The sequence below is a fragment of the Culex pipiens genome, chromosome 3 (assembly GCF_016801865.2).
Source record: "Culex pipiens pallens isolate TS chromosome 3, TS_CPP_V2, whole genome shotgun sequence".
Taxonomy (NCBI): domain Eukaryota; kingdom Metazoa; phylum Arthropoda; class Insecta; order Diptera; family Culicidae; genus Culex; species Culex pipiens.
Window position 1 is genome coordinate 7,649,981 of NC_068939.1, and position 126,221 is coordinate 7,776,201.

The following is a 126,221-nucleotide window of genomic DNA, read 5'->3' on the forward strand; positions in this document are numbered from 1 at the left end:
TTCAGTGAAATTCAAGTTGCAGGAGATGCGTTGGAACATCCTCTACCAACTGGTGCTAATATCTCGTTTTTGCCAAAAGTGGATATTAGCCGTTTTTTGAATGGTGGGCAGATTTGACGTATTGATCACAGGGTAAATAAGATCTATTTCTTTTTTCAAAAATATTTTATTTAATTATTTTTTAAATCAAAATTACAACTCCAATACTTCTAACTTACGTGAAATTGTCCGAGGATTCCGAATATGACAAAATTGAGACCAAAAAGTGCCGCTATGGAGGCCTACAGGGCAAAAACTAACGTTGTAAAATGTTTGTTCTAGAAAAATCGTAAAACTATGAGAAAAACTGCGATTGGCCAAAAAGTTAATACCGTAGGCTTATAGTCCATGAAATTCCCTAACTTTTGACCTATAGGAGTATAGGTGTTGGAGGCTGTTGCAAAAAGATATTAAGGTTTTAAAAAATCTATTTTTGACAGTAATTTGCAAAAGCTATGAGAAAAAGTCAAACCAATCCTGGATGTCTATAGCACATTTTGAAGGGCTTCAAAAGACCTTTCGAATGCATCTAAGAGAGTTGGAATTGATGAAGTTTTACGGAAATGCGAGCAATTTTAAGATTTTTCATGTGTTTTGGACCTCAAACTTCAATGCCCGTTTTACCCCACTTCCCTTTGTCGTAGAGGGCTCATATTTGGCATAAGTTCATCTCATATATAGACAAACAAACCCTGAAAGTTTCATCCAAATCGGAGCACCTCGATACGACCTCTAGAACAAACCGAGCAGAATCTACAAATACTGCCTCTTAATAGTTTTGAGTTTTTGCTTTCTATAAAATATGGGCAATTCTTGAAATAACATTTAGCAAGGATATTTAACTTAAAATAAATTGAAATTTAACAGGCAAATTATAGTTCATATGCTAAGGACATTAGTGACCAACAAGCATGAATTTATTCTACACAAAATCAATTATGAAACACTTTAATTAACTATTTCAAACTTAACCCCTTCTTCACCAGTCCTAAATTCGCCCGATAGAGTTTTATCCACGCATTTCATAACCCATTACCCCATACCAAAGTAGCAAAACAGAGCATCCACAATTCAATGGAAGTCGTATTTAGGCTGCGCCGCCTCGCCGTTTTGCATCATAATTATAGGCATGGCATATCGGGCCCAATCGCGTCGCCGTCGATTCCATCATAGTCGGGAAGTGTGAGAAGGAAATTGAGGGCTTGTTGGAGGTTTGTTTTTTTTGCTGCCGAATTACATATCGTTTATTCGAATACTTCTTTTTTTGTGTGTGAGTGTTTTTTTTCTTCTGTTTAAGTGAGTTTTTGTGTGTTTAGCATGTGTATAGAAACAGTTTTATAATATTTCTTCTTCCTTTTTTTCTTCTCTTGCTTAGCTTATAATTATTGATATAATAAGTGTTTTTTTTTCTTCTCTTTGTTGATATATTTCAATAGATATTATATTTGAGTTTTGTATACATAAAAATAGTTGTATAAAAATAACTAGGAAGATGTGTATGTCTTTATGCCAATAATGGACAGCTAGTGAAAGATTTTGATTTCTGGTTATTCAATCTTCACCGTAATCAGTTGCTTAAGCCTATCATCTACAGTTCTGCATTTCACTACTACAACACTCTACCGCTACTTGGTAACAAGCACACTGATCCATTAAAGACAACGTTTGCCTCTTGATGCTGTCCAACAGTTGTTTGTGTGTTAATTTTTGTAAGTCAGAGTTAAACTTTGATATTTTGATACAGACTTTCAGACCAAGCTCCGACTGATGTTTTGTGCTTCTTGAAAAATAGACAGTCATTTCCAGAATTTTAATTGACAGAGCAATATCTTTATTCTTGCTGCCCTTGCTAATATAGATTTAGGTCATTTGAAACTCTTTTTCTCGTTTATATGCTTAATTTAATTGATTAAATACATGAACTTTTTTGTTAGTACACCTTTTTCTGTATAACTTTTAATCTGTGACACAATTGTTTAAGTTTTCCCTGCCTCTCCATTCTAGTTACTTTCTCCTCTTGCGAAGATAACATCAGCATCCTTCTTCCCCATCGCGTATTGTTCTTGTTTTGTTCCCTTTAGAATCTCAAGTGACCACTGCTGTTTGGACATCGTGTTTTTTTAAATTCCACTTAAAGCTTTTGTGAGTGTTTTTTCTTCTTCTCTCTCTCTCTCTCTTTCTAATGGCCATTTGTGCTACTGTACACATAAAGCTGCTTTTTTTACCAAAAGATTGGCATAACGATTTCTGAGTGAATTTGCTAATGCAGCAACGATAAGACCGGCTAGTTTTGCGTTTAGAATTGATAGAGTCGTTGCCGAAATTTAGTATCGCAAGCAGGCAAATCTACTACAGGAGGTGTTACACTGTATGAAACTTTGTTTGAAGACTAGACCACGCAAGTTTCGTGCATGTTGAATGTTGTATGTTATAAACAGGACTGTCTGAAAAAATAAATGTTTCACTTTTTTAAAAAAATCCTAATTTTTTAATCAGCTTTTAATCACATAATACGATTTTGGAATATTTTCTGCAGTTCATTAATTTTTAAATAAATATTTTCTGTGGCTTCAAAATGCTAAATTTTGGGTCAGAGTTTATGAGTGACATAACTTTTAACCAAACTTTGATTTTTTTAGGAAGTGATGTGAAGTTTTAGAAGGAACAGGAATATATAGTAGATAAACCTAAATATTTTAAATGTCAAAATTTGCAAACTTACAAAGTTTTTTTCAAAATTTTGAAAATTGAGCTCAAGCTAAAAAAAAACTTTTTTAAATTTAAAAGTCTATCAATAATTTTTGATTTCTATTCAATTTTGTTTATGGACATTTGTTGAGCCGACCTCTGGTTTTCTAATCGTAACCAATTTAGCTCATTTATATATGGAACGATGATATCTAGGAAACTGTTGATCCGATTTTAATGCCAGAAAATAGATTCTATTATAAAATCCAATGCCTTCTAATTCGAATCTTTTTATTTTTTTAGACATTTTTTTTAAATCCGGTTTCAAAATGGGGTTTTAAACAATATGGTTTAGAAATTGGAATATAATGTACACAAAATACAAATAAATAAAAGCTTTTTTTTGTTTCACAACAATTTTGTAGAAAACACTAAATCGACCAAGAATTCTTTAACGGGGGCTACTCAAATTCTATTTTTGAATTTAGAATCTTAAATTTATGTCATTTCTAACCCTAAGTATGATTGCAAATCTAGCGAAACAATATAAATGGCACAAAAACAAAGTGTAGTGTAATGGTTTAGCCCATTTAAATTGTACTGCTTGAAATCGTCAAAAATGACCAATAACATCGAGCAACATTGTCTAAATAAATTTAAACAATATCAAACTTTTTACACTTTTAGTAAATTAACAGAATATTTTGTAAGGTTGGCAAATTTTGGAATAAGAAGACATCATCTCCGTTGCGTGCACCTTTAACGCGAGTAAAATTTTGATTTCGATTTTTTCCTCCACTTCCTCGGTGAAAAAATAAAACATTTAATCTCACAAATTTTCAATTGTTAAAATATCACAAAATACACAAAAAAATTATTTGCGGTTTTATTGTAGAACTTCTAACTTTTGGTGTCTTCTGAAAAATTGACAGTATGATGATTTTGATAAAATAGGTACACGGTAACAATTTTTTTGCTAATTTTTAATCAACACTTTAATAACTACATTTGCCACGACCCGTCTGTTTTAATTATTGAATTTTTTGTTATGTTTTAGGGGACAAAATACGCTACTCAAGGGTTTCCAACAAGGCCTCATACTGGCAAGTAATTAAAAATTGCATGGATTTTAAGCTAGTAATTCGGTAATTAATTTATTACTAAGCAATTAATGGTAATTAGAGTAATTTCAAGTAATTAATTGGTAATTTAAGTAATTTTTGAGTAATAAAGTAACTCAATATTTAAAAAAAAATGTTTAACGGGACTTTTTAATTTTTATTCATAATTTATTATAACAGTATTTGTTTAGTTTCAAATAAGAGTGTCACACAAAGATAACAAAAAAACTGGCTCTCTATGTAGAGGGTCTTATGCACAAATGTTCTCTCCTCCGCATATTTGGGTTACACGGTAATTTTATGAAATCGTATATCCGTGATAATCGTGCTTCATATAAACACAATAAACTTATATCAAATAATTCAAAAATTTAATTTATTTTTGTCATGTTGTTTCATGGTGCTGATTACCAACAAAAAGCCATGATATATATTTATACCCAGAGAAAAATATTTTGTGAATCCAAATCTATTCATTTTTATTAAAGAAAATAAAAATATGGAAAATTTTGCACTAGAATTGATTTATTTTTAATACATAAATTTTTATCATAATCTACAGAAGTTTTTATCATAATCTACAGAAGTCTGGACAGTCGGAAAATGTTCAATTCCTTGCATTAAAAAAATATGAAGGAACTTTAACCCTTCATTTTTGTATAGCTTTCTATTTTTGACTTTGTTGATCAGACTGCTGATAGAAGTGATAAATTTATTTTTTTGGAAAAAAACAAGTTGAAACAATTTTCAATGTGTAAATATTCTGGCATTTCATTAAAAATTGTACTTGAAATTCACACTATTCAGTTTGGTACAAAATAAAATAAAAAGCATTCATGTTTCAAACCGAATGTGTAATAAGAGTAATTTGAGTAATTTATTGGAAGACTGGCAAGTGATTAGTGGTTCTGGAAAACCTTGACGCTACTTTTGAACCTTAGAGAAGTATGGATAAAAATTGTGCCACCGAGCTATGAAATTAAAAAAAATATTTTTGGACAAAATATAAATTTCGGTCAAAATTTTTGTTTGGCTCGTTTAGCAATTAGTGGTTCAATTTTCAATTTTAAAATTTCAAACATTTGTGAAGTTTTATGATTTTTTCGAAAAAAATATTCTAGATATTTTAAATATGAGCCTCACATTTTGAAAAGGCCAAATTTTTAATATTACGCCCTTTTGATATGTAAGTTTCGATTAAAAAAGATTCCAAATGTTTTGTTCGAAAATATCATAAAACTCCACAAATGTTTCAATATTTAATTTTACATTAAAAACAAGAGTTGACATTTTTTTACAAAAATGTCTATTTTTTCCAAAAAACTTATACAAAGAAAAAAAAATGATGGTAATTTTCCTCAGGAAATGGTGACAGAGTTTGTGGCAAAAAAATAATTAATTTTACCCCAGAAAATGATGAATTTTCATCAGTTTTTGATGTATATTCATCAGGTTCACATTTTTACACATTGTTTTATATTACTCAAAAACAGAGATAATATTCAACCTACAAAATTTTCAACATTCCAAAACTCACCTTTTTTCTGAGTATATGTCCGTACTTCTCTGTGGCTCAAAAGTTGGGATATCATAAAAAAAAATCTGAAATTAAAACATATGGATTCTGAGAAATTGATGTTTTGATACCCACAACTTTGCCGAAGACACCAAATCGATAAGAAAATTCCTTCAAAAGTTACAGATTTTCAAAATCATATCGAGACTTGTATGGATGAACCAATGGCACAAAATAGCTTTTTTGCATATAGGGAAGGCTTCCACAAAGTTTCAGCCAAATGAAAAAATACAAAAATAAATTGTCGAAATCGGCTGATTTTGTAGTGAATTGCTCACACTTTACGTATGTTTTTTTTTTCAAGCGATTCTTAAGCAAATCAAAATTTCTATCAAAGTCAACTCAGTTTACGGTACCAAAAAAATCTTTAAAAATTAACATTTCTAGATTTTTTGGCGATTCTGTCAAAATTCGGACATTTTACCGATTTTTCAACTTGAGTGACCATCTAGTTTTTAAATTGCTTCACTGGAAAAAAATATGAACAACAAGCTGCTCAATTGTCAACTGAGTTTTTTTTTCTGTTTTAAAAACAAAGCATAATGCAGTGTAATACCTCCTTAAAACAACATCGAAAACATCCACTACTAGTAGTAGGCCGATTAAGGTTAAGTTTCGTCGCGTCGCGTCTTTGTCGCCTACTGCTGTCTGCATATTTTTTTCTGTTTCCCCTTTTTGATATATGGGTTCATTGTCTCCAGTCTTACATAATACGTAATTTAAATATATTTATATGCGCAATTATTTATCGCCATTTGCTTTTCTTTAGAATCAACAGTGCTATCAATAGGATATATATTCTTTTATAATAGCCAACTTATGTATAACGTTTGGCAAACATTTCCAGCTGCACTTATAATACTTATTGTTATTATTAGCTACTCATCACACGCAACTGAAAGAGCACATAACTATTAGAGAAAACAGTTAAAAGCGTTTGAGTTGTCATTAACTTGCAATATTAATCGGTGGGAAGCGTTTCTTCCATTAATACGTATGCGATTTCTCGGGAGCAGTGCCTAATCTAAGCTAGTTTGGTGAGCGAATATGCCGATCTCGAAGGGAACAGGGATTGTTGTTTAGCTGTTTTCGATCCAAAAAAAGACTCTCAAGTGAAACTTGCCAAACAACCCTCCCCGCCCTCGATCCCTTGAGGGCATCGAGCGACACACATGGCCACGCACTCGAAAGTGGCTCCGAGCGGGGTTTTTTTTTTCAATCGGGCATCATCGAAGAAAGGTGAATGTCAAGGGAACACAAACATATGTATAAGACGCGGCGCGGTTCGGTCCGGGTCCTATCAACAACACTCAACAAACGGCAACGGCAACAGCAACAACAACTTTAGCAACACACACCAAAAAGGCCACCGCCGTCAGCAACAGGTTTTGTTTCGTTTCAGGGAACTTGGCGGGGGTGGGAGGAGAGGGGTTGTCCACCGGTTCGGAACCGAAGAGGACAAATAAGAGTGTGTGTTTGCGTACACGCCAGGTTCAGTCTGAGGGGTCAAGTTTGGCACAGGTCTTTTCTGCATGTTTTGAGCACGTTTAACCCCGAGCAAAGTGATGTTGGGATAGTAGGAACACGGCTTGTTAATTGAACATAAACATGTTTTGTTCGTTTTAAATTGATATAACTTTGCATGATAAAGAATTTGATCATTGTTCGGAGATAAAATTTACCTCGATCAATTAATTCGGACTGTTTAAAAAATTAACAAACCGTGTTAGAACTGACTAATTAGATTTCACCCGGGGCTTCTTTGCAAATTTTACGACTAGGAAGGGTAATATAATTTGTGGGCCTTTCGTTTTTTACTTAGAAGTGTGGTTGATGCGAATAAATCTCATCTCTTTTTTTTCTGTTTTTGCGCTAAAACCCCTGCACGTTAAACGTTTTCTACTCGATTTACGACTCGTACTTACGTTCGCGCGCTTCTTCGCCGCCGCCGTCGTCGTCTCGTGTGGCGATGATATTAGGTTATGTAGGTTTACGACTTTTTCCCACTACCCCACCCCACGTGTGTGAGCTTTTTTTTTGAGACAGTGGTTTGATTTGGAGTGAATCTAACTAGGTTTACACGTTCACTAAAAACGCTCTTCTTCCCCTTAATGTGGTTTATACCTGTTTGATTTGGCAATATTTTTTCTTACTTTTGAAAAGTCTCAACTCTTAGCGCGTTTTTCATGATATGGCAAAGTTCGGAAGAGTGAATTCGGAATTTCTTTGGGAGCATAAATTCGATTTACAGCACGTGCAGGTTTTCACAGCTCTTCGACTTGGTGATGTCGGTGAGGCAGATCTTGTGCAGGATCTCTTTGGCGATGTGCAGCGACATCTGGGTGCGCGAGTTGCGCAGGTTGGTGGCGCTGGCGCGCTTCTCGCGCTGCTCCTTGAGGCGGATCTGAGAGGGGGTGAAATTGGATAAGAATTTGTTCGAATATTTTTTGAATTGTTAATTATGATAATCTCTTTAAAAAGATGATACACGAGGGAAAAAAACAAATCCAATCGTATCTTTTGCGTCAGAGTTCAGGATGGTGGAAATTTGTTATTTTGAAAGAAAAATGTCAAACAAAATAAAATAAAAAATACACTTTTAATCAAGTTTGCAATTAAAAATGTTTTTTAAAATGAAAAACACAATGCAAATATAATTTGTACCAGCCTAATATTTGAATTTTATTAAAAGTGTCATCAAATAAGCCATCACATTTTTAACTCTCAAAAATTCGGAAACTATTGGTCCGAATTTTAATGTTAGAAAATGAAACTATTCTGAAATTTTCAGTTTATAATATTTTTATTTATCATTTAAAAAACAAGAGTATTCTTTATGACAAAACATTTGTTTTCAACATATTAGGCTTAGTTCAAAATTTCAAAATATTTTTAAGAGCAGAAAATTTCACAGATTGAACAATTTCACCTGAAATGCCTGTAACTGGGCAAAGATTGCAAATATGATTTTGTATTTTATTATGATGTTTAAAACTTGAGATAAAATTTGTTTCAGCCTAATGCTTAATTCAATAAAAAAAAAATAAAAAACTTATTTAAAGAAATTCAACCCTTTGCGTAAAAAAAACGGTAATCGTTCATTGTTTTTTCCGTGTATCATTTTTTCTGAAAAGTCCTTATCAAAACCTACAACTTTGCCGAAGAAACCAAATCAAAATCAGATTCTTTTGAAGGAATTTAAAAAAAAAATGTGTTTTCAGCAAAGTTGTAGGTACTGATTAGGACAATCAAAAAAAATGGTACACGACACATGTATTTTGACGTATTTTTTAAACTTTTCCACAAAAATCACTTTTTGAAAATTCATATTTTTTATTTGTTTCTTTAGCCATTGAGAAAATTGGGCAAAATTTTTGCAACCAAGTTACGATTTGCTGAAAAAAAATGTTACCCGCATTATTTTTTAACTACAGTTTTAAATGCTAAATCGAATTTGCAATTGAAAGGAATTTAGCAGATATTTTTTATAAAATGTCCCATTTCCGAGATATAACCACTTAAAGATTGATTTCAATCAGAAATTTGCAATATTTTTTTTTTTAAAAACAGTGTCTTCGAGTGACAACTTCTAAAAATATTTTTTTTTCAAAAATTGCATAAAATTTCCTAAAATTTTATCTCAGAAATATTGGATATTGGACATCTAGTTGCTGAGATAAAGGGAAATAAAAAACAAGCAGAAAAAAATAAATTTGTGAAACTAATTTTCTAAGACTAATATCTCAGCAAGTAATGTACGTACAAATTGTCAATGATGAATTTTGGAATCAAGACTTACATTTTATTAGGGCCATATATTCAATGTTATTAAATATTCAATTGAGTTAAATTAATTTAATTTAAATTAAATTAGTGCCAGGATCAGAATAATCAGGAAAAAAATGAAATTCGTTGTAAAATTTCTGTTTCTTGGGATTTTTAGAACCTCGAAAAATTGGAGCAACGTTTTAAAGTTTAAGGTATTTTTTTAAATGTTCAATATTTTGAAATAAAAAAATGGCTTTGAAGAAAATGTTTTTATGCAAAACAAATTTTTGAAAAGCTGAGAACTTCATACAAATTATTTTTGACTTTGTTGACCTTGACTGCTGGATACTGAGATACAGCCTCTTCAAGCTAAAATATTGTTCAAAGTCTGTTTTTCTCTGTGCCATAGAAAACCTTCATTTATAAACTATCGGTTCGATTTTCAAAATATCAAAAAGAAAATTAAGTGATTTTTTTTTCAATAAAATAATTTCTAAATTTTTATCTAAGACTAATAACTCTCATTAACTTAAAGAGAAACTTTTTGAATGAGCTAAAATAACTAATTTTGTCGTTTTAAAATGTTGGGTATCTGGTTTATGTTTCAAAATTCTATTTTTTTAAAGAGCAGACAAATTTACAAAGGTTTCATATTGAGCATTGTAAATCGAACGAATAGTTTGCGCGATATTGCGAATTAAAGATTGAAGGCAATAAGTTGACTTTGAAAAAAAGGCATTTTTCACAAAATTCAACAACCAGCAGTCCGATCGGATGAAGTCAAAATATGATAGTTGTATGTTATTTTTTCAGCCTTTCAAACAAATTTTTGCGGGGTGGTTTCACTTCATGTAATATTTAAATTGGAAAAAATGAAATATTTATCGAAAATCACCTTTTAATGCCTATAACTGGGAAAGGTGCAATTTTGAAATTGCAAATTCGAAGGATTATCCGAAGGTTTGTATGGGACTTCGGATAATCGAATCACGAACAATTTTTTTTCTTCTTTTTTTTCTTTTTCTTGTTTTTAACATTAAGTTAGAGTTCTGCGACCCCATTTTAGTGAAATGTTAACAGTTGATTGCCTATTAAATAATAAAAAGCATTTTTTTAATACTATGTCATCGCCATATTAGCCGCCATCTTGAATTGAAAATTTCTAAATCACTTTAGCGTAGTTTCGGGGTCATACTTAAGTTTGACAAACGAAAATTAGACAACGAAAAAAAATTGAAACCAACTAGCCCCCACCTAGTTTTTTTAAAGGTTTTATGGGAGCATCTTAATTGCTTAATACTTTTATTTGGGCATTCACCGCAACCAATAAGCGAGAGCTAATTAATAGGTTCTAACAAGGTTTTATGCCTTGGACATAAAACCTGGTTAAAATGAAAGCCAACTGGCTTTCAATAAGGTTTTATGAAAGTTTTAATAATGGCTTGAAAACCAGATGCCATGCCCAACGGTTTTATCGCATGCTTCTTTAAAACCAAGGGTATTGTAATTTTAGTGCCATAAGGCATGCAGAAAGCTCACTTAAAACCATAAGCTCCTAAAAGAGCATTTAACGCAGCCAAATAGAAATGCTTAGTTATGGTGCTAAACGCGTGGTTTGATTGAATATGATTAACCGCCATCTTGGCAGAAAACAATGAAGAAGAGCATAAATTTGATTAAAATCCGATGAAAACACACAATTATGATACATTTCTGACATCGTTAGCATAGCCATAGCAGTTCAAAAATAATTTAAACATTTTTTTTTGCGAAAAAAATGTCATTAAAAACTGTGATTGCAGGAGAATTTTTTTTGGTAAAGCGAGTTAACTTTTTTTGGCTCTATCTCCCCGATCGATAAAGATAAAATTTCAACCATAGCTGAATTTTAGCCACCAATTGCGAGAAATAAGCTTTGAAATTATTTTAATAACCTCCAAAATCTATCATATCATAATCGCAATTTTTTACAACCATCTCCATAATTTCATTTGGCAAGACGAAGACTTATTTTTTGTCATAAGACGCATGGAGACGTATGAAATGTCATTTTATCCTAACTCCTAACAAGGTTTTAATAAAGATTTTATAAAGGTTTAAGGAGGTTGTTAGGATTCAGCTGTAAAGCCTTGAGCTCCTATGTGGGTTTTATAAATAGGCCGTAACAGCTTTTATTTAGGTCCCTTTGGGTTTTAAGCGGGGTTTATCGAGGTCCTGGTGAGTATGCTACGACTATGAGGTTTCAATGTTGGTTTTGGCTGATAGGTTTTATAGCGGTTGTGACAGCTTTGATAAAGCCTAAAATGTTACTTAAGATAATCGAGTCTGGACTGTAAATCAGATTTAAAAAAAATGTTTGACAAAGATTTAGAAGCCCAAAATCATTTTTTTTAAATTCTGTCTCCGGTACATGATTTTGACCCAATCCTATATTTAGCACAAAAAATGCATTTTCAAGTTTCTTAAAATTAATACAAAAAAATACGTAGTTTTAAATTTCAACTTTGAGTGATAAATTGCTGTCAATAGATTTCGATAAAATTTATGAAATCTCGATGGATGATGGCGGACTTAGGTAAATAATATTTTAAAGTTAGCTTAAAAATTTATTTAAGTGATAAATATTTTAATAATAAGAAATCTAATGATCAACCTCAATATTTTCCAACACTGGAGAAACCCGTCCTGCGCAGTTTCCAAGTTAAACGCTTTCGACCTGCTCAATGGTCACGTTTATTGGAAAATTGCTACTTTTTCGACCACATTGGAGCACCCAAACTGATTATCTCCTCCCCGCATGCATGTACGTACACGTACATTTCACAGCAAGATAATAAAAGTAGAGCAATTGCTCCGGCTTTACTCCGTCCGTACGTCCGTCCAGGCAGCAGTTCAACATTTGCGCATATCTAAGTCAATCTGCATTTGCAGCAGCAGCACCTCACCTGTTTCAGCACACCCACGAGTAGTTCGTCCACGTTGTGCTGGATTCCGCTGGACGTTTCGATGAATTTCGCCTCCCGCGAGGTGGCTAACTGTTTCCCCTCTGCGCAATTGACACATTAACGGGACGGGAAGAAGAAGAAGACGTAAAACATAGCCGTCACAAATCTTGAATCTTGGCTTAGCTTAAGCTTGTACAACAGACTACTTAAGTATGCGCGATCAGTGGTACAACAACATTATACATTTCGGACAGACTCTACTTACCCGAGGTGCTGATTGCCCGGGACCGGGCCAGGTCGGACTTGTTGGCCGCGATGATGACCGCCTTCTCCTTGGTGTAGTTCTCCGACCACAGATAGTTGAGGATCTCCTCGGTGACGCGGAACGTGTTGCGATCCACGATCGAGTAGACGACCACGCAGCAATGAGGTTCATATGTTGATAACGAGTTCTCCACCTGGTCAAAGAGGGAAATATATATATTTATGTTGTATGTTGGTTGGTAGTGAATAGTAGAGTTGCCATGGCCGGATTAGGAGCCGGATTTTGAGTTTCCTCCACGGAGGCGACCAAGACGGTCAAACTGGCTTATCTTACGCCGTTAGAAAGGGAATTTAGGATATTCAGCGTGGAGTAGTACTGAGCGGAGGATTGTTTGTAACGGTTGGCCTAGTTTGGGGTGAGCTGAATACTTGGAATGATTTGTTGAAACAGTTTTACAAGTTAGAAAGTTGTTATTTGATTACGGATTTTAGTTGAATGAATCAATCAATAAACAAGACACTTCATTAAATTGCGAATACCTGTTGTTATTTCGAGGTCGTCGTGCTATCTTGTCGCACCCGCCATTTTGACGTTCCGAGAAAAACGCGTTTTAATGTTTGACTTTGAATAAACAAAAACGAGAGCACGCAATGTAAACAACAACAAACACGTTTTGTTTGGCTGACCATTCTGTGCATTGTCCCGAAGTTTGGTTGAAGTTAGTTGCTGGAGTCCCGAGTTATAATTAACGTCATGATTCGAAATCCGGAAACTTAGTAGCATATCATTTTTGTTATAGCTGGCAAAAAATCATGTAATAAGTTGGAAATGTAAAAATTTCATAAGGATTTAGTATAAACAGTCAGTTTCAAGAAAATGCATGCAAAATATGTCTTTTCTAACAATTTTTCATCAGAATTTTAAAATTAAAATGACTTGTTGTGCTTCGAATTCCGGACACTGATAAAAGCTGATTCGAAATCCGGACACTTTTGCTTCGAATTTCGGACACTCGATTTTACTTATAAATCACACAAATTTGAACTGAAATGTTAGTGATTGGCACTCTTTAGGTCTCAAATAAGCTGTTAACATCAAAACAATCAATAGTTTATATAAAAATTTGCTAGAATTTAAGAGCGAGTTTTTCACCAATGTGTAACAGGTCGTATCGAAACCATAAATTTCTGCTTTGCCTTCCTACGCCGAACGCCTATGAAATATTTCAAATGAAATGTTTCGCATTTTTGGTAAAATTATATTTTTATTGTATGTAATTGTTTTGGCATTAACTACAGCGTTCAAACAAACTTTAAATGAAAGTTGATGTTAGAATTTATCAAATAACACAGTTTTGAAATTCATAATGCGAACTTATATCCAAATAATTGATAAAACAAGATGAAGTGTCCGGGTTTCGAAGCGTCCGGAAATTCTAATCATGACGTTACGTGCGTCAAACGCATCCTGACCTAAAATTCTTTTGGCCTTTTGTCGCACCTACATAAATTTTCAGAGAGTGACAAGATAGCACGACAAGATTGAAACTACTTTTATATTAAAAGTGACAAAAAAATTTCGGAGCTTTTTTGGTTTTCATTGAATATCTTAGGATTGAAATCGAATGTTGGGGATCTGTGAAGGTCAAAAGATGCGGCATTGTAAGATGCACAATATGGCGTTCTTAACTCAATTTGGCCCAAAATGCACGTACGACAAGTTAGCACGACGGCGACGATTTATAAAAATACCACCTAACTTAAGTAGAATTCAAAGTTTGAAGATTTTTTCCTCAAAAATAACTTTTGGCAAATGTAGGAAGCAACTATAATACATAGTTTTTCAACATTTTATAAGAGCTAACTTTTATAAAATGCTTACCTGTAACCTCTCTAAACCCTGAACCTTCTGCTTGAGAGATGGAATCCGCAACTAATAAGACACGGATCCGTTTTTTATTTCTTCTGAAAATCTTTTGTAACAGGGACATAATGATATTTTTGTATTAGAAGTGTTGGGACACAATGCATTTTGTCAATTGTTTATATAAACATTTAATTCATTAAAAATATGCTAAGTTTTATCAAAATTATGCTTTGGAAACCGTAAATATTTTTTTGCAAGCAATATGATCAATTGAAACTATAATATGATTCATTCGATATGTCAGAGCAACTGTTATCGACTGTAACTAGAATTTAAATATTTTTAATTTTATTTTGATATTTGGGTAATTCTCTACCAACTCACACGAAATCGATTTGCGTGAAACTTTGTCCTTAGGGGTAACTTTTGTCCCTGATCACGAATCCGAGGTTCGTTTTTTGATATCTCGTGGTGGAGGGGCGGTACGACCCCTTTCATTTATGTAAAATTGGACGCCCGAGTGGATGGCGTACTCGAAATTTCGGAAAGCGTATTTTTTATGGAAAAAAAAGCACTAAAAAGTTTTAAAAACTCTGCCATTTTCCGTTACTCGACTGTTACAATTTTTGGAACATGTCATTTGAAGGGAAATTAAGTGTTCTTTAAGAATCTACATTAACCCAGAAGGGCCATTTTTTCATTTAGAACAATTTTTTTTCATTTCAAAATTTCGTATTTTTTCTAATTTTGCAGGGTTATTTTTTAGAGTGTAACAATGGTCTGCAGAGTTGTAGAGGAGACAATTACAAAAAAAATGATATATTAAAAAATAGATGGAGTCGTACCGCCTAGGGCGTCCAATTTTCCCGGGAAACGGGTTTTTTTTTGAATCCAGGGAATTCCCGGGATTCCGGAAAATTTTCAAACAATCATTAAATTTATGTTTTTAATATATTTGTTATATTCTTAAAGCTAAAAATCATAGAATTAACTGAATAATATTAATTGGTGATAGTCTACATTTCAATCTAAGCAAGGACGACAGTTTTAAATAAGCTTAAAAAATATTAAAAATGGTTTTTTTTTTGTAGATTGTTGTACTTAGGACAATTACAATTTGTTATCCTTCTTCTTTTGTAAGTTACTGCTTTCCGCAAATTGATCGACGCCACCGACATCATCAGCACAGCCGACAACAGTTATCCACACTGCGAACAAAGCTAAACTTCGTTTACCTCGCCGCGATTAAAGCAAGTAGCTCGATTAATGCTAAACAAAACCTCAGTACCTCATGTGTGAGCCATGGGGGACTTTTCGATTACAATAAAATCAGAACGTTTTGGACAGTCAAACCTAACGCTTTGGCGTAATTTATTTAGAGAAAACCACCCCTTCAATCATGGAAGTTCCATAACTTATATATTCTTTTATATGACATGACTAGAACAGCTACAAAAAAAATATTTAAAAATGTAAAAAACTAGAAGTGAAAACAAATAAAATAATAACTGTCAATTTAAAATTTTAAATAATTTTTGATTTTCATGTTTTATACAAAACATATTTTAAAAATAATCTATAAATTACTATTGCCAATTGGGAAAGTCCAGACAACAGTCTCTATAGGTACAGGAGATTTTAGAGCAATAAATTTGGAAAATCAGTGAACTAATTGTATTGTTCTTTTCCTGTTTTAACCGAAGTCATTGAAGTCATAATGCATAAAAAATGTCTTAAATAGCCGTCTTAATTCGTTACATTTGCCCTGATTTGCCTCAAATTCCAGTGTTTGATGAAAAATAATTTAATGACATTTTTCAAATTTAAAATAATAATATTCGTAAATAAAATAAATAAAATATGTACCCAGTCTTAACAAATATAACAAATCAAATAGAAATTATTTAAAACACAAAGCATTTGCGAGTCTGTAACATAAAATGTTAACCATTTTCCCTAATAAGCCAAACTAATGTTGATATCAAGAGTTTTTTAAAGGTGCCTTTAACAACAAAATTTGAATTTTTGCTAGTAGGGTGTTTTTAAAACCGCCTTGAGTCAGAGATATTCAAAAGTACGCAAAATGCAAAAAAATGTTTATAGGACCTTGAAATCGAAACTTCAGATATATGCCAAATACAAATTTTAATGCTTAACAATTCTTATGGAAACGGAATCGACGTAACACCTTATAATGTGGCCCTCTTAAACCTTGCGGTTTCGTCAACGGATCCACAGGCGTGTATCGTTCTTTTTGCGACAAGACTCCGCCTCCCGGGTCTCCTAAGTGTGAAGGTATGGGCACGGGGAGAGGGCACCGAATACCTATATTTACACTTAGAATTTTTAGAATTCTTATAGATTACTAAAAATTCAACTTGTCATCTATTTGCACAACAGAATTTGAGTTTGAGGCCAAAATTTGACTTTTTTTTTTAAATTTCTGGAAATCCCGGGACAAATTATAGAAAATCCCGGGATTCGGGAACTCCCAGTTTTGGAAAAATCCCGGGAATTTTGTCCCGGGATTTCCCGGGATGGACGCACTAGTACCGCCCCTCCGTAACGAGATATCAAAAAATGGACCTCGGTTTCGTGATCAGGGACAAAAGTTATCTCTACTAAAGGTCCGGATTTCGAATCATGACGTTATAACCCGGTTGGACACAAATCAGAAACCAACTTAATCATAAAAGCCACGATGATGTTGTATCAGTTTTTGTGGTTAACCACAATCCCACCGAATCAACCACAAAAATTAGTATTTTAATTACCACTTCCACTGCACAACCACACACAGAACGACTCACCTGTCGATCAATACACCTACCGGGATAAAATCACTCAACATCACCTCCCTGTAATTGAAGGCATTCTGACAACCCACCCACCAAGCCCACCACACGTGCCTCCGAAACGTGTCGTCGTAGTGCCATCTAATCTGCGACGAAGAGCTCAATTTTCCAATTAACACAGCTCAAGCCAATACGTTGACTGTGTGTGTGTGCGTGCGTGGGTGTCGGTGGTGTGAACAACAACACATGCCAATCCAAGTGTGACAGATAGTTTGTGTGTGCGCAAATAATAACTCGATACCCGATAAGGCACACACACAAACACACACACTCACACATGCATGTGGGCCGGAATGTTTGAGCACGTAAAAGCCACAATACCACGGTTAAGTGTGTCAGCTCAAACCACCCCCCAACAACCCCTTTTTCTCCCTCCCCCAGAAAAGCGAATGCCAATGCAGATTTGCCTCGCTTTTCCCAGAAAATCTGCCGCAGCCAAAGCGGAAAAGCCTACGCCAGCAAAGGCAAACAGTTTTGGAATTCGTATGTCGGACGAGATCAACCGTCAAGTGGTGTAATTTTGAAAAACTTGCTTCTTTAAAAATTTTGCTGATATAAATTTGAAGCAGAGTACTAAAACTAATAAAAATGTGTATTTTTTTTGCCTTCCTCACCTCACTGAGGAAAGGCTATAAAATTTGATCTCCTAGACTCAGCTTTATGTATTAAATTCAGAGCAAATGTCTGTGTGTGTGGTGGGATGTATGTATGTATGTATGTATGATCGCCATACCCGCAGGCAACTTGGTCCTGGAATACATGTGAGCGCTAGGTGAACAATTCGATCATCTTTTACTCCGTAATCTGTACACCCACGTGCATAAGTTTTTTTGCACGAATTTTAGTGCTACAAATACCGGCGCATATATCAAAATGGTTTCCCTCTTCCCTCCCCAAGAGCCAGAAATTTGTAGCGGGTGTAGGGACACTTTGCATAGACGCCCTTGCTCCCGTCACGTCACTGAGGGTATGGAGCGACGAGAAATTAATAAGCATGCCCCCTCAGTCGAACCTTCATTAGAGAAGCAGGCAATCCACAACTCACAGCGAGCGACCAAGGGAACACCCTACCGCGTATATAATATGGTTGGCGTAGTTGTCTTCAGTGAAATGTATGAATGTTAGAGTGGATGTAAGGGTTATTTGAAATTTAAAAATGGAAAGCTCTCACCAAAAACACGATTTCTTCTAAAACGGCTCAATCCTAATCGTCTCATTATGTTCCACTCGAATCTTCATTTTTCTTGAATTCTTGTTTTGAATCTGTTTGATCAGCAGTACTCCAGGCAGCGGACATGGTATCCCACGATATACGGCAAGCGTCACATGAATCTGAAGTGGCCAGACGATGAACATCACCCAAACCTACTTCAGTCATTCTTGATTGACGCTGTTGTCGGCAAGGCCATCCAAAACACCCTCAACGCCGTCCTGGATCTTATGTGGCAGGAACTGGAACTGGACACACAGGAACTCTTCGTTAAAGGTCACTTTTCGAATGTTGTTCCTGCTTTTTTTGCTTCTCGAAAATAACTTCCGACGCACTTTCACCAGTTCCGCTGTTAGTGTTTGGCACCCGAAATAGTAACAAAGTCTTCTTATTTTAACTAATTTCGCACATTTTAAAGAAAATTTCAAAGATAAACGGGAGGTCAAAGATGACAGCAAACAAAAAACGCGTCCGACCACAGGCACAGTTTGCTTCGATCTCCCAGCAAATGTCTGTGTGTGTGGTGGGATGCTGATAAAAAAAAAATGCACTGGATTATCTCGGCACTGACTGAACCGATTTTGACCGTCTTGGGGTCCCATAAGTCGCTATTAAAAATGACAAAGTTAAGTTAAGTACTTCAAAAGTTATGCTGAAAAAACGATTTTAACAAAAATCTGGAAGATTGTAAAAAGGGTAGTTTTTGTAAGAAATCCGGTCATGTTATAAATTTTTTGAAAGGTATTTAAAAGACGATTCTAACGCGTACAAAACATTGAAGATCTGACAACCCTATCTGATGGTATGAATAATGAGTTAAATTGATAGAACTTTGAAAGGTCCATCTTTTTGTATCTATTTTCGATAGCATTTTCCTATAAATGTGAGGAAGGCACCAACCACATAAGGGTGGATTAAGTAACGTTTTTTTTAGTTAAAGCCATTTATTTTATGTATGCTCTTTTCGAATAATTAGATTTGTTCTCGCTATAATACTTAAATTTCACGTCAAACTTGCCCAATGTTCCACCCTTTTCCGGTGAGAGTAAGCTGCTGCTCGGCAATAGCCCGCAAAGATCTGTGACGGGCGCACATGCCACCACGCCACGCGTCCACGAGAGGCCACACAAAAGCATCAACCCAACGCTCGTCGATATCAATATATGCGTACAAAGCGCCACCCCCTCCCCCCTTTCTTTTTTTGGGGAAAAATCTGAGGTGGCAGAGGGTGAATTGAAAAAAAGGTGCTTTCGAAAGCATTTCGCCGCGCCAAAGCGAATTGAACGTAATTGGAAATGTAAATAAACAAAATCGAATTCCGAAACTTGGTGAGCTTTGCGGTTTTCTTTTGGAGCTCGGGCCCGGGTAAAGAATCTGCCAGTTTTGAAAGCTTCGGGATGCTGTTTTGTGTGAGCTTCATTTCGATGGGTGGTTATCTGATTCCGCAGGATTTTGGTTGTCGGGTTGTTGCGGGGAAGGTGGATTACATGGCATGCGGTTTTTTTTGTTGTTGTCGAGAATGAGGTAATCAATTGGGTTAAATGTTGCATGGTCAAAAAAGGAACGTATTAAGTTTGAAAGAAGAAGTGGATTTTTTTTCCATATTTAGATGATAAATTTAACTCTACAATTTGTCTTTTAGAAATGGTAGGAAATAAAAGCTGTACTTCACTTTTTGAAAAGAATATTTATGTGAATTTTCTCATTCTTTGTTCTTTTAAAAGAGCAGTTCTTGAAAATATTAGCAACAACAGAAGTATTTCCTCGAGTTTTATGGTGAAGCAGTTGATCATTATCGAGGAAAATTGATCATCACTGTAAAATATTCTGTACCAAAACGAATCAGCATGTGCCGGCTGTTGAATTATTCAAGCCACTGAAAGAATTTTAAATCAAAAATCAAAATCAAATTATTCGCTCTACAGCATTGCCTTGGCATTCTCGATTGTGAGATTCCTACTCGAAACTAGGAGTCCGAAGGCTTGATTGTTGTGGTAATTGCAAACCTCTTTTTACACCTATGCTTCCATCTACCCCGGGATTCGAACGTTTGGATTGTTAGTCCAAGTGCCTGTCTTGGTTAAAAAATTTGAAAAAAAATTTTTTCGAAAGGATCGGAAAATTTCACGAATGTTTCATATTTAACATTGAAAATAGGACCATTGGTTGCTGAGATATCGACATTAGAAAATGGTGGGTTGTTTGGGTGAGACATAGAAAACATAAATTTTCCTGTTTTTATACCTTTGCACGGCAATATCTCAGCAACTAAGGGTCGTATCAACAAATTTCAAAAATGCAAAATATAGAAAATTTTCTCAGCTTTTCAAAAATATTTTTTCAAAGGTGGGCAAACATGTGCGCTAATTAAAAAAAATGAAAAACTTCGACTATTTTCAAAACAGTTACCTAAAAATTGATTTAACTTGAAAACGGTGCACTTTTTGAAAATTTCAATAAAGTACTTTTTGATTGCAAATTTGACTTTACATCGAAAAATGAAGTTGAAAAATTTTTGCGACCAATTTTACGATTTTTTGAAAAAAATCAGTATTGATTAAAAAATTGATAACTCGCTCAAAGATTTTTTGCACAGCCTGGAAATTTCTGAAAAGTTGGCATTTGATGTCAAAAAATAAAAAAAAATAAAAATAGCATTTTTTGTAAATCAAGTTTTAGTGACAAAAAGTTAAATAAAAAATCACCAAACTTATTTTTACCGTGTATCATTTTTTTTCAGCGTAGACCATAAAAAATCACCTCAAAATTAATTTAACTTGAAAACGGGGCACTTAGAGCGTCCAATTTCCTGGGGATACAAAAATCCCGGGAATTTCCGGGAAATTTTAAATTTAACGAAGTTTATTCTGATCCTGTTTCTGATTGATATTTTGCAACAGAATTGTATAGAACAGCAACATCAATGGTCAAAATGAGTCTGAGGATCATTCAATAGCTTGACTGCTTGTAGAAATATCATGCAACTTTGAGAAAATATATAGATTTTCTAATTTTTTATGCTGTCTCTCAAATTGTAGCAAATCAAAAAAAAAAAAATATTTTTAGTATTTTTTGTTGAGCAGCATTTTTTTATTCAATGTGTTTGGACAGTGAAAATCTATGCTCCACAACAATAAAATTGTTTTTAAATTTGCCTCAGTGACCATAAAGTTGAAAGTGAAAAAATCATGCAAAAATATTGTTTTCCATGACAAATAACTTATTCCAGAACAAGTATTTTCAACTTGTGAATAAATAGATTATCATTGAATTTGCCTTTAAAATGTAATTTCTAGCGCTATTCAACTTGAAACACTATTTCTTGAAATCACAATTCAAAGTTTCAAATATTTGGAACATGTTCTTAAAATATGGTTGCATTCTTTGGGTAAATTTCATATGATACGAAGTTGTTTTTAATCATTTTTCATGGTTTCAAATATGGTTTAATTTAAGTTATATGGTTATATGGCCAAATTAATTAATTATATAAAAATAATTTTCATAGTGTAAACGTGGTTGAAATTAAACGATATTTTATTTATATTTAACCCTCTAATGCCCTTGGTAGCTCACGTGCTTTATAAATTTAGTAAAAACAAACAGTAATTTCTCGAATACTTTTAAACAAATTCTTATCGAACAACTCTTTTTGAATAATTTAATTATATCAATTCAATTTTCAACCAATAAACAAAAATGTCAAACAAATCTCAATTTTAATACTGGCCGGAAGAGGTGAATATATATGAATGATATAACAAAAAAGTCGTTAAAATAGGTTGTCGAAAATAAAATAGTTTATATTCAATCCATAATAGTGTAATATTTGTTACGCAACATATAAGCAAACAATATTCATAAAAAATGAATAAATAAATATTATCTGAATCAAGCCTTGACATATAATTTACAGAAAAGCTAATAAGTTCATTATGAATATGAGTTAGCTCATTAATAAAGATAAATAATAATAATAATATGAATATGAAGGTTGAAATGAATTAAATTCTCTCATAATTATATTTTGTATAATTTCCAAACATTGATGCCAAAAAGGTAGTAAATGTATACTTTCGCTTGTATTTCGGGTATTCCCGGGAAATTTACAAATTTCCCGGGAAACGGGAAATATTTTTTTCAAGGAAATTACCTGGGCAGCTTCAACAATATTCTTTAGGGATATTGAATTCATTTATTAATTTTAGTACATTAGGCCGTTGCGAATATTTTTCAAAGTTTATGTCGCCCCCTTCTAAATCGGTTCAAAAAATCAGGGGGCAGAAAAAAAAAGTTTTCATAAAACTTCAGAATTTTAACGGAATTGTGAGTTCAAATAGCTTGTTAATAAACATTTTTAACATGTTCAAGAATGTTTAAACATATTTTCATTTTTTGTAATACAGTCGACTCTCTGGCTGTCGATCTTCTCGATATCAATAATTCTCCATCTATCGATTAATTCTTCAGTCCCTTCAATCTCCACCACCATCCACATTAACGACCCCCGGGTCTTTTGTGGTCTCTATTGCAAGTTTCTGCTCGAACCTAGGAGTCCGAAGGCTTGAATGGGGAGGGCACCCAAACCTCTTTTACTCCAAGGAACCTTCCACCCCAGTGTTTGAACTGACGACCTTTGGATTGCGAGTCCAACCGCCGCCAGCGATTCCACCGGAGTAGGCTTGGTTTGGTGTGTTGTTTGTACTTATGGCATGGAGACGACTCCTACACCTGGAATGACTTAACGGCCTAACAACCAAGGCCGGGACCGACATTTTACTTCCTCATCCGATGGAAGGTTGGAGCAGATGGGAATCGAACCCAGAATCATCCGCTTACAAAGCGGACAGCGTAACCATTCGGCCACGCACTGCCACACTCCCTTCAATCTGCATACTTCAATTATCTGCATTCCTCGATATTTTCCCTTGCTTGAAGGATCTCTTCCTCGACGGTCCCTTGGATTCTGTTTGCTTTAAAAATCTCTTCCGGTTGTCAATAATTTTACTTTCTCATGGCTTGCATAGACATTTTTCTTGGTGAAACGAAGCTTTGAAGGGTGTTTGACATCAGTTTGTTTTTGTTTGATGGACATTGCCATGATTCTCTCCCATAGCTGGGTATCAAGAAAAAAATATTTTCAATCGAGTCTTCATTTTGCATCGTTCTGTAAACTGATGATTCTCTTCCTCGACGGTAACTTGGATATTGACAACCAGAGAGTCGACTGTATTCAGTTGAAAATCACAGCAAAAAAAAAAATTCGCCAAAAAAAAAATCTTCAATGCTCAGATAAACCATTCGACCCTGTTTAATAGTATTTTATTCAACGAGGTTCACCGAGTTGGATAAATACGAAGAGTGCTGAAAAAATCAAGTTTTCCAACGAGTTCCATACTACATTTTTTGCAATTCCAAAAAACACACACTGAGTGAAATTTTTATGTCAAATTTTCATGTATTTTGTCAATAAATCGTTTAAATCAAAAAAATGTTGAAAAGTGTTACTTTTCGAAACAAGTGCTGAAAAGTTCAACTTTTCAGCACCCATTTGAGTGCTGAAAAGCAGAACTTGTCAGCATTTATTTTGAAAAGTGTTGCTATTCGATTCTGTTATTTTTGGTACAGAAAAGTAGGCTATTTCGTCGTTCAAGAATGACAGGAAAAGTAAGTAGTTTCACGACGGAATTGCAAAAATGATTTTTTTTAGATCAAAGAGCACGTGTTCCCCTCGATTTGAGCCTGGCAGTCTTTTTAGTAATTTTTTGTTGGTTAGTGTTATCAATGCTCCAAAGATGGTCAAATATACACCAAAACTGCAAACAAAATAAAAAAATGGAAAACACCGTAAAAATGGTAATATTACATCCGGGAGTGGTGATAGATTTTACATTTCAACCAACCAAATTTTTAACCCTCCAAAAGTTTATATTTTGGTTTAGTGTGTAGCACTTTTTATTTTAAATGCTATAGAATTAAAATATCAAGAGATAGAAATTTGGTGTCTCCTGCAATACTGCCAAAGAAAGTTTTTATTTACTTTTACTTGTATCTACATAATCAAAAAACGTATCATTTTATACCGATCTAAACTCCTCATTATTGAAAATCCGTAACGAAATCTTCATCCATAAGAAAGAATGGGAAGTTAGCCGATTGTTTTTTGCATCAGCAGCTAAAACTAACCATTATTTAAGATAAATACGATGGGCCGTTCTCTACCACAGAGGGGGAAAACTCGATTTTGACAAATGTGGCTAATAGCCTATTTTCAATGATCAGCAGTTAAGTGCCTTTGATACCAAAGCTCAACAATGCTTCCTCGAAGCAAAAATATAAAATAAGATTGTTAGGTTTGATTGCATTTTTCAGGAGATTACTCAAATTAGATTATTGAGCTACTGATGTGCAAATGTACCAAGCTGTTTGCCAAATGTAATGACTGATTGCCGTTCTCGGGAGTTAATATTCCCAATTTGTGCCGGCAACAGCAAATAGCAGCAACATTAGTGAAGTGAACCATCACTCAAGTTGCCAAACCATCCAAACATTATTAACTCCCCCGGGCCTCGGTCTACAAACACCACAACCCGGCCCGTCAAATCTGCGTAACGCATAAACGCAATGTGGCGGATATTTCCCCGCCCGACGAATGTACTCAATCAATACTCACACTCATCTCGACGTTCGGGTGATCGATGAATATCATCTCGGACTCTTCGCCATCCAGCAGGACGCTAACGGTCTTTTCGCCAAACTCGTCGTCTTCTCCACCATCCACCCATCAGTGTGTGTGAGAGTTGCAAATTGGAGAGCAGACACGCAAAAAAAGAGAGAGAAGAAAAGAAAGAAGAGTTGTTTGCTTTATCACTTATCACACTGTTTTCTACTCTTTTCTTATTTGTGGCTTGTTTGCTGAAATGTTTGCTTTTGGCGCGACCCATTTTTCACTCTCTCTCTCTGGTCAATTCACAACGGACTAATTAATTTACTCTAAAATCGACCAATCTCACGTTATCGTGAGTGTGTACCAGCGGCGGATCGATTCCATATCGAAGTAATTTGTTTGCTCTTACCAAGACTGGCGTCGTATGTGTGCATGTACTCGGACGTCATGAACTGCGACACGAGCGCCGTTTTTCCGACGCCGGAATCGCCCAGCATCACCACGCGGTACCTGTGGAAAGGGGACAAAAAGAAAGATGAAAAAGAAGCAGGTTAACGAGCAAAGGATAAGGATGCGGATAAACAGAGAGCGAAAGGTTTCTCGAGGACGATGACGACGACGACGGTGGAGCTTGGATTGCATCGAAGATGCTTGCTGTTGGAGTTGGTACGCAATCGAGAGATGAAAAGAGCTCAACTTTCTTCTTGCCTCTTGTTGGGAAAAGTACTTGAAGGAAAACTATTCAAGAACAGTTGATATTTACTGTTTTGCATTTCAACAAGCAAAGGAATTCACAATGCTGTGTCGGAAATGAAAAAAGCAGATCATATTTTTTATTTAATCTATTGAAAATGTATAACGAAAGTAATATAATCTTAACCCGCCCAATTTTTTTAAATTTTTTAAATTTTTCTCGTGTTCTGGAGTTTTGAGCAAATCTTTTTCTGCGAAAAACTTTTTTCTCTTGTTTTATGTTTTTCTTGTTTCTTTTTTAGTACTTTAATTTGCATTCATCTTGTTTAGTTTATGTTTGTTTCTGATAATATTCCCAAAAGATAGCCTCGGTTTAGCACCGCATATGGGGGATGCAAAACCGAGGCGTACATAACAGAAGCACAGTCTATAATTCTATGAAAAATCATCCGAACTTGATATAAGCTATCAATTATTACTATTATTACATTTCCACAATTATTCGTATTTTTTACATACATTTTGGAAGTAAAATTATTTTAAATACTTAGAATTTTCAAAGAAGTACGATTTTCGAAATAATACTCATTATTAAATTTTTTACAATATGGGTATGAAATGATTGGGATATTTTCATACATTTCGAAAATAATAATACAATTTTTTGAAAATACTTTGAAAATTTCACAAAACTACTTATTTTCGAAATAGTACTCAAATTTTTAGTATTTTATCATAGGGGTATCAAATTGTCGGGATTTTTCATACATTTTTTTGGGGGTGAGATTGGGTCATACAAAAAATGCAAAAAATTGTATGACCCAATCCCACCCCCCAGTCCCAATGTCACCCCTTCTCAAAATTTTCAGTTTTTCAGTTTTTTTACAAATGATCTGAAATCTAATTTAGATTAGATGAGATTGGGTCATACAAAAAATGCAAAAAATTGTATGACCCAATCCCACCCCCCAGTCCCAATGTCACCCCTTCTCAAAATTTTCAGTTTTTCAGTTTTTTTACAAATGATCTGAAATCTAATTTAGATTAGATCTGATTAGAATATGAGTCAAATGTTCCGAAATGAACTATTTCATTAATAAAAAAAATAACACAAACTTTTTAAAATACCTAAAAAATCATTAAACTACTTATTTTCAGAAAAAAATCTTAAAATTACACCAATTTACAATATGGGTATCAAATGATCGGGATTTTCCATACATTCCATTCACAACACCATTTTTTGCAAATATTGATTTTTTAACAAAGCTTGGTATTTTCGAGAAAATTTCAGTTCAACACTGAATTAAAAAAAATCCAAAGTACGTAGTTTTGTAAAAAAAATGAGTATTTTCATAAATTTGTATTACCACTTTTGAAATATACAAAAAAATCCCGATCATTTGACACCCACATTGTAAAAAAACTGAAATTTCAAGTATTTTTTCGAAAATACGTGGTTTTACGAAAAAAAATTGTGGCTTCAAAAATTTGTTCAATAATTAAAAAAATGTTTGAAAAATCCGGATCATTGATATCCAGTACTTTGTTTTGTAAATTTTTTTAGTATTTTCAAATATTTGTGTGATAACTTTCGAAATGTATGATAAAATCCCAATCAATACATTGCAAAAAAACTGAAATTTTGAGTACTTTTCCGAAAATACGAAGTTTTCTGATATGTTGGCAAGCCTTCAAAAATTTTGTTTATTTTTTTCGAAATGTATGAAAATATCTCGACCATTTGATACCCATATTGCAAAAACAATTATTTTGACTATTTTTTGAGAAACATTGCCTTTTCAAAACATTGGAATAATACTTCCTTTGTGAAAATTTTCATGTAATTATAACTGCAATGGATAACTATAACATATATTTTTTCCAAACTTCAGGATGATTTTCATAGAATTATAGGCAATGTCTCCCATGGAGCCAAAATCCCATAAGCTCTGTGCTTCAAATAAGCGCTGGGCCGTGCTTAAACGAGGCAGCTGTACGAATCAAAACCGGGGCAGTGCAATTACCAAGGCGTGCACAACCGGGGCAAGACTGTAGGACCTTTAAAAAACTCTAGAAATTTCAGATAAAATGTGAATAATTTTGATATAACTTATGTTAAAAGGTTTATAAATTTAGCTAACTAAATAGAAACATTTAACTGAAAACTAACATTTGAACACTTCATATCTGATCTTAAAAAGAAAATAATATGACTATCAAAGTCAACCCGGAATTCAGAAATTTGATAAATTTAATGGAAATTTTCAAAAAATCTGGCTAATTCCATCTATTTTAAAATATTTCTGCAAATATCGAGGATTACTGTGCATATTCAACCTTTCAACCTCTTTTGCTCACGTTATATGCTCTTAATCGTTGTAATAAATTGCTTAACCGCCTTGAAGTACTAGAAAATTGATCTGATAAAAAAAACATGCGACGTTCTCTAAGCCTTATAAATAGTGGTGGAAAAATGGTTCAGCATCTATTAGCAGAAATTTTCTTAAAATGAATCAGTCAGCAGTATTAGTTTGCGCGTTGGCAGTTTTGCTGGCTCTTTTCAGTGCCGCTTTTGGACTGGTTGGTAAAACTTCGGATTATGAGACTGCAATAAATTTCATTTATTTTTGAATTTCAGGACCCCTGTGAGAGCACACAAAGGTAGTCAAACGCAACGAAAATTTTCAGTTTACTGATTGTTTAAGTATATAAATTTGTTTCGTTTTCAGTCGCAATTATGTGGAAAGGAAAGGCTAGCAATATGTTACGAATATTTTATTCCGTTTAAACCGATGCAAATATTTTTTAAGTTCTTGTCCCAAGACTCTCCGCAAATAAATGAAAAAAATAAATAAATAAATAAAATATGTTAAAATACAAGCCATGATTTCAACATTTCGTTGAAATTAGTATTGGACAATTCTTGGAAATTGGAATCGGAAAAATACATAAAAATTTGTTGACTTCAGTTCTTTAATAATTAATTAAATTTGCAATTGAAAAGTATTTCACAGATTTCTTGATAAAGTGCACCGTTAACGAGATATACTATAAAATCACTTAAGGGTGCACAACAACTCAGAAAGTTGTTGCCTTCTTGTTCCAAAATTGTCAAACTTATGAAGCCAATCCTGCAACATTCTGATTGTAAAAATAGTCAAACTTTGTTGGAAACATTTTTGTAGACTGTATTTTGAGGAATGAACAAAAAAAAAACAAAAAATAAAAATGCATATTCAGCAATCCCTCACGAAAACAGCATGATTCAAAAAAAAGTTCTCCGATCGGGCTAAAAAATTTCTGGAGGTTCTTTGGCTGATATAATTAGACTCGTATTTATTTTTGTTTGGCAGTTCACGGCGTGTTTTCTAGAACAACCTTATCAGGAAAAAATAGTCATCGCCACTTCCAAATGTGTCTTATAGGACATTTTCTCAGCTTTCCAATGCTTCTAAAAGCGAAATGTTTCATCGGGAAATTTCTGAGATATCTCTATTTTAAGTTTTTTGGTTTTAAATTCCTTTATTATTTATTGGAAACTTCATACTAACAGCCCAGAAAACTTATCAAATGATGTGTTTCATGAGTCATTTACTCATCAAAATGTTTGCACATTTTGATGAGTAAGACAAGAAACAACTTTGTAGAAGGTTGCAAACCGCTAAACATTTTGAAAATTATGTTTTGTCTATGTTTTTGAGTATATGCGATTTATTCAGAAATTGAAATCATAAAACAGTGTAAAAATGAATTTTTTACAAGAACTATTTGATAATTACATATTTTTTGTGTACAAATATCACGTGTCTACTCTGATTAAGCTTGTTCAACCGAAACTTTGGCAGGTTTGTGATTGTTAATGGTATTATTGAATTTTAATGAATAAATTTGATATTTTCTTAAGCAAACATTAACCAGGAACATAAATACAAATATGATTTGAAATCGAAAATGTACTACATATTACTGTAGCAAGCTTCAAAAGTCATATTTCATGAGTATAAAATAAAGATAAAATGTTATAAAATGTTTTCTGTAGAAAATGCACTTAAAAGTAGCAATAAAACTCGAGTCTTCCAATTCAGAATTCTGAAAACACCATCACAAACATTTATTTTTGTTTGAACAAAAATTAAATAGTATTTTAACAAAAACAATCTAACAGAAACTTTCTTTCCAAACTATTTGAACAAAAATCAATACATATATATTTTTTTAAATGAGATTGAAGATGAGAGTCTTATAAACTTCTAAAATATTGCTAATTCCTTGATCATTTATTACAAAAAAAAACTGAAACAATCATTTCATACTAATGAAAAGTATTTCTACTAAAGCTAGCACCAGTAATTTGCAGTATAATTTCGAGTATAAAACATGTTTTGTATCCATGCAACTAGTTAGTGTTTGATTAAGGAAATATGATATTTATTCATAAAAATCTTGTAATACCCTCTTAATTTCAAACCTGTAGAAATTTCGGTTGTATCAGCTTATTCCAAGCTGAATCAGAGCAGACCGATGTTATTTGTACACAATAATTATGTAATAATCTATTTGGTCTTGTAAAAATAATATTTCAAAACGGTTTTATTATTTTATTATTTTATTATTTGAGTAAATCCTACATATTCAAAAATTCGGTTAAAATTTAATTTTCAAAATGTTTAGCGGTTTGCAACCTTCTACAAAGTTGTTTCTTGTCTTATTTTGCACATTTTGGTCAGTAAAATACACATGAAACACATCATTTGACAAGTTTCCTGGATTGTTATTTTAAAGTTTCCAATAAATGATCATGGATTTTAAAAGAAAAAACTTAAAATAGAGATATCTCAGAAATTTCCCGATGAAACATTTCGCTCTTAGAAGCATTGGAAAGCTGAGAAAATTTCCTATAAGACACTTATGAAAGTAGTGATGACTATTTTTTCTCCTTAAGGTTGCCCAGAAAACACGCCGTGCAGTTATGATGACCTAAACCGTGTTAGGGTGGTACGAAAAATTGCATTTTTTGTCGATTTTTGCAAAAATCACTTTTTTCAAAAAATCATAACTCCGCACCTGTTCAACCGATGTTAACTTTTTTGAGCGCAAATGAAAGGGTATTACATAGGCTTTCAAGGGAAAATTGTTTAAAGTTTTAAATATCTAGCCTTACAAATGAAAATGTCAAATGAAAACCTCAAAATTTAATGCTCTTTTGAAGGTATCGGGACCAAAGAGCCTATGTCTGAAAGTATTTTTATCAGATTCCTCGGTATATATTATAAATAATACATCAAAAAATGGTAAAGATATGTTTTCAATATTCTGAGATAAGATTTTTTGAAAATAAAAATTGGGTTTTTTGGGGCCCAAAAAAATGAGGTTTTTTCACTAAAACTGCGATTACTTAAAAATTTCAGCGTTGACCAATATATGTAAGGGTCCCAAAATTTTCGTAATTGGAATACGCAAATTTTGGTACTCAAACATGTATGGGTCGTCGCTGAAATTTTTTATTTTTTTTTCGTCATTTTCCCGTTTTTTTGCGTGGCGCGTGGCGCGTCGAAAACCCCAATTTTCTTTTTCGAAAAATCGCATCTCGAAATGTTGTGAACATAACTTCGCCATTTTTTGTTATTTTATGTAAAATTTTCTGAGGAATCTGATAATAATATTACCAGACATAGGCTCTTTGGTCCCGAGACCTTCAAATGAGAATTTCAAGTTTTTATTTGATCTTTTCTATTGTATATTGTATCTATTGTAAGGCTAGATATTTGAAAAATGCGGTTTTTGCAAAAATCGACGAAAATGACAATTTTTTGGATCACCCTAACACGGTGTATGTCACTCTAATGGCCAACCAAAAAGGTACGGGTCTAATTATTTCGGCCAAGGATCCCCCTGAAAAATGTTGAGCCCGACCGGAGAACTTTTTTTTGAATCATGCTGTTTTCGTGAAGAATTGCCGTATAAATGTAGGAATTATGCTGTTGAAAATTGTTTAAAGTGAAAAATGTGTTTAGAAAATCTACTCGATTTCTAGAGTTTTTTTTATTAGGTCCTATAAACATATGAAAGACAATAGTTTATTGATCCATTGAAAAAAAAACTCTGGATTCGATCCCTTTATTTGTAAAATTTTAAAATTATTTTGCATGCTTCGACAATGTGATGTCCAATTGTTTTTTGTTATGAATAATTTAAATTTAATTATATTTAAATAATTCAGGGCAGGAAAAAAACAATTTCATAGTGGATACTTGTTTCGGTGAAGTACCAGGCAACTCCACCGCCAGATCAATCCCCTTCAAAAAAGCAAACCTCATCCCCACACTTCAAACCGAGATTCCTCCCGTTTGAAGTGGTTTCGCATGTTTCAAAAAGGAGCTGCTGCTGCTTGGCTGGGCTGAGTAGTATCGGCTTACCTGGTCGGGATGGGTTCGCTGTCTTCCTCCTCCCCCCCAACCGGCGAGGACGGGAGTGAGTCCACCGTGGCGTATCCTCCCCCGCAGCAGGATCCGTCGAAGGGGGAACGTTCGCTGGCGCTGGAATTTGAAAAGAGAACAAACAAAAAAAAAGAGCGTAAAAAGTTGAGGTATTTACATTGAATCATCATCAGTGCCAAACCAGCCAACGCGGCGTGGCATTTTTCGAAAAAAGGGGTGAAATTGAAGCAGCATCTCACTTGCCAGGGGAAGCATCATAATTGAAACAGTTGCGAACGTTGAAGTTGAAAAGGTTAATCAAATAAATGAGCTGCCAAGTGGTGGTGCTCATTCGACTGATGCCTGATGATAATTATTAGGGGGTCCAAATTTCCCGGGTTTTGAATTTCCCGGGAAACGGGAAAAATATTTTAAGAATCCCGGGAATTCCCGGGATCCCGGGAATTTTTTGAAACAGTCATAAAACTCTATTTTCATTATATTTGTTATGTTTTTCAAACTTAAAATCATGGAGTTAGCTCAATCATATTAATTGGTGCTAATTAGGGTTAGTGAATTTTCACGATTTCGCGGACAGCGTGAAATTGTGAAATTTCTCATTTTCCGCGGAATACTATGAAATTCAAGGAGTTTTTGAATCAATGCATAAAAATAACAAACTTCAAAAAATATGTAATCCACAAAGTTTAAAATGTAAATTTAATTAGTATTCAATTGAAAAAAGTGATATAAACTTTTTGAACTCTTCAGTTGAATACTAAAATTAGAAGGGAAGCATTTAAAATAGATTTTTAACAACATTTATAAGAAATGAATGCTCTGAATAAATAATTGAAGTAAAAAAGAAAAAGTTCAGCATCGGAAAGTAAGTTTGCAGGGATTTAGGCGAATGAAAATTTTATTTTAAGCTTTTTTGTTCTTTAAAATTGTAAACAACCCAATACTTCAAATGTTTAGTGAAAAAAGAAGTGCATTCAAGTGAAAACAAATGCATTTTCCTGAATTTATAATCACTTTAAGCACGATTTGGAATTTCCATATATAGTTGAAATCTCAGATTTTTTGAAAACTAATAATATCGTCTTCAGGGGTGAGGATGGGTCTGGGGGTTGAAATACGACAAGTGCTGGATAAAACAAGTTTTACAACAAGTTGCTTATAACATTTTTTGCAATCCCGAATAAACGCCTTTTGAATAATTTTTTTTAAATAAATTAACCGTTAAAATAAAAAAAAAATGTAATTTTTACTTATTATTACTAGTGCGTAGAAATATCAATCTTTTAAAATCATATAAAATTAAATAGGAAATATTAAAAACACTAGGCATTTTGCAGATCGGTAAAGTAAAATTTTAACAGTTTTCTCTAATGAACCAAATTAATGCTGATCTATGCCGAATAAAAATAATAATGTTTGAAAATTTTCCACATCAAATCTGAATTTCCAGAAATTTGTTTTTTTTTTTGAAATTTTTAATTTCGGGAATTCCCGGGACAAATTATAGAAAATCCCGGGATTCGGGAATTCCCGGTTTTGTAAAAATCCCGGGAATTTTGTCCCGGGATTTCCCGGGATGGACGCACTAATAATTATGATGCCTGTACTCATTCAGCATTTTCACCGCGAGTGATGATGATGTTCCTTTTTCCAAGAAATTTAATTAATTATGTAATAATCTGTCTTTGGTGAGTTCGCAAGGGGGAGGCGTTTTGAGTTATGGCTGATCGCATCGTTTGACGCTCTCAGGCATTATCAGGCTTGAATTTAGGGGAAAAGTTGTGATTTCCGGTGGGAAATGGATGGAATTGTGTGAAAATGTTGTGGTTAAAATGGTACAAACGAATATTGATGTATCCGAAGCATAATAAATTACTGTCGATGTTATTCTGGAAATATACAGGTATTATATTTCATTTTGTATTTATTTTTTGTAAAGCTTTATTTCGAATTCAATTTTTAATTAACATAGCAATGGCACGTGAATAGGCTCATTTTCATTTCGTGTACCGTCATCAGGGGTGAGTTTGGGTCATACAAATTTCTGCATTTCTGTATGACCTAATCTCATCCCTCAGACCCAATGTTACCCCTGATGACGGTAATAAATATTTCCAGAACTCGTTAAACCCGTTTTTATAAATACACTTTTCATCAAGGTTTAAGGGATTACAAACATGTAGAAAATCACAAAATTTTATATTACAGGATTTTTGATAAATCCACTCAAAAGATGTTTATTAATCACTCCTGAAAGTTTCATGAAGATATTTTATGATTAAACTGAGTAAGAGACGATTTAAGTGAAAAAAAATTGCCATGCACAAGGCGGGCTGTCAAACTTTGTTGGCGTTTTTCTCTAAACCCCGAGTTGATTTATGGGTGCCACGATATCTCGAGATGGGATGGACCAAATTGGCTGAAATTTGAGGTGAAGACTCTCAAGATGTATCCCGTGTGCATGACGAAGCCCTATTTTTGAAATTAGCTTTTTAAAAAAATACAAAAATCAAAAACTAACGGTTTTTTATATGAAAAACACAAAAATATTTTTATTTTTTTTCTGACTTTCTATTTATTATCCAACTCCTCTTCTAGACCGTAGTTTAATAAAATGCATAGGTATTTTTTAAGACTTAAATTTTACTTTTTTTTTTAATTCGTTTATCAATATGTCACATTCGATCGGGTCCTAAAATTAAGCTTAAATTGACAATATTATTGTTCACAACGAAAAAGATTTTTTTCTGTGAAAAATGAACCTTTGTGCGACCACAAATGATTTGAAAGGGATTTTAATTAAATTATCAAGAACTAACTCCGCGACCTTCTTGACAGAAAGCATCCTACTTGACAGCTTGTTCCAAGGGGAGCATAGTTGATCTAATCTACACAGAAAAAAATCAATTCCCGTAATCGTGAATTAGGTTCACGAATGTGAGATCCACGAAGGAATTTATTCATGAGTATGGTGCATTTGCACCATAAACGTGAATATATTCCTTCGTGGTTCTCATAATCGTGAACTGACTTCACGGTTTCGAGAATTGTTTTTTTTTCTGTGTAGCAAAACAATGTTATTTTAAACAAAAAGTCTGTCCTGCTCGTTTCTAACGTAAACATCAACCTACGTGAGCAGGATAGACTCTTTAATTACACATCAACATTGGTCCATTTACATTGTATTGCATGATATGTTGTTGTAAATTTATTTTAAAAACTTTACTTGATCCACCTTTAGGCGGTTGGTGCCTTCCTCGCATATTTTTATCAAAATATCTGAGATTCGGCCTCAAAAAAAGTTTATTATAAACATTAAAGTACTTATAACTTTTGATCCGGCCTAAAAAAGTGTATAAATAACACTTAAGTGCTCATAACTTTTGATGGGTTGGTCAGATCTTCAATCTTTTGAACCCGTTGGAATGATCTTTTAAATATCTTTCTAAAAATGTATAGCATGGTGGGTTTTCTTACAAAAACCACCCTTTTTACAATCTTCGACAGATTAGCGATTTTACGTTTTTTTAGCATAATTTTTGAAGTAAATAATAAATTCACAATTTCGTAATTCTTATAGCCTGGTAGAATTCAGGAGTACTACAAATAGTTTATTTTGATGTTGTTAGATATTATAACAATGGATTTATCTGGAAATTTCCTCAATCATTAAATACTGACATTGCAAAGACATAAAATCTTTTGAAACATACATAGTTTGAAAAACTGTATGAGACATTTGAATTAACTTGAGACTTGTGAAAATGTTGAGTAGGGGAAGGTGGGGCAAGACGACCATATGGGGCAAGAGGAACAATCGCTCGTACGGCCGTAATTTTTACAATTTTGATTATTTCCAGTATGAGGAATTGTTGCTAGCAATGCAATTAGCTGATTCTACTACCACATAACCGCCAAAACGACGTAAATTCCACGGGGCATAAGATTTAATAAAGTTTTTTTCAAAACCTTTTCTTATAATATTTGGAAAGTACAAAATAAAGCTTAGGGTTCGTTTTAAGGCTCATTTTATCAAAATGCTATTTTTCCTAGATCAGTAGTGTCCCTACCAATGACTTGCACCTATTACAAAGTATGATTTAAGTTTTGGTTATTTTTGCTGAGAGCTTATAAAAAAATCTTGTTCAGGTGGGGCAAGTGTACCATATGGATTTTAAGTATAGAAAAAAATACGAATTGCTGCAACAACATGTTTTATTGGGAAATAAATACATGAAAGTACTTAAAAACTGATAAACAATTGTTAAAAAAAATTGTCCAGACAAAATATAGTGATATTATGAAAATTTACTATTTTTCATCTACGTTATATTTTTTTCGTAAAAGCGATGAAATTTTTAGTAAAATATTATTATTTAATCTTAAAAATGCAAGAAACCTTTCAAATATAATCTAATCTGATGTATCTAAGTGATAACAGTTCATTTGTTAGCAAATTAACATGTTTTTTCATGCATTGTTCCTCTTGCCCCAACGGGTTGTTCGTCTTGCCCCACTAGTTGAGTAGAACGTACTGAAAATCAAAAATTTTAAAATCAATTTTTTACATTTAAAAACAGGATTTTTTCAAAACTTGTTCTAACAAAGTTTTAGTCAAGACCTAGAATAAGATGATTATAATAAAATCCGACAGATTTTTTAACTTTTTAATGGGTTTTAACGAGCATTTCCTTAGCTTGTTACACTTGCCCCACTAAAATTAGCTTGATTTGTTACCAAAAAAGACTTGTTAATTTTTTCGAGAAAACTTATTTCTATGAAGTTTTTTAAAGCATTTTCACTGTCGATGTCTTTCATAAGTTCCTGATCCTTTAATACCCATTCAGTCCATACTCGATTGTCCGAAGGCCTTGGCCAAATTTCACTTCGGATAATCGAATCACAAAAATAATTTTTTCGTTGCCTTATTTTTTTTGTTATTTGCAATATGGATATCAAGCGAAGCTAAGTTTTGTATGCATTTACACTTCATTAGGGGCTTTTTAAAAAAAAAAAACTAAAATTTTCTCAAAATGCCGCATTTTATAAAAAAAATCAAATTTGCATGATTTGCCACATGCGTAAAAGAGGTTTTGGGTGACTCACCACACATAACCTTCGGACGCTTAGAAATGAGCAGAAACTTGCAACAGAGCCTACAAAATACCCGTGGGTCGTTATACATATGTTATACATTTTCACATTATTAGACTTTTTCACTCAATTTTTTACAAAATATCGTAGCATATTTTGATAATTTGCGTATTTTTGAATAATACGGTTTTTTAAGGAAATTTAATTTTTTTTCAAAAAAAAAAATTAATAAAGTAAAATTGCATACAATATTTTACTTCGTTGATATAGTAAATAATAAAAAAAATGAGTTCGTTCGAAAAAATATGGTATTTTGTGATCAATTTTTAATATTTATACTTTGAACCCTACTACACCTTTACAAAATATATTCTTAGTAAAAACAGTAAAAATTTGAAAGGATTCTTATTTCGTTTGTGTACTTTGTATACTCTTGGTGAAACCAATTTAAGGTGGGTTGATTTTGTTTTTTTAATGAAAGTAACTTAAAATGCCATGTTTGAATTTGTTTTTAATGTTTTGAAATTTGTTGTCTAATAAATACTCACCGACTAGCCGTGGAATTGACGCTGGTATTACTCTTCGACCGTCGCGATATAATCGAATCGCCACAGTTGACCACGGTTCCCTTGCTGATCGAAAAGTGCCTCAGCCGGTACAGGTCGTCACTCTGGCGCGGGTTGTACGGCCGCTCCGGCAACGAGCACACACGGGGCCTCGCGTGATCCGGAACTGTATTATTTTTTGGGGGAGGAACGATGATTAATTTTCTTTAAGCTAGATGAACGCGCAATCTAATTCTCACTTGGCAGCTCGAGGAAATTTGACGTCCTCCGTTGGCGTCCCCGGGCCGACGACTGGAACGCAAGCGGACCGACGTCCTCGTTCGAGAACACGGACGTGTTGGAGGCACCACTCTTGACCGAGTCACGTGACCCCTTCCGGCTGGCCAGCAGTGCCAGGCCCTTGTGGCTGCTTCGTCGGCGTCCCTTCCGTGCGCCGGAACCGGGGCCGACTCCACTGCCACCGCCTCCGGACATTTCGGCCGTGGTCTGGGTCAGGTCACTGGTCGATTTGTGATAGTGCAGTGACACCACGCTGTCCGAGCAGGTGCGGTCCAACGTCGAATGGGAATTGCGGAGGACCTGTGATTTCGGGAAGTGATTGTCAATAACACGTGCTCAAGAGTGTGTAAGAGAGGCTTTGCATGTACCGTAAACCAGATCAACTTTTGAAATGTTTTAATGAAATGAAAATAATAACAAATATGCAACAATTGTTACAAAATTCTAAAAATATTTCACAAAAAAATATGTTTTCTAATGACACATACAAAATAACTCCACTCCACGGTACCAATCTCCGGTAGTTGTAAATCAATCACCTCCCCCACCCCAGAACCAACTCACCTGGTAGCCCGGATTGGACGTGATGTTGATCTCGCTGTTGAGCTGGCGGCGCGAGTGCCGCGGTGAACGACCCCCCACCACCGGTGACTTTGCCCTTGAACTGTGCGGCACGGGTGCCGTGGTCGTGGTGGCCGTCCCGGTGCCGGTGACCGAGGTGGACACTGTGACCGCCCCCGGCGAACTACAGCTGGCCGCCCCACCGGAACCGTCCAGGAATAATGGTTCACTGGGAAGAGGAAAAGTAGGCAAATATTTGAGCAGACATCAAAAAAACCGGAGGACGGATGAAGGGGCGGATCTTACTTTTCAAGAGAATTTTCCGGCGTTTTGCTGGGATAAATGCGTTTCTTTTTGCGATCGATGTCGTGATTGTCGAGGGATATACTGTTGGAAAAGTCCTCCTTGGACACGGTTGGGTAACAGTACTCGAAGCGTTTTCCTGGTGAAATCAAATTAGACATAATTAAAATACCACCAGTTTGGATGACATTCGGTCGAAACGTATATTTCGAACAAACTTTTTGAAAACTAAAATCTAGAAAGAGTTGATTATTAGTTTCGATACTTTTTACTTGAAAATTAGTTTCCTTTCGATGTGTTTTTTTTTCGTTATTTCTTCTCAATAAAGTAAAAAATAACAATTTGACCCAAATGTTTTCAAAAAGCACTTAACCGTAACCACTTACGGAAAACAAAGCGATTTTAGAATATTTATCAACGATTTGCCATTTTAATTTTTGTTAAAACTTGCTTAAGGGTTTACATACAAGTAAATCGGCAAAAAAGTTAGAGGTTGGTTTGAGCACACACTTAAACTTTTTTTAAATCTGTTTTCAGGGCATTAAAATATACGTTTCCATTTATTAACAAAACAAATTTGAACTTTTGGTTGTATCATTGACGAGACATAGGTAATTGATGTTAACAGTTTCGAAAAACGGGTGGTGCCACGGTATCTCAACACTGCTTTGACCTGATTGGCTCAAAATGTTGGTGAAGACTCGTCAAGATGGTTTCGTGTGCATGACTCCTTCCTTCAACTATACCCCACCTGTTCCCTATTTCGAAGGTTATTTTGTAACTTTTTTTCTTCAATAGATTTACTCGATTCTTTAAGCACCCGCAAACTCTGTTCCCAACTTTGAATTAAACGGTTGTTGAAAGGTAGTCCACATCTCAGCTTAGGATAGTAACTTCACACAAGTGATGTTTAAGAACGAAATAAATGAAATGAATTAGAAATGTTTGAGCATCAATCGTCCCTTATTCAGTTCAATCATGAAATATTTTCATAAAAAAATTCAGGCGTGATTGAAAATCATCTTTTAAGTGGATTTAATAAGTTTTCTGAGTTATTAAATTTCTTGATTTTCTAAATCTGTAAAGTGATTTGGAAATTTGAAATCCTAGATGGCGACCAAAACGGTGGTGATGAAATATTGAGAAAATGTGTTTGATAATAAAACGGCAAATCAACCACTCAAATTTAACTAAAATGGTTACAGAAGTCGAATTTATGTCAAAAGTGAGAAAATGAAAACAAAAGAAAAAATACATTTAGGTGATTCTCCGCCGACTGACATAACAGTTGCCCCAACACGGACGACGAAACAAAGAGAAACGCAAAAAGTAACATTTTCAAAACTTGTTTTGTTAGAATCGCGATAACTCGTAACGTTTATAAGCAATCCCCTTATGTTTATATATCAACATTTTTGTACGCTCTAAAAGATATCCCTGCAAAATTAGAAAAAATATGAAATTTTAAAATGAAAATTTTTGTTGCAAATGAAAAAATTACCCTTCTGGGTCAATAAAGATTCGAAAAGTACATTAAATTTCCCATAAAATGACATGTTCCAAAAATTGTTACAGTCATGTAACGGCGTCTAATTTTACACAAAAGTCCCTTTGACACCAAATTTCCATCTCATCGCTCCAAATTATTGAAAAACATCTCTTTTTTCGCATGCTCAAAAATGGAAGGGGTCATACCACCTCTCCCTCACGAGATATCATAAAAACGGACCTCGGATTCGTGATCAGAGACAAAAGTTACCCCTAAGGACAAAGTATCACGCATATCGAAAAAGGGTCCGGGCAACTGTTCCCTATTTCGTGTGAGTTGGTAGAGAATTACCCATTTGTCAAATCAAATAATCGAGTCTGGCCTTTATGATGAGAAACAGGTTTTAATAAAACCTTTATTTTGAATCTTTTTAATCCATTTTTATTAATAGAACGATGTTACACTGGAAAAATACGCCGCCAACATTACAGATAGAAAGAAAACTTTCAAAAATATTGTTTTTAATGAAATTTTACTTCTGAGCAGTTCTCTACGGAATCGGTCTTTTTTCTTTAATTTTAATTTTTGTATTTTTTAATCTGGCTGAAACTTTTTTGGTGCCTTCGGTATGCCCAAAGAAGCCATTTTGCATCATTAGTTTGTCCATATAATTTTCCATACAAATTTGGCAGCTGTCCATACAAAAATGATATGTGAAAATTCAAAAATCTTTATCTTTTGAAGGATTTTTTTGATCGAGTTGGTGTCTTCGACAAAGTTGTAGGTATGGATATGGACTACACTGAAAAAAAATGCTACACGGTAAAAAAAAATTGGTGATTTTTTATTTAACTTTTTTTCACTAAAACTTGATTTGCAAAAAAACACTATTTTTAATTTTTTTTTATTTTTTGATATGTTTTAGAGGACATAAAATGCCAACTTTTCAGAAATTTCCAGAATGGGCAAAAAATCTTTGACCGAGTTATGATTTTTTGAATCAATACTGATTTTTTCAAAAAATCGAAATATCGGTCGCAAAAATTTTTCAACTTCATTTTTCGATGTAAAATCGAATTTGCAATCAAAAAGTACTTTAGTGAATTTTTGATAAAGTGCACCGTTTTCAAGTTATAGCCATTTTTAGGTAACTTTTTTGAAAATAGTCGCAGTTTTTCATTTTTTATAATTAGTGCCCATGTTTGCCCACCCTTGAAAAAAATATTTTTGAAAAGCTGAGAAAATTCTCTATATTTTGCTTTATTGAACTTTGTTGATGCGACCCACAGTTGCTGAGATATTGCTATGCAAAGGCTAAACAACAGGAAAATTGATGTTTTCTAAGTCTCACCCAAACAACCCAACATTTTCTAATGTCGATATCTCAGCAACTATAGGTCCGCTTTACAATGTTAAAACATGAAACATTCGTGAAATTTTCGGATCTTTTCGAAAAAAATATTTTCAAAAATTTAAAATCAAGACTAACATTTCAAATGGGCGTAATATTGAATGTAAATTGTTTTGCGAAAAATCGCTGCGGAGAACGGAATCATTGTCATTTTTACCTAATTTAGGTACAATTCAACTGATTTTGAGTAACTGATCTCGAAGCTGACCTTTAAAAAAATATAAGACAATCAAAACCATCAGCAGGGGTGATATTGAGCCATTCAATTTTACTAAAATTTCATCCCCAGACCTAGTTTCATTGTCTGCTGTCGGTAAGATTTTTTAACATGTTTCGATTATGCTAGGGTTTTTCAAGAAATCGGATAATCGAGCACCAACTGTATTTTAAAATAACGCAATTACTCCAACAATCTCAAACGTTCAACTCACGTTCAAACCGCGGACTAATCGCCCCGTACTCGTACTGCACCCCGCCGTCACCGTCACCCTCTCCCGTCGTCCCGGATGCCCCGGTGCAGGACGACCCGGTCGCCCCTCCCGTCGGCGTGGTCACCGAGGTCGTCGTGTGGGACGACGCCGACGAGGACTGCTTCCGGCGGCTGATGAACTGGTGGCTGAACTCGAACACATCGTTGTCGTCCTCGGTGGTCTTGATGATTTTCGGACTGGCCGGCAGCGACGTCCGGCTGGGCCACGAGTCGGCGTGGGTCTTTTTGAGGTCCTTGCGCGAGCGCGTTCCCCGGGAGTCCTCCATGGTGTGGCTTGGTTTAGGTCGGTGATTGGATTTTGGTTGGGTTGAGATTTTCAAACTTTTACTTGGCTTTTACATGATTTTTGGCACGTGATTGATGGGAGTCTGAAAAGAAAGTAGAAAAAAAATTTGCTCTTAGAATTTGTCTTCAAAAGAGATTCACAAAGAGGAGCCATGCATTTGAGCATCAGGTTGCTCATTAAAATCGACGCCAGGCTGCATTATAAAATAATGAACTTCCCTCCTTTTGACGGATTAGTAAATCAATTTACCGCAACCTAAAAATATCGCCCCTTCGGGAGGGAGAGTAACGACTTTCGGGATGACGATAACGACCACGGCCAAGTTTACACTTTTGTCAACAAACGAGAAATTGATAAAACCCTAATCCTGACCCAGACTCCTGTTCGACAGGACCTTCTCCGATTTTCTCTTGTAAATTTGATGTAAAACGAAGACACCGCCACGCTGTAAATTTAATACCAAGCGACATTAATTTTAATTAAATTCTAATTAATGCCAATTTTGCGCGTTCCATATTTCCATCCTTCGAAGCTCGTCCTCGTCAGAAGAAGATGAAAATTGGTCAGAATTCTCGAACGACGCCAAGATGTCAAGGAGGAATAGTAAAAGTCAGCCACGGCACGGAGGGAAAAACTCGGCACAGAGAGAGAGAGAGAGAGTGCGAGAAAGCGAGCCCTGTTAATTATGCAAAGTGAACACTGAAAGGAAATCAGGTCCACAAGTGGGAAATTTGTTTTACTCTTGAAGCTTTTGAGCGCGGTCCACCCCCGCAGGGAAACGGTGAGGTTTTTGCCACTCGGATTGTGTCACCAGCCACCGCGGTCGGTCGGTGACGCTGTGCGGATAGAAAAGTGGTTCTCTGGGAGGGCGAAAGGTTGGTTAAAGATTGATATTCCGGCTGGTAAGACACACACGTTGCAATAATTTGTCTATAATTCTATACTTTTCTAACTCGACACTTTTTCCAATAATGGTTTTGAAACTGTTGCTAAATCCATAATTTACAAAATTGTCCGTCCCGGTTTTTTTATTTCTATAATTATAAGTTTAAATTCAGCGTATCGTTTTTTATCATGAAATTTTTTTTATAAATTTGTTTGAAAAGAATCTTTGTTAACTAAATCTCGTTGTGGACTTGTCTAAATTCAAGTTAAAAACATGCAGGGTTGCCTGATAAATCCATATTAATTTGGCAGCTGTCCATACAACATGATCTGAGAAGATTCGAAAATCTGTATCTTTAGAAGGATTGGTTTTATTGATTTGGTGTCTTTGGCTAAGATGTAGGGGAGAGTGGGGAGACTTGATCCCCTTTTTTTGTATCGCACATAACTCTATCAATTTCTCACAAAACTATGATCTTTTTGCATGAATTGAAAGCTTAAACATTAAACTATGTTTGGCTGATAAGGGTATTTCATCAGATAAACTCTTCGAATAATGCCAAGCTTTTTAAAAAAATATTTTAAACCGGCATTTTCTAAATGTTGGGGGTAATTTGATCCCCCTTTCAACATTTTGAAGAAATCTTAAGCAAAATGTTTTTTATTCATCCAAACTTTTAATTTTCTATAAGATACAGCAATTTCACATTAAACCTGTACGTTTGTGTTCAAAATATAACAAGTTTAGCATATAAAATATTTAAAAACTTAAAATTTTCTTTTTTAGACCAAAATTAAGCATGTTTACAAAAGCTGGTAGTTTTTGTTTACAAAACTTTTGAAAAATGGTTCAAACTGCAGTTAGTTATGTACAACTATACTAAAGGAAACTATGTACGAAAACCCAGCCAAATTTTTTAATCTTGGGGCTGAATTCCAGTGACTGTAAAAATGCAGGGATCAAGTCTCCCTTAACGCACTTTTTTAAACAATTGATTGTAAAAATAGTTTGACGATAAATTTAACGTCAAATGCGTAAGGGTTTTGGAGTTGATATGTTTATCAAACAATTCATGCATAAAAAATATTTTTTTGAATAATTTTTGAGTGTTTTCTATACTTATCAAAACAAAGAAAAAAGATCTCTTGGAAGTTTTTTGTAGCACTTCTTAGAAAAATGTGTGTAACTCAATCCAAACATTTTTTAATTTTTTTCTTTGTTTTCTACAATGAGTTTTAGTCAATTTCGCACAACTTTCTAGAACAAAGCTAATTGTTTTACCCACATGCTGACGAGATACAGGCTTGGGATCAAGTCTCCCCGGGGATCAAGTCTCCCCACTCTCCCCTACGTATAGATAAGGACAACACTGAAAAAAATCATTCACGGATTTTTTGTGATTTTTATTTTCACTTTTTGTTACTAAAATTTGATTTGCAAAAAAAAAAACTTTTTTTATGGGACATCACACGGAGAAAAAAGAGTTCCCAAAATCGTGAACAAGCGTTCATGAAAATGAGAACCTCGAACAAAGTGTTCAAATTTCATGGTACGTTTTTCAAAATCGTACCATGGGATTTGAACACTTTGTTCGAGGTTCTCATTTTCATGAACGCTTGTTCACGATTTTGGGAACTCTTTTTTCTCCGTGCATATGCCAACTTTTCAGAAATTTGCAGAATTTTCAAATAACCTTTGACCTTTGAATTTTTGAATCAATACTGATTTTTTAAAACAAATCGAAATGTTGGTCGCACATTTTTTTTTATTTCATTTGTCGATGTAAAATCGAATTTTAAGTCAAAAAGTACTTTAAAAAAGAAATGATAAAGTGCACCGTTTCCCATTTTTTGGTTAGTTTTTGAAAAAAGTTGCAGTTATTTTTTTTTAATTAGTGCACATGTTTGTCTACCTTTGAAAAAATATTTTTGAAAAGCTGAGAAAATTCTCTATATTTTGATTTTTGAACTTTGTTGATACGACCATTAGTTGCTGAGATATTGTCATGCATCGATTACAAAACAGGAAAATTGATGTTTTTTCATGTCTCAACTAATGGTCCGATTTTCAATGTTAAAATGTGAAACATTCGTGAAATTTTCCAATTTTTTTCAAAAACTACATTTTAATGTTTTTTTTTAAATCCAGACTAACATTTCAAATGGGCGTAATATTGACTGTTTGGCCCTTCAGAAATGTTAGTCTTGATTAAAAAAAAACGTTTTCGAAAAGATCACACAATTTTACGAAAATAGAAAATTTGCTCAGCTTTTCGAAAATATTGTTTTCAGGAGTGGGCAAACATAGGCACTGAATTTAAAACTATTTTCAAAAAAGTTACCTGAAACTGGCTATAACTTGAAAACGGTGCACTTAATCATTTTTTAAAAGTACTTTTTGATTGAAAAGGCGATTTTTCATCGAAAAACGAAGTTGAAAAAATTGTGCGACCATTACTTCGCTTTTTTGTAAAAATCAGTAATTGAATGTTTTGAGTTTTCTCAAATGACCGATTCTTCTGCTCCCAAATCCCAAGTTTTTTTCAGCGTTTTAGCTGTAGTGGCAAACTAAAAGAAGAAACCCCCCAATGTTATTACATATTTGGAAAGATAATTGATTTTCCTACAAATAAATATCATGCAGAATGAATCTGTGCTTCCCCTGAAATAAAAATGTAGCGTGACGGGACAACATCGTAAAACTGGACTTTTAAAAGGCACACTTCAAAAATCGCTACAGTTTTGCCAGTTTGATTTAAAAAAAAACTTTTGCTCTTCTACACATTATCATAAATTAAAAAACGTTACTTAATCCACCTTTAGGTGGTTGGTGCCTTCCTCAGTTTTTACAACCTTTCGGACCTTTGTTAAAATCGTTTTGACAAAGAACTTTGTCCTAAGGTTTCTATACGTGGTGTCAATCCAAAATTTTCGCGAAGCGAAAACGTTACGTGACGAATTCCCCTCTCGGCAAATTTCCCCTCTTTTTGGTGCACGCTTGTTGGATGAACGAACGTTTCCCAATCAGTCAATCGAGAGACGTGAGATTGATGTATCTAAAATCTCCCTCACTCCACCTCATAATTTTCGGATCGTCGACGAGCCAACAAAACTCGGCTCGGTTGGTCCCGAAAATTCATTCTATTGCTGGACGTCGACGAGGACACATCAGAAGCAGATGGCCTGGTGGCCCAGTAGCAGACTGCCTGGAGGTCCGGGAGCAGATGGCTTGGAGGCCAGGACCAGCTAAGACATGCCAGTCGCGGGAGTCGATCATTGGAACTGGCCACCACCTGGAGTGGCCGGAGGCCCCGCGGATGTTCCGATGGGGGGACATTTGCCGGACCGTAAGAGTTGGGGCAATATGGGTATCAAACTTTAGGGATTTTGATACTGGATATGAAATTTGACATTTCGGCAGTAGTGGCCACAATCCGGAGTGGCCGGAGGCCCCACGGATGTTCCGATGGGGGGACATTTGCCAATCCGTAAGAGTTTTGGGAATATGGGTATCAAACTTTATGGTTTTTGATACCGGACATGAAATTTAACATTTCGGCAGTAGTGGCCACAATCCGGAGTGGCCGGAGGCCCCACGGATGTTCCGATGGGGGGACATTTGCTGGACCGTAAGAGTTGGGGCAATATGGGTATCAAACTTTATGGTATTTGATACTGAACATGAAATTTGACATTTCGGCAGTAGCGGTCACAATCCAGAGTGACCGGAGGCCCCGCGGATGTTCCGATGGGGGGACATTTGCTGGACCGTAAGAGTTGGGGCAATATGGGTATCAAACTTTATGGTTTTTGATACTGGACATGAAATTTGACATTTCGGCAGTAGTGGCCACAATCCGGAGTGGCCGGAGGCCCCGCGGATGTTCCGATGGGGGGACATTTGCTGGACCGTAAGAGTTGGGGCAATATGGGTATCAAACTTTATGATTTTTGATACTGGACATGAAATTTGACATTTCGGCAGTAGTGGCCACAATCCGGAGTGGCCGGAGGCCCCGCGGATGTTCCGATGGGGGGACATTTGCTGGACCGTAAGAGTTGGGGCAATATGGGTATCAAACTTTATGATTTTTGATACTGGACATAAAAAGTAACATTTGGCCATTATCTGAAATTAAGCAGTTAAAATATATTGCTTATTAGGCAGGAAGTAATAAATAGACTACTGCGATGCACATTTTTTTGTGCCACTGTGAAAATCTGTTTCTGGAAATTTAGAATAACTATCTTGTAATCATTAAGAGCCCTGTAAAGGGTAATTTTTAATGTCTGCTGTTCAAATTTCCTTTACTGCCGCCGATTGCTTGCAACGGCCTTGTAAAAACATTCCCGCATCTTGGTAACTTTCGAGTGGTGAAGAAAAGTAAATTGATTTCACTTCGATTTCTATTTCAGCTCCACTTGCAATTTCCGTCCCCTAAGTTCGATAGGACGGTTATTATAAGAGGGGAATTTGGACCGGACATTCTAATCGAAAATTTCAACAATCATCTTGCAAAGTTCTTTGTCATACTGGTCATGTGTAACATAACCACCTGCACCTTTTTTAGCATAACTTTTGAAGTACTTAACTGAACTTCAATATGTTCAATAGCGGCTTATGGGACCCCAAGACGGATCGAATGAGACCAAAACAGACAAAATTGGTTGAGCCAGTGCCGAGATAATCCAGTGCAATTTTTTTTGATCAACGTCCCACCACACACACATACATTTGCTCAAAATTTGAGTTGATATGTATACGTGAAGGTGGGTCCAGGAATTCATATTAAGAATTTCATTTTTCGAGTGATTTTATAGCCTTTCCTCAGTGAGGTGAGGATGGCAAAACTCCCAGCTGGTTCTCTTAGCCCTTAATGTAAGAGCAGCTATGATTTTCAAATGCAAATTTGTGCAAATATTTGGTGTGCAGTTATTATTTGCAAGGGTGTTCTCCAAAGTTTGCAATACTTGTGATAAGGGTAATTCTCCGCCAACTCACACAGCAGTTGCCCCGACCCCTCTTTGATTTGCGTGAAACTTTGTCCTAAGGGGTAACTTTTGTCCCTGATCACGAATCCGAATGAAAAATACGTTTTTTCGGAATTCTGAGTACGCCATCAAATCGGGCGTCTAATTTTACATAAGAGTCCCTTTGACACCAAATTTCTATCTCATCACCGTTTCAGGCTGCAAATTATTGAAAAACACCTCTTTTTTCGCATGTTCAAAAATGGAAGGGGTCGTACCGCCCCTCCGTCACGAGATATCAAAAAACAGACCTCGGATTCGTGATCAGGGACAAAAGTTACCCCTTAGAACAAAGTTTCACGTAAATCGAAGAGGGGTCGGGGCAACTTTTCCCGATTTCGTGTGAGTTGGTAGAGAAATATATATTTGATCTCGCAGTGTGTATACCAGTTCTGGAAATGTGTAATGCTTTTTCTCTGTGCAAATAAGCGTGCAACTTTGCAGAATCCACCTTTTCTTCCGGCACGGTAATTTTTAATCGTTTTTATCGTCTCTTTTTCTATCCCTTTCGTATCTGTCAAAATAATTCGAAACCACAACAAAAACAATCCGATTTTCAAGCCAACCGGTGTTCAAAGGTAATTTAAGTTTTATTATTGATTTTAAGTTTTCATTGAATTATTCACTAGCAGTTTCTCAACAAGAATTTATAACTGCTAACGAGCCGACCGATTGACGACGATGAACACCACGACGGAACGCTGGTTCAGGCAACCAACTGGACCGAACACCAGGTCCATCCACTACATAACCACCACGACTAGCCAACAACTCTTCAAATGTTGGCCCGGAATCGAGAATCTTCTAACTGTAGAGTGAGTAGAAGTGACATTTATTTCGATTTATTTTTCTTGATTAGCACCGAAACAAAATATTCCAGACCCGATTGCCTGCTATTCCGGAGATTTTCTCGGTTCGAAACGCTTAATAGGGTTGTCAGATCTTCAATCCTTTGGATTCGTTGGAAAAGGCTATTGATTACGCATCCGCGTAATGGGCACTTAACCCACCGGAGGTCACGTACGTGTACTTTGTACACAGTTTGTAAGAAAGGCGAAAACACGCGACTTCCTGAAGGTTAATCCGGCCTCTAAAATGTGTACGAATGACACTTAAGTGCTCATAACTTTTGATAGGGTTATCAGATCTTCAATCTTTTGGGCTTGTTGGAAAGGTCTTTTGATTACCTATCCAAGGATGGGTTGCATGATAGGTCCGGACAACTTTTTCATCAAAATATTTGTGATCCGGCCTCTGAAATGTGTACGAATAACACTTAAGTGCTCATAACTTTTGATAGGGCTATCAGATCTTCAATGTTTTGGGCTCATTAGAAAGGTCTTTTGATTACCTATCCAATGATGGGTCGCATGATAGATCCGGATTATTTTTTATCAAAATATTTGAGATCCGGCCTCTGAAATGTGTACAAATGACACTTAAGTGTTCATAACTTTTGATAGGGCTATCAGATCTTCAATGTTTTGGGCTCATTAGAAAGGTCTTTTAAATACCTTTCTAAAAATGTATGATCAGACGGGTTTTCTTACAAAAACCACCCTTTTTACAATCTTTCAAACTTTATCCAGAATCGTTTTTTTATCATAACTTTTGAAGTACTTTACTTAACGTTATGATATTAACTAGGGTCTTATGGGACCCCAAGACGAATCGAATGAGACCAAAACGGTCCAAATCGGTTCAGCCAGTCCGGAGATAATCGAGTGCACATTTTTCGGTGCACGGACTCACATCCAGACACACGCACAGACATTTGTTCAGAATTTGATTCTGAGTCGATAGGTATACATGAAGGTGGGTCTACAAGGTCGAATTAAGAAGTTCATTTTTCGAGTGATTTTATAGCCTTTCCTCAGTAAGGTGAGGAAGGCAAAAACGAATCTTTTGCTCCTTGAACTGAACGAATTGGTTGAAATTTGAGTTTTTGCCAGCCATTTCTTTTCGTGACGGGACAACGAAAGGAGCAGATTTATGAAAAAACTCCTCACCCATTTAATGGCTTGCAGACCATATTTGGTCAATTTTTTTGGCTTTTGGGTTAAGAAAACGCATTTAAATATAAGCACATTGCAATTATTGAATCATAATAAAAATTAAATTTTTCATATTAAAAATCACATTGAAAATTGAAAAATGTTACATTTTGGTGTAGCTTCGCTAAGAATCGGTCAAATTAAGATGCAAAGCAGATACCGTAAAACGGGGAGACTTTGATAGCCGAGGTGATTTTGATAGGTTTGATAGGTTTCCGCAAACATTTAATGAAGATTACAAAATAAATATGTACGGAATGTTATGGAATCATACTGACCCTGGTCAAAATACATTAAGAAGAACTTATCATAAAATTTTTAAAAGTTTAAAAAGTTACACAACTATAATTAGGAAAATGTTGATGAATAGCATTATTTTAATCTTCCCAAAGTGACATGAATTTCTTAATGAACATGATTTTGAATCGGAAAACGGAAAGCATATTCGGATTCTTTGGACAAATAAGTTTGTTAATAATAGATGTTATGTGTTTTGACAAATTATTCAAAAAAAAACAGTTTTTTTAGACAAAATCCAGATTTCCAGCGATGCAGGAGAAACAAAAAATTCTTAAGGTGATTTATGCAAAATTTACAAAACATTCCGGAAAATACTTTCAAAAGCACACGATTGAGTTTTAGGAGAATAAACTTCCAACAACTTTTTTAAATGAAAAAAGGAACTTTTTTTGAGTTTTGAATTATTTAAATTTAAATTTTGAGTAGGCCATCAAATTGGGCGTCTAATTTTACACAAAAGTCCCTTAGACTTCTAATTTGTATCTCCTTTCGGTTTCAAGCTACAAATAAATGTAAACGTGTCTTGATAGATATCGATATGATAGATATAGATGGTACCGCCCCTCTGTCACGAGATATCGAAAAATGGATCTCGGATCTGCCATCAGGGACCAATCATACCCCTTAGAGCAAAGTTTCACGGAATTCGAGGCGGTTAAATACTCACATGTTATTTTTTTATTTTTTTTAGTGTGCTTTTTCATTTTTATATTTTATTTAACCTAGTCAAAATGTATAATGCTTCAAACTTTTAATTTGAAATCATTAAAATGAGAAAACCATTTCCCAGAGATTTACTTAACCAGAAGGCTGCGAAAACCCTAGTCGTGAACACCGTCCATCATTCAGAACCAGCCGACCATCCGTACACTGCTGCCTGGTTGGCAAAACTCTCTGATCTTCCGCCGGCGGTGGAATATAAAATGAGGGTGGAACAATCAGCGCTGCGTTTGCGATTGGGACGACCCCGGGGGATGGCCTTGCGAATGGCTTTGATTTGATAAAAGGAAGATTATTGGAGCAAATATTTGAGCTTGAACCCCGGGCGCGGAAAACCGTGAATTATGGCGATTGTTCTTCGTTTAAACATTGATGGGTATTTTTAGAAATATAAGTTGTATTGTTTGTCTTTAATTTGCTTGAAATAACTTTAATGTGATCTTCAAATTCCTGGAAGAAGGAAGCAATAGGCTAGTATATTTATTTTTATTTTAAATTAATTCAAGTTCTGTCACTATAAAAACTTCCAGCTATTCTCAAAGTTCAACTGTTGACAATAATTAGGAGCAAAGCAAACAGAGCCCAAACTTTTCAAATTACTTTCTCACCATAGAAAAGTCCCAGCCCGATGTTTGCGGCAACGTTTTCGCCGAAGGACGCGACATCCGGTTCAACAGCAACAGAACTGAACTTGAACTTTAACCGAAAACAAAATGATTCGCCTCCCCTGCAAACCACCTGTTGGACCGGCCAGGCCTGAACGTCCGATTTCTGGAAAAGCAAACAAATCTCCGGCGGATTTGCCACCACGATGACTTTGGACTTTTCGTGTGAACACACCCCAGAGGACATCAAAACAGTTTGCCGGAAATTGGATGGAACGATCGAAGTTTGTGATAAAACTTTTTTATGACGGCAATAATGTTGTGATAATTTCTGGCAAACGCAATAAAATTTTTATTTTGACCTTTTAACATTTTTTTTTTAGTTTAGTGTGCATATTTGGTGCAAAAGTAATCAAAGATTTATTCCCATTTTTTTTTGTTTGAGGTCAGCCTGACCAGAGCCCGGTGATTATACTTATCACGGCTCATTTTCTAACTAAACTGGCAGAAAATGGGAAAACAATGTCCGTCCCGAGGGGAGGAAACGTGTCATTCCGCCCCCCTCAACCCAGATGGATTTCCACTTCCACCTGGCTTAACGAACACAATTAATTATCCCACGGCTGAGCTGCTGCTGTTGCTGCTGAGCTGATTCTGATGTAAATGTGTGTGAGTGTGTAAAATGACATGCACAAGTACAACCACACCTCGTTCTTTTCCCGCCCAGTTGTTGGGCTGCAGGATGTTTTTGTGCCGTTTTGCCTCGGATTGGTGAGGAACTAGTTTTTTTTTTCTACCCTTCCTAGTCCTTCCGGTCAGTGGATTCAGGATCCAATTACAACCCAGTGCCGCCAAGGTAATTGATTGTCGGTTTGAGCTGGCAAGACAAGCTTCAAGTGCTGCAGAGGCTTATGGCACGTTGGAGTAAGGTGCGATAACACGGAGAAAAAAGAGTTCCCAAAATCGTGAACAAGCGTTCATGAAAATGGGAACCACGAACAAAGTGTTCAAATTTCATGGTACGTTTTTCAAAATCGTACCATGGGATTTGAACACTTTGTTCGAAGTTCCCATTTTCATGAACACTTGTTCACGATTTTGGGAACTCTTTTTTCTCCGTGAAGGGTGGTGCAAAAAATCATTTCAAGTTAGATTTTGATACGTTTTTTTTTTAAATTAATATAAACTATAGGGAAACTTGAAAGTTATCGAAAATTATTCTGATCCTGGTTCTGATTATTATTTTGCAACAAAATTGTTCAACCTAGCAACTTAAATGATCAAAATTAGTATGGGGGTCAATTGATACCTTAACCGCTTGAAAAAAAAACGTTACTTAATCCACCGTAGGGTGGTTGATGCCTTCTTCACAATAACATAGTTTTGTCTTTGGTAATATAAAAATGGCTTTGATCGAAATATCTGTGATCCGATCCCCGGAAAGTGTATAAATAACACTGTGCTCATAACCTTTGATAGGGTTGTTTATGTTGTGGGCTCGTTGGAAAGGACTTTTTTCTAAAAATGTATAACATGACTTTATTGCAAATACCACCCTCTTTACGATCTTCCGAACTTTCCTCAAAGTGTTTTTTTTTTCACTTTACTAAACTTCTTCATTTTCAATAGGGACTTAGGGAAGGATCGAATTAGACCAAAACGATTAAAATCGGTTCAGCCAGTGCTGACATAATTGAGTCAGAATGTTTCAGTGCACACATCCACACCCAAACACACACACAGGCGTTTGTTCAGTTGTTGATTCTGAGTCGATATGTATACGTGAAGATGTGTCTAGGAACTCGTATTAAGAAGTTTATGTTTTGAGTGATTTTATGACTGGTTTTCAATTCGTTCAAAACATAAAAAAATCATTAGAGCAACTCTCTACGAAATTGGCCGATTTTGATCATTTTTATATTTTGTATTTTTTTATTTGGCTCAAACTTTGTGGGGGCCTTCCCTATGACCAAATAAGCTATTTTGTGTCAATGGTTCACCTATACAAGTCTCCATACAATTTTGACTGCTGTCCATACAAAAATGGTACGTAAATATTCAAACAGCTGTAACTTTTGAATGATTTTTCTGACCAATTTGGTGTCTTTGGCAAAGTTGTAGATATTGTTGACGACTTTTGAAAAAAAATAGGTACACGGAAAAAATAAATCCCAAAATGCGTATTTTTTTTATTTTTGAGATTTTTTGATATGTTTTAACCCGTTGTTTAAACCCGCAACTTGTAAGCCATAGAGAAACATGGTCAAAAAATCTGCCGCCGAGTTATGAATTTTTGAAAAAATAGTGATTTTTGGAAAAAGAGCAGTTCTCTAGGATATCGGTCATTCGATTTTTTTTGTATTTTTTAATCCGACTGAAACTTTTTTGGTGCCTTCGGTATGCCCAAAGAAGCCATTTTGCATCATTAGTTTGTCCATATAATTTTCCATACAAATTTGGCAGCTGTCCATACAAAAATGATATGTGAAAATTCGAAAATCTGTATCTTTTGAAGAATTTTTTTGATCGATTTGGTGTCTTCGGCAAAGTTGTAGGTATGGATACGGACTACACTGGAAAAAAGTTATACACGGTAAAAAAAAATTTGTGATTTTTTTATTTAAATTTTTATCACTAAAACTTGATTTGCAAAAAAACACTATTTTTTTTATTTTTTTTTTATATGTTTTAGAGGACATAAAATGCCAACTTTTCAGAAATTTCCAGGGTGTGTAAAAAATCATTGACCGAGTTATGAATTTTTTAATCAATAAAGATTTTTTCAAAAAATCAAAATACTGGTCGCACAAATTTTTCAACTTCATTTTTCGATGTAAAATCAAATTTGCAATCAAAAAGTAGTTAAGTGAAATTTTGATAAAGTGCACCGTTTTCCATTTTTAAGTGACTTTTTTGAAAATAGTCGCAGTTTTTCATTTTTTTAAATTAGTGCACATGTTTGCCCACTTTTGAAAAAATATTTTTGAAAGGCTGAGAAAATTCTCTATATTTTGCATTTTTGAACATTGTTGATACGACCTTTAGTTGCTGAGATATTGACGTGCAAAGGTTTGAAAACAGGAAAATTGATGTTTTCTAAGTCTCACCCAAACAACCCACCATTTTCTAATGTCGATATCTCAGCAACTGATGGTCCGATTTTCAATGTTAAAATATGAAACATTTGTGAAATTTTCCGATCTTTTCGAAAACATAATTTTCAAAATTTTCAAATCAAGACTAACATTTCAAAAGGGCCAAACATTCAATATTACGTCCTTTTAAAAAGTTAGTCTGAATTTGAAAATTTTGAAAATAATGTTTTCGAAAAGATCGGAAAATTTCACAAATGTTTCATACATTAACATTGAAAATCGGACCATTACTTGCTGAGATATCGACATTTAAAAATGGTGGGCTGTTTGGGTGAGACTTAGAAAACATCAATTTTCCTGTTTTTAAACCTTTGCATTGCAATATCACAGCAACTAAAGGTCGTATCAACAAAGTCCGAAAAAGCAAAATGTAGAGAATTTTCTCAGCTTTTCAAAAATATTTTTTCCAAAAGTGTGCAAACATGAGCACTAATTAAAAAAAAAATGAAAAACTGCGACTATTTTCAAAAAAGTCACCTAAATATGGATTTAATTTGAAAACGGTGCACTTTATCAAAATTTGACTAAAGTACTTTTTGATTGCAAATTTGATTTTACATCGAAAAATGAAGTTGAAAAATTTTTGCGACCAATATTTAGATTTTTCGAAAAAATCAGTATTGATTAAAAATTTCATAACTCGGTCAATGATTTTTTGCACATCCTGGAAATTTCTGAAAAGTTGGCATTTTATGTCCTCTAAAACATATCAAAAAATAAAAAAAATTAAAAATAGTGTTTTTTTTGCAAATCAAATTTTAGTGATAAAAAGTTAAATAAAAAAATCACCAAATTTTTTTTACCGTGTATCATTTTTTTCCAGTGTAGTCCGTATCCATACCTACAACTTTGCCGAAGACACCAAATCGATCAAAAAATTCCTTCAAAAGATACAGATTTTTGAATTTTCATACATCATTTTTGTATGGACAGCTGCGAAATTTGTATGGAAAATTAAATGGACAAACTAATGATGCAAAATGGCTTCTTTGGGCATACCGAAGGCACCAAAAAAGTTTCAGTCGGATTAAAAAATACAAAAATTAAAATTGAAGAAAAAAGACCGATTTCGTAGAGAATTCGAAAATCGAAATTACATGCAAAAACTTATTTGACGTAAATTTTCAATGTAAAATTGAATTTGCAATTGAAAAGTACTTTACAGATTTTTCGATAAATGGCTCTGTTTTCAAAAAATAGCCACCGAAAGTTGGATTTTACTGAAATATTTGCAGTTTGTCGATTTTTAAAAATAGTGACAATGAGTCCATGTCTAAAACTTTTTTTTTTGAAAAGTTCAGAAAATTTGCTATAAATTGTCCAAGAAACAATAAAGATTGGACCTCTGGTTGCTGAGCTACAGTCGGATTAAGAAAAAGAAACACAAAAATAGAAGTTTTCTTAGTCAAAACAACCCTCCTTTTTCTAATGTCGATATCTCAGCAACTAATGGTCGAATTTTCAATGTTAAAACATGTAACATTCGTGAAATTTTCCGATCTTTAAATTTTTTTAAACATGGCTAACATTTTAAAAGGGCCAAACTTTAAATTTTACGCCAATTTAAAATGCTAGTCTTGATTTAATTTTTTGCAAAGTTTTTTTTTAAAGATCAGAAAATTTCACGAATGTTTTATGTTTTAAAATAGTTAATCGGACCATTAGCTGCTTTTTTTCTTTATTAAAAAATGTGTAGAGCACTTTTCGATTGAAAATTAATTTTTACATTAAAAAATTACGTCAAATTAGTTTTTGCAAGTAATTTTGATTTATTCCAAAAATCACTATTTTTTTCAAAAATTCATAGCTTTGCGGCAGATTTTTTAACCATGTTTCTCTATAGCTCAAAATTGCGGGTTTTTGTTCCCTAAAACATATCATAAAATCTCGAAAATCTAAAAAAATACGTATTTTAGGAAATTGTGTTTTTGTGAAAAAAAAGTTGATTAAAAATTCTGCAATTTTTTTTTCCATGTACCTATTTTTTTTCTCAATAGTCCTCAACAATACCTACAACTTTATGGTGTCTTCAGCAAAGTTGTAGGTGATCAGAAAAATCACTCAAAAGTTATAGTTGTTTGAATATTCACGTACCATTTTTCTATGGACAGCATTATATCAAGACTTGTATGGGTGAACCAATGAAACAAAATAGCTTATTTGGTCATAGGGAAGGTCCCCACAAAGTTTGAGCATATAAAAAAATAAAAAATCAAAAATAGTTTTTTTTTGCAATTCAAGTTTTAGTGACAAATAGTTTAATAAAAAAAATCACCAAATTTTTTTTACCTTGTATCATTTTTTTCAGTGTAGTCCTTATTACAACTTTACTGAAGACACCAAATCGATAAAAAAATCCTTTAAAAGATACAGATTTTTGAATTTTCACATACATTTTTGTATGGACAGCTGCCAAATTTGTATGGAAAATTATATGAACGAACTAATGAAAAAATGCAAAATGGCTTCTTTGGGCATACCGAAGGCACCAACAAAGTTTCAGCTGGATTTAAAAATACAAAAAAAATCGAATGACCGAAATCTCAGAGAATTGCTCATAAGTATTGAATTTACCAAAAAAATTACCCTTTCACAAATTTCCCGGGAAACGGGAAATATTTTTTTCCGGGAAATCTTGGATAGCCTCAAGGAGGTTCAGGATTATTCGAATTTTTTATGAAATCAAAATCGAGAAAATGACGTTTGTATATAGCGCATTCTGCCATAAAATGGCATTATAGTAAGACGAATGGTTACTTAATTTGAAGTTTTATTTTTATATACTGCATAAATGTCTTCGATGATTATAACATGAATGCATAAAATATCGAAAATGTATTTTTTAAGGATATAGTATTTGGTTGAAAGACGTGTGGCAAGCAAGAGATTGACTTTAAAGCATTGACTGAAGATACTTTAAAATTCCTCACTTTCCGAAATTGAACCGTCTACCGTCAAATCCCTTTCACTCCAATTTCAAATCGTTCTTCCACAAGTCAATTAAACCCCTCAGATTTCAAAAAAGCCAACCCGTTGAAAGGTAGACCCTTTTTCCGGTCCTCCTTTTTCACCATGTACCACAAATTATGCCAGACCCGACTTGGTCGTGCTCCGTTGGGTAGCTTTTCCCCCAAGCCTTGGGCTAATTATTTTCGGCGCCTTCCGTGTTTTCCGGCCTTCCCTCCCCCGAAGCCATTTGGCTGGAAAATTCTAAACAAATTCAAACCTCCTACCTCAACAATGGCACACGTCAGTCAGAAGAGCGCGGATTTGTGGAACCAAAATCCCAACTCAAAAAGTGGTCGACCTTTCATTCCGATTGGAATGGAAGGAAAGCAGGATTCTGCTTGTAAAAATAACCCATGGCAATTTTGATAATCCTCGTAATGCCTCTCATCGCAATAAATGTTAAATCTGGGCGTCTGATTTTCGGTGCTTTTAGCTTTGTGATTTTTTCAGATGTTTTCCTAGAGCTCGTTGAACTTTTCTTTCAGGGAAATTGGTCAGGTATTCATGTTTTTCAACATTGACCATTTTTATTTAACGATTAATTAATTTGGTTTAATTTCCGGCTGTGGATAATTAGTTTTATTTCCAAAAAAATAAAGCAAAAAGCACCCACTTCTTTTAGGAGAATCACTCCCAACTTTCCCCCGAAAGCAGCAAAACATTTCGGAGATGAAAAGCCGCAGCCTCCAGCAGCAGCAGCAGCATCGACGTCATCACCATGGCCACCAGCCAGTCAGCAGTGATGGTGGTGGCACGGAACATTTATCTCTCGGCCAGCTTTTTATTGTCTTGTTCTGGCCAAAAGGTCGTGTCCTCTGCTCTCAGAAGTCGTTGCGATCTTCATTACGGCGAGGGCTTTAGTCCGGCGGCGTGATTTGATTGATAACGTTATCTTTTATTTTCCCCAGGTCACTTTTCATCATCATCATCTCGCAGCTGGTTGACGCGTGGTGGATTTTCCCCGGTGTTCTAATTTTGATTTTCCGGCATCGGAAGCTGGGCCACACAAAAAAGAGGAACCTTCCTTTTTGGGCCCTGGTTTGACACGTTGGATGGATTTACAATTTATTGACAGCACGTTTTTTGGTGGGCCGAGGGATTTATTGGGGGAAAATTTTGGCGGGATTGGGGGAGCACAAGCGGAGGAGGGAGTAATATAATACATTTTTGTTGGAGGGGGGGATGTCCCAGGGAATGAGGAGGACCTTGAAATGGATACAATCCACCGTAGCCACAACAGCAACGTGACGTGAAGCTGGGCTTTTCTATTCAGAGAATATTAAATTTCCATTGAAAGTGAGGTAATCGATGGGAAAAGGCAATGAAACCGTGATTGAAATATTTTCATAAGAAATTCTATTGCCAGATCGTGTTGCAGAATTATATTCAGGGATAGCATTGTATCGAGTAGTGTTATGCATAAAAATACTTGAGGATTTGTGAATCCAATGATCAATTTTGTCAAATTTTGGATCGCTGGTGTTTTTTAATCCTTACAAATATTGCAGTTATAAATATTTTCCAAAATTTATTTAGTTTTTTTTTCTAAAATCGCTTGACTTTAAGTTTAAAAAAAATATATTTTGTTTGACGAAATGCAGAAAAGTAATAGCAGGGTGACATTGGGTCTGGGGTGGAATTGTGTCATACAAAATTCTACAAACCTGTATTACCCAACTTCTCCCCCCAGACTCAATATCAACCCTGCTGACGGTAATATTAATTTTATTCAAAATAGTTATGTTCTTGTTTGCAAATCAACATTTCTATTTCTTTTTTTTATTTGGACAAATCTTTATCTATTAGGTCAAAACTAAATTCAGCATGATTGGTTTCTTTTCCACGCAAGTATCCATACAATTTTGCCTGTATCTCGAGAAACACTTTTCTGATCCGGTTTGGTGTCTTCGGCAGAATTGGAGATGTGATTTGTGATGAAAAGAAAATGTGATTTGGAAAATATCACAAACATGAATGATTTTATTTTTCGAATTAATTCAAAAACAATGAGAAAAACTAAGCTTCTAATTTCAAGCTAAACTTAAAAACAAAAAAAAACAAAAAAATTCACAAAATGCTTTATATAGTTATACAGTTATTTCAGTTATGGCACAACCGTAAATGAATTCATTTAAATTTTATTTTTTCTAATGTGTTGTCTTTTTCCAAACTGTGGTGCCAACATTGAACAAGTCAAAAGTGCTTTAGGCCGTTGCTAATATTCTTTAAGTTTATGTCCCACGACTCTGACCAAAGAAATAAAAAAAGAATAAAAATTTAATTGACGAGCTATGGTTTTATCATTTTAATGAAAAAAGTGTTTAAAAATGCATTATACACCTGTCCAGTTGTTTTGCCATCATTAGTTTTCAAAATATCCAAATTTAACGAAATTTTTATTTTTTGGGAAAAATAAAATTTTTGCCGTGCTGTACATTGGAATTTCATAAAAAATCAAAACATCTTTAAACAACCCCAAAAATGCTAAATGTTAGTATGAATGCAGAAAAATACATTTTAAATTGTTTTTAGTTGATTAGTCTTAATTTTTAATGAAAATTTTGTATTTTTTGGATTTTTGGCCCCTTATTTTTCAGACCAATTTTGAAGAGGGGGGGGGGGGACATAAACTTTTAAAAATATTTGCAACGGCCTTATTTGAATAAAAATACAAAAAATAACTCTTTACTTCAAAAAAGATAACCAACCGCCGACTGAAAAACCTCTAATTAAGAATTTAATAAATTAATTGTCGGTATGTTTAATTAAATCAATTAATCAAGTCATTGAAAGAAAATTTCAGTTTGCAGCCTATTTTCACCCTGATTTTGTAGAAAATTGATAAGGGGGGAAAAGAAATTCTTGAAGCGTTAAATAAAATTTGGAATGGCCCAAATAAATGTCCTCAGAATTTTTTTAGTCTTTCCGTCAAACAAATTCCGTCAATAAAAAAACGAAAATGAACCCCTCCCCTCCCATTTTGGTAAAGCACAACTAAAGCATTGCATTTACTTGTTTTAAAAATGAGATCAAAATTTATAAATCATGAAGTAGGATTTCGAGCTAGAAGTGAGAACTTTTCTACCTAAACTCAAAAGAAGAAAAAACTCTAAGCGGAAAAAACTTATTTTTAAGAATTCTTGAAAAATGTTTGGTAAAATTAGATTCATTCATACACAGAAAAAAAAAATCATGGTAATATTACATCTGGGAAGGGGTACTTCTTTTACGTCAGAAAAAAGATGTAATTTTACCTCTGATAATGTGTAATTTTACCTCTGAAAATGTGAAATTTTACCTCTTTTCTGGTGTAATGTCACTTTTTCAGTCTAAATCAGTGTTTCTCAACCTTTATCGATCCATTCCCCTCTTGACTAAATTTAAGAACTTCATTCCCGCCCTTTAATATTCAACTTTTTTTATATCATTGCACAAATGTCATAATTTTGGCATTAATGTTTGCAGAAAGATTTATTTGTTTCACGAGATAACATTTTTTCTCCACTCGCAACAATTTAAAAATTTAAGCATTTGGCATACGATTTTGCCTTCCTCACTGAGGTAAGGCTATAATCCTGCTTTAAAAATGAACTTCGTATAAAAACGTCGTAGACCCACCTTCATGTATACATATCGACTCAGAATCGAAAACTGAACAAATGTCTGTGTGTATGTGTGTGTGTATGTGTGTGTGTATGTGTGTGTGTATGTATGTATGTGACCAACAAACTAGCTCATGTTTCTCGGCACTGGCTGAACCGATTTGACCCAAACTTGTTGCATTCGACTTGGTTTAGGGTCCCATAGATCGAGTTTTATACAGATTGAAGTTTCGATAAGTAGTTCAAAAGTTATGTATAAAAATGTGTTTTCACATATATTTGGATCTCACTTAACTGTATGTAAACAATGTCCGGGTCCATCATCCGACCCATCGTTGGTTAGGTTATCAAAAGACCTTTCCAACGAGTCCAAAACATTGAAGATCTGGCAACCCTGTCTCGAGATATGGCCACTTAAGTAATATTGATATACTTTTTTGAAGCCGGATCTCACTTAAATGTATGTAAACTATGTCCGGGGCCATCATCCGACCCATCGTTGGTTAGGTTATCAAAAGACCTTTCCAACGAGTTCTGTCTCGAGATATGGCCTCTTAAGTGATATTGATGTACTTTTTGGAAGCCGGATCTCACTTAAATGTATGTAAACTATGTCCGGATCCACCATCCGACCTATTGTTGATTAGGTTATCAAAAGACCTTTCCAACGAGTCCAAAACATTGAAGATCTGGCAGACCTGTCTCGAGATATGGCCACTTAAGTGATATCGATGTACTTTTTGGAAGCCGGATCTAAAAAATAGATGAAACTTGTGTAGGTACAGTAGGGTGCCCAGAAAAAATGACCCCCCGCTCCACAAGCGGAAAACGGTTTTTTGGGTTATATAAAGCATCTGTGTAAATTTTGAGCGAAATTGGACGAGATTAACCCATTGATACCCGAGCCTAAAGTTGGTGAAAAAAATGTTTTTCATGCAAAAATGACTTTTTTGAATCGCTAATAACTTTTCAGGATCGAGTTTTACAGCTTTGTTATGTTCTACAAAGTTGTAGAGCATTAAATTTTCAATAAGAATCTCACTTTTGGGAATATTTGGATGGAAGTAGCGCACCGTGCAGACCAAACCGTAAGAAACTTGGGTTTTCCATACATTTTTTCGATTTTTCCCATACAAACTTTACCTCCGAGTATCAATGGGTAAATGATGACCGATTTCGTTCATATTTGGCCCAGAGTCCTAAAATAGGCCAAGGAACAATATTCAGCTTGTGGAGCGAGGTTTTGGGCACCCTAACGTACAGCCATTGTTGGGAGGAAGGCTCCAACCACATAGGTGGATTAAGTTAGTTTTTCATTAACATTTTTAATGGAATGCAAAACCTCACGAAAGATATTTATGTAGCAAACGTAAACTCTTGATGTTTTATTTTTTATCAATCATAAAAAGTAATCTTGACTAATTTTTTTTAAGGAAAAAAGAAAAAAAAAGTAAATCTTTCCCTGTTCCTGAGGGGAACACCCGTGAAGAGTATCGGGGCCGACATTTACAAAGCGGATTCAGTGACAGTTTATTAATCAACTTAATGTTAACATGTTAAGGTTAATGTTAACATTCCATAGGTTGTCTTCCTAAGGTGTCTTGATAAGGTCCAATTTGTGACGATACTCTACCTTCCCTTTACTAAGCAATCGAATCCAGAAGGGAAAAGATTACCAGTTGTTTTGGGCCGAGCCGGGATTTGAACCCCGATCTACCGCTTACGAGGCGGAAGCGTTACCGCTGGGCTACGTGGAAAAAGAGGTGGGTAATTCTCCGCCAACTCACACAGCAGTTGCCCCGACCCCTCTTCGATTTGCGTGAAACTTTGTCCTAAGGGGTAACTTTTGTCCCTGATCACGAATCCGAGGTCCGTTTTTTTATATCTCGTGACGGAGGGGCGGTACGACCCCTTCCATTTTTGAACATGCGAAAAAAGAGGTGTTTTTCAATAATTTGCAGCCTTAAACGGTGATGAGATAGAAATTTGGTGTCAAAGGGACTTTTATGTAAAATTAGACGCCCGATTTGATGGCGTACTCAGAATTCCGAAAAAACGTATTTTTCATCGAAAAAAACACTAAAAAAGTTTTGAAAATTCTCCCATTTTCCGTTACTCGACTGTAAAAAATTTTGGAACATGTCATTTTATGGGAAATTTAATGTTCTTTTCGAATCTACATTGTCCCAGAAGGGTCATTTTTTCATTTAGAACAAAATTTTTCATTTTAAAATTTCGTGTTTTTTCTAACTTTGCAGGGTTATTTTTTAGAGTGTAACAATGTTCTACAAAGTTGTAGAGCAGACAATTATAAAAATGTTGATATATAGACATAAGGGGTTTGCTTATAAACATCACAAGTTATCGCGATTTTACGAAAAAAAGTTTTGAAAAAGTTGGTCGTCATCGATCATGGCCGTTCATGGTCACCCGCGACAGACACGGACGACGAAACAAAGAGAAACGCAAAAAGTAACTTTTTCAAAACTTTTTTTCGTAAAATCGCGATAACTTGTGATGTTTATAAGCAAACCCCTTATGTCTATATATCAAAATTTTTGTAATTGTCTGCTCTACAACTTTGTAGAACATTGTTACACTCTAAAAAATAACCCTGCAAAGTTAGAAAAAACACGAAATTTTAAAATGAAAAATTTTGTTCTAAATGAAAAAATGACCCTTCTGGGACAATGTAGATTCGAAAAGTACATTAAATTTCCCATAAAATGACATGTTCCAAAATTTTTTACAGTCGAGTAACGGAAAATGGGAGAATTTTTAAAACTTTTTTAGTGTTTTTTTCGATGAAAAATACGTTTTTTCGGAATTCTGAGTACGCCATCAAATCGGGCGTCTAATTTTACATAAAAGTCCCTTTGACACCAAATTTCTATCTCATCACCGTTTCAGGCTGCAAATTATTGAAAAACACCTCATTTTTCGCATGTTCAAAAATGGAAGGGGTCGTACCGCCCCTCCGTCACGAGATATCAAAAAACGGACCTCGGATTCGTGATCAGGGACAAAAGTTACCCCTTAGGACAAAGTTTCACGCAAATCGAAGAGGGGTCGGGGCAACTTTTCCCGATTTCGTGTGAGTTGGTAGAGAATTACCCAGGTAGCAAAAAACTTTTACAAAAAATATTATTTGAAAATCGATAATATATTAAAGTAATAGAACTTTGCTCAAAATGTTGCAAAAACTCCCGGAAATGAATGTATATAATATTCTGACTAAATTCGAATTAACGCAAAACCTCTCCCTGAATTTAGTTTGCATAAAATTACTTAAAACACACAAAAAATATTATTGCTTTAATTTTTAAAAACTGCTTCATTTTAAAAGAATATGAAAACTAGCTTGAATTTAATTAAAATAAAATTAAAAATTAATATTTACAACTTATTTTTGAAAACTACATCAAAATATTGAACTTCAGTTTAAGTTTCAAATAATGTGAAAATTCACAGAAATTGATTGCGGAAACCCATTATTAAAAAACTGCTCATGCTTAAAAGAATGTAAAAACTAAGAAAATAAAACTTGCTGGCTGGTGTAAGAATAAAAGAATCAAAGAAATTAACATAACTGTATACAAATAAATTGTGAGCTATAAATATTCAAATAAAAGTACTGATAAAGTTTTTTTTATAAAACGCAATGATTTTTATTGCATCGTCATTCCTCCCCAAGAATGGCCGAATTCTCCCCCAGGGAATTCCTCACCGGTTGAGAAAAACTGGTCTAAATGGAGGTAAAATTACATCATAAAAGAGGTCATATTCAATCTTCCAAAACTAGAGGTTTTCGATATGTTCAGCGAATCAAATTTTATGACTTTTATATATGGAATAGATGAAAGTCGTCACCTTAACAGCAGTTATGTATTTAAAACATTATGAGAAAATCATTCTCAGTCTAAGTTAAAGTACACAGCATAAAAATGAGTAATATTAAAGTAATATTTCAACTGGAAATGGTGACAGATATTGAGACACTTTGATACTTTGATTTTACATCAGAATCTGGTGAAATTTTCATCAGTTTCTGTTGAATTTCACAATTTTACACATTATATTGTTAAATTGCTCAAAACACAGGTACAGTCATCCCACATATTCGGAACACCCACAAATTCGGAATGCAAAAGGCAACTTTTCTGTCTTTTTAGGACCTTTATTTGGACATTCTCTTGCTATTTAACTAGTAAAAGTAGTACTCTTTAAACAAAAACCTGCATTTCAAGACTATTTTCCATGATTTGTTGAACATCGGCCGATCTGTAAAGTGTTCCGAATATGAGGGATGACTGTACTATTCAACCAACCAAATCTTCAACATGCCAAAATTCACCTGTCCTTTGACATTTTATCGATTTAAAAAAAACCCCTAGTCGAACTTTTTCGAAAAAAAAGATTGGATTCATGCCTGAAAAATTTCGGAATTTTTGTAGAAAAGTTTTCGTTTCCCAGGTATAGGGAGCGGCCGTGGCTGACTGGTTACGGTGTTCGCTTTGTAAGCGAATGGTTCTGAGTTCGATGCCCATCTGCTCCCAACGAGAAAGTTAAGAACACATAAATTTGAAATGATGAATATGAACGAAAAATCAAAGTCGCTCGAGGCGGGGTTCGATCCCCCGTCCTTTGGATTGGTAAGCAAAAATGCTAACCACTAGGCCATGACGACTTGGTGAGCGTGGACTGGAATTAGGAATACTGTTACAGAGAGCGAGTTGTGGCGCTATAACCACGGCAAATAGAGTCCAGGGCATTCGTGGAAATACAATGTCCCATCCCAGAGGGTCCCGGAGTACCAAAACCTTCTTAGCATGGTGCTCCCAACGAATACAACCAAATCTCGGAGCGTATGGTGGTGTGTCCCCACGCTTCTTCCTCCCCTGTCGATTCAGAATTGTGTTGTTGTTCGAACACTCAGTGCTCAAACTCAACCCAATTACGAATCATCTCTGCGATACGGCTTTACGCAGTAGGCCTGGCCGCTTTAACGCTTGTGATGTTTCAATGCATTCCGATGCAATGGCGCACTACAAATGTTAATAAATGACAAGAAGAGTGCTAGGCGTCATCTAACCTAAGGCACTCTCCAGGATCCCTTCGAAAGATTGGCTGCGCTAGGGTCTGATTAGATTAGATTAGATTAGAAAAGTTTTCGTTTCCCAGGAGCTTTGGAAATCCGGGAAATTGATCCCTATATTTTAAAGGTGTTGTCAGTTGCTGTCAAAATTTACAGTTTCGTCATTTCTATTTTTAGTTGTACTTTGATTAAGGCATCATTTTTCCATGTTATTATGATGAGAAATTTTAAGTATAGTTGTGATCAGTATTCAATTTATTAAATTATCACTAAAAATTGGTAATGGCCTCTCAAATATCAAGAACACAGCTGAACCCAACATCCATAACCGTTGACCTTGACCAAAAACTAATCTAACTTTCTGCGTAGACACGTCGTCCGAAATCACACCTCCCAGTTCACCCCACGAACACAGCAAAATCGCTTCACCGAGCAAAAACCTGCCAAATCCTTTAATTTCCTCCAGGCCATTTTGTTGATTTAAATATATGTGCGTGACGACGACCCCCGAAAATCTCCGAAATCCCCAAAATCCACCACCGCGCCAGAAGGCATCACAAACAGCAACGTCCCCTTAAGCCTTCATTCAACTATCAGATCACGATTGCGTGCGTGCGTGCGTGCGTGCAAACCACATGTGTCACATACTCCTCACCTGTTTCTGGATGTTGCTTGCTCGGTGACAAAGTCGACTGCCACTGTCTCTGTCTGGTCCGGGAAAGTTTGTGTCGCTGGCCCCTGGGGAGGACCAAAGACGTGGAAGTGGCGAGGTGTTTAATCTCCTTTTCGGATTCTATCAATTTTTATCTGGGGATTTTCTTTTCATGACGAAAATGCGATAGCCCTTGCTCCTCCTCTCGAACTCCTCAGCGGTTCTTCACGGGCTGATTCCGATTTTTTTTGTTAGGGTGATTCCAGGGAAAATTGCAAAGCTTGCAAAGAGTTGTTAAAAATACAATCAACTCAACTTGGGCAAAGACATTTTCTAACTGTTAAAAATTCAAAAATGTTTATTTTGCAAAATGGCATGGAAAGCTGCCCTCCACCAGCTGGAACCACCAAAACAAGGACTTCAACGAGGCGGTTAGAAACCGAGAGAGGTCGTCGTGATTTCACAAAGAACATCATGTTTTCTTTATGTGAGTGTGCATGGCAGAACCGTTTTCGTTAACGTTCGACGTCTTCCGTCAGTGCTTCGTATGCTCGTAGCCGGGATTTGTGCTATTGTTCACTATTCACTCACTTTCAGGGTAAGTCTACCTATGTGTGTTTGTTCGTTTGTGTGCTAGCCTGTTGCCGTTGGCTTTGATTTTCCGTATCCTTTGACAACACAACAAAAGTCTCCCCTCCCACCCCAATTTTCCCTCCATTCCCTGGTTTTCATAAAAAAAAACTCCCCCACGCAATGGAGCTTGGCTCGCACAGGTAATCTAATTGTCGACCAAAAAAAGGTGAACGATGAAAAAGCAAACGAGGAAAAGTTGGGAAAGAATGTGCGATATTCGGGTGCTTTAGAGGGCTACGAGAGCAATTGAAGTTGAGAGAGGCCGAGTGAGAGAGCGAGTAACGAACCGAACCGCGAGGACGACGACGAGGAGCTATTTTTGCACTTTTTGTGCTCGTGAAACGCGTTGTGGCTGGATAAAGGATCATGATGACTTTTTTTTCGAGGGAACTGTGACTAATGTTGCTAGGGTGATAGTTTTGAGAATGTCATAAAAATAGCGAATTTGTTATCAATAAAAGAAGGAATCTGCTTGAAACATGAATTAGGGAAAATATACCCTTTTTAATTAAACACCTTTCTTCGTCATATGGAGAGTTTGATGCTCGATTAAAGCTCCAAAAATACTATTTAGGATATAAACTTACCAGCAACGGCACCGTCTCGAGTAAGCACGCAAATTCATGCCATTTACTGGCCAAAAAGATCAAATGTAATGCACTTTTGATCATAATTTCTATTTTGCGAGACCATTTTTCATCATTTTGGTGGCACACACATTCACACGCAAGAAAGTCGCCATCAATATCTTTTCACTTGCGCTAACGATTTCAATGCGCTTAAGATATAAAATTGCTTCCAACTACCGGCAACATGTTCTTTTGCACATTAGTTAGTTACTCACTTGAAAAATAATCCCGAAACATGTAAATAATTAGCAAGCACCATCAAAAAAACAAACGCGCCAAGTCTTTTGACGTTTGACTTTTGCCGACCCATTTCAATCGATGGCTGAAGAAAACCGAGCGAGATGCGAAGGCAAATAAAGAACAAAGGTTGGCCACCAACACCACCAACATGCTGGTGCAGCGCCTGTTGGAGTGAGCAAGTGATGCCAGGAAATTTTCTTTATAAATGATACTTTTCGTGAATGTTCGCTTAAAATTTCATCAATTTTGATAGCACTAAGCAGACCCAAAAGAGAGCTGGAAGAAAAAAAAAGAACTAAGCTGAAAATAGAAAAATGGGCGTGGCCCAATGCACTCGACTGATAAGAAAACATTTTTGAAATATTTTTTTAAAGGCTTGTAAAAGGAATAGCATAACTTTTAATAAAAGTGAAAATAAACAGAAATGTTCACAAAAGTTGCTCTACTCGTTGGTGTACATGGTTTTAGTGAATTTCAAGGAACAATCCAGATTATCCAGCACAGTAAAAAAATAATGTAAATTTGGAAGATGTAATTTTGGAGGATTGAATATTACCACTTTTATAATGTAATTTTACCTCAATTTAAACTGAAAAAGTTACATTACACCAGAAAAAAGGTGAAATTACACATTTCCAGAGGTAAAATTACACCTTTTTTCTGACATAAAAAATGTACCCCTTCCCAGATGTAATGTTACCATGATATTTTTTTCTGTGAGCATCATTCAAACACGACCGCTTATTAGGCTTAAAATGGTCATATTTCCCCTATATGTAACCAGATTGCAACAAATTATTTAATTTCAAACAATTATTTAATGCATATCAATAAGCTATTCAAGATATTCAAAAAACGTTTTCTTGACGTTAATATTTTTAAAGCACGTTGTGTAACAATAACCTCTGGTTATTGCAGATTTCAACTTATCAATGATTTGTTGTTACACAGAAAAAAATGATTGAAATATTCATCAGGAAATGCTGACTGATTTTGTGGCAAAAAAATGATTGATTTTACCCCAGAAAATAATTATTTTTCATCAGTTTTTGATGAATATTCATCAGGTTCACATTTTTACACATTTTTTATCTAATATTACTCAAAAAAAGAGGTAATATTCAACCTACCAATTTTTCAACATTCCAAAACTCAACTTTTTTTTCTGTGTAGATGTACGATTTTCAACCATTGTTGATTTAATTTTAGAGCGTCCAATTTGCCAGGGTAACAAATCTACGGGGAAATCCCGGGAAATTTTAAATTCATTGAAAAGTTTTCTGATCTTGGATCTGATCAATATTTTTTCAATATTTTTTTACAAAATTACAGCGGTTTTATTCGTTAAAATAAGTGTGAAGATCAATTAAAAGTATGAATGCATGTAAAACAGTGGTCGCAAAACTGCGGCTCGCGAGCTTGTTTAGAAATTACTGTGGCATCCGGTCTTCATGTCAAGTTTGCTAGTAAAATAATGAACAAGTTTTCTTTATAAAACGTTTAAACTTCTGGAAATGAAATTAATGAAAAATGACTAAAACTTTCATTTAATTTTTATAACTTAGATTCTGAATATGGTTGTGTTTCAAACAAATATTTTTGTATTTGATACCATTTTGCCGAAAATGTCGCTAATCAAAACAAAATCTCTCAAAGTTCTAAACATCAAGTTGAGCTCTGTGTGAATCTTCTGCAAAACATCGAAATCAAAATCAAATACATCAAATGATGCCCTTATTTGAGCTTCATTGATCAAGGGGCAAAGTGGCAAAACGATGTGCAATGATATGGATTAGTTTTTTAAAACCTCTATTCATCTAATTTAAAACCATTATTTCATTTAAAAAATACAAACCAATACACCAATAGCTACATAAAACTAAAACTAAACAGACGTATATCAGCCATTTATTTTATTAATGTTTACTTTAGTTTAACCTTAACAGCATAAATAATTTGTCTCGGAAATGGACAAAATCAAGATTTTTTTTTATTAGAATTCGATGCCAAATTTCCATTTATAAATATTATTGCAAATCAGAGATGCATTTTACTGTGTTATTTTCAGTTTTTTGAATACATATGCTGAAAAGGCTGAAAAAAGTTTAATTGGATTTTTCAATAAAATTCAACCGCAAATAAATTAAAAAAATCTAACAAACAGTTATTACAAATTAAAGCATGGATGATATGGAAATATTGTTTGATTCTCTTATATTCTCTAATTCTAATAAATATAAATTTAACAAAAACTCAGCCTTATGAAATTTTTATTTGCTGATGAAATGTATTTAAATTTCATTATTGTTCTTTAGACCTTTTATCCTTAAATAAAAAATATTTAAAGAATAAAAAACTGTTCACAAAACGTTGAACTTAATGATCTAATATTCGTTTAGTTATCGGTTCAAAAACTTCTGAAAACTTATCCAATTTATCTTAGGCTGGTACAATTTTTTTTTAAAGTTATTGTCTTCCTCCCTTCAAAGTTGGCCTGAAAATCAGGGGGCAAAAAACATATTTTTTCAAAAAACTTCAAAGTGTGGAATCTACTGAAATTAATTTTAAAAGCATTCCCCTGCGTTTAGAATCATTTTTAGCATGTTTGAGTTGATTTAAAAATCTTTTGAATTTTTGAAAATTGTTAAATTTTGTTGTAAATCTTTATGGAATACAAAATAATATCGATAGTTCCCGTAGTTTTGAAGAAACTAAAATTTCTGTAACAAAAATCTGGGTGCAATAGCTCTGGTTGGTATGCACCTTTGACCTTCTAACATCCATTTTTGCACCAGTGTTTCTTGATTTTTTTTTTATTATGCGAATTGAAGTAATTCTTCTTGCACAAACCTATTGGAAATATTTTATGATACCAATCTTATTTTCTTCTCATTCGATTACCATAAACGTAAAAATCTAAATTTTGTTTTTTTTTATATTATCAGAGATATTTTTTTCTGATCATTTGATTAATTCTATATAAACTGAACATTACATTGAATTGAACAAAATACGTTGAGTTTCTACATTTAGTTATTTATTTATTTATTGATTTATTTATTCTTTTCATAAGATTTTAAATAAAATGGTTTCAAAAAGTTAAGAAAATGTATACATCTGCCTGAATTTCGAGAATTTCCGGGAAATTTGCAAATTTCTCAGGAAACGGGAAATATTTTTTTACGTTAATTCTCTGGATTTTTTTTTCACGAAACGGGAAATTGGACGCTCTTTTTCATTTCAAGTTTTTGTCTCCCCTTTTAAGTTCCCAATAATAAGGCCGTTGCAAATCTTTTTCAAAGTATATGTCACCCCCCCCCCCCCTCCCCCTTTTCAAAAATAGTTAGGTAGTTTAGAATAAATCATAAGAAAAACAATGCTTTTTTTTAAAAAAAAAAACTTGAAAATTTCAATGGAAAAGAAGTTTAATCAACTGAAAACAACCTAAAATACATTTTTTGCATTCTGCATCAAATTTAACATGTTTGGGCTCGTTTGAAAATATTTTGAACTTTTATGAAATTCCAATGTATAGCACCGCAAAAACTTTTTTTTCTCGCTAAAATGAAATTTCAGTCAATGCTTAGAAATTTTGGAAACTTATGCTTGCAAAACAACTGGGCTGATGTATAATGTATTTTAAACCCCTTTTTTCATTGAAATGATAAACCAAAACCTGGGATAGGAGGACTTCCTTATTTAATAATTTCCGGAGTTCATTTTGAGCATTTGCATTTATCTTGTTTAATTTATGTTTGTTTTTGGTAGTATTTGGCCTATTCTATCACCTATCATTACACTTTGCCTATCTAATTTTTTCATGTTTGTATAGCCACTTTTTCAATTTTTTGCTTGTTTTTCACATTTTCGGTTATGAAATGGCACCATAATTATTTAAATTGTAAATAAATGCGTAGAGGCATAGACACTAGGCATGGGACACTAGAAAAACTACTACATACTTCTTTTTACTTAAAATATAGGAAATGTTAGCCAAAGTTGACCCCTAAAAAAATGACATTTTTAAAATCATTGGAAAAAGTCACATTAAACAAGTAAAACCCCATAAATTTTCTAAAATTTTAAGAGTTCTTCTTTCCAATGCCTTTTAAAGATCAAAAATTGGTTGAAAAAATTTTGGTGATTTTTAAAATCGAAGCCCATCTAAATGCGGGGCTGGGTTGTACAGGGTTAACAACAACTCTCAAAGTTTCAAAAAACACGAAATAGTAAAATAAAAAATATATTCTACATGAAAATATACCCGTTCTTGGCTTCGCTGATTTAATAAGAATCTCTTCTAATGGCATGTAAAACTAGTTTTTACAGTTGAGTAACGATACATTACAGTGGCTTTAAAACAATTTTTGTATTTAAAAAAAATTCAAATTAGTAAAAACGGAAGTATTGTCAAAAAGTCAAATTTACGAATCGCGGTGGAATAAAAGAGAATTGTTTAAAATATATTTCAAACATTTCTTGAATCTATGGTAAAAAGGTTTTGTAGGAGGATTAGGAATTGTTAGGCAGTTTTGCTTTTTCTTTTTTCTGTACAGTAAATTAAAGTTAATTGCCACGTGGTTAAGAGTTGGAAGTAATTGCAGTTTGATTAGGCTTCAATAAAACGCTCAATACAAAAGAATCTCTTTAGCAAATAAGAATGAATAATTCAACAGTTGACATTTTTTGTATTATCTGAAAAAAACAATAATTTGAGAACTTGTGACAGCTTTGACTTAGTTAGAAACAGGTACCATTTCAGTTGCACAACTCCTAACAAATTCAAGAAAATTACATCTTCTTTCCTTAATGTCCCTAAATTTAGATCATATGTTCAAGAAACCGACCACTTCCAAGAAATTTGATCCCTTATCACCCTAACCCCTGCCACCCCCCACCATAATCATTTTTCCCTTTCCCTGATGTACACACAAAAATGAGGCATAATCGTTGCGGGGGAGGCTCCCCTTGGTCCCCACGCTTCCTTCCGGCGAGGAAATTGGACCTTTGTACACAAACACACACACACACAGACAAAACCACACACAAAGTGAACTCACCGTTGCAGAGACAAATAAAAAGTAGAAAAGTTTGCCAATTTTCCGCAGAAACTCACTTTTTTGTGCAAACACACACACACACACACACACACACACACACACACACACACACACACACACACACACACACACACACACACACACACACACACACACACACACACACACACACACACACACACACACACACACACACACACACACACACACACACACACACACACACACACACACAAACTTTCAACCCGTAGCAATTTGCATCGTTTGGCAAATTTCAAGGTTTCTTGGTGCGAAAGTTTTCCACTTTGTTGAACGCAGCAATCCTGGAGGAGTTTTGGTCCAGTCAGTCAAACAGGTAAGCAACATCCATCCCACAGGGGAAATCCAGGCAGCAGGAGCGAGCGAGAGAGAGCGAACATCACACACAAGTTGAGCAAAAGCTGGAGCCGGGGCAGCAGCAATGAGAGGAAAAGCACACTTCAAAACACAACTTCAACGACTACAACTTGAACGACGACGACGACGACGACGATTATAGATTGATGGATCCGGGATTGCACACTCACACTAACTTTGCGCACTTGTTCTCTTCCTGTTTTTAATTTCTTCCTCTTCTTTGTTCACTCTTGTTTCTTTTTTTCCGCTCGAAACTTTCGAGAGGGCTCACATTTCCGGAAATTGAGGTTAATTCCGTTGCAGCATCCCCCTCGAAAAAATGAAAAAAAGCACTACAAATTACACAACACTTTTTTGTTTTGTTCAAAAGCTCACACACTTTCAAGTGGGGTGTCCAACACTAGCCAAAAAAGCTGTTGCACACTAAAGCTGCCCCCCAAAAAAAGGTTCGACAAATTTTAGAATCCTGATTTTCGTGTCTGTGCGTCTCGGCGGTGAACGATGGATAGAAGAACCTGGCAGTGGCCAGCCAGTCAGCAGCTCCAGTCTGGTCCTGGTCCCGAGACTTTGTCGTCGTCGTCGTCGGGAGATTGGGATCTTCGGGTCGTTGTCGGCCTGGCATCCCACCAGGATAACGCGGAAAGGAGGGGTCCGACGATGGCGAGGTGAGAGAATGATGGGAATTTCGGGTTTTCTAACAATTATTAATAAATGATTAAACTAAATTTATAGTATATTTTAAATACCAAAAACAAAAAGCTTTTAAAAGGAGAGCAATTCACCACCAAAACCGGAAATGGATATTATTTGTATTTTTAATAAGGATCAGCCATTGCTATAGCCAAAGAAGCTTATAAAATTCATGTCGTTGGTTCACCTAAAAAATTTTGGCAGTTTTCTGTATCTTTTAGAAGAGTTTCCTGATCGATTTGGTGACTTCGGCAAAGTTGTAAAATTATGAAAAATTGGTTTGCTGATTTTATAATTTCCTTATTTTTACTAAAAATCTATCTCTCAAAATTCGATTTTCTAATTTTTTAATATTTTAATATGTTTTAGGGGACAAAAACCCGCAACTTTTGAGCCATAGAGAAATACGGGCACAAATTTGCTGGCAAGCTATAATTTCTTGAAAGTATTAAAAAAAATTAAATTTTACTAATTTTTTGACTTTAATTATTTATGTTAAGCAAAATTTGCAATTAGGAAGTATTTGACGGAAATGATCAGAAGGTAAGCAATTTTCAAGATAAAGCCATTCTGAAAATATCATTTTTGAATTGTTGATATTTTAGAAAAAAAAACTAACTTTGACAATGACGCAATTTATCATCAAACGATAAAGTAAAAATTGTTGTTTCTTTTTTTTCTGAAGAAAAAAAAACTATTAAATAAAACTCGGTGGCTAAATTGAGGTTCAAAAGTAACGAATTTTTTTCCCTAAAACATATCAAAAAATTTCAAGAATTAAAGCATTACGAATTTTGGGAAATTGTTTTTTTGGGAAATTGGTTTTTTGTGTATTGTTTTCCTGTGAGCAGTTCTGAGTAGTGCGGTGCCTGTGTGGACGCTCAATCCTGTTTTTTTCGTGTTATTTTCTGTCTCTTTTGTGTCGCTGAGTAGTGCGGTGCCTGTGTGGACGCGCAGTCCTGTTTTTTCGTGTTATTTTCCGTCTCTTTTGTGTCGCTGTTCGAGTGCATGGGGTGATTGGTCATTATAAATAAATAATGGCATCAGTAGTGCGGTGCCTGTGTGGACGCGCAGTCCTGTTTTTTTTCGTGTTATTTTCCATCTCTTTTGTGTCGCTATTTGTGTACATGGGGTGATTGGATTTCTTCTGATTCGTGCTGTTTTCATCTCTTTTGTGTCGTTGTTTGTGTGCATGGGGTGATTGGTCTTCTTCTTCTTCTTTTTTCTTTATTTTTAGTTCGCGCGTTCGTTGGCCATAAGTTTATTTTTGTTCTCTTTACATAGTTTTCGATAGAAACGATCCGAATTCTTTTTTTTTTTTTTCGAGACAAGCAAGTCGTATTGCTGGATTAAGTCCTTAAGTCCTTTCTATATCATCGATGATCGGAAGGCACGCCGACGAATATGTTTTAAGGCTTATGATATAAAATCATTTTAATGAATAAAGCCCTTCTTACATCACCGTTGATCGGAAGGCACGCCGATGAAGAATTTCTGGAGGATCGCGGTCGAATTAATACTATATTTAAAATTCTAGATAGCTATCTTTCGGATTCGATTGTGAGTAGCGGGACTTCGCGGTTACTATGCAATGTGTTTTTTGGAGTCTTTTTATATTTTAAATTTATAAGTCCTTCTTTTATCATCGTTGATAGGAAGGCACGCCGCCGGTTAAGTTCGTTTAAGTTATTGTTTTAATTTCATTACAATTGGTTACGTGGTGTCCTGTTTTCTTTTCGTTTATATTCGTTGATCGTAATAATTTATTCCAACTGGCAGCTTTAGTATTAACTCATCTACTATTTTTGACATTTGCTCGCGTTATCTTAATTGTACCAACAGTTAAAATATACTGATAAGTCCAGCCCATAGCACTACCGCTCGGTTGGCACGCGTTCGATTAAAACAAACGTTTTAAATAATCAATTATTTATCTTTCCGCAGCCGGCTGCCTAAGATTTAACAATTTCAACCGATAAACAAAATGCTCATGGTCACATCACTGCCACTCGTGAATCCTGACCTCATACCCATCTACTAACCCCCTCAAAACTCATGTGATACTTTGTCGGAGAAGCAGTCGATTGGGCGGTCTCTATCACTCAAGTATCGGACTAACATTCCCATCCACTTCCCCGTGACCCTACCACTGGACGTGGCCGGCGCCGGTATTGATCAGCATGATAGGGGCCTTTGAGAAGTTGCGAAGCGAGGAAAGATAGCACCCACTTATCTTCCACGGCTCGTGGATGTAACTTCTGGAGGTCCTGGTCAATAACGGAGTAGCAACTGCGGGTGGGCACCTATGCTTATGCTTATGCTTATGCTTATTGTTTTCCTGTAAGCAGTTCTCTCAGATTTCAGTCATTTGATTTTTTTTGTATTTTTCATTTTTTTCGGTGTAGTCCATATCCATACCTACAACTTTGTCGAAGACACCAAATCGATCAAAAAATTCCTTCAAAAAATACAGATTTTTGAATTTTCATACATCATTTTTGTATGGACAGCCGCCAAATTTGTATGGAAAATTATATGGACGAACAAAGTTTCAGTCGGATAAAAAAATACAAAAAAAAAATCGAATGACCGAAATCTGAGAGAACTGCTTAACATATTTTTAATAGGGTGATCAAATTTTGAAATCAATTATTCGTGTGTTATTATTATGATGATTTTTTCAATGCACCGATTGAGCAATTCTTTATGTTTTAGCAAATCGACTTTTACTGTAATTTTTATTTGGATAAAACTTTGTCCATCAATTCCTTATGTCAAATAAGCCATTTTCATCATAGATTTTTTTCATTCCAACCTCAATATAAACTTGAGAGCTTCCATACAAAAATGAAATCGTTCAAAAATCCATACCTTGAGAGGGGATTTTTCTTGTCGATTTTGATATCTTCGTCAAAGTTGTAGGTTAAGATTAAGACTTTTCAGAATTTTTAGTCACTTTTAACCACAAACACTCGATTTTGACAAACTTTACACTTTTAGATTAATTTAATGTTGATTAACGCCTGACAAAAAATTTAAAAAAAATATTTTTCATGTAAAATTTTATATTCAATCGAAAAAACTTAAGTGAATTGTTGAAGTGCACTATTTCCTAGTTATATCTATTTTTAATGTATAATTTATCGATTTTTTCTTGTAAATTCAAAAATTGTACCTGCTCTTGAAAATTGTGAAAATGCATGTTACAAAGTGCTACCAGCCCTTATTATTCACTCGGCGATATCTTGGTAACAATTGTTCCAGTTTTCTATTTCAAAAATTTAAATATTATAAATCGTCGCCATCGTGCTAACTTGTCGTACGTGCATTTTGGGCCAAATTGAGTTAAGAACGCCATTTTGTGCAGCTCACAATGCCTCACCTTTTGACCTTCACAGATCCCCAAAATTCGATTTCAATCCTGAGATATTCAACAAAAACCGAAAAAACTCCGTGCATTTTTGTCACTTTACATATGAAAGTAGTTTCAATCTTGTCGTGCTATCTTGTCACTCCATGAAAATTGATGTAAGTGCGACAAAAGGCCAAAGGGATTTCAGGCCAGGAAAGTCAGGATGCGTTTGTCGCACGTACAAGCTAGACTACCGTAAACATTTGTAATTATAACTCGGGACTCCAGCAACCAACTTCAACCAAACTTCGGGACAATGCACAGAATGGTCAGCCAAACAAAACGTGTTTGTTATTGTTTACATTGCGTGCGCTCGTTTTTGTATATTCAAGGTCAAACATTAAAACGCGTTTTTCTCGGAACGTCAAAATGGCGGGTGCGACAAGATAGCACGACGACGTCGAAATAACAACTAACAATTCAAAAGAGCGAAATAGCAATTATTTTTGAAATAAGTATTTTTCATTAGGTTTTGAGTCAGGAGAAATTTATGGAAAGATTATTCAATCGATGAACTTTTACATTGAATACTAATTATTCTGTGCAAACGTTCTCGTTTTTAAGTATAAAGTGAATATAAAATCAAAATTAAGCACCATCGTTCGACCCCCCGTTCGGAATCCTGGAGCAGTGCCAAAAACAACCGACGAACGACGAACGAGGACCTCACCGAAACAGTGTCCAGAGAGGATAACGCCGCCGTGTCTGGCCTGATAAGGGGGATAAAGACCCGCACACACACACACACACACTCGCACACTTGTTGGCCCCACTTTTGCTGTGTGCATCCTTTTTCTCTCTCTGGACCAGGATCGGCCGCTGTGTTATGCTCAGAAAGTGTGCGCATTTGCGAAAAGTTTCGCCGTTTCCAGCTGATCGGAATCTAACAGGCTGTTGTTGGCCGTTCCGGGTTGAATGGAAGGGCGATGTTTTGGGAGGTGATTTGAAAGTGGAAGTTGAGGAGGTGCCACGTGTTTGGGATCAAACTCGATACAAAAAATCAAGTTCAAATTCGAACGATACCTTTTTATTCGCTATTTTTAGTTTTGTATTTTTTTATGTAGAATAAACTTCGTCCATCAAAGCCATTTTGTATCATTGGTTACCGAATCGTGCTCTTTATCCTCTCGTATGCCGATGCCCAGTTCTGGGTGTACAAACTTGAGATCTGTCCATACAAAGGTGCCATAAGAACAATCGATACCGTCATCAGGGGTGGCATTGGGTCTGGGGGGTGAGTTTGGGTCATACAAAAATACTGAAATTTGTATGACCCAATCTCACTCCCTAGACCCAATGTCACCACTAATGACGGTACCCGTATCTTGAGAAAAGATTTTCGGATCGATTTGGTATCTTCGGCAAAGTTGTTGGAGGACTTTTAAGAAAATATGAGTGAAAAATCAAATTCCGATTTTTTATTTTTTTGACGCAAATTCGATTTTGACAAACATTTACCCCTTAAGTTTATTTTTTATTATTATTTTTAAATAGGTCTAAGTACTTTTGGGAAATTGAAATAAAGTACAGCATTTTTACTAGTGAGGGGAAATTCTCATATATGATTCGCAGGTTAAGGATACAGTCCTATTTGCATCCAATTCGTCGATTTTCGCTATTTAAGCAACTTATTTTGCAAAACTATTTATAGAAAATTATTATGTTTTACTAAAAAAATGCGGTTCGAAACAATACTTGAACAGCAAAAAAAAAATCGAAGCGGGTAAAGTTTGTTATAAATCTAACAACTTTGCGGAAGGTGAAAAAATATAAATATTGAATGGTTTCAACATTTTAAATGATTTTTATCATAGTATATTTCAACTATTCCTTTATAGAATTTATAGTGTTTACAAATAATGCTTTAAAAAAATAAAGGTTCAAAAATATTTGAAATGGCCTTATTGTTAACAATAACATTTGTTAGCGGTTGGCCAGTTGAGCTTCAGTATTTTCAAATAAGCTTGAACAAACAGAAAAAAAGAAAAACAAGGCAAAAAATGTAATTTAGATTTAGTTGATGATTCTTTAATTTTGATGGCAAGTTAAAGCTTTTTAAATTATTTTGTTATGTCATGATTGTTGGAGCATTTTAAAAGACTATTTTTTGAACATTTCCGTTGTCCTTAGTTATAGAGGCCACTTTATGAGATAATTTTAATGATTTTTTTTGTTATTTAACCAAAAATCTGCAATTATTTTTTATTCAAAACAGAAAAAATTACACACCTAGATTTTTTAACCGAATTCGGTAGTTTTCAGTTTACCAAACTGTTGGCAGTTAAAAATTCGATAAACTTTACCGAATTCGGTAAACAAATCTTAGTGTGTAAACACAATATAAAGTTTTTGAGTTACATCTGAATCAGTTTTTTATTTTATGATTTTTTTGCTATAGAAAAACTGTCATCTGGGAAAGATTATTTTGCATTGAATACAATTAAAATAACCGTTACAGAGAAAAATATCACAAGCCAACTACAAATTGAATTGGCTTCCAGAAACTGCTGGTTCTACCTTTCTTCTCTCTTTTCAAAATTAATTTATTTTATAGTTATTGCTCCTGCTGTCTTTAAATTTTTAAGTCCCTTGGTTTTTTGTTCTATAATTTGATAACTCCCGTTCTCGAAAGTCCCTTCAATATCGACAACGTGAGAGTCCACTGTATTTCAGGGAGTATTCTATTGGCCGAAGATATTTACAGTTTAATTTTTTTAAGATTTCGAAAATAAAAAAAAAGCTTCGCAAGCTTAATCAATCTGTTAAAGAAGAAAAACATGCATCATAATTCTTCAGCAAATTGAAAAACTGTCTATTCAAAAACCACTTATAAAGTGCCCAGCGGATTTTCCACATCGCGCATGCCCATGGGCTTCCATCATAAACAAACGCCACGAGCTGACGTAGTTGTCAAACGATGAACTGTCAAACCGAGTTGGATGAAAACAAAACAAAATTTTCTCGTCCGATTGATTTACGTGTCGCTTTGCGTAGAACCGAAATATTTTTTGTGATTTTTCAGCAGCAATCGAGCTTTCGGGATGGAACCCTCGGTGGACGATCTGCTGTCCTTCAAGGAGTTCCCGCTGATACAGGAGGGCAACTCGACCAGCGCCCAGCTGAACATTGACTCACCGAAGAAGGTTTCCCCGGTGCGGGAGACCGAGTCGCCCCCGGAAGGTTTGAAACATTTTAAATAATTCATAAATTCAGATTTTTAACAAATGTTTCATGGTTTTAGAAGGGGCAGCCACGAAGAGTTCGACCTTTTTCAGCTTTGAGTATTATCAAACATTTTTCGATGTGGACACGATGACCGTGGTGGAACGGGTTGTCAACTCAATTATTCCCAAGAGGGCACCGACGGACTATTTGCAGTTGAACATCGGGACTAGTCCCGATTTGTACGGTCCAATTTGGATCGTGATAACTTTGGTAAAGATTAATCTTTAGCAATCGCAGCAACCTTTTGATTGACAGATGTTGTTGACAATATGTTACCTTAAGCGTTGCTTGCATTGCTACAATCAAGAAAACAAAGTAGAAGGTGACCGTGAATGATTTGTTTTGCTTTTAGATTTTTACGATTGCGATTTCGGGCAACATGGCCAGTTATCTGCAGAACGCTGGTGACCATCACTGGCGGTACAATTTTCACCTGGTATCGGTGGCGGCCACGATCATCGTTCTGTACACTAGTTTGATGCCGTTGGCGATTTGGGCACTGCTCAAGTGGTTCGATCGGCCAACCGATCTGGACGAGTCCCCGTACACTCCGAGTTTGCTCTCGCTGGTCTGCCTGTACGGTTACTCGCTGGCCATCTACATTCCGGTGTCCATTTTGTGGACCATTCAGGTGACTTCCTCAAGTTACACATTGTAGGCGTCAACCTAAATTGTTTTTCCTTCCAGATTTCCGTTTTCCAGTACCTTCTAATGATCACCGGATTCCTACCCGCTTGGGGCCTGGTCTGCGTCCTGCTACCGGCCATCAAGCAGTCGAAATTCTCCTTCCTGATTCAGGTTGCCGTTGCCGGCATGCACCTGGTGCTGGCCCTGGCCCTGATGCTGATGTTTTTCCACCATTCGGGAACGGCGGCCGCCGTGGAGGACTCCAAAGCGGCCGGAATCCACGAGCAGGTCAAAACGACGGTCGCCGCCGTTTTGGCGCATAAAAATGCCACCAATTAGAAGTTTTAAAATGAGCGCACTCTTAAACTTGTCATTTGACTGTGAAATATTGTAATGTAGTTTAATAAACGTGGATAACAACATGAAAATAATTAATTTTAATTAGTTTCTTATTAAGAAATATTTGTAAGTGGAGATAAATTGACCAATATTTATGTTTTAAAAAATTATTACATTTATTTTTATTCTCAGAATTATTCAGATTGGGAACCTCTGTTTTTATAGTTTGCACTATGAACTATAGGTGGCAGTGTCGCACATTTTCAGATCTAGATGACAGCACCGTCCTTGTACACTCCTTCACATTTACACTTTAAATTACTGTTCTGAATAACAATTATTTTAGTTTTAATTGGTATGTTTATCAACTATTTTATTATTGGATTGGATAAAAACATGCATTTATAATCAAAACAAATCAAATATTTCTAAAAAGTGAAAATTTCCAAAAGTATTGCTAAATCACTGCCAACTACAAGAGTCAATTTGTACAAGTGCACGCACGTGCATGTATTAGTGAGATCTCCAAACGTCAAAATAAATACAACCTGACGTTTGCACCAGCAAATAAAAACCATAAGAAAACCAATTAGAAAGGCTCGTCCCTAGAATTTGTTTTGTATTTTTGACCCCGAAATATCCGAAAAAACTGCAGCTCGCCACGATGGACGCCCACCGGGAAGCAATCCAGAAGCAGATCCACCAGGACTGGGCCAACCGGGAGTACATCGAGGTCATAACGGCGAGCATCAAACGAATCACCGACTTCCTCAACTCGTTCGGTTAGTGTACCTGTGGCCTACTGCGATCGCGATTCTTTCTTTTCTATGCTGTTACTCCCTTTCAGACATGAGCTGTCGGTCGCGGCTTGCTGTGCTGAACGAAAAGCTCACCACCCTGGAACGGCGGATCGACTATCTGGAGGCTTGCGTGACCAAGGGCGAAACGCTGCAATAATGAATTGGGAAGGGAGGAGGGACCTTGGCGAGTAGCTCTAATTGACGACACGGTCACACCGCGGTGGATGGCCGGGTGTCTTCCAAATGTTTGGATTTCCAGGGGCGTGTAAGATTCCGCAAACACACCTTTCTACTACTCTGTTAGCTTGTAGGACTATGCGTAAGTTGTAATTTAAACAAATGTAATTACAATAATTTCAGGAATAAAAAGAAAGATACAATCACAGCTTTAGGCAAGGAAACGCACTTGGTATTTTTATTATCTTCTTAACCTGAAGACTTCCATCATTGACATGATTTTTCGTTCAAAGATATACATTTTGCATCGCTATCAATATTTTGACTAAATTCCTCCTACAAGTTGTTTAGAATAGGTAAGTGCCCTACACATGCTGATTCTTTTTGGTTACGATTATCTTATTCCTTGCAAAGTTATGGAAATCGTCATTAATCAATAGCCTGTCCCATTTTGAGGTCATGTCGAGGAATTTCAGGTGCTCACTTCTTAAATGATAGATTATGATGTTAGGAACAATGTTTTCTTAGACAAGAAAAAATAATAAAATACTTTCTCGCACCCCCTAGTCGATTTACTGAAAAAAGTCACTTTTTTGAACAAATTTTCTAAAATCGCTTGGAATCAATACAAAAACTGTTTCGATCAGGTGTGTATTATCTTCAAACGATAGGTTTTTGTCCATAGATTAAGATGCACTATCAATATTGGACCAAAATTTAAGTTTTTGGACTCTCCCAGGCGGATTTGTGTCGAAAAAATCGCATTTTTTCGAAACTTTTTTCAGAAATGTTCATTTAATTTAGGGTAGCCTATTTTTCCCAGTGAAACCAATAAATGCAGCTTGTAGGAAATTTCATTGCGAACATTTTTTCCTCTGAGTAAATGCAATTTCGACACTCCAGAGCCGAGATATTTGAGTTTTAGTGAGGAAAAAAGTGCCAATTTTCAAAATTTCTCAGAATTCAGAAGCAAGGCCTACTAATTACACGATGTAGCAAGCATATGTCTCAAAGGTCAGGGTATGCTTTTTTATAGTAATTTTGGCCGCTGAATCCGAATCTGAAATCAAATTTCGTGTAAACAGTGATGTTTTGGAGCTACACCCTTTTGGAATGTTATTTGCGTGTTTAAGAGGCAGTTTTTGTAAATATTGCTTGGTTTGCTTTAGAGGTCGTATCGAGGTGCTCCGATTTGGATGAAACTTTCAGCGTTTGTTTGTCTATACATGAGATAAACTCATGCCAAATATGAGCCCTCTACGACAAAAGGAAGTGGGGTAAAAAACATAAAAAATCTTAAAATTAAATTGCTCGCATTTTAGTAAAACTTCATCAATTCCCACTCTCTTAGATGCATTCGAAAGGTCTTTTGAAGCACTTCAAAATGGGCCATAGACATCCAGGATTGGTTTAACTTTTTTCATAGCTTTTGCAAATTACTGTCAAAAATGGTTTTTTTTAAACCTCAATATCTTTTTGCAACAGCCTCCAACACCCATACTCTTTTAGTTCAAAAGTTAGGGAATTTCATGGACTATAAGCCTACGGTAATAACTTTTTGGCCAATCATAGTTTTTCTCATAGTTTTTCGATTTTTCTATAACAAATATTTTACAACGTTAGTTATTGTCCTGTAGGCATCCATAGCGGCACTTTTTAGTCTCACTTTTGTCATATTTGAAATCCTCAGAAAATTCAAACTTCAATGCCCGTTTTACCCCACTTCCCTTTGTCGTAGAGGGCTCATATTTGGCATGAGTTCATCTCATGTATAGACAAACAAACGCTGAAAGTTTCATCCAAATCGGAGCACCTCGATACGACCTCTAAAGCAAACCGAGCAATATTTACAAAAACTGCCTCTTAAACACGCAAATAACATTCCAAAAGGGTGTAGCTCCAAAACATCACTGTTTACACGAAATTTGATTTCAGATTCGGATTCAGCGGCCAAAATTACTATAAAAAAGCATACCCTGACCTTTGAGACATATGCTTGCTACATCGTGTAATTAGTAGGCTTTGCTTCTGAATTCTGAGAAATTTTGAAAATTGGCACTTTTTTCCTCACTAAAACTCAAATATCTCGGCTCTGGAGTGTCGAAATTGCATTTTCTCAGAGGAAAAAATGTTCGCAATGAAATTTCCTACAAGCTGCATTTATTGGTTTCACTGGGAAAAATAGGCTACCCTAAATTAAATGAACATTTCTGAAAAAAGTTTCGAAAAAATGCGATTTTTTCGACACAAATCCGCCTGGGAGAGTCCAAAAACTTAAATTTTGGTCCAATATTGATAGTGCATCTTAATCTATGGACAAAAACCTATCGTTTGAAGATAATACACACCTGATCGAAACAGTTTTTGTATTGATTCCAAGCGATTTTAGAAAATTTGTTCAAAAAAGTGACTTTTTTCAGTAAATCGACTAGGGGGTGCGAGAAAGTATTTTATTATTTTTTCTTGTCTAAGAAAACATTGTTCCTAACATCATAATCTATCATTTAAGAAGTGAGCACCTGAAATTCCTCGACATGACCTCAAAATGGGACAGGCTATTAATCAATGATTGCGAACTAGGACGTCAATGATTGTACCATAAAAATTATAAAAATTTTGAAACACTTTTGATTTAGACCGAAAATTCTTTCAGTGGCTTCAAGAAGGCACATGCTGATTCATTTTGGTGCAGAAATTCGTTGAATTGAATTCAATACAGAGAATTTTACAGTGATGATCAATTTTCTTCGAAAATGATCAACAACTTCACCTTAAAAAAGTGTGTTTTCAAAAGTGTTACGATTTACGTCTTGGGTCTCGGTGGGAATGGAAAAGAACCACCTTTACAGCAACGTTTGCCACACACGGCTCCACTGCCACAGTTTGGTTTGGCTCTCTTATCTTCTGTCATCATTTCAGGAAATTCATCCAGCTGAAAAGCAGCGAATTAAGATTCATTTTGTCTTCAATATATCATAAAATTTACCACAACTGGAGAACACAGCGCTACTGTCAAAATTGCAAATAAAAAAATATAAATTTTTAACATTGTGAATTGAATTGGTTAGTGTTATTTAAAAATCGAAACTTAAAAAAAGTTGACACGAACAATATGTGCTTTTTATACAGCTTAACCAATAAAATTGTGATCGATTTTCTTGTTGAAGGCTGTTAATAATTTGTGTTCCGATTCTAATTGATTTCATACATAATTCCTACCACTTAACCGGTGTTTTCCGGTTGAATTATTAACACTCAAACGCTCGGGCAGTCATTTGACCCCTATTTTTTTTCCTAAAAAATCTCATAACTTTTGGTAGAATTGACCAAATTGGATGCTTCCGGTTGCAAAAGATCCAGATTTGTCTACATTTTGAACTGTCAGATGGGGGACAAATATGGTCCACTTTTACCGGAGATATTCCGTATTCCGTTGGGGTACCTCGGCCATCCTATTTGGGGTTTTGGTCAATAGAACAAAATCCATTTCACAGAAAAATGCCGGAAATGATGCAAAACTTCAAGGCATCCTTCTAATACATCATCCAGCAAAAATAATTGACATGGTTATGTCATACGGGGCACTGGAACCGGTTCCATCTGGGCACCAATCGACATCAGCTCAGTGAACCGTTTTCGGTTGGAACCTGTTTCGGTGCTCGAAGGTCTTGGCCATGTCATGTGTCTATGCAGGATGATGTATTAGAATGATGCCTTGAAGTTTTGCATCATTTCCGGCATTTTTCTGTGCAATGGATTTTGTTCTATTGACCAAAACTCCAAATAGGATGGCCGAGGTACCCCAACGGAATCCGGAATATCTCCGGTAAAAGTGGACCATATTTGTCCCCCATCTGACAGTTCAAAATATAGACAAATCTGGGTCTTTTGCAACCGGAAGCATCCAATTTGGTAAATTCTACCAAAAGTTATGAGATTTTTAAGAAAAAAAAAATAGGGGTCAAATGACTACCCGAGCGTTTGAGTGTTAAGGATCATTTTTCATTTTCAATTTTTCAATTCAAGTGACTCACCGCTTATAATCGACCTTCTCTAAAATCATCGAATTTCATCCACATTCGATCATTAATTTTTTTTTCGCACCGCCTCACAGTTTTTCTTTTTTCCGAAATTTACCGGAAAACTTCTTAAATATTTAAACTGTCATATGCTGGAAACAGAATTATAATTTTGGTATTTTTGATTAAACAACAATCCACCGTTTGAGAGTCTTTTTTTGTTAAAGGTCAAATAAATAAAATTAAATTTTGATCATTTTGTTTTTTTTGACTTACAAAAAATTCCAGAGTTGTCGATTGCTACTCTATTGTTTTTTTTTGTTTCCGAGATTTTACAGTTTGTTTTAAAAAAGATTCAAATAAACTAATCCAACAGTTAGAATTTGTATATTTTGTGTACTCTTCATATGAAGTTATCCGTAAACTTTCTTTATCAGATGTTAGTTATTATAGTACCCATGAAATCTAGAGTTATATTTGAAAAGGTCCATAAATGAAGGAAATCCCTTTAAAGAATTCTGGAAATCTATGTGAGAGTCCTTCAATAAATGTATACCTGTTCATCGTTGCCAATAAACCAACCCTCTACTGCCTTTTTTCGAATTTTTATTATTTTTCCCGTGTTCAGGAGGCGACTTTTGTTTTATGAAAAACTTTACATCTTTTGTTTTATGTATTGCTTGTTTTATTTTTATTATATTCATTTGCATTTTTCTAGTTTAGTTTATTTCTGTTTTTTTTTGTAGTAGAGCAGTTCTCTAGGATTTCGGTCATTCGATTTTTTTTGTATTTTTTAATCCGACTGAAACTTTTTTGGTGCCTTCGGTATGCCCAAAGAAGCCATTTTGCATCATTAGTTTGTCCATATAATTTTCCATACAAATTCGGCAGCTGTCCATACAAAAATGATGTATGAAAATTCAAAAATCTGTATCTTTTGAAGGAATTTTTTGATCGATTTGGTGTCTTCGGCAAAGTTGTAGGTATGGATACGGACTACACTGGAAAAAAATAATACACGGTAAAAAAAATTTGGTGATTTTTTTATTTAACTTTTTATCACTAAAACTTGATTTACAAAAAAACACTATTTTTAATTTTTTTTATTTTTTGATATGTTTTAGAAGGCATAAAATGCCAACTTTTCAGAAATTTCCAGGTTGTGCAAAAAATCACTGACCGAGTTATGAATTTTTTAATCAATACTGATTTTTTCAAAAAATCGAAATTTTGGTCGTAAAAATTTTTCAACTTCATTTTTCGATGTAAAATCAAATTTGCAATCAAAAAGTACTTTACTAAAATTTTGATAAAGTGCACCGTTTTCAAGTTATAGCCATATTTAAGTGACTTTTTTGAAAATAGTCGCAGTTTTTCATTTTTTTAAATTAGTGCACATGTTTGCCCAGTTTTGAAAAAAATATTTTTGAAAAGCTGAGAAAATTCTCTATATTTTGCTTATTTGGACTTTGTTGATACGACCTTTAGTTGCTGAGATATTGCAATGCAAAGGTTTAAAAACAGGAAAATTGATGTTTTCTAAGTTTCACCCAAACAACCCACCATTTTCTATCGTCAATATCTCAGCAACTAATGGTCCGATTTTCAATGTTAATATATGAAACATTTGTGAAATTTTCCGATCTCTTCGAAAAAAATATTTTTGGAATTTTCAAATCAAGACTAACATTTCACAAAGGCCAAACATTCAATATTACGCCCTTTTAAAATGTTTGTCTTGATTTGAAAATTCCAAAAATATTTTTTTCGAAAAGATCGGAAAATTTCACAATTGTTTCATATATTAACATTGAAAATCGGACCATTAGTTGCTGAGATATTGACGATAGAAAATGGTGGGTTGTTTGGGTGAAACTTAGAAAACATCAATTTTCCTGTTTTTAAACCTTTGCATTGCAATATCTCAGCAACTAAAGGTCGTATCAACATAGTCCGAATAAGCAAAATATAGAGAATTTTCTCAGCTTTTCAAAAATATTTTTTTCAAAACTGGGCAAACATGTGCACTAATTTAAAAAAATGAAAAACTGCGACTATTTTCAAAAAAGTCACTTAAATATGGCTATAACTTGAAAACGGTGCACTTTATCAAAATTTTAGTAAAGTACTTTTTGATTGCAAATTTGATTTTACATCGAAAAATGAAGTTGAAAAATTTTTACGACCAAAATTTCGATTTTTTGAAAAAATCAGTATTGATTAAAAAATTCATAACTCGGTCAGTGATTTTTTGCACAACCTGGAAATTTCTGAAAAGTTGGCATTTTATGTCTTCTAAAACATATCAAAAAATAAAAAAAATTAAAAATAGTGTTTTTTTGTAAATCAAGTTTTAGTGATAAAAAGTTAAATAAAAAAATCACCAAATTTTTTTTTACCGTGTATTATTTTTTCCAGTGTAGACCGTATCCATACCTACAACTTTGCCGAAGACACCAAATCGATCAAAAAATTCCTTCAAAAGATACAGATTTTTGAATTTTCATACATCATTTTTGTATGGACAGCTGCCGAATTTGTATGGAAAATTATATGGACAAACTAATGATGCAAAATGGCTTCTTTGGGCATACCGAAGGCACCAAAAAAGTTTCAGCCGGATTAAAAAATACAAAAATTAAAATTGAAGAAAAAAGACCGATTTCGTAGAGAATTGCTCAGTATTTGGCCTATTCTACCACCTAATTCATTTTGCCTATCTAATTTCTTCACGTTTTTACAGTGACTTTTACAATTTTTTGCTTGTTTTTCACATGTTCTGCTATAGAATGGCACCATCATTTTTTAAATTGAAAAAAAATGCGTAGAGTCATAGTCTGGGACACTACAAAAATTACTGCATACTTCTTTTTACTTCAAATATATGAAATGTTTGTAAAAAACACAGCCATAGTGGACCCCTAAAAAATGACTATTTTAATGGCAATGTCACATACAACAAGTAAAACTTCTAACCCTAAAATTTTCTAAAATTTTAAGAGTTCTTCTATCCAATGCTTTTTAAGGGGTTACATACATGTAAATCGACATAAATCTCAGAGGATGGTTTGAACACACGCTTAAACTTTTTTCTAATCTGTTTCTGGGCATTACAATATACACTTTCATCTATTAATGAAATAAATTTGAACACATTTGGTTTTGTCTTCGCCGAAATATAGCTATTTGAAGTCTGCAGTTTAAGAATACGGTTGCCACGATATCTCAACACGGCTTTGACCAAATCGGCTCAAAATTTTGGATTTTGGTGAAGACTCGTTAAACCGGTCCCGTGTACATGACGAAGGCCGATTTTCAAAATGTTTATTTTCAAGAAAGTTAAAATTATTTTTTATTTTTTTCATATTATCATTAGTTTTGATTTTTGTATTTTTTTAAAGCAAAATTTCAAAATCGGGCTTCGTCATGCACACGGGATATGTCTTGAGAGTCTTCACCCGAAATTTCAGCCAATTTTGTCCATCTCATCTCGAGATATCGTGGCACCGTAAATCAAATCGGTGTTTAGAGAAAAACGCTCACAAAGTTTGACACTTCGCTTTACGCATGGCAAAACTTTGAGCTTAAATCGTCTCGTACTCAGTTTAGTCATGAAATACCATCATGAAACTTTCAGGAGCGTTTGAAATCATCATCTTAGTGGATTTAATAAATTTTCTGTAATATGAAATTTTTTGATTTTCTACTTGTATGTAACCCCTTAAAGATAAAAATTGGTTAAAAAACTGATTTTTTGTTAAACAAAAAATGTGTCATATTTACCAAATGATCTGTATTAAACTACAGCAAATAACCCGAAGCCTTGATACAAGACACAGAAGAAATTTGATGAAAATTTGTATACTTTCCCGAAGTCTCATATGAATTTTTATTTCTTTTGAGATAATAATGCTATCTGTATCTTATGCTAATTGTAATCAATTATTTTTCAAAAAAATGCTTTTTGGAGGTAATTTGATACTGCAAAATTTTGTTTGACAAAAAACGAGAAGGAGTTTGTTTATGTGAAATCATCCAGTTTTTATTCGTATTTATTAAAATAAATAAATGATCAATATTTGCATACAAACTTCCGCTTTACACTGTGCCTAATTTATTAAAAATTGGACAAAAACTCCTTGAATTGACTTATTTTTAGTTGCATTCGATTAGCCAATTTAACAATAAGAATTCTTATTTGAATCTGTTCATTTTTAAAATATTTATTCAATTTCACCTTGATGGATTATATAAATTTCAACAGCACGGATTTGGCCTAGGACTGAAACGGGGAAAAATTAACACTTGAATTGTTTTCCGTTTGCCTTGTGGTTAAACTTACCATGGTGCAACATCACAAACCATCTAAAATTTGATTGCAAAAAAATATCATTGAAAAGTGATCATTTCTAGAATGCTAGAATTGGGTGGTTTCAGTACATACCTCGGAATAAGCGTGAGCTGCACCAATCATTGCTAGTAAAACTGCTGCACAGTAAACTAGAAAAACAAGTTTGCTCATTTTGTTAAAGATTTTTTAAATCTGTAGGTTAAAACGACAAGTTTCCGAATGATTGTTTGGAATCTCACCATCGTCTATTTAAACAATCTTATAATAATTGATTAAAATTTTAAAATGCATGATTGCATGCACTGCCCTATTTACACATTTGAGTTTTGTTTACTACAAAAGCTTAACTAAACGTTTATTTCTCACTTTTTCAAATTTCCCCTGCTTCATTTTGTTTCACTTCACGGAAATACACCCCCTTTGCAGCAAATCGAGCCACACGTGGGCACCCGACCACAGTCCAGCCGCTGGTGGTGGGAAGTCGACTCCACTGCCGGCGTCATCGTTGTCGACGTTTGCTGCTGTTGCATTTCTGCAGCAATTTTCCGTATGATTGACACGAACAACAGGTCACGTTGCTCGTCCGATGACGAATCGTACTGCTCGTCGGGTGGGGGCTGGATTTGGAAAAAATAATGTAAAATTTAGAACGAACGAATTTTGCAACGGAAACTTGCACTTACTTCCTGTGGGTAACATTTGGCTAGAGTTATAAGAGAAATAATTAGAAAGGTAATTTTAAACATTGCAGGCTATTTTTTTCAACAAGAAAGAGAGACAGAAAAGTTTTATCATGCAATCAGTATGCTACTCAATGTAAACTGAAATGATATGAGATGCAGCGCTATTTATGAAGCAGTAATCTCTTTACTGTATATTATGAAATGGGGTTAGTCTAACTGTTTGCATTTCATTTTTGATGCCTTATTTTTAAATACAGTCTATACAAATTTCGGTTATCAAATCAAAAAAAAAGTTTTTATCCGGCTTTGATTTTTTTAAGGCAAATTTGAGTTTCGGAACCTTAAGCTTTTAAAATTAAAGTGGCTTTTTAATACCAAATAAATACTCTCAAATCGTGTATTTTTCCTATACTAAACGAGCAGTATCAACCAAATTGGCCAAAGTTGTAGGACAATGAAAAAAAATTCACTCTTTTAACATATTTTTTAAAATTTTCTCACACATTCGCAAACCACGTGGACACTTTTTCGGAAATCTCAACCCCCTCGTGGACAATTGTCCATACACAATAAAAACATTTTTGTATGGAGCGTGGACAATCGCCTTCACCCATCGTTAGCGAAAAGTTGTGGTGGTGGTTCAAATTTTAATTTAATCGCAAAAATTCGACTCAGATTACGATTCGTTTTGTAGATTTCGTTTCAAATTAAATGTAAAGCAAAGCAAATTAATTGATTAAAGCAAATTCGATTTGGAGATAATTTGGTTGATACCTATAAAATAAGCCATTTGAAAATAAAGAAAGTGAGTTGAACTTGTTTAAGCTACCAAAATGAATCACCTTAAAATTATAGTTTACTCTGCACTGGCTCTGTTGACTCTGTTTGGTGGTGCCTTTGCTGTTATTGGTGTATGTTGTTGTTTATTTAAAAATATTAAATAATTGTGGGTTTTCTTAACTATTTTTTCTATTTCATTTCTTACAGAATGACTGCAAAAAGGTTGGAGGCTGCTGGGACAAAGTTATTCGACATAAATGAAATGAATTCACATTTAACGGATAAATTTATTTTACAAAATATAAATTAGAAATGATAACCTTTAACATTTAAGATGTAAAGTGAATATAATACAACATTATGGTGGAAAAATGTTTCATTTCTAAATATTTTTTCTAACCAACAACATCGATCAAGAGTTAAAAAAAATCAGCAGGTACCTTATATTATACCACATTCGTCACTTGAGCAAAACCTAGTTCAAACTGCACCAAATCTCCGTTCAATGTCACCCCCTTTGGCAAAACACCCCCATTAATGCTGCACCAACTTTTACTTTCACTTTGCCAAAGCGTTCCGCAATCGGTGTGGGAGATTTGCAAAACAATATCACTGTACCGACCAAGTGCACCGTGTCAAACCCTACTGCGATGACCTTGCCTCTGTCACGCCAACTAGATCAACGCTGCTTTTTCCCAGCATTGTGTTTGAATTGCGGTAGGGACTTTCACAACTGTTAGGTCAAATGAAACAATCGGATGTCTTTTTTTTGTAAGAATAAATAATAAACTACTGTTCTTTATTTAAAACGGTATTAGTAGTTGGTTCGATAGAGTACAATAAACAAAAACATTACAACAAATAGTCACTGCAAAAGTAGTGAAAATTGTGCGTTGAGGTTCGAGGAAAAATGGAAGGGAAAATTGTAGGTTGACAGATGGAGCAGCAGGTGACAGTTACGGTGTCATGGCAAAAGAACTCAAACTGCGCTGCTCCTGGGGTGGCTTACGGCTACTAGAATCATTAATCATTAAATTCTAACCCTAAAACTGTCCTTCTCGGCACATTACATGACCGCTCCTATCGTCATGGCCTACTTCCGCTCGTAGCTTCCGTACTCGTCTTCCTCCTCGTAGCGCTGCGTAGTAGGCGTGTAGGTGGGCCTTCTCTGCTGCAGCGAGATGTTGATCTCCTCCGGGCTGCGGTACACGCTCTGGTGGGTCGGGCTGGCCGGGGACACTATCCGGTACGAGGAGGGCGTCGTCGGTCCCTGGTAGACGGGCTGCTTGCGGATCGTCTGCTGCTGGGGCACGTGGTACGAGGGCTGTTGCTGCTTGGTCTGCTGGACCGGGGTGCGGCGGTCTTCGTGGACGCGCTGCTGGCGCTCGTAGTCGTAGTTGCGCTCGTCCACGTAAAAGTTCTCCGGGTAGTAACGCTCGGAGTATCTGCAAGTAAAAGTGACCGTAAAGATATCCTTAAATCAGACAAGGGTCAACCACATCTTACCTCAGCGTCACGTTCGGCTTCGACATGTGCTCCTCCATGTTGATCGGCTTGTACAGGTAGTCGTTCACAAAGTGATACTTGGACGACTGATCGCAAATGTTATCGCTGGACGGGGGCATACAGATCAGGTGCACCTGGTGGAACGTGAAACCCTCCGGGCAGATCCACGAGTGCTTCTGGTTCTCCTGGCAGTAGTGGAACACCTCACAACCTAAGCTCTCATCGGCATAGTATCCGGTGGTTCGTCCACTGCAGTGGAAGTCCGACTTCTCCAACAGCTGGGACAGCCGATCGGGTTCCTCCTCAACTTCCAACTCCTCACTGGAGTAGGCGACCTTTTTGCTCTTCTTGTCCTGCTGCTGGGGATGGTGCTGGCGGCGGGTGTAAACCTGCGGCTGGGGATCTTCCTCCTCTTCCTCGGAGCTGTACTGGGCGGAGTACGAAGGGCGGGCGCGGTACTGGACGTTACCGGCGGCGGCCGGCGCAGAGTCCTTCAGGCTAGATTCCTCCGATGAGGTGTGGCCATTGCTGAACTGCTGAGGCTGTTGGGCTTTCTGCTGTTGCTGGGCGGACACGATGACCGCACACAGGAGCACGGCACCGCACAGGAAGAGTCTGTGGAAAGGGAGAAGGGATTGAGAACATTAGTTATATGTTTGAGGCAACTTTTCTGGTTAGTCTAATATAAATTTCTTTGACATGGTTATTTTAAAAAATGTAGTATTCAACAAAGATTTTAAAGATTATAAATTTAAATCAAAAGGAAAAGGAGAAAAAATATAAAATTCGTTTTAATTTTTAATCGATGAAAATTATCTTAGAAAAAATCATAAATTTCAGAAACTTTTGTAAATTTAGAGAATTATGGTTTATTTTCATTATTTTACTAATAAATTGAAATTTAGATACATTAAAAAAGTCATTACATTATTTCATCAAATTCTGAGGATTAATATATCTGTTTTTTAAATGTTTCTTTAAAAATTTCTTGTGATTCATAATTTGTTTTTTTTTTGTGATGATAAGTAATGGAACTAATTAGACAGTTTATTTTTTTTTTATTAATGTCGCAAGAATCTGTTTGGGGTCAGGGTTAAAAGGGAACAATCTTGAGGGACTTTAAGATATTAAGTGGCAACCACTTTTTTTATTCGGAATTGAATTTTAGTGAATTCCCTGCCAATATGGGTTTAAATGCTATGGAATTATCTTAATCAAACATGTGTCACGTTGTTTTGCTACATGTTTTTTATTTTTTTTTATTTTAAAAGAGATATCGATTTTATGATTGAAAGCAACTCTGGCTATTTTTCAGCTTCATTTTTTTTATTTGAAAATTCGTTGCAGGAGAACTACTTACTGAGAAACATCTTACTGAGAAACAGCTTCAAAAAAAAAAACAAAGCTTGAAAATTAAAGCATCCGAAAAAAAAATTCAGTGTTATCTAAGACCGTTGAATATTCAATATCCTCCAATATTGTCTCGGAAAATCAAGGGGCAAAAATTTATTTAATTTAAAAAAATCAATAGAAGTAGAACTCAAAGTAGTTTTAAATGCATTTTCTTGGGTTGATAATCATTTGAGTTTTTGTAAATTTTCAATATAAAATGCCGTCAATGTGTTTTTAATCATGTTTTTTGCGTCAATAAAAAGATTTAATTTGAGCCGGGACCGTGGTGTAGGGGAAAGCGTGATTGCCTCTTACCTAGTCGGCCTGGGTTCGAACCCAGAAGGTCCCGGTGGCAAATTTTGAGACGAGATTTGTCTGATCACGCCTTCCGTCGGACGGGAAGTAAATGTTGGCCCCGGACTAACCTAAAAAGGTTAGGTCGTTAGCTCAGTCCAGGTGTAGGAGTCGTCTCCCTGGGTCCTGCCCTGGTGGAGTCGCTGGTAGGCAGTTGGACCAACAATCGAAAGGTCGTCAGTTCGAATCCCGGGGTGGATGGAAGCTAAGGTGTAAAAAGAGGTTTGCAATTGCCTCAACAATCAAGCCTTCGGACACTTAGTTTCGAGTAGGAATCTTGTAATCGAGAACGCCAAGGCAATGCTGTAGAGCGAATAATTTGATTTTGATTTGAAAAAGATTTGACTAATGATTCAAAACTAATTGCACTAGAGTGTAGTATATTTTATTATATTAAAATCTTTGTAATGTTTGAACCTTGGCTGGCTATATAAATTTTATTTTTTTCCTTATCTGAGGATCAAGGTACATTAATTGTAACAAATATTCGCACACTATTATTGTTATTGAACATTTCGTGTAACTTAAAATTTGCTCTCTGAAAGATTGCAATGATTACTTTTAAACCTTTTCAATATTTCAAGTTTGATCTTCAAATATAATATTATTTTATGCAACAGAATGAAAAAAAAATATCGTTTTGGTTTTTTTTACAGCCTGAATGAGTATAGAATTAAATTCCACGTCTAATATTTGAAAATATAATAATGAAATAAAATACTTGATCCTGTTTTGGGATTTCTATACATATAGTTTAAACATTAACGGAGCACATTAACCACAGCTTTTGCATCAAGATTTTTGCTACAGGCATTTTTGTATCTTCAAAACTACAAAATAACTTACAACATAGTTTTTTTACAATCAGATTGTAGGACTGTTAACACTTGTAGCCCCAACGGGGTCAAAAAAGTTGGAAATGCATTTTCACCGGCTCACCCAAGCAACATTTTAGGTTTTAAGTAGGCCATAAAAGCCTATTTCGGCCGTATCAGGGTTTTCAGAACCATGATAAAACCTGTAAGTTTAAAAATGTTACTAGGGCATACAACCGTCTGAAAAAAGTTGGAAATGCCTTTTTTATTATAACTTAAAGTAGACGCATCTGTTTTGGATCTACCTTGTTGAAAGTGATTCTTGACATTCTTCCGGATCGAATGCAATAAGAATAATCCAAATCGGTTGAGTTTTTGCCGAGATACAGCCGGATGAAGTTGCATTTCCAACTTTTTTGACCCCCTTGGTGCTTCGCGTAAGTTTTAACCCCGTTGGTGCTACAAGTGTTAATTGAAAACTGTTTTAAATCGGTCCATTATTGACAAAAAATCGGGATTAAATAGAAAAAGGGGTCAAACATTCTATATTACGCCCATTTGAAACGTTAGTCTTCATTTAAAAAATTCTAAATATTGTTTACGAAAAGATAGGCAAATATCACGAATATTAAATTTTTTGCTGCTGAGATATCGACATTAGAAAATGGAGGGTTGTTTGGGTGAGATTTTCTAAACTGAATTTTCCTAACTTTAAAAAATAAAAATTTTCGGAGATGGTCACTCATGATCATTATTTAAAAATATATTTAAAAAAAAAACGAAAATTGCAATCTTGAAAACGGGGCCTGTAAAGTATTTTTTAATTGTAAATTGAATTTTAAATGAAAAAGAATGAGGTCAAACTAATTTCATTAATAAAATTTCCCTTTTTACCAAAAATCACTATTTTTCAAAAAAAAATCATAGCTTGGCGGCAGCATTTTCGACCATACTTCTCTATGGCTCAAAAGTTGCGGGTTTTTATCCCTTAAATCATAGCAAAAAATCTCGAAAATCAAAATAAAATTCAGATATTGGGAAAATGAGGTTTTGTTAAAAATATAAGTAAAAGAACGGCATTTTTGTCCTTTGTATCTATTTTTCTGAATAGTCCTCAACCATACCTACAACTTTGACCATGACACAAAATTAATCAGAAAGTTCTATGAAAAGTTACAGATTTTCCAATATTTACGTAGCATTTTTGTATGGACATCTGCCAAATTGTATGGAGATTTGTATGGGTGAACCAATGACACAAAATAGCTTCTTTGGTCATCGGGAAGGCTCCGAAAAATTTTGAGCAAAATAAAAAAATACAAAAATAAAAATAGTCGTAATCGGCTGATTTCGTAAAGAATTGCTCAGATATTCTAACCTTATTATTTAGTTAGTGTGAATTTAACCAATGTTTGATACTGATTTATTTATTTGCTAGTTTTTGTTGATGAGGATGAAAATCAGAGCAAATCCTAATTAACTTATTAACTTAATTTGCAACTTCCGTACAAAGGTGCGAACCATTGAGACAGTTATCTTAATGGAAGTTATTATCTCAAGTTTCATGACAAAAAAAACGAAGAGGCTTGCCTCTAAACATGGGAAAATTTCAATTAACATCAGCACTCCGTGAAGACAGCTCATCTTTCAACACCTTCACTTTCGCTGGCATATTTGCACAATATTTTTCCCAAACCCCCCCACGAGAGTGAAAGAAAGATTCACACAAACGTGATCGCACACATGCTTCTGGGTAATTAAATTTACGCGAAAAATCGCGCACTTTTCAAACATCATTTTCCGCCTAAACGCACCGGACTAAGACCTGCGGAATGCCAACTTGAGCCGCGGATTAATTTCACTTTCGTTTCGACTACTCTCACTAATGAGTGAAGTGTGGGCTGGGCTGGGTTGGACTTCTCGAGTACGCACTTCAATCAACGAAACGGACATGTTTGGACAGCTGAATTACACGATTTTTGCGTTTGAAAATGACTGCGTGAGTAGTGTGAGTAGGAGGAAAACAACAAGTTGTAAATTTCCGACAAGTCCGAACAGTGACACTAAAACCGAAATTCGAAACCTCGATTACGGCAGCAGCAAAATGAGGGGGGAAAAACAAGAGTTGCAGCGCAGGAAAAGCTATTAAATAATAATAAAGTGGGAAAAGCCGGGCAAAACGAAACCGCCGGGGCCAGCCGAGTTGGGGCCTGAAATGATAAATGTTTTCCGCCTTATTATGGCACATTGAAGATTGAAAGAAGGAAAAAAGCTTTAAAGAAGAAAAATTGAATGATTTTAGCGTGAATTGGCTGGTGGTTAGTTATTTTTTCTCTTGTTTCGGTTGCAGTTTTATTATGTTGTTGTTGTTGTCGGTGATAGTGAATGCAGTTCAGATATTGAAAGTATTGATATATTGATTCCTGAAAGGAAAAATGCAGGTTGTAGAAGGAAGTGTCCTGTCATCGCTATCATTAAATCGCCTTGGTAAAAGCATTGGCACGGAAGCAAATATTTTAACCTACGTTTGATTTATAGGTGTTTTGATTGAGCTTGGTAAAGGTTTCAGGTATTATATCCGTGATTTACTTGACTGATATCTAAGCTCAAAAGATCACAACAGAAGAAATCAAATATAAAAGATTGTTATGTCGACTCAAATCATTGAGTGGAACTATTGAGGTAAAAATCTAAAACTAGATCAAACAATCATAAACATTATCGGAAACATTGCGTCCACGAACAATCCCCGAAAACTTCCTCCGGAATCTCGAATCCGGAACCACATCGTGCTACTAACAACATCTTCATAAACGCATAATCAACTCAGTCAGACAATGGACCCCAGTTTCTGATCAATCAGATAATCCCCCCTCATTACCACCCTAATGAGGCCCGTGCCCATTCACCACCGATGGTTTTTTTTTTCGGCTGCTCCCGCATTGTGCTTCGAATTAACATCTTTTACGGCCATCATCTAGCTTTAACGATCGTACGATTTTTATTGAACCTGTGGACATCAGACGGAGTTTGCGTTCACATAACTCGTAAGATCTAGTTTTAAACTAGTTAGCTTAACTTCCTTTTTCCATCCCCCCACCCACCCACACATTGCGCGGGCTTAAAAAGTTTAAACAATCGACAGCATGGCTGCCCTGCGAGCGCCCATCGAAGTTGGCTGTGATGGGGGAGGCAAATGAGAGTGTGCAAAAAAAAAAGCTAGCGAGTGAAAGTTTTTTCTCCGCGTGCAATTTTTCTGCTCTCAAGTGGGCAGTGAGGGTGATTTTATTGGGGGGATTTGGCAATTTGGAACAATTTTGGAATCATTGTATAAATTTTAGTCAGAAGTTCGTTTTGTAACTTTTTTATTTAATTAATCGTCTGTTGTGTGCTATCTTGTGACAACGACCATTTAGTACTATTCGAGAAAATCGATTTTTAAAGTTTGACGATACATATTTTCAAAACTATGAATGATAGAGTCAAACTTTTTGAAGCAATCGGTTCGTATACTATCGCTTAACAATCGCTCCAAGTTTCAACCAATTTGGTTACACCAGTTAAAAGATACAATAAATTATGTAATCAAAAATCTGAAAAGCACGTGTCACAAGTGTGTTTCGAAAGTAAAATTGTACTACGTGTCACAAGTGTGCACAGAATTCCCATACAAACTAAAATAGGCTTAAATCAATAGATTAACCGACTTAATCAGTATATTTTCAAAAACAAAAGATTGCATTGCCTTCAGAAAATGTGTATCAACATAAATTTGTGAAAAACAAGAAATTGTTTCCACATTTTCCAACAACATGTATGACGTGTCACAAGTGTGCACGATCATTTTGATGATAAATTGGTCTATGTCACAAGTGTGCATTGCGATATCCGGGAAACGGAAGCGAGTTCCCAAAATCGGGTTAAAGCATCTTGTAGTGTTTGTTAAGTATAGCAAAACGTCATCATTAACTCATTTTCGACCAAAATGGTCTATGTCACAAGATAGCACACAGCTGACGTAATGTTGAAAGTAGTACAGGGAAACCTCTTTTTACGCGATGCGTTACGTTTTTCTAATTTGTAAATTTCTCTGGAACGACGCAAAATTTTTGCAATCTTTTAAAAGCAATTTGTAGGTTTTGTTCAGATCTACAAAACGCTTTTTGAAGCTTACAAAAATATTGAAGGGTTTAAGAGAAATCCACGAAACAAAAAGCGTAACGCCACCGCGTAAAAAGAGGTTTCTCTGTATCAGCTTAGGATAGTAACTGTACACAAGCAATAAAAATATTGAAAGATATAATTGAAATTATTTTTTCATAAATTTGACTTCTGGACACAACTTTGTTCCAAAAACAAGACATTTAAAATCATTGTGAAAATTTCCAATTTTCATTCACTACTCTTTAAAATTTATAATTTCTGATTTCTCAATACAACCAATGTACTGTTAAATTGGGTTTCCATAAGGAAATTGAACTGGAGCGATGTTTTTTTTTTAAACAAAAAAGGCTCAGTAAGAAATTCCTAAGTCATGATGCAGTTAATATTCACCGCAAAATATGTAAAATGCGAGTTTTTTTAAATATTCGATATATTTTTTTTAATTTCATCATTGTGTCAATTTATAATGATCGGAGTGATTCAAACCATTTTTTTAAACATTGTAGAACAGAATCATATACTTTCTCTGAAAATACTCCTGTTCTAAGTGAATTGTAATTCGCGAGCTCTAAAGCTCTAAAGGTTTCCGTGACATCCGATTTTTTTCGATTCATTAATCGAATCTCGCTAATTGGAGCCCCTAGAACTTGAATCCCGATGGCTCGAGGAAGTTTGTTGACAATCAAATTATTGCTCTTACTGCCAATTTTTTCCAAAATTTTGAGATTTTTTGTTCTATAAAAACATTACTTCTTTGGTTTCATCTTTTTCTGATTACATTTTTAATCTGGTTTAGTGCTTTTTCCTACAGGCTCCAATGAGTATATTTTTTGTTGTTTCTATCATATTGTAGGTACTTTTTCGTTTTCTTATCTTTTTTTCTTCAAATTAAATTTCAATTTAAAAAAAAACTAAAACCATTAAGTTTTAAGTTGTAAGAAATTGTGTCAAAAATCAAAAATTAATGCATACTCATTTCAAATTTCAAAGAAGGTTATACGGCAATCGTCGACCTAAGAAAAATACTTTTTTTTAACATTTGCAAATGAGGCTTTGCAAAAAACGTTGAATCCTTAAACCAAAGGTTTTCTAAAAATTAAATGCTTTATTTTCAGATTTTTTTTTGTATTTTCGAAAAAAACGTACAATTTTTTTAGTTAAACATCTTCTACCCAACCCAGCCTCTAGGCATGCTTCAATCTAATCATTTATTAAAAAAATAATTTTAAACCAATTTTCGATCATAAAAAAGCATTGAAAGAAGAACTCTTAAATTTAAGAAAATGTTGAGGAATTGTGACTTGTTCAATGTAACTTTGCCAAAAAATATTTCGTCAATATTTAGATATTTTGAAAACTAATGATTGCAAAACATTTAGAGCAGGTGTAAACTTTATTTCAAAACACTTTTTTCATTCAAATATTAGTACCAGAGCATGTGACTAAATTTTTATACTTTTTTTGCTTCTCCCCCTCGACTTCTGCCATAGTCGAGCGACATAAACTTCAAAAAATATTTGCAACGGCCTTTGGTTTCACTCTAGAGTAAAAATGTGGAAAACATGCAAAAAAAGCCAAGTGGTTGTAAAAACATGAAAAACTAAATAGACAAAAGGTAATGCTAAGAGGTGGTAGAATTAGCCATATACTATCAGAAACAAACATAAACATAACAAGATAAATGCAAATATAAATAGTAAAAATACAACAAAAAAAGTTAATAAAACAAGAGAAGTATTTTTTTTCGTAGACCAAAGTTTCTCAAATAGACCTCCCAAAAACAGGAAAAATAAAAAAAAATTGCTGTAGAGGGTATTTAGTAGAGTGTATTAAAATAGGTCATATTTTTAACTGCACATAGCAAATTAATCACTAATCAATCTATGATGCGACACTATTTTCGTATATTGATTTTTTTGCATGAAATCATTATTTCACAGATATAAGTAAGGTTTAGACTAGTACACTTTTTATTAAAAGTTTTTGTTCCTCGGCTCTGGCCAAAGTCGACGGAGTACAACAAAAAAAACTGAATTTCAAATTTAAAGCTCGATTTTCAAAATTTTAAAACAAAAAGTATTACAAATTACAGTTTCAGCCTCTAATCTAATCTAATCTAATCAGACCCTAGCGCAGCCAATCTTTCGAAGGGATCCTGGAGAGTGCCTTAGGTTAGATGACGCCTAGCACTCTTCTTGTCATTTATTAACATTTGTAGTGCGCCATTGCATTAGAATGCATTGAAACATCACAAGCGTTAAACCGGCCAGGCCTACTGCGTAAAGCCGTATCGCAGAGATGACTCGTAATTGGGTTGAGTTTGAGCACAGAGTGTTCGAACAACAACACAATTCTGAATCGACAGGGGAGGAAGAAGCGTGGGGACACACCACCATACGCTCCGAGATTTGGTTGTATTCGTTGGGAGCACCATGCTAAGAAGGTTTGGTACTCCGGGATCCTATGGGATGGGACATTGTATTTCCACGAATGCCCTGTACACTATTTGCCGTGGTTATAGCGCCACAACTCGCTCTCTGTAACAGTATTCCTAATTCCAGTTCACGCTCAACAAGTCGTCATGGCCTAGTGGTTAGCATTTTTTTTGCTTACCAATACAAACGACGGAGGATCGAACTCCGCCTCGAGCGACTTTGATTTTTCATTCATATTCGTCATTCGTCAAATTTCTATGTTCTTAACTTTCTCGTTGGGAGCAGATGGGAATCGAACCCAGAACCATTCGCTTACAAAGCGAACACCGTAACCAGTCAGCCACGGCCGCTCCTCCAACTAATGGTCCGATTTTCAATGAAAAAAATATGAAACATTCGTGAAATTTTCCGATCTTTTCGAAAGCAATATTTTCATTTTTTAATAAAGACTAACATTTCAAAAGAGCGTAATATTGAATGTTTGGCCGTTCTGAAATGTTAGTCTTACAGTTTCAGCCTCTATAAAAAAAATAGGTTAACATCAATGAATTTATGAAAATAATTTTTTTCGTGATTTTTTAAGCCTTTTACCTATTTTTTTATTTGTTTTTCAAAATATTTAAACTTTTTTATTTGACTGAAAATGCATAAATAAATGTGTAAAAGGGAATCAAATCCAAAAAAATTTGAGAAGTTCCCATTTTGTTTTAATTAATTGGGCTTATCTCTTCAAATATGTATTGTACAAAAACTGATACTTTTTTAACGGATCTTGTTCTGCAAACCGTTCTCTGTTATTTGCCGATTTTTTTATCTTTATGTTTCCGAAAAATACACGGTGCAGTGTATTTTGAATAGTTTACAAAAGATTTTAAAAGTTTGTTCAATGCAAATTTAAATTATAGTCAATGTTTGTTTTACCTTCCCTGATTTTTTGGGGAATTCGGAGGCTTAAAAAAATTTAATAAAATTGCAATTGCCTGCAAAGTTATAATTTTTTAAGATTTATTCTATTAAATTTAATCCTTGTTTAAATATAAAATATTAATGCAAATCTTTTAATGTTTGAAATTTAAAAGACTTTTAGCAATTTACCCCATAAAAAAAGTGCAAGTGCTTCAAAAAAGCATGCAAAAAACGATTCAACGTTTAAATTAGATCAGTTACGCCGCGTCCGTCACACCATCCTTCATGTTTCTCTCGCCGCGTTGGAGGTGGAGCCAACCCGTCAATAATAATTGGCAGAGTTTATTACGGGATTAAAATTTTCCAGATTTATGCTCCTCTGTCAGGCCAACCCAACCGCCGCCAGTGGCGACTAGAGTATACGCAAAGAAAGTGAATGTGTCGTTTCGGTGGTGCACTAACGGAGCATTACAATGATACGTAATGAAAGCTTGCACGCATTAAGTGCAGCTTTTCGTGGAATTTTGCATGCTTCATTATTGGCTTAACTTTTCAATTTTGAAGTTGGTTGTTTATTTGTCATGGCTGAAATAATTATTTTTGAATAATAATAATTATTTTAAAAATGAAATGACATCAGCAAAGTCATTGCTCTAGATGTGAACTCAAAACAACCCTCTTTCCCACCTGAACGAAAGTCTCGCACGCGGTCGTCGCACGAAGAACGTTCAGGATTTCGGAGCATATTGGGCCTCGTCGTGTGAGCTTGGTACGGTTCAGGATTGCGCAACCACGTGGTTGTTGTTGTTGCGTATGAATAAACAATGTATTCATTGTGGAACTGCCCTTAATCGTTGGAATTCTCGAGCTCTTGTGTGTGTGCGAGGAAGGTGTATAATGAAGGCAATTTAGTTTAGGTTGGGTTAACTTAAGGTTCGGCTTCGAGAGGAAACGATTTCAATTGAGATTGCGAAAATTATGCAAAAATCGATTGTTCTCAGACTTCCAAATTACATCATTAGTTTTAAAAAAATTGCAAGAATCGGACAAAATCCAATCTTGAAAAGTGAATATCCAGGCCATCACCAACTGATCTTTTCTCGCGATCTCGCGCGCACATTAAAAGTTACGCAACTTAAACCACTTTTTCACCGTCATCGCTCCATACTTTTCTCCAAACCCAATTCATTACCCGCGCAAATCGAACAGGTTGCTCGTTTACAACGGCTCTCGTGTGGTTGGCCCACTGACTGAGTGACTTACAGAGCCTGCTGCTCCTGACGATCATCAGGAGATTTCAACTGCGATCGCGCTCCCAAGCGCTCCGAACCTGTTTCGAGATGGCTTGCAAGCAGATGTTGTAAACTGCGATTACGAGACCCTTTTGAACTTTTTGACTTTCTGATGGCAATTGAACAAGTGCAGAAAAAACAAATAAGTCGTTAATGTTGGCTCCCCCCATGCTTGTGGGGGTTTTGCGGTGAGCATAATTACGATTTACGATAAGTGGGGTCTGCACGTGGTGGAGAAGCCAACCTGCAGACACTTCCCACACACTCACGTCAGAGTGATGGGTACTTTTGGTGAAGATTTTAAGGTGAAAAGTCAAGTAAGTTAGCCGTTGAGGCAATTGAAACTCACGTTATCACTTCAATGTTGCAATATTTAAGAATGCAACCACTTGAAATTACGCAAACTTGCTCCAGATCGCACGACACCAATTTATCAACCTTCACAGTCACTTCTTTTGGACGATCGCTCAGATCTCCCACGAAGAAGCGCACTGGAAAGTATAGTCTCGTCAAAAAGAAACAAGAAAAGAGGAACAAATTTGAGAGCCATGAAACCCGGACAGGTTGTTGGCTCATCTCCGAGACCCCAGGCGACGAACCCTTTCGTCCACGGGCACCAGACACAGATTCGTGACTTTGCTCACCTGATTTTGGCCTGAGTGATGAGCATCACGAGACGAGATTGCGCTCGTCTGCTTGATTTGGAAATGAAGCAGTTAATAGAATTACTGGCACCATGCTTCGCGGGGGAGCAACCTTCGTGATCTTTACTCATTGGTTTGGACGTTGATATTAATAATTCTGTCAAGGTTTTGTAAAAACAAAGTTTTGAGCAATTACGCTCATATTCAGAAATATTACAGCAATTCTATAAAACTCATTCATGATTTTAAATTTATTTTTACCATGTGAGCAATTCTCTACCAAAACCGGAAATGGATTTTATTTGTATTTTTTGATTTGGCTAAAACTTTATGGGGGCCTTCCCTATGACCAAAGAAGCAAGTCTCCATACAATTTTGGCAGCTGTCCATACAAAAATGGTACGTAGATATTTGAACAGCTGTGACTTTTGAGTGAATTTTATGATCATTTTGGTGCCTCGGGCAAAGTTGTAGGTATTGTTGAGGACTATTGAGAAAAAATAGGTACACGGAAAAAAAAATTGCCGATTTTTAAATTAACTTTTTTTTTACAAAAACTGCATTTCCCAAAATACGTATTTTTTATTTTCGAGATTTTTTGATATGATTTAGGGGGCAAAAATCCGCAACTTTTGAGCCATAGAGAAGAATGTTCAAAAAATCTGCCGCTGAGTTATGATTTTTTGAAAAAATAGTGAATTTTGGAAAAAATCAGAATTTGATACAATTTTTTTTGACTTCACTTTTTTATGTAAAATTGAATTTGCAATCGAGAAGAACTTTACAGATTTTTTGATAAAGGGCTCCGCTTTCAAGATATAGCCACCAAAAGTTCCGATCTTTTTTAAAAAAAATATTCTCAAAAATTTTCAATCAAGTCTATCATTTTAAAAAGGCGTTATATTGAATATTTGGCCCTTTTAAAATGTTAGTCTTGATTCAAAATTTTTGAAAATACTTTTTTCGAAAAGATCAGAAAATTTCATGAATGTTTCATGTTTTAACATTGAAAATCGGACCAATCGAAAAACTTCAAATATTTCGCTAAAATCAAACTTTTGGTGGCTTTCTCTTGAAAACGGAGCGCTTTATCAAAAAATCTGTAAAGAACTTTTCGATTGCAAATTCGTTTTTCATGAAAAAGTCAAGCCAAAAAAAAATGTTTTATCAAATTTTGATTTTTCCAAAAATCACGATTTTCATACTCAGCGGCAGATTTTTTGACCATACTTCTCTTTGGCTCAAAAGTTGTGGATTTTGGTCCCCTAAATCATTTCAAAAAATCCCGAAAATAATAAAAAAACGTATTTTGGGAAATTCAGTTTTTGTGAAAAAAAAAGTTAATAAGATAATCGGTAATTTTTTTCCGTGTACCCATTTTTTTCTCAATAGTCCTCAACAATTTTTACAACTTTGCCGAAGACATCAAATGGATCAGAAAATTCTCTCAAAAGTTACAAATGTTTGAATATTTACGTATCATTTTGTATGGACAGCTGCCAAAATTGTATGGAAACTTGTATGGGTGACCCAATGACACAAAAAAGCTTCTTTGGTCATAGGGAAGGCCCCCACAAAGATTTAGCCAAATCAAGTAATACAAAAATAAAAATGTGCGAAATCGGCCGATCCCGTAGAGAATTGCTCATGTATTAAGTATGTGCCACAGAGTATAAAATTGCTAAATTGCTGTCGAAGATTCCTAGTAACCTAGGCTAATTTTAGATTAAGTATAAAAGATAAGGATTTTTTTCGGATTTTGTTTGATTTTTGGATTCTCAAAATTCTTAATAATATGAAAATATATTTGTTTTATTATCATTTCGAAACAGATTTAGCCATGCTTACAGATTACTTTCGAATTGAAATTATTGTATTAGAGAATTGATTATTGTTACTCATAATCATCATATAAATCGTAATAGCCGAATTTAACTCGAGCATTTCTGTGACACTTTAGCTGTTGAACCACTGTATCCGCAATTTCACCACGTATCTCAATTGTGATTTTTTCTATCTTATCACAAAACTTGATGATGGTTTGAACAGAAGCCTCCGTCATTGTGCGCGAAATTATTGTGATTTTTTTCAAGCAGCGTCCAGACTGTTTCACAAGTTTTATAATAACAGTGTCGTCGACTGACTCCATGTCCTTCAAGGAAATTTCTTCCAATTTTGAACATTCACCAAACACCGTAATGATAGAATGTTTTGACATGCGGCACCCGGCAAGCTTTAACACTCTTAAACTTCGATTTATTTTCAAAACACAGCTATTGTTGCAAATTTTACGTGATGAGACATGGGACAATTCTAAATGGCGAAGATGTGTCAAATTAGAACATTGCATAAAAAACTCGTTCCAACTATCTATTTCGCATGATTCAAGCTTAAGGATTTTGAGATTTGGAAAGGTCTTTAGCCAATTGTTATGCAGTGTATGTCTCCGAAAATCAAGACTTACTAAACTGCAAAGCTCTTGCTTTGAATACATAAATTCTGCTTTTCCATAATTGCCGAAAGCATTGACTTTTAAATATTGCAGCTCTTGCAAGTCCTCAAAAAATTCTGAAGTGTAAATTGACTTATATATTGAACGCGTGTTAAATTCAAGTTCCTTTAGCAATGGATGTTTTTTCCCCAGTGTTTTCAACATAGCCTGAAAGTAAATAAAATATATTACTGGAAATACAAACAAATTTAAAAATGAAACTTACAATATCGTAACCGCAAGTCAGATGTAGGGATTCGATACATGGTTGCTTCAGATTGTATTGTTCACCAAGTGAGTTATTTTGCAATTCACAAGTTAGGTGCTTTAGTGCAATAGTATTATTAGTAGACAAAATTATTTTTCTACAGAAATCATCCGATCCACCTCGGACGGTCAAATTTTGCAATGTTTTTTTGAGAGACATAATAAATTCCAATGCTGATTCATACAATTTGTCTTTGTTGTTTATGTAACTATTAAAAAGAGGTAGTTTAAGTGTGTTTAATCTTGTACACACATTTTTGAACAACTCCAAAGTTGTTAGATGAGCGTAGCCACATAGTACTAGTGTTTCCAACGATTTAAGCTGAAAATTTACATTGGGTAAAACTGAAGGATTATAAATACCAACTGTTAATTCTTTTAATTTCGTCGCTTGCTCCAACATTTGAAGCAACTCATCTAATGGTACCTTACAGTGATTAACAGTTAGGGTGTGAAGATTTGCACAAACTTTCGGCCACCAAATATTAGGATCAATTATCGTCACATAATCCAGAACCATTCGTTTATAATGAGTTGATTTCAGAGCTCCAACTTCTCCACTGTCACTACTTAGGGTGACGTCCTCAGGAAAACAAATTTCCATCCTGTCCATTACGGAACTAGTCCCAACGATCCGATTCCAAAGACGACACGTCAAACGAACCTGGAACAGTTGATGCACGCTCAAGTTCTGGAAGACCTTTTCCCAAAGATCATCTGGTAGTGTCGTCGTCTTTTTACGTGATCTTTTTTCATTTTTCGCAGTCGATGGAGGTGTAACCGAGGAGCAGTGTTTTTGTAGTCGAGAGTTCTCCGCTGGACGTGTACTCTCAATTCTTCCAGCCACACCACTTTGTCTGCCCATCTTATCCTTCAACTGATCGTGACACTTGGCGAACCCTAAATCTACCTTTGCCTCCAGCCGATCAATTCGCGCCATAATGTCCTTCAGCGTAACTTCGGCCGACTTCTGCTCGGGAGACTTATCGCTACGACACTCGGCACAGAACCACTTCAAACCGTCGTCCGAAGCCAACGCGGCCCACATGGTTAGGTTCAGATCGGCACACAACGTATGGAAGCACCGTCCACATCCTGGCGAACCACTGCACGTGACGGTTTTATCCCTCACGGCGTTGACCGGTTGATGGCAAATTCCACAAGACTCGACGTTTTCCTTGGCGGTGTGAGACATTTTTTTTACTACTTTCTTACGCGAATGCTGGAGATAAACTGAATTTGGTTTAAAACAAAATTGACTGTTCTTTGATTTCAGGTAAACAGATTGGAAAGTACAATGTACTACCTATAAGCATTAGTGTGGTTCATTTCAGAGTTTTCTTCTCTACTACCTCAAAGATCGCTCGGCTAGGGTAGAGAAATCTAACAGAGAAGCGACACAAACACCTCTAATCTACTGTTTGATTGGTAAAAGTTGCAAACCAATAACCATTCAGCATCTTCTCGGTAGATATCTATTTCCCCAGGATCTGTTAGAAACATTTTCAAAAAAATGTAATTGTAGTTAAGTGTCTCGAAATAATTGTCAAAATTGAGTGCTCTGATTGCAGTGATTTCTACGCCAGGCTAAATTCCAAATTTGAGCTCACTCTGATAAGCGTTTGGTCATTCTTACTGAAAAAAAACTTTGAAATCACTCGAAAAAAGAACTATTCAAATATTCCTCTCGGAACAGTAGTCTTGGAAATTGGGTCCTAAAGCCTTACAATATTATATTCGGGAGTCCGTTGCTCACCAGTCTTAAACAACTAATCAATTTTTTTTTTTTCAATATATCTCGTTATTTTTACTTTTAATTTTTTTTATGTTTTTTTTCGAAAGAAAATGCGCTGAGAGGCAAACATGACACTGAAAATCTATGGTTCAACAACCACGACAACTTTTTTTACTAGACAAACTACCTTTACATGCAGCTGACAGATGCTGGCAGATGTCCTGTACTAAAACGGAACCGACGCGTTTTGGTCACTATTTTTTAACAGGGCATTCAAAAGTGAGAATTGGGTCTTAAAATTAAGATTAAACTGCTGATATTATTGTTCACATGCATAAAGCTTATTTTTCTTAGTAATATGACCCTTAGTACGACCACAGAGTTTAAAATTGATTTTTAAATCAATTAAAAAAATAAATACTGCCATACTTGACAGAAAAGGGCCTATTTGACAGCTTTTTCCCTGATCCATCGTAAAATGCTGTCTTGTCAATTTTTTGTTGCATAAAAATAAAAAAAAGTGATCAGAAATGATTTTGATCGTGATTTTAATCTTTGAACATCAAATTTTACTTTATGACTTTAGGACCCTATTTCGTTATGTCTTGGCGAAGCTTTTCTGTGAAGAAAAGTTGCTTTTTTCAATTTAATAGAAAACTATTATGTTTTGTATACAAACCGCCTAATTTAAGACCGAAAGAATAATTATTGAATCTTGTAAATTTTTAATAGCTTTGAAGTTTTTTTCATACTATCCCTTATAATAAATATTTTTATATATTTTTTTATTCTATCCCTTATAAAAAAATTCCCTTCCAATAATTTTTTTTTTGCGCAAAATAATAATTTTCATTCAATTCGATACTTTTATCATTAAAAGTTTACACTTGAATTTTTTTTTCAGAGCTTTGTAATGCATTTTTTTAATTTTATAATTTATTTGAACATAATTGAAATTTGTTGTACTAAGAAAATAGTGTATTTCGAAAAATTAGTATATTATTGATAAGAGGAATCAAAATGCTGCTGAAAATTTAAATTTTCATTGAAAAAAAACTTGTTCAATTTAATTTAAACTTTAAATATACATTATATAACATTTTTTTTTTTTCAATCAAATACAGCATTTTCGGACTTTTTGTTGATTTTTAATTTTGGGAACACAGATCGGAAACAAGATATAAAACTTTAGAATTTCTTTTTCATATATTCATTAATGTGTCACATATTATCGGCATTAACATAACTGTCATAATGTAAAAACCTTTTTCAAATTGGCTTGATATATGAAATTTTGCTTAATTTGTTAATTATGGATAAACAAAATTGTTTGTAACGCATCAAAATTTTCAATGTAATGAAAGTTTTTCCCATTTTTTGATTAAATTTGATTATTTTTTTATATTATTATTATTATTTTTTCGCATGTTTTCTAGAGAACTTGACATGCGGACTTCTAAGTGGGTCGGATTCCATAATAACTTTAACTTAAATAACCTAACTTAATAACTTCAAAAACACGATGTCGAGGAAATCAATGTGCTCAGTTCTTAAATGATGGACAATCATGTTAGAAACAGCTTTTTCATACATGAAAACTTTCGGAAAAATCGTTTTCCATGTTCCCTGGGCATTTTTTGAAAAAAGTCAGTTTTTTCGACAATTTTAAAAAATCTGCTCAGCAAAATGAATTTTTTTGAAATTCCAAATGGCATATACCATAAAATGAAGGTCTATGGTCAAATAAACAAGTTAATTTATCGATTTGGCCTTTGTTGTTGTTATTTTCCCGGTAGCTTTTCTGTCGAAAAATACAAGTTTTTGCTATACCTTTTTTTTATTCTTTTCCCACGGTATTTAACAAAAAAATTTCCTCATCTGTAAGGATACATGCATCTTGTAGGAACTTTTTCGCTGAAGATTTTCATCATCAACTCTGAGCTGAGATATTCCAGTTTTTGTGAAGAAATAATATTGAATTTTTGAAAAGGTTCAAATTAATCATAATTGGCATACTATATTAAGCCTAACCTGAGTTTAGGCTATATCGCATCTGTTTTTAAACATAATTAGCTCATACTCTAACACTAAAGCCAAATTTGGTTTTTTCTCATGGTACACTACGAGCTAAATCAATGAATTACTTTCAGTAAATAACTTATGATAAGAGAATTTTGCATTAAAGCCAGTCGATGCGCGTTTGCTGCGTTTCCATGGATACAAATAAACAAATAACAATAACTGACCACTGTCCTAGAACTGCCTTCAAGTATACATTTTGACTAAGAAACGAATTCTGATCAAATGCCTGTGTGTAGGGATGGACGTAGAAATGAAAATTGTGTTGATTTATTGGAATTGGCTGAACAGATTTTGTCCGGATCGGTGTTGAGAAATATTTATCTAAGTGTAGTACACGGATAGAAAGTCTGTAAGCTAATCCGGTAATTGTCGAATTTGTAATGTAATGTTTTTTTTTTAAATCGTCAGAAAAATTCCAAATTTGAACAACAATGTTTTCGATTTTGGAAACATGTTTTTTTGCATGTTTTTTGCTGATACACAATAAAAATAAACAGGAAGCCTTTAAAACTGAATTTGCGAGGAAGGCAAATTAATCTAAGCCAAGGCAAAATTATTTTTAAGTTTCAATAAATCTCATATTTAAACCGTAATGATGGAAAATAAACATCCAAGCTTAGATTACCTGCCACTCTTCAATTTTGTCTTTAAATGATGTATTTATAATATTTTCAAAAAGATAAAGATGAACCTTATCTGATCACGTATCTGCGAACACTCACAGCTGAATAGTTCATGCAAATTGCTCTTCTACCTCTGTTCACCACAAAAGCAGCTTGGTGTATCTTCCTCATCGGTAGTACATAAGCAGCAGCAGCAAAAAAAGCACGAAGCCAGCACTAATCGCCCAGCCAAGCAAGTACCAAGAAGTAGTAGCGCCCTCTGGGAGCCAATTCGCAATGACCTTCCCAGACACATTTCTCGGTTCAACGAAACAAAACAGCGATTCTTCGACCTGCCTGCAGTCTGCAGCTACTGCTACTGCAGAAGAGGTTGCTCATTTTCCCACCCACCACCCCCTCCCAAAGCGGTGTTGGCGGGCAGCATTATGTTTACGGCCCAGTTGCAATTCGACTCTTATTTTTATTTATTTTATTTATTTTTTTCCTCAGCAAATAATGGGAAGGGTGAAGTGATTTGCAGTGATTTGGCCTCGAATGAGGAAGGTGAAGCAGCGAACGTCGTGGCTCGTCGGTAGGCAATTAGCACTCTCTGGCAGCGTGATTTAAGTGTGTTTTAGGTTTGAGAATCACTTACTATAGTACCTTCTTACTTGACCTTTTGAAGACTGATTTTTTAGGTGATTTTTTTTTTACTAGAATATCTTTAATTTATAACATAGATATTCAAAAAATTGGAGGTAAAAAAGACCATGCATCAACATTCGACCCCACAAGTTGCACATCAAGTTTTTACACACTCTTGAACAACAACAAAAAAACGCCAATGAAAATATTGTTGCAGCTTCACAGCATTGCAAATTGCGCAAGCAGCCGACGCCAAGCCACTCCGACCGAAGAGGTCGTGTGTCGGATCAAAGCAAGCTCGAGGAAGATGACGAGTTCAAAGCACTCACTTGAAAGCACACGGCCTGCTTGGGGGGTTTTCCACGCAGTAGCCGGAAAATACAGAGGAAAAAAAAATTGAGTGCGATAAGATCGGTAATTTGACGAAATTGGTGAGCGCGCCTACATAACACAACCACGACGCATGTGTTACGCGTTGCACAAAAGTGTGGCCCGTTCGGAAACGCATTTGGCACACTTTGACGGTTGGGAAAAATTGTGGAAATTATCCGCGGAAAGAGTGATGCATTGGGTTAAAAATAGAAATAATTTGGGTGTGTTTCTCACGTTGGATTTGAGGTTAGATGAGTTATCAACATTTTCTTGTATTGTATCATTACATTGTTTTCCGCAGTAAAGTGAAATGATTCTTTTGCAGAACATTTAGAGTTAAAAAGTTCCGGAAAATTTTAAATGTTTTCGTTTTGGTTTACGAGGATTTTCCTTAAGAAGTTTAAAGATTTTGCAACTCTTTGAATTCTAAAAATGAACTTAAATATTATACAATCGACTCTCTAGTTGTCAATCTTTTCAAACTCAATATTTCTCCATTTATCAAAGGTTTCACACCTTGAAGGGAGTGCGCATTTGGATACTTTCTTTTTACTCTCGAAAATCTCTATAGCTCAACGCCTTCTCTCTTTGATGATCCCTTCGACTTCATTTACCAGAAAAAACTTTTTGCAATTTTTAATGTGATAATCTCAGTGCATTCAATCCAGAAATTCCCGGGGCAGAATTCCCGGAAATATTTTGTAACTGAGAATGCCCCAATTCCAATATTTTATTTCATTTTGTCTCGGATTTCATGAAATAAAAAAAGTGGCACATTTTTTCGTCTGGAATTTCAGATTTGGTGGGGAAAAGTGGATCACTTGAGTACTAGTCTATACCATGCCTAGCTCTTTTAAGATTTTCTATTCTGCCCATAATTGAAAATTCGGCTATTATGCCAAATCAAGTATTCCGAGAAAAACGCGTTTTTGTGTTTGTCACCAAATCTTCGCCACGGCAATTTCAAAAGGGAATGGGATATTAGCCGTTTGGTTTTTCGCATCGGCAGCCAAATCTAACCACTATTTTAGTGAAATTCAAGCTTCAGGAGATGCGTTGGAACATCCTCTACAACCTGGTGCTAATATCTCAATTTTGCCAAAAGTGGATATTAGCCGTTTTTTCAATGGTGGGCAGTATTCTATAATTGAATAACTTCAATTTGTTCTTCAATATATATATTTTTTTTAATTAGAAGGTTAATTTCATATAGCAGGACAAATGCAGCGAATTGGGACAGCTGTTGAAGCTATATTCTATGCACAGTCTTTTGAAATTTTTGGTTGATTTAGGTTAAAACAGAAACAGAACAAAAAAATAGTACATCGATTTCCAAATTTAATGCTGCTATCGTCTCTATTCAGATTCGAAAATTATTTTATGGACAAAAATTCCAATTCTAAAGTCATCTAAAATTTAAAAAAACATTTTTTTTTATTTCGAACATTATTAGTAAACACAATAAATATTTTTAATCATTTCTAGTCAATAATAAAAGCTTCTAATTACTTTTACTTATTTAATCTTGAACAAATTTGATTAATTGTTTTGATTGATTGAAAATCCAAATCACAAAAAAAATCACAAAAAAAATCACAAAAAAAATTTAAGTGCTTTTAATCCCGGGAATTCACGGGATTTGAAGAATAATTTTCCCGGAAAAATTGTACGCTGAATGAAAAAAAAAACATTGTTTTAGTTTTTTAAGTTTCAATAACTGCATTATACACAGGAAAAATGTGTGTTAATTTGGGAGGTTTTATTTTGGAAGGTTGAATTTTCATAAATGTTCTGTAATATAAATTTTCATAAATTGTTCTGTAATGTAAATAAAAGTTAACTTTTATTAAATCTATGGTTCCATAATTATTATTTTTAGAGACAGCTAGAATTTTTGTTTTCAAATAATATATTTTTTTCGGATAATGTATTTGAAAAAGATTTAAACGTTTATTTTTTTTCAATCTTAAAATTATTTGTCATGACAAGGCCTCTCTTTTCTTAGTGAATTTATAAAATGATTAGCCCTGGTGAAAATCAAAGGGGATGATCAGAAAAAAAAATAAAAAATCCAAGTTTTACTTTTCAATTGTTCTCAACAAAAGGTCATAAATAGGGCTAGTGAATTTTCACAAATTCGCGAACAGCGTGAAATTCTTCAAAATTGGATTTTTTATGAAAAGCCATGGAATTTCCCATTTTTTAAAAAGATATTCAATCAAAACTTTTTTAAATTGACTTAAAAAGTGTCTTGAGTAATGTTTTAAAAGAATGAATAAATGTATTTTTAATAATCAAATAATAGCAAGGACTTTTCTTCCATTACTTACTTTATTTATTCATACAGTTAAACCTCGCATGATGCGCAGGCGTTACGCTTTGTATTTCGTCGATTGCTCTAAAACGAAATAATATTTTTGCAATCTCTTTAAAGCTAATTGTAGATTGGAACAAGACTAACAAATTGCTTCAAAAAAATTGCAAAAATATTATGTCGTGTAAGAGTAATCGAAGAAAAACAAAGCGTAACGCCTGCGCACTATGTGAGGTTTAACTGCACGGAGAAAAAAGAGTTCCCACAATCGTGAACAAGCGTTTATGAAAATGGGAACCACGAACAAAGTGTTCACATTTCATGGTACGTTTTTCAAAATCAATTCGAGGTTCCCATTTTCATGAAAGCTTGTTCACGATTTTGGGAACTCTTTTTTCTCCGTGTGTATTTTAATTCCCTGCAATCACACTTTGACTTTGATTTTTTCGTCATAATATTGTTTTTGATTTTAGAAATTAGTCCTTTCTAGAATATTTTAGATTTATTCTGAGTTTTGGGTAATTTAACCCTCTACTGCCCAAATTTTTTTTTCGAAAATTTTTATTTTCCCGTGTTCAGGAGGTCATTTTGAGCAACTTTTGTTCTACGAAAAACTTCACTTCTCTTGTTTTATGTTTTTCTTGTTTTATTTTTAGTATTTTAATTTTCATTTATCTTGTTTAGTTATGTTTGTTTTTGGTAGTATTTGGCCTATTCTAACACCTCCTATCATTACATTTTGCCTATCTAATTTTTTCATGTTTTTACAGTAACTTTTTCAATTTTTTACTTGTTTTTCATTTTTTCTGCTATAGAATGGCACCATTATCATTTATATTGTAAACAAATGCGTAGAGGCATAATCTGGGACACTACAAAAATTACTGCATACTTATTTTTACTTCGGGACCGTGGTGTAGGGGTAAGCGTGATTGCCTCTCACCCAGTCGGCCTGGGTTCGATCCCACACGGTCCCGGTGGCATTTTTCGAGACGAGATTTGTCTGATCACGCCTTCCGTCGGAAGGGAAGTAAATGTTGGTCCCGGACTAACCTAAAAAAGGTTAGTTCGTTAGCTCAGTCCAGGTGTAGGAGTCGTCTCCCTGGGTCCTGCCTCGGTGGAGTCACTGGTAGGCAGTTGGACTAACAATCCAAAGGTCGTCAGTTCGAATTCCGGGGTGGATGGAAGCTAAGGTGTAAAAAGAGGTTTGCAATTGCCTCAACAATCAAGCCTTCGAACACCTAGTTTCGAGTAGGAATCTCGCAATCGAGAACGCCAAGGCAATGCTGTAGAGCGAATAATTTGATTTGATTTTTTGATTATTTTTACTTAAAACATAGGAAATGTTAGTAAAAAACACAGCCAAAGTTGACCCCTAAAAAAATTACATTTTTTAAAACATTGGCAAAGTCACATAAAACAAGTAAAACTTCCAACCCTAAATTTTTTTTAAAATTTCACGAGTTCTTCTTTCCAATGCATTTCAAAGATTAAAAATTGGTTGAAAAATGGATTTTTGGCGATTTTTCAGATCGAAGCCCGTCTAAAGGCGGGGTTAGGTTGTAGAGGGTTAAACGAAATTTAATGATTTGGTGATGATCCTCGTGGATATTGAAGAGATTTATGAAACTTTTAAACATATTTTTATTGACCTTTTGTTAAAAAATATTACCAGTAAACAAGGTTAAAAAAAGAAATTTAGAAAAGCTATTTTTAAGTGTCACTTTTAATATTCGTGAAAAATTTATTGTTGATTGAAAAATGACACTTTTAAAAAACAATTTCGAAATAAATAACTCTAAATAAAAATAAGTCTGAATGGATAAAATTGAAAACATTTCAAATTCAATTTAATCATATATTTTTTTCATTTCCCATCAATTGTTCCAGCAAATTGAATATTTTCCTCACTTTGTTAAAATGGAAGAAATACTGAAAAAATAAGTTACCTAAGTGTCAAATAAATGAAGTTCAACTTTAAACCGTAAATATTCCTCGACATTTTTTAATTCGATATTCAAAGTACGCGATCTACAAAAAATAAAACCCAAAAATGTGTCCATTGCATCCATTGAACACAAACAACATGCTTTACTCTAAAGTTTAGTTTCATTCGCCTATTCATTGCAATAAATTTAATTGGCTCTCCGCCTAACTTTCAGTAAGATTAAAGAAATATTTCAGAATAAGAATTTTTTGAAATATTAGTGCTTTTGTATTGTGATTGGCTAATTGATCATTCATCGTCAAATATTTGAGCATTTTTTTCTAATTATTATTTTTAATTTTTTGAAAATTTTGCTAAGTCTTGAAAAAAATTATATTTAAATAATGTAAGTTTTGTTAATTTAATATATCAATATTATTTACATTATAAAATGTACGATGGAAACATTTACTGATACTTTTCGAAGGTTGAATTCTTTGAAGGTTTTTAAATGTTAAAAAGAAAACCAGTAGCTATGAAGCTGTGCATGAGTTACTTCGTTTAAATGGAATATAAAGTAGATACACTCAAATGCTGCATTTAAATAAAATTAAATCTAACAAAAAGCCATAAATGAACGAGTACTGACCGCATGATGAGGATGTTTGCTGTCCTGTTGCACTGGATCCGGCTCAAATGCAAATTCAAACGTTTTGTTTCTCCCCCGATATCCTCCTGAACCAGCTGCTGCTTATGAATTCACCACCAGTTCCTCTAGGCTAATAAAAATCACTTTCTTCTGCCTTCGATTGCCGCACTCGATTCGATTAGGCTAATCCCACTTGCGCGCGAGCTGATCTGATTAAATTCACTTTTTTTTCCTCTCCGGAACAACAATTCAATCCGAATCCAAACACTTTCGATCACGTTCACTTTCCAGCTCGGGGACTACGGGGTCTGTACCACGCTGTGGTTACCACAAACTGCTGAGACGACGGTCTGGTGCCGACTGACGGATTGGGCCACTGCTCCGGCCAACCAAGCCAACCAACCCCCCAACTCAGTTCACTTTTGCTGCCGCTGCAGCACCAACAACAAAACACACAGAGAAAGAGACTTTTGCAGATGCATGAAATTAAGGCTTTGCGCGCGCCCGCGGTTTTCCCACTTTTGCCCACCAAACCAAACCAAACACCCCACACACCACCTCGTGATGATGTTTCTCGCACGTTAATTATGCTTTATTATCGTTATAATATTAAAACGAAAGCATGCTCGTTTTTTTCCTCACCAACTGCTACTACTTTTCCACGGCACTTGCACCTTGGAGTAATAGTTCGCAAAAAAGAAGAAAGAAGTTGAAATCGACATTCACTCTCGCACGCTGGAGATGCTAAAGTCGGAATTAATAAGCTACTGAAAAAAAAAACACGCGGGAAGACGCCCTTCAACCTCCAGATCGCAGCAGGCAAATGTTCTGCCCGACTAAGTAGTTTTTAGTTTTATACCAAGTGTGTAGGAGACCCCACCCCGAAGTGCTACTATTGGGCATGAAGCGATTTTGTCATTTATTTGTGTTCTTTGATAATCTGGAAATCGTTTTCAATGTGTCCTCAAACTCCATTTTAGTGCAAAAAATAAACTATTTGGACTGTTTCATAAACCCAAACCTAAGCCACAATTACAAACCTCAAGCCCCTTTCAAACCTTCCGCCAGTGGTGTAGGTCGTCAGTCGACCTACCCTGAAGCCCCCTCCGTCCAAACGCATTTAAAACCCATTCTCAACTGTAGCCGCCGCCGGTACTAAACGCAGCTAAATTAGTAGTCGCTCTGTACGCTAAGTAAGTATCAAATTGGTCATTTGCGCGTAAAGCATCACTCGCGCGCGCGCGCCAACATTCGCCATTGTTGATGCGTTTTTTTTTTTTTTGATGGGAAGCTGAACCGACGAAGAAGGCGTTGAAATCTGTCACCTCCCGTGAATGGATTGTGATGAATTTTGAGTGGGAGCGCAATTGGGTGTGAAAAAAGATAGCTACTTTGATGGTCACGTGGTGGAGTTTGAGTTTGAATGAGATGAATGAGAATGAGACGAATCATTACGATGGATTGCTTGTGAGTAATAATTTTTGATTATTTTTCCCCCTAAACCTGTTTTATTTCCACGCTTCTACTTAGCCATACATATTTAGCTAGCAAATTGTGAAAGAGAATGAATAACAAAATCTGGGTACTTTTAAGATCACGCTTTTTTTTAACCAGATAAATCTTTGGAAAGATATATCAACTCCCTATCAAATAATGGGTTTCAATGTGGATTCGTAAATATACTTTATTATTTTATATTTAAAAAATCTGGCACACAAACTACACATACATTCCTGAATTCTAAGAAAGGATGCCCAGATCATAACAAAAGACGTTTTGTCTCTAAATCCAAGAGAATTAATACTTGATAAAAATCTTACCTTCATATCACATAAAATTCCGTCGTGAAACTACTTACTTTTCCTGTCATTCTTGAACGACGAAATAGCCTACTTTTCTGTACCAAAAATAACAAAATCGAATAGCAACACTTTTCAAAATAATTGCTGAAAAGTTCTACTTTTCAGCACTCAAATGGGTGCTGAAAAGTTGAACTTTTCAGCACTTGTTTCGAATTGTAACACTTTTCAAATTTTTTTGATTAAAACGATTTATTGACAAAATACATGAAAATTTAACTTAAAATTTCACTTAATGGGTGTTTTTTGGAATTGCAAAAAATGTTGTATGGAACTCGTTGCAAAACTTGATTTTTTCAGCACTCTTCGTATTTATCCAACTCGGTGAACCTCGTTGGATAAATGTACGACCCGTGCTGAAAAATTTCTCTTTTTGCAACTTGTTGCATAAACTACTATTATATTTTTCAAGTTTACGTCCCTCAACTTTAATTGAAATCAAAAAGCAAGACAAATCAAGAAGTGTTATGAATTAGATACAATCTAAATTTTGAAGAAAACAATTTTTGTGAGAAAAGCAATAAAAAAACATTCGATCCATCAAAGCAAAAATTGAAAAAATCACTTAAAACAAAGCAAGAAAATAAAATTATCAATGGAAATGTTAAATTTTGCTTAAATCAAAAAATTTCAGAGTTGGAGGCGTTTTTGAAGGAAAGAGTTGCATTTTTTTTTGTAATAGACTAATTAAGGCGGCGCAAGCCTTAAATTTTTGAATATATTTTAATATTTTAAATAAAATTTCTTAAGAATGAAATGTTTTTATTGTAAACTTTCTAGCTCATTTTTTAAGTTACACTAGTTTTATTATATTTAGTTATTTTATTATGGGGTTACATACGTATACAGCAATTCCAGTGAAAAATATTGATTTTTTGCCGATTTCGTCATTTTCCTGTTTTTGCGCGTGGCGCGTCGAAAAACTCAGTTTTTATTTTCAATAAATCATATCTTGGAATCGTACGGTTCGACATCGCCAATTTTTTGAAATGTTATGTGGAATTTTCCGAGGAATCCGATAAAAATATTTTCAGACATAGGCTCTTTGGTCCAGACACGGTCAAAATGCCAATTTAAGTTTTCATACGACTTTTTCAATAGTTAAGCTAGATTTTTGGAACTTCTTACTATTTTTTCAAAAAGCAAACCTCATCACCTTTCTTTTGCGTCTAAGACAGCTTAAATCGGATGAAATGGCGCGGAGATATGATTTTTCGAAAAAAGTGATTTTTGCGAAAAATGACGAAAATTGCCATTTTTTGAACCACTCTAGCAAGATGTAGGACACCCTAATGGCCAAACAAAAAATACGGGTCTAATTATTTTGGCCGAGGAACCCCCAGAAAATTTTTGAGCCCGATTGGAGAACTTTTTTTCGGTTAAGGCTCTTTTCAAATGGAATTGTGGTATAACTGGCATAATTGTCAAGGGTTTAAACTATTAACAAAATAAAATTGATGACATTGGTTGCATCATTGCAGAGATAATGCTATTTGAAGTTTCAAAAAACGGATGCCACGATATCACAACCAAATTGGCTAAAAATGTTGGTGATTACTCGTAAAACATAAAAAACAACAGCAGTAAAGAAAAAGTTCATATCAAAGCTTTGGCATTACTTCTGTTGCTTGTGTTGTAGGTGACTCAAACTGCAAAAACATATGACGGTTTCCACGCGAAATCGACCATAAAAATACGAACCGAACCATTTCCGATCATAATAAAACTTGCTGGATCGTTTGTCCTACTCAAATCAACAACTCCTGTGCACTCAGTTTAGTAATTCACAATGGCATTTGACTTTCAGGAATTCTTTTAGTTTTAAATTATTGGTAATTACTTTTAAATTGAAAAAATCATATCTTTCGAAGCAGATGTTCAAAAAATCGATCGAAAGTGTGTTTTAACGAAAATCGTGCGCTCTTTTTAAATGAAAATATTTCCAAAAGCCGAAACTTTCATTTTTGATCAAAAAACAGCCAAAAATAGAATTTTCTTCGAAAATCAGGCTGAATACACCCTTAAATTCAAATTTTGCCATTACCATTCAAAAGAGTGGACAATTTCCTACTTTTCTTCCATAGACACCAAGTTGGAGCGAAAGCGTTTTCGAGTGGTTTGTAAATAAAAACCTTTTTTCGTTTTTTTTTTATTTTTTTCCAAAAAACTAAATTACATGTTTTATGGCAAATTTTGTAACAGATCCCATTTTTAAACTTAAAATAAAGTTCTGCTTCCGTGTTTTTGAGTTTTTCCTTGACGTACCAGTTTCAAATACATATGAAAGGAACGAAATAATTACTAAAGATAACCAAAAAAGGTGCACTTAAGGTAAAATTTCCTGAACCACTTTTAATATGGAAAAATGTTTATCTCACTCGTCAGTGTTGTTAATACCTGCAAAATATTTTTTTTCTTATTTTATTTTCCAAATTCATCTGGAAACATCATTTATTCGTGTTTATCAAAACTATTTGCGTAGATTTGAAGCTAATTATATTAAGAATAATCATTTCATCAAATCTCTGAAAAGCTACAACAATTTTTGTATAGAAAAGCTGCAAATTGTAAAATTCTGTGATATTTATTCCATTTCCAAACACGTTGACAAATTATTGAACATCTTACCAAATTCTGCTAAGTGACTTACAACAATTTTCCAGGCAAACGGCATGGCCAAACTCTAAGGTGCTCGTGCCTGGCACATCAGGGTGTGCTTAAAAATGACAATTATGGCGATTTTGCATAAAAAAACACATATTTCAAAAACAACTTGACATTGTTTAAACCAACTTAAGTTATCCGGTTTGTACATGGAAAGTAACTAATTTGGCATTCAAGGAAAAATACGCATGAGTTCAGTCTTAAAGGTGTTTGACAATGATTATTAAAAAATACTCAAAATTTTCATCTTTGAACCGCCCTGACACGACAGAAATCACCCTAAGAGCCCAAAAAAATAGGAAAAAAAATATTTTGCTGGTATTAACAACACTGACGAGTGAGATAAACATTTTTCCATAATAAAAGTGGTTCAGGAAATTTTTCCTTAAGTGCACCTTTTTTGGTTATCTTTAGTAATTATTTCGTTCCTTTTATATGTATTTGAAACTGGTACGTCAAGAAAAAACTCAAAAACACGGAAGCAGAACTTTATTTTAAGTTTAAAAATGGGATCTGTTACAAAATTTGCCATAAAACATGTAATTTAGTTTTTTGGAAAAAAATAAAAAAAAAAACGAAAAAAGGTTTTTATTTACAAACCACTCGAAAACGCTTTCGCTCCAACTTGGTGTCTATGGAAGAAAAGTAGGAAATTTTCCGCTCTTTCGAATGGTAATGGCAAAATTTGAATCTAAGGGTGTATTCAGCCTGATTTTCGAAGAAAATTCTATTTTTGGCTGTTTTTTGATCGAAAATGAAAGTTTCGGCTTTTGGAAATATTTTCATTGAAAAGAGCGCACGATTTTCGTTAAAACACACTTTCGATCGATTTTTTGAACATCTGCTTCGAAAGATATGATTTTTTCAATTTAAAGGTAATTACCAATAATTTAAAACTAAAAGAATTCCTAAAAGTCAAATGCCATTGTGAATTACTAAACTGAGTAGGACAAACGATCCTGCAAGTTTTATTATGATCGGAGATGGTCCGGATTTTGAGTGGTCGATTTCGCGTGGAAACCGTCATATGTTTTCTAATTTCCAAAAATTTACTAGAGATTTAAAGAAGTTACTATGTAAGACATTTTGATGTTATTTAATTAAACTGATAAAAAGAAAAAAAAGGTTCAACATAATCAAATATAAAAAATTAGCATCTTTTCGTTTCCACTTCTCTCTATTCAAACTCTTAATATTAACATGGCGAGCCAATTTTAATGTCAATTTCACAACAGGCTTACTGGGCACAAAATTGGCAAATAATTCCTACTAGAAGCTACATTTTCACAATTGCTTAATTCTACTCTTGAAAAATAAAAACTGAA

At 34.8% G+C, this 126,221-nt stretch overlaps 4 protein-coding genes and 3 long non-coding RNA genes across 9 annotated transcripts; 4 read left to right on the plus strand and 3 right to left on the minus strand.

Annotated features, from left to right (window-relative positions):
• Nucleotides 1-1,312: 1,312 nt before the first annotated feature.
• Nucleotides 1,313-74,362, minus strand: LOC120427540 (uncharacterized). 3 transcript variants are annotated; one of them, XM_039592422.2, is made up of 12 exons: nucleotides 74,283-74,362; nucleotides 42,268-42,694; nucleotides 38,940-39,075; nucleotides 38,637-38,862; nucleotides 38,033-38,372; nucleotides 37,776-37,959; nucleotides 32,113-32,232; nucleotides 25,410-25,510; nucleotides 25,007-25,101; nucleotides 12,403-12,595; nucleotides 12,138-12,238; nucleotides 1,313-7,828 (listed from the first exon to the last, which is right to left on the minus strand). In XM_039592422.2, the coding sequence occupies exons 2-12, from the start codon at nucleotides 42,590-42,592 to the stop codon at nucleotides 7,670-7,672; spliced, it is 1,980 nt and encodes a 659-aa protein (XP_039448356.1). In that variant the 5' UTR covers nucleotides 42,593-42,694; nucleotides 74,283-74,362; the 3' UTR covers nucleotides 1,313-7,669. The 3 variants fall into 3 exon arrangements, with proteins under 3 accessions (XP_039448356.1, XP_039448346.1, XP_039448361.1); XM_039592412.2 differs by lacking the exon at nucleotides 74,283-74,362 and adding an exon at nucleotides 67,724-68,406; XM_039592427.2 differs by lacking the exon at nucleotides 74,283-74,362 and adding an exon at nucleotides 67,724-68,405 and having other exon boundaries at nucleotides 25,007-25,098.
• LOC120427556 (uncharacterized) lies at nucleotides 28,144-28,664 on the plus strand. The gene is made up of 3 exons (XR_005606909.2): nucleotides 28,144-28,276; nucleotides 28,335-28,357; nucleotides 28,426-28,664. It is a non-coding gene; the product is annotated as an uncharacterized LOC120427556 (long non-coding RNA).
• Nucleotides 74,363-81,713: 7,351 nt separating the features above from the next.
• LOC120427064 (protein YIPF1) lies at nucleotides 81,714-83,060 on the plus strand. The gene is made up of 4 exons (XM_039591905.2): nucleotides 81,714-81,960; nucleotides 82,022-82,215; nucleotides 82,358-82,636; nucleotides 82,693-83,060. Exons 1-4 carry the CDS (start codon nucleotides 81,822-81,824, stop codon nucleotides 82,969-82,971), a joined length of 891 nt encoding a protein of 296 aa, XP_039447839.1. The 5' UTR covers nucleotides 81,714-81,821; the 3' UTR covers nucleotides 82,972-83,060.
• A 456-nt stretch (nucleotides 83,061-83,516) lies between these two features.
• LOC120427168 (probable protein BRICK1-B) lies at nucleotides 83,517-84,172 on the plus strand. Its single transcript, XM_039592031.2, has 2 exons — nucleotides 83,517-83,753; nucleotides 83,819-84,172. Exons 1-2 carry the CDS (start codon nucleotides 83,636-83,638, stop codon nucleotides 83,926-83,928), a joined length of 228 nt encoding a protein of 75 aa, XP_039447965.1. The 5' UTR covers nucleotides 83,517-83,635; the 3' UTR covers nucleotides 83,929-84,172.
• A 2,415-nt stretch (nucleotides 84,173-86,587) lies between these two features.
• Nucleotides 86,588-87,194, minus strand: LOC120427253 (uncharacterized). The gene is made up of 2 exons (XR_005606845.2): nucleotides 86,935-87,194; nucleotides 86,588-86,880 (listed from the first exon to the last, which is right to left on the minus strand). It is a non-coding gene; the product is annotated as an uncharacterized LOC120427253 (long non-coding RNA).
• A 6,486-nt stretch (nucleotides 87,195-93,680) lies between these two features.
• LOC120427520 (uncharacterized) lies at nucleotides 93,681-94,153 on the plus strand. The gene is made up of 2 exons (XR_005606901.2): nucleotides 93,681-93,912; nucleotides 93,989-94,153. It is a non-coding gene; the product is annotated as an uncharacterized LOC120427520 (long non-coding RNA).
• A 46-nt stretch (nucleotides 94,154-94,199) lies between these two features.
• Nucleotides 94,200-121,083, minus strand: LOC120427506 (uncharacterized). The gene is made up of 3 exons (XM_039592366.2): nucleotides 120,374-121,083; nucleotides 95,288-95,902; nucleotides 94,200-95,226 (listed from the first exon to the last, which is right to left on the minus strand). Exons 1-3 carry the CDS (start codon nucleotides 120,376-120,378, stop codon nucleotides 94,875-94,877), a joined length of 972 nt encoding a protein of 323 aa, XP_039448300.1. The 5' UTR covers nucleotides 120,379-121,083; the 3' UTR covers nucleotides 94,200-94,874.
• Between the last annotated feature and the right edge of the window lie 5,138 nt (nucleotides 121,084-126,221).

Excerpts from the sequence above, each read along its gene's own strand:
- LOC120427540 (XM_039592422.2), bottom strand. The coding sequence starts at position 42,592 with ATGGAGGACTCCCGGGGAACGCGCTCGCGCAAGGACCTCAAAAAGACC. Across the intron at positions 37,960-38,032 it reads AAATTTCCTCGAGCTGCCAA|TTCCGGATCACGCGAGGCCC; the intron begins GTGAGAATTAGA and ends AAAATAATACAG. Across the intron at positions 12,596-25,006 it reads ACCCGAACGTCGAGATGAGT|GTGGAGAACTCGTTATCAAC; the intron begins GTGAGTATTGAT and ends CTCTTTGACCAG.
- LOC120427064 (XM_039591905.2), top strand. The coding sequence starts at position 81,822 with ATGGAACCCTCGGTGGACGATCTGCTGTCCTTCAAGGAGTTCCCGCTG. Across the intron at positions 82,216-82,357 it reads TTTGGATCGTGATAACTTTG|ATTTTTACGATTGCGATTTC; the intron begins GTAAAGATTAAT and ends TTTTGCTTTTAG. Across the intron at positions 82,637-82,692 it reads CCATTTTGTGGACCATTCAG|ATTTCCGTTTTCCAGTACCT; the intron begins GTGACTTCCTCA and ends TTTTCCTTCCAG.
- LOC120427168 (XM_039592031.2), top strand. The coding sequence starts at position 83,636 with ATGGACGCCCACCGGGAAGCAATCCAGAAGCAGATCCACCAGGACTGG. Across the intron at positions 83,754-83,818 it reads CGACTTCCTCAACTCGTTCG|ACATGAGCTGTCGGTCGCGG; the intron begins GTTAGTGTACCT and ends ACTCCCTTTCAG.
- LOC120427506 (XM_039592366.2), bottom strand. Across the intron at positions 95,227-95,287 it reads AAGCCGAACGTGACGCTGAG|ATACTCCGAGCGTTACTACC; the intron begins GTAAGATGTGGT and ends TTTTACTTGCAG.